The sequence below is a fragment of the Bufo gargarizans genome, chromosome 5 (assembly GCF_014858855.1).
Source record: "Bufo gargarizans isolate SCDJY-AF-19 chromosome 5, ASM1485885v1, whole genome shotgun sequence".
Classification (NCBI taxonomy): domain Eukaryota; kingdom Metazoa; phylum Chordata; class Amphibia; order Anura; family Bufonidae; genus Bufo; species Bufo gargarizans.
The window spans coordinates 259,561,117-259,705,295 of record NC_058084.1 but is presented as its reverse complement, the minus strand read 5'-3'; positions in this window follow the sequence as shown (position 1 = coordinate 259,705,295).

Here is a 144,179-nt window from a genome sequence, read left to right as displayed (position 1 = left end):
TTGAGAAGTGTAATTTCTAAAATTGGTACACTTTTTTGGAGTTTCTACTCTAGGGGTGCATCAGGGGTCTTCAAATGTGACATGGCAGCTTAAAATTATCCCAGTGAAATCTGCTTTCTAAATAAAACAAATGGCATTCCATTCCTTCTGCGCAAAGCCGTGTGCCCGTACAGCAGTTTACGACCACATATGGGGTGTTTATGTAAGCTAAAGAATCAGAGCCATAAATATTGAGTTTTGCTTGTCTAATAACCATTGCTTTGTAACTGTAAAAAATGGATTAAAATGGAAAATCGGCCAAAAAAGTGAAATTCTGAAATTTCATCTTTATTTTCAATAAATTCTTCTGAAACACCTAAAGTGTTAACAAAGTTTGTAAAATCAGTTTTGTATACCTTGAAGGGTGTAGTTTCTAAAATGGGTTCACTTTTTTGGAATTTATACTCTAGGGGTGCATCAGGGGGTCTTCAAATGTGACATGGCAGCTTAAAATTATCCCAGTGAAATCTGCTTTCCCCAAAAAATATGGCATTCCTGTCTTTTGTGCAATGCTGTGTGCCCGTACAGCAGTTTACAACCACATATGGGGTGTTTCTGTAAGCTACAGAATCAGAGCTATAAATATTGAGTTTTGTTTGGCTATTAACCCTTGCTTTGTAACTGGAAAAAAAGGATTAAAATTGAAAATCTGCCAAAAAAAGGGAAATTCTGAAATGTCATCTTTATTTTCCATTAATTCTTGTGGAACACCTAAAGGGTAAACAAAGTATGTAAAATCTGTTTTGTATACCTTGAGAGGTGTAGTTTCTAAAATTGGTTCACTTTTTTGGAGTTTTTACTTTAGGGGTGCATCAGGGGGTCTTCAAATGTGACATGGCAGGTTAAAATTATCCCAGTGAAATTTGCTTTCCCCAAAAAACAATTGAAATTCCATTCCTTCTGTGCAAAGCTGTGTGCCCGTACAGCAGTTTACGACCACATATGGGGTGTTTTTGTAAGCTACAGAATCAGAGCTATAAATATTGAGTTTTGTTTGGCTATTAACCCTTGCTTTGTAACTGGAAAAAAAGGATTAAATTGGAAAATCTGCCAAAAAAGTGAAATTCTAAAACTTCATCTTTATTTTTCATTAATTCTTGTGTAACACCTAAAGGGTTAACAAAGTTTGTAAAATCAGTTTTCTATACCTTGAGGGGTGTAGTTTTTAAATTGGGTTCACTTTTTTGGAGTTTATACTCTAGGGGTGCATCAGGGGGGCTTCAAATGTTAAAATGATCCCAGTGAAATCTGCTTTCCAAAAATACATACGGTGTTCCTTTCATTCTGCACAATGCCGTGTGCCCGTACAGCAGTTTGCGACCACATATGGGGTGTTTTTGTAAGCTACAGAATCATAGCCATAAATATTGAGTTTTGTTTGGCTGTTAATCCTTGCTTTGTAACTGGAAAATATGGATTCAAATAGAAAATCTGCCAAAAAAAAAGAAGAAATTTTGAAATGTTATCTCTATTTTTCATTAATTCTTGTGGAACACCTAAAGGGTTAACAAAGTTTGTGAATTCTGTTTTGAATACCTAGAGGGATGTAATTTGTAAAATTGGGTCCGTTTTGGGTGGTTTCTATATGTAAGCCTCACAAAGTGACTTCAGACCTGAACTTGTCCTGAAAAAGTGGGTTTTAGAAATTTTCTGAAAAATTTCTATATTTGCTTCTAAATTTCTAAGCCTTCTAACTTCTCCAAAAAAATAAAATGGCATTCAGAAAATGATCCAAACATGAAGTAGACATATGGGGAATGTAAAGTAATAACTATTTTTGGAGCTATTACTATCTATTATAAAAGTAAAGAAAGTTTTTGGTAAATTTAGATTTATTTTTTTAATAAATAAAAAAAAAAAAAATTGACTCAATTTTATCACTGTCATGAAGTACAATACATGACAAGAAAACAATCTCAGAATGGCCTGGATAAGTAAAAGTGTTTTAAAGTTTCCCCATCCCCAGAACTTGCTCTTTTATTTTTGGGCGTTCAACACCTGTACCCCTCATATAGGCCCATAATGGGACATGTCTTGCTCAGCGCTAAGCTAGTTATAACTCGCCACTGGAAAAAAGTGACCCCTCCAGACATTTCGGAAGTAGTAGCTGAGTTAAATAGCACATGTCATTATGAAAGGATGATTCCACCCTCAATGCTTTATCCTGTGAAATATAAACACACCTGGAACCCCTGGATGGCTTACCCGAGATTCTCCTACTAGGTGAAACTTCATGAGTCTAGCCCCCATGAGAGGAAAAGATCGAGAATACCCTTTTGAGGTCCCTTTATCTAGGTCCCTCCTGCAGCTAAGCCTTATTATAAAACAGATATTTGTATTATTGTTAGTTGCTTGTGGTTCTTGTGTTAGAATGTTGGAACTGAACACTTGGTAAGTGTTAACAATGTACCCAGAGCGAGCTTTAGGGATGTAGTAGCTACCTTGGGAGATATACAGTCTTGAGATGACAACGAATTTGACATGCTCTTAACCACAGTGCAATGATATTGTAATTACCAATGATGCTTCACACAAAAGAGCTCTCAGAAAACTTACGATTAGGAATTGTTGACTTGCATAAATCTGGAAAGGGTTATAAAAGTATCTAGAAAAGCCTTGCTGTTCATCAGTCCACGGTAAGACAAATTGTCTATAAATGGAGAAAGTTCTGCACTGCTGCTACTCTCCCTAGGAGTGGCCGTCCTGTAAAGATGACTGCAAAAGCACAGCACAGCCTGCTCAATGAGGTGAAGAAGAATCCTAGAGTGTCAGCTAAAGACTTACAAAAGTCTCTGGCATATGCTAACATCCCTATTAGCAAATCTGCGATACGTACAACTCTAAACAAGAATGGATTTCATTGGAGGATACCACAGAGGAAGCCACTGCTGTCCAAAAAACATTGCTGCATGTTTACAGCTTGCACAAGAGCATCTGGATGTTCCACAGCAGTACTGGCAAAATATTCTGTTGACAGATAAAACCAAAGTTGAGTTGTTTGGAAGAAACAAACAACACTATGTGTTGAGAAAAAGAGGCACAGCACAAAAACATCAAAACCTCATCCCAACTGTGAAGTATGGTGGTGGGGGCATCATGCTGCTTTGCTGAGTCAGGGCCTGGACGGATTGCTATCATTAAAGGAAAAATGAATTCCCAAGTTTATCAAGAAATTTTGCAGGAGAACTTAAGGCCATCTGTCCACCAGCTGAAGCTCAAGAGAAGATGGGTGTTGCAACAGGACAGCGACCCAAAGCATAGAAGTAAATGAACAACAGAATGGCATAAACAGAAGAAAATACGCCTTCTGGAGTGGCCCAGTCAGAGTCCTGACCTCGTCCCGATTGAGATGCTATGGCATGACCTCAAGAAAGCGATTCACACCAGACATCCCAAGAATATTGCTGAACTGAAACAGTTCTGTAAAGAGGAATGGTCAAGAATTACTCCTGACCGTTGTGCACGTCTGATCTGCAACTAGAGGAAATGTTTGGTTGAAGTTATTGCAGCCAAAGGAGGTTCAACCAGTTATTAAATCCAAGGGTTCACATATTTTTTCCACCTGCACTGTGAATGTTTACATGGTGTGTTCAATAAAAACATGGTAACATTTACTTCTTTGTGTGTTATTAGTTTAAGCAGACTGTGATTGTCTATTGTTGTGAGTTAGATGAAGATCAGATCACATTTTATGACCAATTTGTGCAGAAATCCATATCATTCCAAAGGGTTCACATACTTTTTCTTGCAACTGTAGATCAATATAATTCCCAGTTTAAATTTACAAATCTGGAAATCAATGCACATAGAGATAAATGAATATTGCAACCCTGATCCTAGATTATGAGCTATTTTTTTTTAAATATATATATATATATATATATATATATATATATATATATTAATATATATATATACAAACCGGATTCCAAAAAAGTTGGGACACTAAACAAATCGTGAATAAAAACTGAATGCAATGATGTGGAGATGGCAAATGTCAATATTTGATTTGTAATAGAACGTAGATGACAGTTAAAACGTTTAATCCGAGTAAATGTATCATTTTAAAGGAAAAATACGTTGATTCAAATTTTCACGGTGTCAACAAATCCCCAAAAAGTTGGGACAAGTAGCAATAAGATGCTGGAAAAAGTTAATTTGAGCATAACAAAGAGCTGGAAGACTAATTAACACTAATTAGGTCAATTGGCAACATGATTGGGTATAAAAAGATCTTCTCAGAATGGCAGTGTCTCTCAGAAGCCAAGATGGGTAGAGGATCACCAATTCCCACAATGTTGCGCAGAAAGATAGTGGAGCAATATCAGAAAGGTGTTACCCAGCGAAAAATTGCAAAGACTTTGCATCTATCATGATCAACTTAGCATAACATCATCTGAAGATTCAGAGAATCCGGAACAATCTCTGTGCGTAAGGGTCAAGGCCGTAAAACCATACTGGATGCCCGTGATCTCCGGACCCTTAAACGACACTGCACCACAAACAGGAATGCTACTGTAAAGGAAATCACAGAATGGGCTCAGGAATACTTCCAGAAACCATTGTCAGTGAACACAATCCACCGTGCCATCCGCCGTTGCCAGTTGAAACTCTACAGTGCAAAGAAGAAGCCATTTCTAAGCAAGATCCACAAACTCAGGCGTTTTCACTGGGCCAGAGATCATTTAAAATGGAGTGTGGCAAAATGGAAGACTGTTCTGTGGTCAGACGAGTCACGATTCGAAGTTCTTTTTGGCAAATCTGGGACGCCATGTCATCCGGACAAAAGAGGACAAGGACAACCCAAGTTGTTATCAACGCTCAGTTCAGAAGCCTGCATCTCTGATGGTATGGGGTTGCATGAGTGCGTGTGGCATGGGCAGCTTGCATGTCTGGAAAGGCACCATCAATGCAGAGAAATATATTCAGGTTCTAGAACAACATATGCTCCCATTCAGACGTCATCTCTTTCAGGGAAGACCCTGCATTTTTCAACAAGATAATGCCAGACCACATTCTGCATCAATCACAACATCATGGCTGCGTAGGAGAAGGATCCGGGTACTGAAATGGCCAGTCTGCAGTCCAGATCTTCCACCTATAGAGAACATTTGGCGCATCATAAAGAGGAAGGTGCAACAAATAAGGCCCAAGACGATTGAACAGTTAGAGGCCTGTAATTAGACAAGAATGGGAGAGCATTCTTATTTCTAAACTTGAGAAACTGGTCTCCTCGGTCCCCAGATGTCTGTTGAGTGTTGCAAGAAGAAGGGGAGATGCCATACAGTAGTGAAAATGGCCTTGTCCCAACTTTTTGGGGATTTGTTGACACCATGAAATTCTGATTCAACATATTTTTCCCTTAAAATGGTACATTTTCTCAGTTTAACCTTTTGTTCCGTGATTTATGTTCTATTCTGAATAAAATATTAGAAGTTGGCACCTCCACATCATTGCATTCAGTTTTTATTCATAATTTGTATAGTGTCCCAACTTTTTTGGAATCCGGTTTGTATATATATTATTATATTTTTTTTTATTATTACATATCAAGCATATATCAATAATCTTTCCTGGTTTCACCAGTATCTTTATTATGTTTTATTAAACTTTTATTTGAAAAATGGAACTTGAAAATGGTGTCCAACAAGTTTAAAACTTTTAATTAGAAATGTTAATACTTAAAAAAATTGACATGGAATTACATCAGGACTATGGGAATGGATTAAATATTAACAAATTATGGGGCGCATTTATTAAGACTGGAGTTTTAGACGCCGGTCTTAATTAAGCCCCATTGCTGCCAGTGGATCACCAAAGTTATGAAGAGGTGCAGGCTTTTTCATAACCTCAGCGTATTCAAAGACGCTTCTAAAGGTGAGACAGCTTCCGAGACGTCTTACATTTAGACCTTTTTATATGCCTGAAAAAGGCCTAGAAAATAATAGATGAGATGAGCCTGCCAGCCTTACTCCTTTCCCGCCCACGCCAATCCCACTTTTTTAGATCTGGCGTGAGCAAGAAGTCGCAGATTGTGGTGCAACTTACCTTTGGCCACAATCTGTGCTTGAAATTCACAGAATTTAGGCATTATTCAGCATTATAAATGATCCCCTTTGTTTTTTTTTTCTCAATTTCGCAAGGTTTATAATTTTTTTTTAATAACAGTGAATATAGTAACATAGTAACATAGTACATAAGGCCGAAAAAAGACATTTGTCCATCCAGTTCGGCCTGTCATCCTGCAAGTTGATGCAGAGGAAGGCAAAAAAAACCTGTGAGGTAGAAGCCAATTTTCCTCACTTTACTGGAATAAAAATTCCTTCCCGACTCCAATCAGGCAATCAGAATAAATCCCTGTATCAACAATCTCTCTCTAGTAGCTATAGCCTGTAATATTATTACGCTCCAGAAATACATCCAGGCTCCTCTAGAATTCCTTTAGTGTACTCACCATCACCACCTCCTCAGGCAGAGAGTTCCATAGTCTCACTGCTCTTACCGTAAAGAATCCTCTTCTATGTTTGTGTACAAACCTTCTTTCCTCCAGACGCAGAGGTTGTCCCCTCGTCACAGTCACAGTCCTGGGAATGAATAGATGATGGGATAGATCTCTGTACTGTCCCCTGATATATTTATACATATTAATTAGATCTCCTCTCAGTCGTCTTTTTTCTAAAGTGAATAATCCTAATTTTGATAAACTTTCAGGGTACTGTAGTTGCCCCATTCCAGTTATTACTTTAGTTGCCCCCCTCTGGACCTTCTCCAGCATTGCTATGTCTGCCTTGTTTACAGGAGCCCAGAACTGTACACAGTACTCCATGTGTGGTCTAACTAATGATTTGTAAAGTGGTAGGACTATGTTCTCATCACGGGCATCTATGCCCCTTTTGATGCAACCCATTATCTTATTGGCCTTGGCAGCAGCTGCCTGACATTGTTTTTTGCAGCTTAGTTTGCTGTTTATTAAAATTCCTAGATCCTTTTCCATGTCAGTGTTACCATGTAATAAGTACGGTGACTTGCATTATTCCTTCCCATGTGCATAACTTTACATTTGTCAGTGTTAAACCTCATCTGCCACTTATCTGCCCAAGCCTCCAATCTATCCAGATTGCTCTGTAGTAGTATACTGTCCTCTTCAGTGTTAATTACTTTATGTAATGTTCATGCTTTGGTTCTACTGCCTCAACAAACAGGCATTTCAGGTATTAACCCCTTCGCTACTAGCAATGGGCAAACATGGCACCCGCTCTCACGTTCAATATGCTGGGTTTTGCTAAAGAGACCCAGGGAATTGGAGCTGCAATTCTTATTTTGGCCAGCAGGTGGCAGGCCAATATAGAAAATAATCAATTCTTAACAATTAATGGATCTAAGAAAAACATGATTGTTCAGAATTAAAAAAGAAACTTAAATGTTGTATGCTCAAATAAGAGCTTCAAAATCATAATAAAGTTAAAAAAAGTTACAATTATATAAAAAAAAATTAAAGTTTAAATCTCCCCCCTTTCCATAGAATAAAAAAAAAATACATAAATAAATAAATATATAAACATTATGGGTATCACTGGGACCAAAAACGCACATACTTGTAAAATCTGAAAATATTTTTCCAATATGGCAAATGGCGTAACAGAAAAATGGGTCAAAATGTCCAATTTGCCATTTTTCATCACTTCTCATCCCCAAAAAACTGTGATAAAATGTGATCAAAAAGTCACCGACACTTGAAAATTATCTAAATAAAAACTACAGATTGTCCTGCAAAAAATGAACCTCCATCCCCAATTCTCAAAGTTTACATTTATTGCTACTTCTTCTTAATTACACTGCCTGTCATCTCAGAAGTCTCAGTGCAATTGCAGAAGTCTCGGTGTAATTACAAGTTAATAGAGCAAGTACTTGTAATTACACTGCTAGCAAGAATACGCACAGTGTAATGAAGAGTAAGCAGCACTCTCATGAAGCGCCGCTTAATGTTAAAACAACTGTTTGGTGCTGGGTGTCGGCTGGATGGGAGGATAGGTCATCAATATATAGTGCCTGCACAACCCTTTTGAGGTGGAATATTGACCATGATGCCTGACAAGGCCCAATATCCCCTCTTCCCCTTAAAAGGACACCAACATTGACAAGGAATGGTTTGAGGGCCCCATTATAGATTTTTCATTTAAGTGAAGTCTTTGAAATAATTAAAATGCAAAGTGGACAACTCACTTTGCTAAAAATGGAGTCTAAATGGATAACCTTGATACAGAAATGTACCCACCATCACATTCAGAGTGCTAGTAAGTAGAGATGTTGCAAACGGCGAACGCAAATTTCCGCAAATGTTCACGAACGGGCGAACCGCCATAGACTTCAATAGAGCTGAGAAGCTCTGACAGAAGCCTTTCAGAACCTCCTCCTTGAGTTTTCTTTGTTCTGGTGTTCAGTTCCTCATCTCGTTAGCCTCTCTCAGCTGTCATGTAGTTGGACTGATTGCTTCCCTTAAAATTCCTCCCCATAATGCATTACTGGGCGGCTTATACTTCTTCCTGGAGTGTGTGAGCATGCTGATCCTATTTCCCAGTCTGCTACTAAGTTAAGTGCTGTACATTTATCTGTTATTTTCTGTTTGCTGGATCCCAGGTGACCCTGACTCCCTCCGTGTCTGGTGTAGGGAGCCGGTGGTCGTGTCCCCTCACTATTGTAGGGTGTTCAGGTGTTATATAGTTGAGGTACGTGGATATGCAACCATCCACCTTTGGGATTTTTGCATAGGCTGAGCAGCCAGGGAAAGTGCCAGGTTTTGTGCAGGGGTCTCCCTTTTGGTTCCTTAGCTTTGGATCCAGTGAGTCATATATGCATGTTGCATTGTCTTGTTTCCTGTACACCGTCCGTGACAAATAGGCAGGCAAATTTTAAAACCCACAGGGACTCTTTCTGGCCACAATAGTAATGGAAAGGTTGTTTCAAGGGGACTAACACCTGGACTGTGGCATGCTGGAGGGGGATCCATGGCAAAAATCCCATGGAAAATTACTTAGTTGACGCAGAGTTGGGTTTTAATCCGTAAAGGGCATAAATCACCTAACATTCCTAAATTGTTTGGAATAACGTGCTTTAAAACATCAGGTATGATGTTGTATCGATCAGGTAGTGTAATGGTTACGCCCGCTTCACAGTGACAGACCAAACTATGACAGACCAAACCTGTTTAACACACCGCAAACAACCGCAAACAGTCCATTTACACAACCGCAAACTCCTCAATTGCACAAGGTTGGATACCAAGCTAGCCATGTCCCGTTCCTTGTCCTCACTGAATTCATTGAAGGTCTCTTCCTCCACCCAGCCACGTACAACACCAATGATCCCCGAAAGGTGACAACAAGCCCCCTGGGACGCCTGCTGTGTTTGGTCTTCCACCTCCTCAAAGCCACCTTCCTCCTCTGACTCCTCTTCTTCAGACTCCTCTCTCTGCGTTGCCTCTCTCTGCGTTATTATAAGGTGTGTTAAGTAGTACTATTCCTATCAGTTTAATCCCTGCTACATCCCCTAACAGGGGACGTGTATATGGAATTGATTTTAGGAATCGGGAGATGGAAAAATTTGCTTAGTCGGTCCTCCTACTTCTAATTTGGGGCACTGCGTGTGCAATCTACTGTGCCACCAGATAGGAGTGGTGTGTTAAGTAGTACTATTCCTATCAGTTTAATCCCTATTACGTCCCCTATCAGGAGACGTGTATATGGAATCGATTTCTGGAACCGGGAGATGGGAAAAGATGCTTGGTCGGTCCTCCTACTTCCAATTTGGGGTACTGCACATGCAATCTACTGTGCCACCAGATAGGAGTGGTGTGTTAAGTAGTACTATTCCTATCAGTTTAATCCCTGTTACATTCACTAGTATTATTATTATTATAAGGTGTGTTAAGTAGTGCTAAATATGCTTAGTCGGTCCTCCTACTTCTAATTTGGGGTACTGCACATGCAATCTACTGTGCCACCAGATAGGAGTGGTGTGTTAAGTAGTACTATTCCTATTAGTTTAATCCCTGTTGCGTCCCCCTATTAGGGGACGTATATATGGAATCGATTTTAGGAACCGGGAGATGGAAAAAGATGCTTGGTCGGTCCTCTTAATTCGAATTTGGGGCACTGCGCGTGCACCGTATAATGTACTGTGCCATCCTAATATGTGTGGTGTGTTAAGTAGTACTATTCCTATCAGTTTAATCCCTGTTACGTCCCCTATCAGGGGACGTGTATGGAATAGATTTTAGGAACCGGGAGATGGAGAAAGATGCTTGGTTGGTCCTTCTACTTCCAATTTGGGGCACGGCGCGTGCGCCGTGCAATGTACTACACCACCAGATATGAGTGGTGTGTTAAGTAGTACTTTTCCTATCAGTTTAATGCCTGTTACGTCCCCTATCATGGAATAGATTTTAGACAGCTGCAAAGAGTTGTCAATAGTTGACACACTCATGATATAAATTTTATTCCTCTATGCATCAATCTTGGTGTAGTGATGACTGTGCTCGTGTGCACGTTTGGGAGATTGCAGGCAATGGTGTTTTTTCAAAGCCTATGGTCATGCTGAGGAGTTCAGTGATAGTTAAATGACCCAGAAAATAATAATTCTGCAGTGTGGGCCCATTGTTGGCCTAGTAGGCTTTAACCCCTTAGTGACCATGCCTGTTTGGGCCTTTATGACCAAGCGTTTTTCTTCCTTTTTTCATGGTCTTGTTCCAAGAGCTATTTTTTTTTTTAGTTTTTCGTCTATAGAGCTTTATGAGGGCTTGTTTTTTACGGGACAAGTTGTAGTTTTTAATGGCACCATTTTGGGGTACACATAACTTCCTGATTAACTTTTATTAACTCTTTCTCGGAGGGAGATGGGGAAAAATAGCAATACTGCCACTGCGTTTTTACATTATAAATTTTACGGCGTTCATTTTTTGGCACAAATAACATAATATCTTTATTCTCTGGGTCAGTACGATTACAGTGATACTTAATATTTATATTTTTTTTTACCCCTTTTATTAACCAAACCCCTTTTATTAACCCAAAAAATGATTTTGCATTGCCACTTCACAAGACCCATAACTTTATTTTTATTTTTCTATGGAGATGTGTGAGGACTTGATTTTTGAGGGACAACTTGTATTTTTCATTGGTATAATTTTGGAGTAAATGGCGCTTTTTGATCGCTTGTTATTATGTTTTTTTTTTCGGTGGAAACTAAGACTAAATTAGAAATTCTGTCATTTTTTTTTTTTTTTTTTACGGCGTTCACCATAGGGATTAATTTATGTAAAATTGATGTAGTCCGGTTCGTTACGGATGCGGCAATACCAAACATATGGGGGATATTTTCTTTTTGCTATTTTTTTCATTGAAAAGCGTATTTTCAATGGAAAAAAAGCATATTTTTTTATTTTATGGAATTTTTTTTATTTCATAAATGTGTATTTTTTTTCTATTTTTTTTACTACTTAAAAGTCCCACAAGGGGACTATAATATACAATATTTTGATTGCTTTTAAAATCTAATGCATTATCTCTATAAGGCATTACATTTCAATAGCAATGCTATTCAAACATTGACCAGCAGGCTGCTCCAGAGAGGCATAGCCTGCTGGAGAGAACTAAAGACAGGCTCGGGGCCCTGAACGGAAACAAGGTAAGCTTCCGAACACATCAGCACCCCGCGATTGCATTTTCGGGGTGCTGATGGGAAACAGAGGGAGTCCGCTCCCTCTGTCACCACTTTACATGCAGCGGGCGCCATTGCGCCCGGCATGTAAAGAGTTAAACAGCCCGGATCGGCACTTCTGCCGGTCCGGGCTGTTAGAGCAGGGCCCTGGCTCTCATGTGAGAGCCAACTCAACTCAGAGACAACTCATGTGAGAGCCAGGTCCGCTCTCCCTGCTGCACGGGGGAGCCGTGCAGCGCTTAGACTGGGCCGCCGTAAAAACGCGGCGGCCCAGCCTAAGGTCCCTTAGTGACCGCCGTAAAAACACGTATGGGTGGTCACTAAGGGGTTAATGATCACCTTAGATGATCACAAAGAAAATGAATGTATTTTCTATGCAAAATTATCCAGCCGATCACTTTTGGTCTATTCACAATGAAGCAACGACCTTATCATCTGGGGTGTGCCAACATTGCCTTTGCCAACACACTCATAGAGATGGTCGCTTTATTGTGATATGCAAGCTCCTTTACCACAACAAGGTAACGATCACGAAGGGGAATTGACACATGTATGTGTACACATGCCTGAAAAACTAGGTATTAAGGCCAGAAAAATTGATGTTTCCCAGGCAGAAAGTCACGCAAGTCATCCGGCATTCAGAGATAAAATACAGCAGCATGTGGACCATTTTTAGCCCAAGGCAGCTCATCTAAGTCATCAGGCCTTTTTTAGTTGAATGTATTGCCCACTGTCAGTCCCTTCGGTATCCATCCCTCATTCATCATTTTTTTTTTTTTTTTTTTTTTTAAATTTTAAAATTTTTATTGAATAAATCAATAGAATACATAATTAGAGCAGAAGAGGAGAAGAACCTTCTCTGCTCTTGAACACAAGAAAAACAAAGTACAGGTCTGTCAGGTAATAATCATACATCAAGCGAGCTATGACATAGTCTCACAGATTAATCAGCCGCTAGTACACCAATACAAGGTCTATAAAATAATAGCATTTTCCATACACATGTAGCAGCTATTGCCAAGAAAATAACCGTTAAGCACTTTAAATCATCGTATTCCAATCCACAAACTGCCATCCATCCGTGACGGCCAAAAGCCAGGGCAATCTTACCATCTGAGTAACTCACCCTCAGAGTACGCGAGAAGGGGGCGGGGGAGGAGTAGGTGGGGAGTTTGCTGAAATGGGCCCCAATGGGGTGTCACTGGGTATAGTGGTGTTTGAGCAACCCTCCTTCTGATAGCCTCGAAAGGAGATCCATTGGTTCCAGACCTTTGTGAATTTATGGTGAGATCTCAGTTCCCATGAGGACAGCTCTTCTAATCTGTATATTTGGTCTATCCTCTGATACCATTGGTCCATAGAGGGAGTCTCGGTTGACAACCAAAGTGATGGGATCAGCAATTTTGCGGCATTCACTAAGTGTCTGAGAAGTACCGAGTTGGGGGGAAGGGGGTCACGAGGGTAGAGATTCAGGAGGGCAACTTCTGGGGACGGGGTAACTTTGGAGTTGCATATCTTGTTACAAGTTTGGAAAACCTTCTCCCACCACCTGAGTAAAATAGGGCAAGACCACCAAATGTGGAAGAAAGTGCCTCTGTCTTTGGAGCATCTCCAACAGGTGTCTGAGGCCGTAGCTGAGTATAAGCATGTCTTGTCAGGGGTTTTATACCATCTTGAGATGATTTTATAGTTGTTCTCCTGGATCTTGACACATCGTGAGGATTTGTGCGATGAGTTATAGATAATGCCCATGTCCTCTGGAGAGAGAGTCTTGTTTAAGTCTTTTTCCCAAAGTCCTATGAAAGCTGGTTTTAGAGCCTCTGGGGGGGCCCTTAGCCTATTGTACCATAGTGAAATCATTTTACGTGGGGAAAAATCTCGACTGATGATATGTTCCAACCATGAGATAGGACGCAATAATGTGTGTAATGGTATGTTTTGAGACATATATGCCCTTAAGAAGTGAAGCCCGGAAAAACTATGACGTGAGCTGTGTAGAAGATCCCCCATTTCATTTATGGTAAGTAATTCACCATCTTTAAAGAGGTCCGTCAGTTTCACCTTTGACTGAACGATGTCAGTGGGTATGCTATTCTGCAGGGCCTGTGGTGCTAGATGAAAAATGTCCTCTATTGTAAGTACCGGGGAAGGGAGTGGGGAGCACAAAGGTGATTTCTGCAAGGTATACCAAGCGTTCAATGAGGCTTTCATAATCGGTGTGATATCCGGATGGGGGGGCAGTGGTGACATGCGTCCCAGAAGAGCCGCTCTAAACGGGAGTCCCAGGATTGCAGCCTCCATAGGGACCCACGATTTATGTTTGGGGGTAGTCAACCAGTCAACTACTCTAGTGAGTAGGATAGCTCTACCATAAATTTCGGGGTCTGGCAACGCTATTCCTCCCCTCTCTCTCGGGTATGAAAGGGATTTATAAGACATTCTGGCCTTCTTCTTACACCATATAAAAGTCCGGAACATGGATTTAAGTTTGGAGTAGTATGTGGAAGGGACGGGGATTGGTAAAGTTTGTTGGAGGTAAGTAAGTTTAGGGATAATAAGTGACATTAATAAGTTTTTCCTTCCAAACCATGAGAGTGTGGGAGTATCAAGGGACGCTATATCTTCTGCTAGTTTATTTTGAAGAGGGATATAATTAAGATTAAAGAGTTGACTGGGATCCATATTCATTTTTATACCTAAATAAGTCAAGACAGGGGAGGACCAGTTGAATGGCGAATCCGCTTCCAAACGTGACTTCAAAGATTTTCCAAGTCCCGTAGCGATAATAAGTGATTTACTATGATTCACTTTGAAGTTAGAGAGTGAACCATACGTCTCCAAATGGCTATAGATTTTGGGGAGGGCTATTGCAGGATTAGCTATTATCAGTAACAGATCGTCCGCGAAAGCGGCTATTTTGTGTTGTTGGTCTCCCAACTTAATTCCCAGGATGTCGGAGTCTAATCGAATGGTCTGTAGGAGGGGTTCTAAAGCGAGGACAAACAAGAGGGGGGATAAGGGGCAGCCCTGTCTGGTTCCATTACTGATTCTAAAAGACTCAGATAAGGTATCATTGACCCTAATGGAGGCCGAGGCATGCTGGTACATTGCTTTAATTGCTGCTATAAAGGGGAGGGGGATATTACGGGACTGCAGCGCCGCATACATGAAGGGCCAGTTAACTCGATCAAATGCCTTCTCAGCATCTGTGCTGAGAAGGACCAGAGGGAGGCCTTTCCTCTTAACGTAATGTATAATGTTTATAACACGGGCCGTGTTATCTTTCCCTTCTCTATTTTTCACGAAACCCACTTGGTCTCTATGTATCAGAGCAGGGAGATATTGTGATAACCTATTCGCAAGCATCTTTGCCAACAGTTTTAGATCAATATTGAGAAGAGAAATGGGTCTGTAGTTAGGACACAAAGAATGATCTTTACCCTCCTTGGGAATTAAAGTTATGTGAGCTCTGGTCATATCCGTTGAAAGTGGATTACCTTGTAGTGCATTGTTGTATATTGGGATAAGGTGCGGGATTAGAACTTCATGGAAGGCGATGTAGTAGGGCAGGGCTGGCCAACCTGTGGCTCTCCAGCTGTTGTAAAACTACAACTCCCACCATGCTTTGCTGTAGGCTGATACCTGTAGGCAGTCTGGGCATGCTGGGAGTTGTAGTTTTGCAACAGCTGGAGAGCCTCAGGTTGGCCATCCCTGTAGTAGGGTATTGGGAATCCATCCGGGCCGGGGCTTTTTCCTTTCGGGGAATTTTTAATAGCTTGTAGGAGTTCGTCAGATGTGAATGGAGAAGCTAAGTGAATTTTATCCTGATCCGAGAGAGAGGGGAGGGAGAGGTCACCGAGATACGAAGTCAGCAATGGAGGGATAACCGTATCACCCGCGGAGTGTTGCGAGGAATTGATATTGTAAAGAGATTCATAATAGTCCCTAAATAGGGAAGCAATCTCACTTGTCTCGAAGGTTAAAGAACCCTCTGGGGTCCTCAGTTTATGTATATAATTGTTCAGCTTCCTACGTTTAATTCTGGACATCATGTATTTTGAAGCTTTATTCCCGTGAGCAAATATTTTATACTGGGAGTGCAAATACAGTTTAGCAGAAGCTATATTCAGTAGGTTTTCGATGGCAGCCCTGCTTGCAGAGAGTTCCAATAAATGTGATTCCAGTTGGGATTTTTTATGGGCACTTTCCAGCTGACTGACTTTCTCATAAAGGGTGTCCAGTTGTTTTTGTCTTTCTTTTTTAAGATGAGCGCCTAAACTAATACATTGACCCCTTATGAAAGCCTTATGGGCGTCCCAAACAATTTGTGGCGATACCTCAGGGGTACAGTTTATCTTAAAAAATTCTTCAAGAAGTCCCTTCAGTTTAATTTTAGTGGACGGAATGCTAGTGAGCTGTTCATTAAATCGCCAGTGGCTAGAGGATTTATGGTTAGGGGGGGGATTTCATGTGCAAATATATGGGAGCATGATCCGAAAGGATTATGGATCCTATATCAGTTCTGGCACAAAGGTGTAAATGTTCTTTTGAGATAAATAGGTAGTCTAGGCGTTGATACGATCTGTGAAGTGAAGAATAGAAAGTATAGTCTCTAGATTCTGGATGTATGGTACGCCAGACATCTATTAGATGGATTTTGGCTAGAGACCTCAATAGGGAACGTATACCTCTCTGAGATTGGGCTGATTTGTGTGAGGAAGAGTCAATAAAAGGGTTTAACACAAGATTCAAGTCTCCCCCAACTACTGTTATGCCATCTCTAAAAGAATCTACTTTTAATAAGAGTGATTTAAGCCAGGGGATCTGACGGCTATTTGGAGCGTAGATGTTTACAAAGGTGTATAGGTGTTGGCCTATTTTCCCTTTAATCATTATGTAACGACCCTCAGGATCACTTAGCTGGGCATCAAGGATAAAAGGCAGCTTACTCTGAAAGCCGATGCTGACCCCTTTAGAATTGGATTTAGGGGAACTACAGTGGAACCAAGTAGGGTAATATGAGAAGGATAAGTTGGGGAAATGTTGAAATTTGAAATGGGTTTCTTGTAAGAAAATTACGTTCGCCTTGCCTTTCCTCAACACCCCGAAAACCTGGTTCCGCTTAGAAGGCGAGTTGCAGCCCTTAACATTATAAGAGGCAATGCTAACAGCCATTATGGGGGTGACGAGGAGAGGCAGAGCAACGCGAATAATCTCCGTTCGTACGTTCAGGGAACATGAGACGGTTGGCGTACTTAGCTTTTGAGTGAGTCGTATGAACCAAGAGACATTATCTCATAAAGGCAGAGGCTCGCCACGGATGGATGCAGCACTGGATACTGAAAGACCTGTTTAGAACAAAAAAGAACAAATAGAAATTGAACAAAAAAAGAACTATCTGAGTCATTCTAACTTAGTCTTGAATGTCTGATCAGGTGGGGGGGGGGGGGGGAGTGGCGATTGCCATTTATAGACCCGGCTCACCACTATAGAGGTCGGCTTAGCCCGAGAGTTACATCTAATAGCCCATGAGATAGAGTAGAACTAGGTATGACGTGTTTATATAACCCAGGATCAAATCTCCCATTAGTAGAGCATAACCCTGGGTGGTTGAGCCATTGCGTTAATAGAGCGTCATTTACACCTGGGTTCCTCCCCATCGCTGAGAAATTTAGACTATAGATCTAGGGCCGCTGGACAATATGTGGTCACTTATAGTGGCGTATTCGTAGATATAGGTCCGCTGGGTGTAGATATAAGCTAACTTGGGCTATGTGAATATAAATGGGGGTGAACCACTGGTCCTGCAACACAACTGCGTATAGGGAGGTAAATACAGATGAATTGCTGCGTCAGGTTAGTCACCTGGAATGTCTGGATATCAATTTGGAGACGCTACGTAATAGAGTAGAAACTGCGCAGCCCTAACCTTATTAATGGGCATATTGAAGAATCTTAGTTTAATTAAAGCGGAACTAAAAGTTTAAGCTGCTAAGCAAATTTAGGGCAAGACAAAAGAAATCAGGAGGGGTACAATTCTGTGCTGCCAACTACACTCAGAATCCTCGCATAAATAAGCCGCACGGAGACAGAGTGCAGTCGGGAGCTCCTTTAACTGACGACGGGAGTCCCGGCGAGACTCCAGCATCGGTAATTCTGGTGCCTAAAGTTAGATTCAACATATATTGAACATAACCGAACATAAATGCAAGGCCGCTGAGACCTTTCAAGTCAGGGGCATGCGCGGTGCGGATGGAAGTATCTCTAAGCTTTCGGGTGTACCCTGAATCATCGCACGCAAGCGCGAGTCCAGGAGCATGACTCAATTGAGAGCGCCGTCCGGAATCTCTGGTTACAGGTAAGATCTCCAGTGCTCTAAGGCTAGCGTCAGTATATGACTTCTTAAAATTAACATACCTATGTTCCCCAGGCCGCTGGGTGTACAGGCCAAATATCGTGTTCCATGCAAAAAATATATAGGAGCAAGCCGTTGACTAAGTGCAAGCCCCCACTTACAGGAATAAACTGTACTCCTGCCCATAAAGCCAAAAGTAGCACCCAGGACCTTGAAGTGTCATCCGAGACGTCTTAAAACTAAACTAAAAGGAGGCATCTATAATAAGGTATACGGACGACATGCGCATAATAATAATACAGCGACTGGATGCGAACGTAGAAACAGCATGAAATATGTTAGGCTATGCGCATAAATGCAAAGGTGAACCACCGGCCTCACACTGGATCATCGCATACAGATCAAAGCACAGAGGCACTGTGAGGTCGGGGGTAACACCTATTGACATTGACTGCTATCCATGATCCCCCAATTTAGAGGTCCTAATTCTAGCCGACTTCACTGCTGAGCTAATCAGAGCGACTACACAACAAGACATCGCATTCTTAAGAAAGGACAGAGGAAATGTGTAACTGGGAGCACCATCAGATACTGTTGAAAACATATAGGGGGGGGGGAATAGAAGATAGTAAAGGATTACATATCGTATTGAAGGGAGTAAGTGGAGATGAAGAGAAGGAAAAGACAGAAGACGAGGGTATTGTCCTATATACTCAGCATGAGGAGCGGTTTGGCAGAAAAAATGTCCAGATCACTTTCTTATGCTTCAAGCGATATCTGTAGGGATACGTCTTGGGGTGAGGGTCTGGTTCCTCTTCTTATCCTTCTGTCTTTGGGCTTTAGGTGTGCCTCTCACTTCAAAGGGTAGGATCCTGGGGAGCTCCGGTAGTAGCGCAAGATCTTGTACTGTGTCCCAGTCCTCGATTTCCATAAGAGCAATGTCCAGGATATCAAATGCAGGTCCCAAGTCTTGGTGAGATTTAATAGTGATTCTCCTGCCTTGGAATGAGAAGGCTAATCCGAAAGGAAATTGCCAGCGGTACAGAATCTTATGGTTCCGGAGCCAATCTGTAAGTGGTTTAAGGGATCTCCTTTTCTGTAGGGTCATAGGGGCCAGGTCTTGAAAAATGCTTATAGGCACCCCATTGTGTTTCACACCGTTCGGCGCCCTTGCTGTATTGATTACAGCCTCCTTATCTTGGAAATGTAAAAAGCGACAAATAATGTCTCTAGGGGGCTCATTGCCTTTGGGTTTTGGGCGCAGGGCCCTGTGAGCCCGTTCAATAACAATTGCTGTGGATCTTTCTGGGCCCAGAAGACCAGCGCATATCTCCTTAACTATTTCAGCAGAGTCCTGTGGGGATTCTGTTTCAGGGACCCCTCTAAAACGGAGGTTGTTCCTTCTCCCCCGGTTTTCCTGGTCTTCCAGAGCGTTGAACATGTCGTTGAGATGTGACTGGCAGTTTTGTAGGCTTTTGGTAGTGGCCATCTGGTATTCCAGGATTGCAGCCTGATTAGATTTGAGGGCTTCCACCCTGCCGCCCCCACGTGTCTAACGTCTTGCCTGAGGGAGGACAGCTCGCTCACCAGAGGCTCCATCGCTCTTTGTAGGGCTGAGTCCAGGTATTTTCTGGAAATCGGAAGATTTTTACGGCGTCTCAGATCCTCCGCATCGCTGCCATCGGCTAGGAGCTCTGAGTCGCTCTCCTCAGTTTCCTTGTGGGGATCCGGCGCCATCTTTGTTTCTCTTGCCGCATATACTGCCGCCGCCTTTTTTACAAATTTGTCCATGTCCCCGCAGTTTGATGTCTGCTTGTGCGATAGGGACGAGTCCCCCGATCTTTGCTGACCAATTTTACCCATGTTCTGAGCTAAGGTGCTTAAGTTAGCCGCTGTGGAGCCGGGTCTGAGTTACAGAGCTCAGGCACGCACGTCCATTCCTGTCCGGCGCTAGCTCCGCCCCCCCCCTCCCTCATTCATCTTAATAAAGGTGAGGTAATCTAGACTTTTTTGACCTAGGCGACTTCTCTTCTCAGTGACAATACCTCCTGCTGCACTTAAGGTCCTTTCTGACAGGACACTTGAAGCGGGGCAGGCCAGAAGTTCTATCGCAAATTGGGATAGCTCAGGCCACAGGTCAAGCCTGCACACCCAGTAGTCAAGGGGTTCATCGCTCCTCAGAGTGTCAATATCTGCAGTTAAGGTGAGGTAGTCTGCTACCTGTCGGTCGAGTCGTTTTCTGAGGGTGGACTCCGAAGGGCTGTGGCGATGCATAGGACTTAAAAAGCTGTGCATGTCCTCCATCAACAACACGTCTGTAAAGCATCCTGTCCTTGCCGGCGTGGTGGTGGTAGGAGGAGGATTACTTTCACCTCTTCCCCTGTTAGATTCCCGTTGTGCTGTGACATTACCCTTATGCACTAAATTTTTTGGGAACTACTGCATCCTTTCCGACTTCCGGTAATTCGGTAACATTTCAGGCACTTTCTGCTTATAACAGGGGTCTAGTAGCGTGGCCACCCAGTATAGGTCCTTCAGCCTTTTTATATGAGGGTCCCTCAACAGGCACGACAGCATGAAAGACCCCATTTGCACAAGGTTGGATGCCGAGCTCCTCATGTCCCGTTCCTCGTCCTCACTGATCTCACTGAAGGTCTGTTCTTCCCCCCAGCCACGTACAACACCATGGGTACCAGATAGGTGACAACAAGCACCCTGGGATGCCTTCTGTGCATGGTCTTCCTCCTCCTCAAAGCCACATTCCTTCTCCGACTCCTCTTTCTCCGACTCCTCTTCCAGCGTTGCCGCAGGTCCAGCAAGCGATGCTGATAAGGCTGTTTCTGGTGGTGATGATGGTGACCATAACTCTTCCTCTTCACGCTCATCTACGGCCTGATCCAGCACTCTTCGCAGGGCACGCTCCAGGAAGAAAACAAATGTGATGATGTCGCTGATGGTGCATTCGGTGCGATTGACTAGGTTTGTCACCTCCTCAAAAGGACGCATGAGCCTCCAGGCATTGCGCATGAGCGTCCAGTAACGTGGCAAAAAAAATCCCAGCTCCGCAGAGGCTGTCCTGGCACCCCGGTCATACAAATACTCGTTGACAGATTTTTTTTGTTGGAGCAGGCGGTCGAACATCAGGAGTGTTGAATTCCAACGTGTCGGGCTGTCGCAAATCAAGCGCCTCACTGGCATGTTGTTTTCGGCGCTGAATGTCTGAAAAGTGCGCCATGGCCATGTAGGAATGCATGAAATGGCCACATACCTTCCTGGCCTGCTTGATGACGTCCTGTAAGCCTGGGTACTTATGCAAAAAGCGTTGTACCATCAGATTACACACATGTGCCAACTTGCCAAATTCAATGCCGCCAACAAATTGCTTCCGTTGTCACACACCACTTTGCCGATCTCCAGTTGGTGCGGAGTCAGCCAATGATCCACCTGTGCGTTCAGGGCAGATAGGAGTGCTGGTCCGGTGTGACTCTCTGCTTTCAGGCAAGTCAACCCCAAGATGGAGTGACACTGTCGTATCCGGGATGTGGAATAGCCCCTGGAGAGCTGGGGGATTCAGTTAATGTGGCCTCTGAGCAATGGGCATTATTCTAGAGGCATAAGGAATCACAGCACCATGACCATGACGGCCCCTGCCTGTAATTTTTTTTTTTTTTTTTTTTCGATTAGTGGTACTATGCGTGCAAGCTACTGTGACACAAGATATGAGTGGCACTGTGCACTGGCAGAAGTTGGCAGAGTAGACGATGTAGGCCTGACACACACGCTTGCAGACAACTAACTGCTATTCAAACTATTACAGTCAAAATTGTAGTTTATGTTTAAATGTGCACGGCTGATACACCAGATATGAGTTGCACTGGTGTGACACTGTGCCCTGGGAGGGCCTGAAACACAAATGTGTGAAGGCAACTGAATGCTATTATTTCACAGTCAAATTTGTTTTTGTTTTTTTAAATGTACACTACTGTTACACCAGATATGAGTTGCACTGGTGTGACACTGTCCCCTGGCAGGGCCTGAAACACACACGTGTGAAGGCAACTGACTGCAATTATTTCACAGTCAAATTTTTTACTTTTTTTTAAATGTACACTACTGTTACACCATATATGAGTTGCACTGGTGTGACACTGTGCCCTGGCAGGACCTGAAATGCACACGCATGCAGGCAATTGACTGCTATTAATTCACAGTCAAATTAGTAGTTTTATTTTTATTTTTTATCTATACTACTGTTACTCCAGATATGAGTTGCACTGGTGTGACACTGTGCCATGGCAGTGCCTGAAACACACACGTGTGAAGGCAACTGACTGCTATTATTTCACATTTAAATTTGCTTTTAGTGTTTTTTTAATGTACACTACTGTTACACCAGATATGAGTTGCACTGGTGTGACACTGTGCCCTTGCAGGGCCTGAAACACACACGTGTGAAGGCAACTGACTGCTATTATTTTAAAGTCAAATTCGTATTTTTTTTATTTTTAAATATACACTACTGTTACACCAGATATGAGTTGCACTGGTGTGACACTGTGCCCTGGCAGGGCCTGAAACGTACACACGTGCAAGCAACTGACTGCTATTATTTTACAGTCAAATTTGTAGTTTTATTTTTAATGTACACTACTGTTACACCAGATATGAGTTGGATTGGTAAGACACTGTGCCCTGGACAGGGTCTGAAACACACACGTATGAATGCAACTGACTGCTATTTTTTCACATTCAAATTTGTTTTGTTATTTTAAATGTACACTACTGTTACACCAGAAATGGGTTGCACTGGTGTGACACTGTGCCCTGGCAGGGCCTGAAACACACACACGTGCGGGCAACTGACTGCTATTATTTCACAGTCAAATTTGCAGTTTTTTTTTAAATGTACACTACTGTTACACCAGATATGAGTTGCAGTGGTGTGACACTGTGCCCTGGAAAGGGTCTGAAACACACACGTATGAATGCAACTGACTGCTATTATTTCACACTCATTTTTTTTGTTTATGTTTTATGTACACTACTGTTACACCAGATATGAGTTGTACTGGTGTGACACTGTGCCCTGGCAGGACCTGAAACACACACGTGTAAAGGCAACTGACTGCTATTAATTCACAGTCAAATTAGTAGTTTTTTAAAAAAATATATATACTACTATTACTCCAGATATGAGTTGCACTGGTGTGATACTGTGCCCTGGCAGTGCCTGAAACACACACGTGTTAAGGCAACTGACTGCTATTATTTCACAGTCAAATTTGCTTTTTGTTTATTTAATGTACACTACTGTGACACCAGATATGAGTTGAACTGGTGTGACACTGTGCCCTGGCAGGGCCTGAAACACACACGTGTGAAGGCAACTGAATGCTATTATTTCACATTTAAATTTGCTTTTTGTTTTTTTAATGTACACTACTGTTACACCAGATATAAGTTGCACTAGTGTGACACTGTGCCCTGGCAGGGCCTGAAACACGCACGTGTGAAGGCAACTGTCTGCTATTATTTCACATTTAAATTTTTTTTTTTTTTTTTTTAAATATACACTACTGTTACACCAGATATGAGTTGCACTGGTGTGACACTGTGCCCTGGCATGGCCTGAAACACACACGTGTGAAGGCAATTGACTGTTATTATTTTAAAGTAAAATTTGTAAAAAAAAAATTATGTACACTACTGTTACACCAGATATGAGTTACACTGTTGTGACACTGTGCCCTGGCAGGGCCTGAAACACCCACGTGTGAAGGCAACTGACTGCTATTATTTCACAGTCAAATTTGTACTTTTTTTTTATTTACACTACTGTTACACCAGATATGAGTTGCACTGGTGTGACACTGCCCCCTGGCAGGGCCTGAAACACACACGTGTGAAGGCAACTGACTGCTATTATTTAACAGTTAAATTTGTATATATTATTATTATTTTTTTATGTACACTACTGTTACACCAGATATGAGTTGCACTGGTGTGATGCTGTGCCCTGGCAGAGCATGGAACACACACGTGTGAAGGCAGCTGACTGCTATTATTTCACAGTTAAATTTATTTTTATTTGTTAAATGTACACTTTTGTTACAGCAGATATGAGTTGCACTGGTGTGACACTGTGCCCTGGCAGGGTCCGAAACACACTCGTATGAATGCAACTGACTGCTACTATTTCACAGTCAAATATATATATATATATATATATATATATATAAAAATATATATATATAAAAGTATTGGGATGGCTCACCCTCCAATTTGCAAGGAAAAGGGTGCTCCCCCTAAAAAGGTTACCCCAAACCTTTAAAGAGAGTCAAGTATGTGAATATGTAAGAGGGGCACACCTACATCTGATACACACCAAACTCTACTCAATATTAGGTAAAAAAAATATAAAAAATTAAAGAAATTTCTTAAAAACTGTTAATAAATACAATTTTATATACGGTGCAAATATGGTACCTTATCACTCTAAAATCATAAAATACATGTTTGAAATGTAGCTATGCCAAGGGTTAATATGTACTTCAAACTGAGATTTCAGTAGTAGGTATAGTGTCTATTTCAATAGTCCTGGGTCCCAGTCTATAAAATGGTAGTAAATGCAGTCTCTGTATTGGTCCGCAGTTGGTCAGCGGTGTTGTTAATAAAGGAATTCACTGAAATAGGAATATTATCCTTTGCGATTCATTGCATATAGTCTTTAACAGTTGTAGCTCAGTATTGGTTTAGCTAGTACACTGTGATAATGTAATGATTATAGTAGGTTACTCACTGTTTGGAAGTAGTAAGGTATTCAGATTTTTGTGCTCAGCGTGGCGTCCCACGTAGTTACAGCACGGGTGGTCGTACTTCCGATTAACTTCTGAAGTGAGCAAAAAAAGCTTGTAGACAAGGAAACAGTCCGCTAAGTGCCGGGGTAAATGTGTGGTTACACCCGCTTGATAGATCGTGAAGCTGGATGTCTTTTTTCCCAGAACAGGACCGGACTTTCGTTTTTTTGCAGAGAATAATCGAATTCGGTTGCAGGCTGGATAAAAATGCACAGCTGGTGAACTGCGGTTTTTCTTCCTTTTGTAGAGACTTGTGTACACCAGACGCGTTTCGGAGTTAACACGACTCCTTCCTCAGTGGTCAAGTCTCATCTGTTGTATGGCTGTTTTTATAGGGCTGAATTTATTTACCCATTTAGGGCTGTGACGTCATTAAATGAAAACACCTGAAAGCCTAAATCTGGCTTGGCCGATCGTTTAACCCCTTACTGGCAGTGTTTTTACATATAAAAGTTAAACATTACTTAAAACTCTATACTATAAAAGTAAAATAATATATATAATTAAATAACAATAATTGCTAAAACTATGGTTCCTAGACAAGTTTTGTGTAAGTAAATTGCGGCACTATATCCATAAGTGGTCTGATCATGCAGTTCCATTGTTAAAAAATATCTTCACTATATATACTTAACAACATATTATATAGTCACATATTTGAGCACTGTTTATTTATTCATTTTACTTTTGATTTTTATTGCAGTTCTTTTGTGCATTTGGTTTGGATATATCAGTAAAAAAAGTTTATTAAAAAATTATTAAAGAGAATTTTCCAATGAGAAATCCTCAAATATTCCCAAAAAGTATAGAATAGTGGTCATATATTGTCACTATATGTATGTGGGAACTTAATCAGATTATATTACATGTTATATAAAAGAAACCATGTAATAAAATCATGGTATTGGTAACTAGTTGCGTCACATGCAAACTAATGTTTGATGTTGATAAATGATTATTTTTGCAAGATATGAACATATATATCTCACCACTAGTGTGCACGTTCATGTCGAGCTCATATATATTTTTGATGTACTATCCATGTACTAGAGGTTTATATGTTTCAAATACTCAAACATGTTTCTTTAGGTCATATCTTAAAACCGTTAGGTGTGCATATGCTCCTGCGGATTTGAATTAATTTCAACTATATTTAATATAATATATAAAGTTATATATATATTGTATATCCACACGGTTTTAACACTTTCTTTGTTTTAAGGATGTGATGCATTTGTAGGAGGCAAATTTTCATATGGAATCAAGACATTCATAATAGATTATAAGAGTGGGAAGTGGAGCTTATAAAGTCCTATTTTTACAAAAACCCAAATATCTAAATTTCTGCGTTTAAACCTTGTGAAAGGAGGGAATTAAATTCAAAAATCTTTCTAGATTCCATCCTATACATTTTGCCTATATGGTCTCCTCCTCTCTAATGTGCATTTACTTTTTCCAAGGCTGCAAAACTCATTCCTTTTGGGTCCTGATTGTGTGATGTCTTGAAGTGAAGTGACAGGGCAAGTTTGTCATATCCCTTTCTGATCTTTGCAATGTGCTCAGCTATGTGTTTTTTCAAAGTTCTTTTTTTGTTCTGCCCACGTATTGCTTCATACATGGGCATTGTATAATATAGATAACGCTTTCTGTGCTACATGTTAGGAATTCCCTAATTTTGTGTATATGATTATTGCTAGTCAATTTCACTTCTGTGTTTTTTTTTAGAAAATGTAGTAGATCTACATCCCATACAGGACCCACATCTATAGAAACCTGACATACCCATCCATTTTTGGATAGTTGGTGTTTTTGAGGATTTGTTGCTGATTGTGGGAGCAACCAGCAAGCCCAAATTTGGAGCCTTGGTGAAGGTGATATGGGGCTTACTGGGCAATGTATGTCCTATTAATCTATCTTTGGTAATATGATGCCAATGCTTATTAATTACATATTAAATCTTTTTGTATTGTGAATTAAATGGCAATATTATTCTAACTATTTCTTGGGTGATAGATTTTGGGGTTTCTGATTTTTCTATAAAAAAGGTATTTCGATCGAGTTTGCGCACTGTTTCTAACAAAGATTCTAATAATTCCAGTGGGTATTTTTTCTCTAGGAATTGTTCTTTTAAATTGATTGCTTCTTCTTCAAATTTATCTTGTATTGAGCAGTTCCTTTTGATGCGTCTAAATTGTCCTGACGGTATATTTAAAAGCCATTGCGGCAAATGGCAGCTACTGTATAGTATGTGACTATTTTTGGATGTCGGTTTATGATAGGTACTACATAATAATTGTTGGCCTTCTATATTAATTTGTAGATCCAAAAATTCTATGGAGGACATACTTGTGGTTGCTGAAAAACCTAAGTTCAAAGTATTATCATTAATGTCCTTCAAGAATGAATCAAGGGAACCCTGATCTTTATTCCATATGAACAGAACATCGTCTATATAACGATCCCAGAGCACCAGGTCTGTCCCCAGCTTTGGGGCAATGATATCCTGCTCCCACTGAGCCATAAATAAATTGGCGTAGCTGGGGGCAAACCTGGTGCCCATGGCCGTACCCTGTGTTTGCACATAGAAGTCTGTGTCAAACGAAAAATAGTTATGATTTAAAATAAATTGTACTGTCTCAACTAGGTATTCTATTTGTTGAGTGGGTAATTGGCCGTCTTTTAATAGTTGTTCCTTCATATCTTGAATTCCCTGATCATGATGGATTATCGCGTATAAGGACTGTACATCTAGTGTACCTATAATCCAATTTGGATCCCATTTGATTTTTTCTATCTTTTTAATTACCTGGGTTGTATCTTTAATGTACGATCTAATCTTTTTCACAACAGGTTGTAATAATTTGTCAACATATTGTGACAGATTCACAGTTAGTGTATTAATTCCCGATATAATGGGTCATCCTGGAGGATCTGTCTGGTTTTTATGCAATTTTGGAATACAGTAGAACACTGGCAATTTCTGTTCAGTATTTAGTATATATTTGTATTCCTCTTCTGTTAAAATATTTTGCTGTAGTCCTTTATTACATAAGTTGGTTAGTTCTATATAGTAATCCTTTGTGGGGTCTGATTTTAATTTCTTATATGTATTAACGTCGGACAGTTGCCTCCTACATTCTTTATTATAATTGTCTACATCTAGAATGACAATAGCTCTGCCTTTATCTGCGGGGCGTATCACTATATTGTTATCCTTCTGTAGTTGTTTTACTGCATTGATTTCTTGTTGGGATAGGTTGTTGTTGCTCGCATTTTTTGTAATTTTAATTTTTCTTATATCGCATTCCAATGATTGCCTAAAGGTGGCCATTTTGTGGCTTTTTTCCTGTCTAGGATATTTTCTGGATTTATTTTTTAAATTAGTATGTGTATATATTTGTTTACCAGATGTTGGTATTTGTACACTAATGGTATTTTTCATATGGTATTTTTTCAAGCATAATTTGCGAATACATTTTTCTACTCCTATATATGTATCAAACTTGTTTAGTTTGATTGTTGGCACAAATTTAAGTCCTTTATTTAATAGGTCTATTTGAGATTTTGTGAGGGGTGTGGAGCTCAAGTTTACAATAGAATTGGAAGTGTCTGTAGATGTTTGATCTATCTGTCCTGATTTCTTCCACTTTGTTCCCCTGCGTAGTTTTTTCTTCTTCCTTCGTGTGTTGGAGGTCTGTATTGGTGCTGTTGAACATAATGTTGTTCCCTGTGCTGTGTCGGTTCCCGTTGTTGTGTTTCGTAGTGGTATTGTGATCTATAAGTGTCCTGGCTGTTGTGTCGATATCTCAAATTGTATTGGTGTTGATATCTGGTTGGGGATTTCATTCGTGTCCTTTGTGATTGAGGTGAGTGACGTCTTGGTCGTGCTCTGTGGTGGGGTGGGGTTTGATCTAAAAAATGGTTCTCACAAAAAATTTCTTATCTATTGGTTGTGGGTATAGTGTAACTATTTTCTATATTTCCTTGTGTATCCCTTATTTCACCTGGTTTTTGTGTTTTTAATTGTTTGTGATTGCTCTCTTCTAGTAGCTGTTTTTTGGGCCATGGGCCATGGTCACCAGGTTTGCCCCCAGCTATGCCAATTTACTATACAGTAGCTGCCATTTGCCGCAATGGCTTTTAAATATACCGTCAGGACAATTTAGACGCATCAAAAGGAACTGCTCAATACAAGATAAATTTGAAGAATAAGCAATCAATTTAAAAGAAACAATTCCTAGAGAAAAAATACCCACTGGAATTATTAGAATCTTCGTTAGAAACAGTGCGCAAACTCGATCGAAATACCTTTTTTATAGAAAAATCAGAAACCCCAAAATCTATCACCCAAGAAATAGTTAGAATAATATTGCCATTTAATTCACAATACAAAAAGATTAAATATGTAATTAATAAGCATTGGCATCATATTACCAAAGATAGATTAATAGGACATACATTGCCCAGTTTACTTTTATAGTATAGAGTTTTAAGTAATGTTTAACGTTTATATGTAAAAACACTGCCAGTAAGGGGTTAAACGATCGGCCAAGCCAGATTTAGGCTTCACAGCCCTAAATGGGTAAATAAATTCAGCCCTATAAAAACAGCCTTACAACAGATGAGACTTGACCACTGAGGAAGGAGTCGTGTTAACTCCGAAACGCGTCTGGTGTACACAAGTCTCTACAAAAGGAAGAAAAACCGCAGCTCACCAGCTGTGCATCTTTATCCAACCTGCAACCGAATTTGATTATTCTCTGCAAAAAAATGAAAGTCCCGTCCTGTTCTGGGAAAAAAGACATCCAGCTTGACGATCTATCAAGCGGGTGTAACCACACATTTACCCCGGCACTTAGCGGACTGTTTCCTTGTCTACAAGCTTTTTTTGCTCACTTCAGAAGTTGATCGGAAGTACGACCACCCGTGCAGCAAATACGTGGGACGCCACGCTGAGCACAAAAAATCTGAATACCTTACTACTTCCAAACAGTGAGTAACCTACTATAATCATTACATTATCACAGTGTAATAGCTAAACCAATACTGAGCTACAACTGTGAAAGACTATATGCAATGAATCGCAAAAGATAATATTCCTATTTCAGTGAATTCCTTTATTAACAACACCGCTGACCAACTGCGGACCAATACAGAGACTGCATTTACTACCATTTTATAGACTGGGACCCAGTACTATTGAAATAGACACTATACCTACTACTGAAATCTCAGTTTGAAGTACACATTAACCCTTGGAATGGCTACATTTCAAACATGTATTTTATGATTTTCGAGTGATAACGTACCATATTTGCACAGTATATAAAATTGTATTTAATAAAAATTTAAAAGTTTTTTTTTTCGTTTTTTTTTACCTAATATTGAGTAGAGTTTGGTGTGTATCAGATGTAGGTGTGTCCCTCTTACATATTTACAAATATATATATATTTTTTTTTCAATGTACAGTACTGTTATACCAGATAAGAGTTGCACTGGTGTGACACTGTGCCCTGGCAGGGCCTGAAACACACACGTGTGAAGGCAACTGACTGCTAATATTTCACAGTCCAATTTTTTACAGTTTTTTATAAAGTACACTACTGTTACTCCAGATATGAGTTGCACTGGTGTGACACTGTGCCCTGGCAGTGCCTGAAACACACACATGTGAAGGCAACTGACTGTTATTATTTCACAGTCAAATTTACTTTTAGTTTTTTTAATGTACACTACTGTTACACCAGATATGAGCTGGACTGGTGTGACACTGTGCCCTGGCAGGACCTGAAACGCACACGTGTGCAGGCAACTGACTGCTGTTATTTCACAGTCAAATTTATAGTTTTTTTTTTTTTTATGTACACTACTGTTAGACCAGATATGATTTGCAACTGACTGCTATTATTTCACAGTCAAATTTTATTTTTTTATGTACACTACTGTTAGACCAGATATGATTTGCACTAGTGTGACACTGTATCCTGGAAGGGCATGAAACGTACACGCGTGCAAGCAACTGACTGCTGTTATTTCACAGTCAAATGTGTATTTTTTTTTTTTTTTAAATGTACACTACTGTTAGACCAGATATGATTTGCAACTGACTGCTATTATTTCACAGTCAAATTATTTTTTATTTTTTTTATGTACACTACTGTTACGCCAGATATGAGTTGCACTGGTGTGACACTGTGCCCTGGCAGGGCCTGATACACACACGTGTGAAGGCAACTGACTACTATTATTTCACAGTAAAATTTGTAGTGTTTTTTTTAATGTACACTATTGTTACAACAGATATGAGTTGCACTGGTGTGACACTGTGCCATGGCAGGACCTGATACACACACGTGTGAAGGCAACTGACTTCTATTATTTCACAGAAAAATTTGATTTTTTTTTTTAAATGTACACTATTGTTACACCAGATATGAGTTGCACTGGTGTGACACTGTCCCCTGGCAGGGCCTGAAACACACACGCATCTATGCAGCTGACTGTTATTATTTCTGTCAAATTTGTATATTTTTTTTATAATGTACACTACTGTTACACCAGATATGGGTTGTACTGGTGTGACACTGTGCCCTGGCAGGGACTGAAGCACACACGTGTGAAGGCAACTGACGGCTATTATTTCACATTTAAATTATTATTATTAATATTTTTAAATATACACTACTGTTACACCAGACATGAGTTGCACTGGTGTGACACTGTGCCCTTGCAGGGCCTGAAACAAACACGTGTGAAGGTAAATGACTGCTATTATTTAACAGTTAAATTTGTATATATATTATTTTTTTATGTACACTACTGTTATACCAGATTTGAGTTGCACTGGTGTGATGCTGTGCCCTGGCAAGGCCTGGAACACACACGTGTGAAGGCAGCTGACAGCTATTATTTCACAGTTAAATTAGCGTTTTGTTTTTTTAATGTACACTACTGTTACACCAGATATGAGTTGCACTGGTGTGACACTGTGCCCTGGCAGGGCCTGAAACACACATGTGTGTAGGCAACTGACTGCTAATATTTCACAGTCAAATTTGTATTTTTATTTTATTTTATGTACACTACTGTTACACCAGATATTAGTTGCACTGGTGTGACACTGTGCCCTGGCAGGGGCTGAAACGCACACGCGTGCAGGAAACTGACGGCTATTATTTCACAGTCAAATTAGCCGTTTTTTTATTTTTTATGTACACTACTGTTACACCAGATATCAGTTGCGCTGGTGCGACACTGTGCCCTGGCAGGGCCTGAAACGCACACGCGTGCAGGAAACTGACAGCTATTATTATACAGTCAAATTTGTATTTTTTTTTTCTTTTTTATGTATACTACTGTTACACCAGATATGAGTTGCACTGGTGTGACACTGTGCCCTGGCAGGGCCTGAAACAAACATGTGTGATGGCAACTGACTGCTATTATTTCACAGTCAATTTTTTTCATTTTTTTTAAATGTACACTACTGTTACACCAGATATGAGTTGCACTGGTGTGAAACTGTGCCCTGGCAGGGCTTGAAACACACATGTGTGAAGGCAACTGACTGCAATTATTTCACAGTCAAATTTGTATTTTTTTTTTCATTTTTATGTATACTACTTTTACACCAGATATGAGTTGCACTGGTGTGACACTGTGCCCTGGCAGGGCCTGAAACACACATGTGTGATGGCAACTGACTGCTATTATTTCATAGTCAAATTTGTAGTTTCTTTTTTTTTTATGTACACTACTGTTACACCAGATATGAGTTGCACTGGTGTGACACTGTGCCCTGACATGGCCTGAAACACACACGTGTGAAGGTAACTGATTGCTATTATTTCACAGTCAAATTTGTATTATTATTTTTTTTTTTTATGTACACTACTGTTACACCAGATATGAGTTGCACTTGTGTGACAATGTGCCCTGGCAGGGCCTGAAACACACATGGGTGAAGGCAACTGACTGCTATTATTTCACAGTCAAATTTGTAGTTTCTAATTTTAAATGTACACTACTGTTACACCAGACACGAGTTGCACTGGTGTGACACTGTGCCCTGGCAGGGCCTGAAACACACACATGTGAAGCCAACTGACTGCTATTATTTCACTGTCAAATTTTTTAATTATTTTTTAAATGTACACTACTGTTACACCACATTTGAGTTACACTGGTGTGACACTGTGCCCTGGAAGGGCCTGAAACACACACGTGTGAAGGCAACTGACTGCTATTATTTCACAGTCAAATCATTATTATTTTTTTTTATTGTACTCTACTGTTACACCAGATATCAGTTGCACTGGTGTGACACTGTGCCCTGGCAGGGCCTGAAACACACACGAGTGAAGGCAACTGACTGCTATTATTTCACAGTCAAATTTGTTTTGTTTTTTGAATTGTACACTACTGTTACACCAGATATGAGTTGCGTTGCTGTGACACTGTGCCAGGGCAGGGTCTGAAACACACACGTGTGAAGGCAACTGACTATTTTTTTACAGTCAAACTTTTTAATTATTTTTTAAAATGTACACTACTGTTACACCACATATGAGTAACACTGGTGTGACACTGTGCCCTGGCAAGGCCTAAAACACACACGTGTGAAGGCAACTGAATGCTATTATTTCACAGTCAAATTTGTATTTGCAGGTTTTTAAATATACACTACTGTTACACCAGATATGAGTTGCACTGGTGTGACACTGTGACCTGGCAGGGCCTGAAACGCACACGTGTGCAGGCAACTGACTGCTGTTATTTCACAGTCAAATTTATAGTTTTTTTTTTTTTTATGTACACTACTGTTAGACCAGATATGATTTGCAACTGACTGCTATTATTTCACAGTCAAATTTTATTTTTTTATGTACACTACTGTTAGACCAGATATGATTTGCACTAGTGTGACACTGTGTCCTGGAAGGGCATGAAACGTACACGCGTGCAAGCAACTGACTGCTGTTATTTCACAGTCAAATGTGTATTTATTTTTTTTTTTAAATGTACACTACTGTTAGACCAGATATGATTTGCAACTGACTGCTATTATTTCACAGTCAAATTATTATTATTTTTTTTATGTACACTACTGTTACGCCAGATATGAGTTGCACTGGTGTGACACTGTGCCCTGGCAGGGCCTGATACACACACGTGTGAAGGCTACTGACTACTATTATTTCACAGTAAAATTTGTAGTGTTTTTTTAAATGTACACTATTGTTACAACAGATATGAGTTGCACTGGTGTGACACTGTGCCATGACAGGACCTGATACACACACGTGTGAAGGCAACTGACTGCTATTATTTCACAGAAAAATGTAATTTTTTTTTTTTTTAAATGTACACTATTGTTACACCAGATATGAGTTGCACTGGTGTGACACTGTCCCCTGGCAGGGCCTGAAACACACACGCATCTATGCAGCTGACTGTTATTATTTCTGTCAAATTTGTATATTTTTTTTTATTATGTACACTACTGTTACACCAGATATGGGTTGTACTAGTGTGACACTGTGCCCTGGCAGGGACTGAAGCACACACGTGTGAAGGCAACTGACGGCTATTATTTCACATTTAAATTATTATTATTAATATTTTTAAATATACACTACTGTTACACCAGACATGAGTTGCACTGGTGTGACACTGTGCCCTGGCAGGGCCTGAAACAAACACGTGTGAAGGCAAATGACTGCTATTATTTAACAGTTAAATTTGTATATATTTTTTTTTTTATGTACACTACTGTTATACCAGATTTGAGTTGCACTGGTGTGATGCTGTGCCCTGGCAAGGCCTGGAACACACACGTGTGAAGGCAGCTGACAGCTATTATTTCACAGTTAAATTGGCGTTTTGTTTTTTTAATGTACACTACTGTTACACCAGATATGAGTTGCACTGGTGTGACACTGTGCCCTGGCAGGGCCTGAAACACACATGTGTGTAGGCAACTGACTGCTAATATTTCACAGTCAAATTTGTATTTTTATTTTATTTTATGTACACTACTGTTACACCAGATATTAGTTGCACTGGTGTGACACTGTGCCCTGGCAGGGGCTGAAACGCACACGCGTGCAGGAAACTGACGGCTATTATTTCACATTCAAATTAGCCGTTTTTTTCTTTTTTATGTACACTACTGTTACACCAGATATCAGTTGCGCTGGTGCGACACTGTGCCCTGGCAGGGCCTGAAACGCACATGCGTGCAGGAAACTGACAGCTATTATTATACAGTCAAATTTGTAGTTTTTTTTTCTTTTTTATGTATACTACTGTTACACCAGATATGAGTTGCACTGGTGTGACACTGTGCCCTGGCAGGGCCTGAAACACACATGTGTGAAGGCAACTGACTGCAATTATTTCACAGTCAAATTTGTATTATTTTTTTCATTTTTATGTATACTACTTTTACACCAGATATGAGTTGCACTGGTGTGACACTGTGCCCTGGCAGGGCCTGAAACACACATGTGTGATGGCAACTGATTGCTATTATTTCACAGTCAAATTTGTATTATTATTTTTTTTTTTTATGTACACTACTGTTACACCAGATATAAGTTGCACTTGTGTGACAATGTGCCCTGGCAGGGCCTGAAACACACATGGGTGAAGGCAACTGACTGCTATTATTTCACAGTCAAATTTGTAGTTTCTAATTTTAAATGTACACTACCGTTACACCAGATATGAGTTGCACTTGTGTGACAATGTGCCCTGGCAGGGCCTGAAACACACATGGGTGAAGGCAACTGACTGCTATTATTTCATAGTCAAATTTGTAGTTTCTTTTTTTTTTATGTACACTACCGTTACACCAGATATGAGTTGCACTGGTGTGACACTGTGCCTGACATGGCCTGAAACACACACGTGTGAAGGTAACTGATTGCTATTATTTCACAGTCAAATTTGTATTATTATTTTTTTTTTTTATGTACACTACTGTTACACCAGATATAAGTTGCACTTGTGTGACAATGTGCCCTGGCAGGGCCTGAAACACACATGGGTGAAGGCAACTGACTGCTATTATTTCACAGTCAAATTTGTAGTTTCTAATTTTAAATGTACACTACTGTTACACCAGACACGAGTTGCACTGGTGTGACACTGTCCCCTGGCAGGGCCTGAAACACACACATGTGAAGCCAACTGACTGCTATTATTTCACTGTCAAATTTTTTAATTATTTTTTAAATGTACACTACTGTTACACCACATTTGAGTTACACTGGTGTGACACTGTGCCCTGGAAGGGCCTGAAACACACACGTGTGAAGGCAACTGACTGCTATTATTTCACAGTCAAATCATTATTATTTTTTTTTATTGTACTCTACTGTTACACCAGATATCAGTTGCACTGGTGTGACACTGTGCCCTGGCAGGGCCTGAAACACACACGAGTGAAGGCAACTGACTGCTATTATTTCACAGTCAAATTTGTTTTGTTTTTTGAATTGTACACTACTGTTACACCAGATATGAGTTGCGTTGCTGTGACACTGTGCCAGGGCAGGGTCTGAAACACACACGTGTGAAGGCAACTGACTATTTTTTTACAGTCAAACTTTTTAATTATTTTTTAAAATGTACACTACTGTTACACCACATATGAGTTACACTGGTGTGACACTGTGCCCTGGCAGGGCCTGAAACACACACGTGTGAAGGCAACTGAATGCTATTATTTCACAGTCAAATTTGTATTTGCAGGTTTTTAAATATACACTACTGTTACACCAGATATGAGTTGCACTGGTGTGACACTGTGACCTGGCAGGGCCTGAAACGCACACACGTGCAGGAAACTGACTGCTATTATTTCACAGTCAAATTTGTAGTTATTTTTTTTAAATGTACACTACTGTTACACCAGATATCAGTTGCACTGGTGTGACAATGTGCCCTGGCAGTGCCTGAAACACACACCTGTGAAGGCAACTGACTTCTATTATTTCACAGTCAAATTTGTAGTTTCTAATTTTAAATGTACACTAATGTTACAGCAGATATGAGTTGCACTGGTGTGACACTGTGCCCTGGCATGGCCTGAAACCCCATTGTGTGAAGGCAACTGACTGCTATTATTTCACAGTCAAATTATTATATATTTTTTTAATTGTACACTACTGTTACACCAGATATGAGTTGCACTGGTGTGACAGTGACACTGTGCCCTGGAAGGGCCTGAAACACACACGTGTGAATACAACTGACTGGTATTATTTCACAGTTAAATTTGTAGTTCTTCTTTTTTTTTTTTTTTTTTTTCGTAACATAACAAGGTACATTAATACAGATTTTACATCTTGCAAGATGTATGGCAGAAGTATAGTCGTCATGTCATCAAATACAGATCATATCGTACAATCGTATAATGAGTACAAGGTCAAAGGCTACAGAGTTTCAGCATTCACAGTAGACTGGACATTGCGAAGAATAGGCAATCACGATTCCGATGAGTGAAGGTTGCATAACAGGATTCCAATGGGTACATTAAAATAGATGCGTACATCGTACACGGTATTCAACAGGTATGTAGGCGCAATTACGTAAAACGTATTGCACGCTACCCAGGCGAGATGCTAAGGAAGGGGAATACCTAATAAATGACAAGTAACTACCAAATACCAAAGGCTTCCAACCGTTCAGACAAGTCCAACACAGTATATTAAGCCGGCAAAAGGTAGGTAGTCGCATTTACTGAGGAACAGAACCTCCATTGTAATGAGTCCGGGGACCCTATAACCACATGTATTGGTAAGTTCTAGGATAGCCCTAACTGCAAGATGTAAGATGTAATATCCTCTCGTAATAGTAGATAAAGTTAGGCTAGTGAAGGATCTAGACTCCCTGTGTGGTAATGCTGAGCAAGTGCAAGTTTTCTAAATCACTCTGGGCAGAGGAATAGGACTTACTTATAGCTCGGGTGTCTGCTCTTCTGCCAAAAGTGCCATTGTTGTCTAAATTTCGGATGGTTCCTAGCTTCCCAGGAAGAGATCTCCTCAAAACGGAAGATCTGATCAACTTTTAGTTTCCAGTGCTCAATTGAGGGAAGAGCGGAAGAGAGCCAGTGTTTTGGGATTAGCAATCGAGCTGCCATCAAAAGCTGTTTGAAGAGAAAAGGCATAGGACGATCTGTCTTGCTCGTTTCGAGATTGAGTAGGGCCCTACTTGCAGACACCGGTATTTTAGTTCCACATATTAAATTGCTAACCTGGAATATTTCCTCCCACCATACCTTAATGAGTGGACAGGTCCACCAGATGTGAAAAAAGGTTCCCCTATCCGCACTACACCTCCAACATGTGTCATCGGCCGTCACTGAATACAATGAGGTAATATCAGGTGTCTTGTACCATCTGGTCAGGATCTTATATCCGTTCTCTTGTATGCGGACACATCTGGATGAGCAGTGCGGGGAGGACAATAAATCTGGTAATGTGGAATATGACAATTCATGTCCCTAATCCCTTTCCCAATGGCGAACAAAGGCTGGTTTGGTAGGGATCGAAGGGATGTTCAGCCTCCTGAAGATTTGTGAAATCAGTTTCTTTGGAGGGGTTGGATTGGAGATAAGGGCCTCGGACCAAAGTAGAGGGCGGTAAAAATCCCCAATTGTGATATGTTGAGATATAAATGCGTGTATGTATGACGTGGAGGAGATATGTTTATGAGCAGCATCAAAGACAATTTGAAACTCTTTAAGTTTGATTAAAGACCCGTCAGACTCGAAGAGAGATCGAATCGGCAGCACTGACTCTCTCAGATCTCTTGGAGTACTTTCTACTACCTCTGGTATGGCCGTCTCTAAGATATCACTGATGGACAGAAGGGGCGAGGGGAAGGGGATGGAACAGTGAGAGGCCTAAAACCATTTCCATGTATTCAAAGTCGCTTGAATTATAGGAAATAATGGCAAGGAGGGTGTATTAGAAGCACTCTTATTACCTAATAATAAGGATCTAAAGGGTTTGTTTACTAGTTCTTGCTCCATTGCAACCCATGGTTTTGTGCTACTAGGTCTAAGCCATTCTATTATTCTTGACAGCAGGACCGCTCTGCCATACATCTCAGGGTCTGTTAAGGCAATGCCCCCGAAGCATTTCGGGCGCGAAAGCAGCTCATAAGATAATCTTGGTTTCTTCCCTCTCCAAATGAATGAGCGGAATAGCTTTTTTAGAGTGATATAATAGGTTCTAGGGACTGGGATGTGGAGAACCTGTTGCAAGTAGGTAAGGCGGGGGAGTATCAGGGACATCAGTAGATTTTTTCGGCCAAACCAGGAAATAGTTGGGATATCCAACTTGTCTATGCTGGAAGAGATGTCTCTCAATAACGGAGTATAATTTAGTGCGAACAGTTCTTTAGTGTCTGAACTAATTTTTACCCCCAAATATGTCAAATATGGGGAAGACCAATTAAAGGGAGAATCTTTTTTTAGGCCTGCCTGAGTCGATGGAGGGACCCCCACACATATCACAAGTGATTTCTGTTTATTGATTTTGAAGTTAGAAATAGAGCCGTAGTTATCAAGAAAGCTTTGAATTATGGATATTGAGTCCTTGGGGTTGGAAGTCATGATCAAAATGTCGTCCGCGAATGCGGCCACCTTATGATCCCTGCCTCCCAACCTGACACCTCGAATTCCTTCATCCTCTCTCAACTTCAGAAGAAGCGGTTCGAAGGCCAATATGAAAAGCAAAGGGGAAAGGGGGCAGCCCTGTCTAGTGCCATTTTTGATGGAGAAGGGTTCCGACAGATCTCCATTGATCAGAACAGAAGCCGAGGCCCGAGCGTACATTGCGAAAGTAGACCGTACAAAGGGATCAGGCAGGCCAAACCAGTTAAGGACGTGTTTCAAGAAGGACCAATTAATTTGGTCGAACGCTTTTTCTGCGTCCGTGCTCAGCAGGAGCAGAGGCTTAGAACGGACCATAGAAAACTGCATTATATTTAATACTCTGACTGTATTATCTCGTCCCTCTCTACCTTTGATGAAGCCTGCCTGATCCCCATGCACTAATGAAGGAAGGAGGGCCGAAAGCCTGTTAGCCAATAATTTCGCTAGCAACTTCAGGTCGATGTTGAGAAGGGAAATAGGTCTATAATTGGCACAATGTTTAGGATCCTTCCCCTCTTTAGGGATCAGGGTAATATGGGCTTGGGTCATATCCCTGGATAAATTTTCCCCTAGTAGGGTCAAGTTACAAACCTCAAGCAATTGGGGGAGTAAGCACTGTTGGTATGTTCTATAATATTGGACAGGGAGGCCATCAGGGCCTCCAGGAACATCAACCCTGTTACATATCTTTGTGTCATCAGCAAAAAGACAAACCTTACCATCGAGGCCTTTTGCAATATCACTTATGAAGATATTAAACAAAATTGGTCCCAGTACAGATCCCTGTGGAATCCCACTGGTAACATGACCTTGTTTTGAATGTTCTCCATTGACTACAACCCTCTGTTGTCTGTCACTCAGCCACTGCCTAATCCACTCAACAATATGGGAGTCCATGCTCAATGACTGCAGTTTATTGATAAGTCTTCTATGTGGGACAGTGTCAAAAGCCTTACTAAAATCTAGATATGCGATGTCTACTGCACCTCCACCGTCTATTATTTTAGTCACCCAGTCAAAAAAATCTATAAGATTTGTTTGACATGATCTCCCTGAAGTAAACCCATGCTGTTTTTCATCTTGCAATCCATGGGATTTTAGATGTTCCACAATCCTATCCTTTAATAGGGTTTCCATTAATTTGCCTACTATTGATGTCAGACTCACTGGTCTATAGTTGCTCGATTCCTCCTTACTACCTTTCTTGTGAATGGGCACGACATTTGCCAATTTCCAATCTTCCGGGACGACTCCTGTTACTAATGATTGGTTAAATAAATCTGTTAACGGTTTTGCCAGCTCACCACTAAGCTCTTTTAATAATTTTGGGTGTATCTCATCAGGCCCCTGTGACTTATTTGTCTTCACTTTAGACAGCAAACTTAGAACATCTTCCTCTGTAAAGACACATGCATCAAACGATTTATTAGTCATCCTTTCTAGTGGAGGTCCTTTTCCTTCTTTTTCTTTTGTAAAAACTGAACAGAATTATTCATTAAGACAGTCGGCTAGCCCTTTATTCTCTTCTACATACCTTCCGTCCTTTGTTTTTAATTTAGTTATTCCTTGTTTTTGCAAGAGACCTGTAAGCCTTTAGGGATAATGATAGGCAGAGACTAAACATCAGTGAGGGTACCAGACTCTCTAACAACATCACTGTGTCTACTTCTTATAAAAAATAATAACCTCCTGATTGGGATTACATTAATTCAAGTAGAGCAGAGAACCTCAGTTCTATAATATTGCACCGGTCTGTTTCCAGACAGAGCCCGTCTCTATATGGGTACCTTATCCTGGGACTCGTTTGTAAGCGTTTAGTACGGGACTGTATGGAAACTATTGCGCCGGAAGCTGCTCTGGAGGCTGAGCCTGCTGGAGTGAAAAAATCTTGAGTAATATAAGAAAACACATCTAAACAAGAAGGGGAGAGAAAAGCGGGAAAGAATGAAGGGTAGGGGAGAATAGAAGAGGAGGTGTTGAGGAGAGAAAGAGGGAGGGAAAAGGGAGGTACCAATAAGAGATAGTGGCTTAGATTTGTTTATTAATTAGATGTGGGGGAAAAAATCCACAACTCCCTGTTAAGTGGCATTGTGGTTAGCAATTAGCTGCTCTTCGTGGGACAGAAGGAGCAGATTGTGTGTTTCTACTCGATGATGTCCAATTTAACCAGGGCATCCAAATTTTTATGTATCTGTTGTGAGTCCTTATCTCCCAATGCGGTAATTCTTCTAGTCTGGAAATCGAGGCTACTTTCCCCTGCCATTGATTGTTGGATGGGTTGCCTTGTGTTTTCCAGTTAGATGCTATGAGTAATCTGGCTGCTGCCAGAAAGACCCTCGTTAAACTTTTCTCATGGGAGGTCAGATTGTTTGGTAATAAGTTTAAGAGAGCGATTTCAGGGTTTATTGGGGATTTTAATCAGTTTTTTCTCTAAAATATCATTAATATTGTCGAAGATCTGTGACCAGAACGTTTTAACTACCGGACATGTCCACCAAATATGTAGAAAGGTGCCTCTGTCATTTAAGCATCTCCAGCATTTATCTGACGTGTTACTATACATCTGACTTAACCTAACAGGGGTAAGGTACCATCTGGAGATTACCTTATAAGTGTTTTCTTGTATGTTTACACATCTGGAGGTCCATTTTGGTGACGCTAATATTAGCTTAATGTCATCATCTGTGAGCTTAATATTTAAATCCCTTTCCCATTCTCTCAGAAAGTATTATGAGCTCGGAATTTCCTCATGAAGGAGATTCTGGTTGATATTATGTATGCGTTTTTTATGGGTCTGAGTAAGTGTGATCAGTTTCTCAAACCAAGATGGTTCTCTAATTTCACCTTCGGAGGACATTACCTTTCTCAGTGCGTTCACAATAAGATTATAGTGTAATCTATTGAATTGCAAGGTTCCTAGTTTCTCTCTCATTGTCAATAGATCTGGGAAGCTCCCATCTGGGTCTAACAGATCTGCCGGGGAGATGCTATTGTTCTTTACTTGAGATGGCAACGTTTTAAAACCTTCTCCGGCTGTCAGGAGATAATCACCAATGCTTAACAGATGTGAAGGGTATTTTGAGCAAAGGTCTCTTATATGTTTTATCTTCCAAATGGACAGTGTTGCGTGTACTAATAAGTTATCTTTATTAGTGGTAGGTACTGTAAGTGGATCTGTGAAAACAAGACTTTTTAAATGGTATCCAGTTATTTCTTCTTCTAACTGGATCCAGTGTTTATGTTTAGGGCATCTAACCCAGTCAATAATACGGGATAGATGCACTGTTGAAACGTATCTGTCTAGTGATGGTAGACCAATACCACCTTTAGTGGGCGGTAGCTGGAGGATTTTATGCGAGATCCTAGGCTTTACTTTGTCCCAGACATATCTCGAACAGACTCTGCGGAAGGACTCAGTAAAGTGATTGGTATTTTGATTGGTATAGCCTGAATGAGATAAGTAAGTTTGGGTAGAATTAAGGAGTTAAACATATTTTTACGACCTATCCACGAGAGAAAGGTGGGGGACCAGGAGTTCAGCAGATCTGGAATAGAATTTAATAGAGGTATGTGGTTTAATTTATATAGTTTACTGAGGTCTGGTGGAATATTTACTCCCAGAAATTTCAGGTCCATTGAAAATCAGAGTTTCTAGTCCATTGAAAATCAGAATTGTTTTCTAGATGTTGTAAGGCTTTGGAGGAATAGTGGATGCCCATTGCCTGGGACTTGGAAATGTTTATTTTAAAATTGGAGATCTCACTGAACCTTTCAAAGGTGTTTATGATGTGGTTGAAAGCTTGTTAAGGGTTTGAGACCACTAAGAGAAGGTCGTCTGCGTAGGCCGCTTGTTTGATTTCCAGGTCACCGCATTTTAGGCCTTTAATTTCAGGATTTTGTCTCATGGATTGTAATAAAGGTTCTATTGACAAAATAAATAAGATAGGAGATAGCGGGCAGCCCTGTCTCGTGCCATTGCTAATATGTACTGCTCGGGATAGAATGTCATTTGTTTTTACATAAGCTGTGGGTGAAGCATACATTGAAAAGATAGCTTGTATAAAGGGGTCTGGGAATCCGAAGGTGCGGAGAGTATTATTAATGAAGGGCCAGGCCACTCTATCAAATGCTTTTTCCGCATTTGTTCCGAGCAATACAATGGGGGATTTACGTTTTTTGGCTAAAATCATAGAATTAATAATTTTATATAGGCCGTCTTTCCCTTCCCTACCTGGCACGAAACCTGATTGGTCAGGGTGAATTAAGTCTTGGAGCAGGGGCTTAATTCTGGCCGCTAAAATTCTGGCATATATTTTAAGATCCAAATTTAATAAGGAAATAGGCCTATAACTTGAACAAAGTGAAGGGTCTTTTTGTGGTTTTGGGATCAGCGTTATGTGTGCACTTAAGGTTTGAGTAGTAAAGGGTGACATATGACACAGGTGACACATAGAGTGGTAATATAACGAGTATCTACTGTAAGTGTAACAATAATAGTACTAATATTTAATATCAGAGAGTTGTTAATGAGGGAAAAAACTTGGATGTGCAGTGGAGGTGCCCCGCCTTAGAAGATATCTAACCTTACTAGGTGAAAATAATTGGAATTGGGGAGGGCTAATGGGAGGAAAGGATAAGGAGACGGGAGGGTGTGAAGGGGACTGGATGGTAGTTTAGTGAGGAGGGGGACACCATCACTGCACAAGCCAGTACAACAAAAGAGCCCTCCACCTATACCCCAATCGGAGTATGGGGGGCGTCATCCTCCTATGAGCTTTCATTGAAGGTACTTCGGTGAAAACAAGTGCTGATGGGGGAAAAGTTCCTCAGTCATCTTCTGTGATAAGACGTCTCGGAGTCATTTTCCCTTGTCTTTTCTTATTTTTCAAGGCTTTGCTGGACAACACGGTCTCCCAGGTGGTCGGGGGAGGGATCTCAGACGGAATAAGTACATCTGTGGCAATGGACCAGTCTTGGATGTCTAAGTCTTCTATTCCAAGTGCTGTGAGGACATCTGGTAGATCTTTATGTGTTCTGATAATGTACTTTCTTTCTCTCCAGGTAATTAGGATACCAAAGGGGAAAAGCCAACGGAAGGCAATTTTCTTGTGTCTGAGGTAGTCAGTTAGGGGTTTTAGTATGCGCCTCTTGTTTAGTGTAGCAGGAGCTAGGTCTTGGAAAAGTAGAATTGTAGATTCTTCATATTTGATATGCTCCATTTCTCTTGCCTTTTTCATAATGGCCTCTTTCTGTGCGAAATTTAAAAATGTACATATTACATCTCTTGGGGGTTCGCCTGGTTTTGGTTTTGGGCGAAGTGCTCTGTGGGCTCTCTCGATGACTATGGCTTCTTGTGTGTTACTGTCTAAAAGCGAGCTGCAGATTTCCTCCACAGCTTTGGGTACTGCTTCATTCGCGACTGTTTCTGGTATTCCTCTAAAGCGAATATTGTTTCTTCTGCCCCTATTATCTTGGTCTTCAATGTAATCATGAAGATAGTTTATATGCTGTTGATATTTTGAGAGGGTATCAGAAGCTTGTCTAGTGTAATTAGTGAACGCAGTTTGGTTGGATTCAAGCGATTCTACTCTGCTGCCTATCTGTCTCATTTCCCTCTTGATTTCTGATATTTCCTCCAGGACTGGGTTTAATGCGTCTGAGAGTGCTCTAGAAATGAAAGATCTAGACAGTGGAAGTTCTGGCATTAGTTCTGTTGAATCTTCATTGTCACTGTCACCGTCTTGTGATCTTGCTGCATGTTTTGAAGATGCACCTTTCGGCGTGGAGATCTGGGCCCCTGCACTATTTTGTGATTTCTTCATTATGAATTTGTCTAGGCCCATTTGGGACATATGAGAAATTTTAGACTGGCCTTGGTAGTCCTGGCTGGCGCCTTTGTATTTACCTATTTTTACCATAGGTGCATTCAGCGTAGAAACACTGTATAGCTGTGTGTCACCTGTATCTTTAATTACAAGAGCAGGTTGCTTATGGCATGTCCATGTTACTCAAATAAGGGTGCACAGAGATTTGAGTTCCTCTATATTGCAAAACTATTAAGGAATCAATAGTGTTCATGAAACAGATTTACTTCACAGGTCTTTCTATCACACTTTCTTGTGCTCTGCAGGGAGATCTGTTTGTGAAGAGGAAAAATTGGGTCACTGGCCCTTTAACCTCTTAAGGACATAGGGCGTACAGGTACGCCCTTGTGCCCTGGTACTTAAGGACACAGGGCGTACATGTACGCCCTGTGCATTTTCGATCACCGCCGCACGGCGGGCGGTGATCGGAACCCCGTGCCTGCTCAAATCATTGAGCAGGCACTTGGAGCAAATGCGCCGGGGGGTCCGGTGACCCCCCCATGTATGCGATCGCAGAAAACCGCAGGTCAATTCAGACCTGCGGTTTTCTGCGTTTCCGGGTTATTCGGGTCTCTGAAGTCCCGATAACCCGGAACAGGATGGTGATGGTGGTGTGATTTCACCCCACCAATCACCATCCAGCGATCCTGAGTGGTGATGGTGATATCACCACTCAGGATCGCTTTCTGATTGGTCTGTGGGCGGTCCGGCGGCAGATTCAAAAGAGGCAGGCGCTCCTCTCCTCCTCCTTTTGTGTTCCGGAGCCGGAGGAGAGAGGAGCTGCCTGCAAGTGTCTGCCACCGCTGCCTGCACCCCGATCTGTGCCCCCCAGGACCCGATCTGTGCCCCCCAGGACCCCATCTGTGCCCCCCAGGACCCCATCAGGTACATAGGGACAGCTAGGGAAAGTTTGGTTTAGGCAGGGAAAAAAAAGGGAAAGTTAGTTTTTGAACTTTGATTGCATCACCCTAAGTTAGGGTGTCTGGGGTCCACAGCACAGCTGTGTGACCCTAGACCCCCCAGGGGTGCTGCCACTTGCCCCCCCCCCACCTTTTTTTTTTTCGTGTACGCTGACTGTGGCCGGCACTTAGTGTCCGGCCACTGTTAGCGCATCGCACACCCCACCGCTGATCAACTTCGGACGGTTGATCAGCGGTTTTGAATTTTTTTCCCCACATTTTTTGCCCTTTTTTTTAGTTAGTTTATTTTATTTTTTTTCTGTTAGTTTTAGGGTGAGTTCGTGAACACCCGTGCCCCCACACACACGCACACAAAATAAAGAGTTACACACACGCACATATACACGCAGACACACACTCCCCTATGGCCCGCCGGACGTTCTCGGCCGAGGAGGCATACGCCCAGATTGCCTCTGACTCCGAGAGTCCCAGTGAGGATGAGGATGACCCCACATTCCTGTTGTCATCCGCATCCTCCTCATCATCTAGCGATGATGATGAGCCCCCAAGGCGGCGGAGACGCCGCCAGGCGGAGCAAGGGGACCGCCATGTTAGGGACCCTGTGGCCCACACTAGTACGAGCAGCTCTGGGGCTCGTACTGGTTTCCCGGCCCACCAGTTAAATCCACCGGAGCCCCCTGCCGGTGAACTTGTCTGGTGTAGCCCAGAGCGATACGAGCCTGTGATTCCTGATTTTGTAGGCCAATCAGGAATCCAGATTTCCACAGTGGGCTACACTGAATATGACTTTTTTTGTCATTTTTTCAGTGACCCACTGGTAAATCTGATGGTGGAGCAGACGAATCTGTACGCCCAACAGTTCGTCGCTCAACACCCGGGCTCCTTTTTGGCCTGGCCCGGTGGCTGGACGCCGGTCAGTGCAGCCGAAATGAGGACATTTTGGGGCCTCGTGCTGCATATGGGCCTGGTCCAAAAACCCAGTGTCAGGCTGTACTGGAGTGGGGACGTCCTATACCAGGCCCCACTTTACAGTACAGCCATGACACGCTCCCGGTTTGAGGCCATCCGGAAATGTCTGCATTATTCCGATAATGCAGCATGTCCCCCCCGAGGTGATCCTGCCCATGACCGTCTGTACAAGATACGGCCGGTCATCGATCACTTTGGGGCCAAATTCATGGAGGCCTATGTACCTGGAAGAGAGGTCGCGGTTGATGAGTCTCTCATTGCGTTCAAGGGGAGACTCATTTTCCGCCAGTATGTGCCCTCCAAGCGGGCGAGGTATGGCGTGAAGCTATACAAAATTTGTGAGAGTACCTCAGGGTACACTTACAAATTTCGTGTGTACGAGGGGCGAGATTCCCGGATTCAACCCCCAGAATGTCCCCCCACTCTGGGTGTTACCGGGAAACTTGTGTGGGACCTTATGTACCCACTGCTGGATAAGGGTTACCACCTTTACGTGGATAACTTTTATACCAGTATCCCCTTGTTCCAGTCCCTTGCCGCCAGATCCACGTCCGCTTGTGGGACCGTGCGGAAAAATCAACGCGGCCTCCCTGCCCACCCCCTCCAGGTACCTATCCCCAGGGGTGAGACCCGTGCCCTTACCACTGGAAACCTGTTGCTGGTCAGGTATAAGGACAAGAGGGATGTCCTTATGCTGTCCACAATTCATGGTAACGGCATCACCCCTGTCCCTGTGCGAGGTACCGCGGCAACGGTCCTCAAGCCCGATTGTATCGTCGCTTACAATCGGTATATGGGAGGAGTTGATCTCTCTGATCAAGTCCTCAAGCCATATAACGCCATGCGCAAAACCCGGGCATGGTACAAAAAAGTTGCGGTCTACTTGGTGCAGGTTGCCATGTACAACTCTTTTGTACTATCCCGAAGCGCTGGCAGCACAGGGACATTCCTCCAGTTCTATGAGGCAGTCCTCAAGGCCCTGATCTTTTCGGACCGGGAAAGAGCAGGCCGGAGTACCTCGGGAACTGTAGGTGCCCGGATCGTCCCTGGCCAACACTTTCCAGGTGTGGTCCCCCATACTGGAAAGAAGGGACGAACCCAAAAAAAGTGCAGAGTGTGTCGCAGGAGGGTGATACGGAAGGACACAACTACTCAGTGCGACACTTGCCCCGATCATCCGGGCCTCTGCATTGACGGTTGCTTCAGGGAGTATCACACTTCCATGGAGTACTAAATTTATATCCCAATTTAGCACTGACATCGGATAAAAAAAACTGGTTCTCAGACTTGAGACACCCAAAAAAAACTAAAATAATTTATTAAAAGTAGACATATTAGGTATCGCCGCGTCGGTAATAATCTCCTCTATAAAACTACCCCATGACCTAACCCCCCAGATTAACACGGTCAAGGAAAAAAAAAAAAAAAGGTGCAAAAAAAGGTTTTTTTTGTCACCTTACATAATAAAAAGTTTAATAGCAAGCGACAAAAAAGTCATATAGCCCCCAAAATAGTGCCAATAAAACCGTCCGCTCATCCCGCAAAAAATGAGTCCCCACATGAGATAATTGGATAAAAAAAAAAAAAAAATGACCCTTAGACTTTAGAGATACCCAAAAAAAGATTTGTATCAAAAAAGATAATATAGTCAAAAACCTAAATAATTGTAAAAAAAAAGTAGACTTATTAGGTATTGCCGCGTCCGTAAAAATCTCCTCTATAAAAATATCCCATTACCTAACCCCCCAGATTAACACAGTAAAAAAAAAAAAAACAGTGCCAAAACCGCTATTTTTGGCACTTTTCCATTTCAATCAGTTTTTTCCGGTAATAAAACAAGGGTTAACAACCAAACAAAACTTAATATTTATTACCCTGATACTGCAGTTCACAGAAACACCACATTTGTGGTCGTAAACTGCTGTATCAGTAAAAGGGAGGCCGCAAAAGGAAAGGACCGACATGGTTTCTGGAAGGCCGATTTTGATGGCCTTTTTTATTGACACCATGTCCCTTTTGAAGCCCCCCTGATGAACCCTAGAGTAAAAACTCCCCAAAACTGACCCCATCTAAGAAACTACACCCCTCAAGGTATTCAAAACTGATTATACAAACTTCATTAACCCTTTAGGTGTTCCTCAACAGTTAATGGCAAATGGAGATGAAATTTCAGAATTTCAATTTTTGGTAACCTTGCATCACAAAAATGTAATATAGAGCAACCAAAAATCATATTTACCCTAAAAATAGTCCCCAAAAAAATGCCACCTTATCCCGTAGTTTCCAAAATGGGGTCACTTTTAGGGAGTTTCTACTCTAGGGGTGCATCAGGGGGCTTCAAATGGGACATGGTGTAAATAAACCAGTCCATAAAAATCAGCCCTCCAAAAACCAAACGGCGCACCTTTCCCTCTACGCCCCGCTGTGTGGCCGTACAGTAGTTTACGGCCACATATTGGGTGTTTCTGTAAACGGCAGAGTCAGGGCAATAAAGATACAGTCTTGTTTGGCTGTTAACCCTTGATTTGTTAGTGGAAAAAATGGGTTAAAATGGAAAATTAGACAAAAAAATGAAATTTGCAAATTTCATCCCCATTTGCCAATAACTCTTGCGCAACACCTAAAGGGTTAACGACGAATGTAAAATCAGTTTTGAATACCTTGAGGGGTGTAGTTTCTTAGATGGGGTCACTTTTAGGGAGTTTCTACTCTAGGGGTGCATCAGGGGTCTTCAAATGGGACATGGTGTAAATAAACCAGTCCATAAAAATCAGCCCTCCAAAAACCAAACGGCGCACCTTTCACTCTATGCCCCGCTGTGTGGCCGTACAGTAGTTTACGGCCACATATTGGGTGTTTCTGTAAACGGCAGAGTCAGGGTAATAAAGATACAGTCTTGTTTGGCTGTTAACCCTTGCTTTGTTAGTGGAAAAAATGGGTTAAAATAAAAAATTTGACAAAAAAAAGAAATTCTCAAATTTCATCCCCATTTGCCAATAACTCTTGTGCAACACCTAAAGGGTTAACAATGTATGTAAAATCAGTTTTGAATACCTTGAGGGGTGTAGTTTCTTAGATGGGGTCATTTTTGGGTGGTTTCTATTATGTAAGCCTCGCAAAGTGACTTCAGACCTGAACTGGTCCCTAAAAATGTCGTTTTTGTAAATTGCTGAAAAATTTCAAGATTTGCTTCTAAACTTCTAAGCCTTATAACATCCCCAAAAAATAAAATATCATTCCCAAAACAATTCAAACATAAAGTAGACATATGGGGAATGTAAAGTCATCACAATTTTTGGGGGTATTACTATGTATTACAGAAGTAGAGAAACTGAAACTTTGAAATTTGCTAATTTTTCCAAAAATTTGTTAAATTAGGTATTTTTTGGTGCAAAAAAAAATATTTTTTTGACTTCATTTCACCAGTGTCATGAAGTACAATATGTGACGAAAAAACAATCTCAGAACGGCCTGGATAAGTCAAAGCGTTTTAAAGTTATCAGCACTTAAAGTGACACTGGTCAGATTTGCAAAAAATGGCCTGGTCCTAAGGTGTAAAAAGGCTGTGTCCTTAAGGGGTTAATTGCAGTAGTTGTGACAGTTATGGATCCTCTGCTAAGGATCCCCAAAAAAAAAATTGTAGGCAGCCTACTTAATAAAACTGATGTTAGAGGAGATCTTGCTGGTGCAGTATGGGAGGGAGGTGGCTGCAAAGTGGAATGTAGAAGGTCTAAACGTATCAGATCCGAATTTGCAGGTAATTTTCAATTACAGATTGATTGTCCAAAAGTAAATCGGATTTAGAATCGGATTTAAAACGGAGACACTTCATAAAGTCCTTTGCTTGTAGCGCAGCAGGAGAAATGGAGAAGCGTGTTAACTCCAAGCACTGCTGTGTCACGTCTGTTAATTACAAGGACTGTGATGCGATCTAGTCAGGTGGTGCTGTAGGAGAGATCTTCCAGGCCGATATCTTCAATTTAGCAGAAACTGTCAGCCTTTACTTGGGATAAAGGGAGCCGGAGATCTGGGGGACACAAGCGTCTGCAGGGGACTACCGCGTTGTTGGGCCGGAGGTGTATCCTCTGTTGCTATCTGAGCTGAAGGGCCGTGTGCGGTTCAGGTTCGAGTAATGGTAAGTTAGAAGTTCTTACCGGAATAATGATCTACTCCTGTAGACTCTCCTTCTTGCTTCGGCTGATATGCTCTTGGCGCGAAGTGTCTGCCGCCCGTCTGTAACCAGGACGTCCAGGCTTTTGTTCCTGATCTAGGCCGCAGGTGGAAAAACGTCTCCTGGGGTCTGAAAACGTCCAATAAAGGTTCTAGATGGTCCTGGGTGCAATTCCAAGCTGACTGTGGGCTCTCCTAAGCTCAGAGAGTCCTATAGCAGTCAGGATGTCTCTGATTTTGCCTTAGATCGCTGGAGCTCAAACCAGGCGCTTCCTCTCTGCTTGGCTGCCAGCCACGCCCCCCTGTAGTTTTTATTTTTAAATGCACACTACTGTTACGCCAGATATGAGTTGCACTGGTGTGACACTGTGCCCTGGCAGTGACTGAAACACACACTTGTAAAGGCAACTGACTGCTATTATTTCACAGTCAAATTTATTGTTTCTATTTTTAAATGTACACTACTGTTACACCAGATATGAGTTGCACTGGTGTGACACTGTGACCTGGCATGGCCTGAAATGCACACACGTGCAGGAAACTGACTGCTATTATTTCACAGTCAAATTTGTAATTTTCTTTTTTAAATGTACACCACTGTTACACCAGATATGAGTTGCACTGGTGTGACACTGTGCCCTGGCAGGGCCTGAAACACACACGTGTTAAAGCAACTGACTGCTATTATTTCACAGTCAAATTTTTTTTTTTTTATTGTAATCTACTGTTACACCAGATATGAGTTGCACTGGTGCAACACTGTGCCCTGGAAGGGCCTGAAACACACACGTGTGAAGGCAACTGTCACCACCAGACATCTGAGAAGCTCTGACAGACGTCCTTCAGAACCTCCTCCTTGAGGTTCTTTTTGTTTTGCTTTCATTTTCTCATCTCGTTAGCCTCTCTCAGCTGTCATGTAATTGCACTGATTGCATCCCTTTAAATGCGTTCCCATACTGCATCACTTTGCGGTTTATATTACTTCCTAGAGTGTGTGCATGCTGATCCTACTTTTAAGTCTATTACAGATAAGTATTGTTCGTTCATTAGTGTTTTCCTGTTGCTGGATCCCAGGTGACCCTGACTCCTTCCGTATCAAGTGTAGGGAGCCGGTGGTCATGTCCCCTCACTATTATAGGGTGTTCAGGTGTTATACAGTCGAGGTACGAGGATATGCGATCATCTACCTTTGGGATTTTCACATAGGCTGAGCGTTAGGGAGAGAGCCAGGTCTGATGCAGGGCTCTCCCTTTTGTTCCTTATTTATGGATCCAGTCAGTCAGATCTTCATTTTGTGTCTTCTAGTTTCCTGTACACCTTCCTTTACATTAACTGACTGCTATTATTTCACAGTCAAATTTGTAGTTTTCTTTTTTAAATGTACACTACTGTTACACATATTATGAGTTGCACTGGTGTGACACTGTGACCTGGCAGGGCCTGAAACGCACACACATGCATAATACTGACTGCTATTATTTCACTGTCAAATTTGTATTTTTTTTTTTTATGTACATTACTGTTACACGAGATATGAGTTGCACTGGTGTGACACTGTGCCCTGGCAGGGCCTGAAACACACACGTGTGAAAGCAACTGACTGCTATTATTTCACAGTCAAATTTTTTTTTTTTTTCTATTTAATGTACACAACTGTTACACAAGATATGAGTTGCACTGGTGTGACACTGTGCCCTGGCAGGGCCTGAATCGCACTCGCGTGCAGGCAACTGACTGCTATTATGTCATAGTCAAATTAGTCGTTTCTATTTTTAAATGTACACTACTGTTACACCAGATATGAGTTGTACTGGTGTGACACTGTGCCCTGGCAGGGCCTGAAACACACACGTGTGAAGGCAACTGACTGTAATTATTTCACAGTCAAATTATTATTATTTTTTTTCATTGTACTCTACTGTTACACCAGATATGAGTTGCAATGGTGTGACACTGTGCCCTGGCAGGTCCTTAAACCCCCAAGTGTGAAGGCAACTGAATGCTATTATTTCACAGTCAAATTTGTAGTTCTTTTTTAAAATGTGCACTACTGTTACACCAGATATGAGTTGCACTGGTGTGACACTGTGCCCTGGCAGGGCCTGAAACGCACACGTGTGAAGGTAACTGACTGCTATTATTTCACTGTGCAATGGCAGTGCCTGAATCGCACATGTGTGAAGGCAACTAACTGCTATTATTTCGCAGTAAAATTTGTTTTTGTTTTTTTTAAATGTACACTACTGTTACACCAGATATGAGTTGCACTGGTGTGACACTGTGCCCTGGCAAGGCGTGAAACACACACGTGTAAAGACAACTGACTGCTATTATTTCACAGTCAAATTTGTATTTTTTTATTTTATATACATTACTGTTACACGAGATATGAGTTGCACTGGTGTGACACTGTGCCCTGGCAGGGTCTGAAACACACACGTGTGAAAGCAACTGACTGCTATTATTTCACAGTCAAATTTGTCATTTCTTTTTATTTTATGTACACTACTGTTACACCAGATATGAGTTGCACTGGTGTGACACTGTGCCCTGGCAGGGTGTGAAACACACGTGTGAAGGCAAATGATTGCTATTATTTCACAGTCAAATTTTTTAGTTTTTTTTTAAATGTACACTACTTTTACACCAAATATGAGTTGCACTGGTGTGAAACTGTGCCCTGGCAAGGCCTTAAACATGCACGTGTGAAGGCAACTTAATGCTATTATTTCAGTCAAATTTGAAGTTTCTTTTTTTTAAATGTATACTACTGTTGCACTAAATATGAGTTGCACTGGTGTGACACTGTGCCCTGGCACGGCCTGAAACACACACGTGTGAAGGCAACTGACTGCTATTATTTCACAGTCAAATTATTATTATTTTTTTTTTTATTGTACTCTATTGTTAGACGAGATATGAGTTGCACTGGTGTGACACTGTGCCCTGGCAGGGCCTGAAACACACGTGGAAGAAAGCAACTGACTGCTATTATTTCACAGTCAAATTTGTAGATTTTTTTATTTTATGTGCACTACTGTTACACCAGATATGAGTTGCACTGGTGTGACACTGTGCCCTGGCAGGGCCTGAATCGCACACACGTGCAGGAAACTGACTGCTATTATTTCACAGTCAAATTTGTAGTTTTCTTTTTTTAAATGTACACTACTGTTACACCAGATATGAGTTGCACTGATGTACACTGTGCTCTGGCAGGGCCTCAAACACACACGTGTGAAGGCAACTGACTGCTATTTTTTCCCAGTCAAATTTTTTAATTATTTTTTAAAAGTACACTACTGTTACACCAGATATGAGTTGCACTGGTGTGACACTGTGCCCTGGTAGTGCCTGAAACACACACGTGTGAAGGCAACTGACTGCTATTATTTCATAGTCAAATTTGTAGTTTCTTTTTTTTAATGTACACTACTGTTACACCAGATATGAGTTGCACTGGTGTGACACTTTGCCCTGGCAGGGCCTTAAACACAAACTTGTGAAGGCAACTGACTGCTATTATTTCACAGTAAAATTTGTATTTTTTTTATTTTATGTACATTACTGTTACACGAGATATGAGTTGCACTGGTTTGACACTGTGCCCTGGCAGGGCCTGAAAACACACATGTGAAAGCAACTGACTGCTATTATTTCACAGTTAAATTTGTATATTTTTTTATTTTATGTACACTACAGTTACACCAGATATGAGTTGCACTGGTGTGACACTGTGCCCTGGCAGGGCCTGAATCGCACACGCGTGCAGGCAACTGACTGCTATTATTTCATTGTCAAATTTGTAGTTTCTATTTTTAAATGTACACTACTGTTACACCAGATATGAGTTGCACTGGTGTGACACTGTGCCCTGGCAGGGCCTGAAACACACACACACGTGCTGGAAACTGACTGCTATTATTTCACAGTCAAATTTATAGTTTTCTTTTTTAAATGTACACTACTGTTACACCAAACTTGAGTTGCACTGGTGTGACACTGTGCTCTGGCAGGGCCTGAAACACACACGTGTGAAGGCAACTGACTGCCATTATTTTACAGTCAAATTTTTTAATTATTTTTTAAATGTACACTACTGTTACACCAGATATGAGTTGCGCTGTTGTGACACTGTCCCCTGGCAGGGCCTGAAACACACACGTGTAAAGGCAACTGACTGCTATTATTTCACAGTCAAATTTTTATTTTATTTTATTTTTTAAATGTACACTACTGTTATATCAGATGTGAGTTGCACTGGTGTGGCACTGTGCCCTGGCAAGGCGTGATACACACACGTGTAAAGGCAACTGACATATTATTTCACATTCAAATTTGTAGTTCTTTTTTAAAATGTGCACTACTGTTACACCAGATATGAGTTGCACTGGTGTGACACTGTGCCCTGGCAGGGTCTGAAACACACACACGTGCAGGAAACTGACTGCTATTATTTCACAGTCAAATTTGTAGTTTTCTTTTTTTAAAAGTACACTACCTTTACACCAGATAAGAGTTGCACTGGTGTAACACTGTGCTCTGGCAGGGCCTCAAACACACACGTGTGAAGGCAATTGACTGCTATTATTTCCCAGTCAAATTTTTAAATTATTTTTTAAAAGTACACTACTGCTACACCAGATATGAGTTGCATTGGTGTGACACTGTGCCCTGGCAGTGCCTGAAACACACACGTGTGAAGGCAACTGACTGCTATTATTTCATAGTCAAATTTGTAGTTTCTTTTTTTTAATGTACACTACTGTTACACCAGATATGAGTTGCACTGGTGTGACACTGTGCCCTGGCAGGGCCTGAAACACACACACGTGCTGGAAACTGACTGCTATTATTTCACAGTCAAATTTATAGTTTTCTTTTTTAGATGTACACTACTGTTACACCAAATATGAGTTGCACTGGTGTGACACTGTGCTCTGGCAGGGCCTGAAACACACACGTGTGAAGGCAACTGACTGCCATTATTTTACAGTCAAATTTTTTAATTATTTTTTATATGTACACTACTGTTACACCAGATATGATTTGCGCTGTTGTGACACTGTGCCCTGGCAGGGCCTGAAACACACACCTGTAAAGGCAACTGACTGCTATTATTTCACAGTCAAATTTTTATTTTATTTTATTTTTTAAATGTACACTACTGTTACATCAGATGTGAGTTGCACTGGTGTGGCACTGTGCCCTGGCAAGGCGTGAAACACACACGTGTAAAGGCAACTGACTGATATTATTTCACAGTCAAATTTGTAGTTCTTTTTTAAAATGTGCACTACTGTTACACCAGATATGAGTTGCACTGGTGTGACACTGTGCCCTGGCAGGGTCTGAAACACACACACGTGCAGGAAACTGACTGCTACTATTTCACAGTCAAATTTGTAGATTTATTTTTTAAATGTACACTACTGCTACACCAGATATGATTTGCACTGGTGTGACACTGTGCCCTGGCAGTGCCTGAAACACACACGTGTGAAGGCAACTGACTGCTATTATTTCATAGTCAAATTTGTAGTTTCTTTTTTTAATGTACACTACTGTTACACCAGATATGAGTTGCACTGGTGTGACACTTTGACCTGGCAGGGCCTTAAACACAAACTTGTGAAGGCAACTGACTGCTATTACTTCACAGTAAAATTTGTATTTTTTTTATTTTATGTACATTACTGTTACACGAGATATGAGTTGCACTGGTTTGACACTGTGCCCTGGCAGGGCCTGAAACACACACATGTGAAAGCAACTGACTGCTATTATTTCACAGTTAAATTTGTATATTTTTTTATTTTATGTACACTATAGTTACACCAGATATGAGTTGCACTGGTGTGACACTGTGCCCTGGCAGGGCCTGAATCGCACACGCGTGCAGGCAACTGACTGCTATTATTTCATTGTCAAATTTGTAGTTTCTATTTTTAAATGTACACTACTGTTACACCAGATATGAGTTGCACTGGTGTGACACTGTGCCCTGGCAGGGCCTGAAACACACACACGTGCTGGAAACTGACTGCCATTATTTCACAGTCAAATTTATAGTTTTCTTTTTTAAATGTACACTACTGTTACACCAAATATGAGTTGCACTGGTGTGACACTGTGCTCTGGCAGGGCCTGAAACACACACGTGTGAAGGCAACTGACTGCCATTATTTTACAGTCAAATTTTTTAATTATTTTTTAAATGTACACTACTGTTACACCAGATATGAGTTGCGCTGTTGTGACACTGTGCCCTGGCAGGGCCTGAAACACACACGTGTAAAGGCAACTGACTGATATTATTTCACAGTCAAATTTGTAGATTTTTTTATTTTATGTACATTACTGTTACACCAGATATGGGTTGCACTGGTGTGACACTGTGCCCTGGCAAGGCGTGAAACACACACGTGTGAAAGCAACTGACTGCTATTATTTCACAGTCAAATTTGTAGATTTTTTTATTTTATGTACATTACTGTTACACCAGATATGGGTTGCACTGGTGTGACACTGTGCTCTGGCAGGGCCTGAAACAAACACGTGTAAAGGCAACTGACTGCTATCATTTCACAGTCCAATTTATATTTTTATTTTTTTTATTGTACACTACTGTTACACGAGATATGAGTTGCAGTGGTGTGATACTGTGCCCTGGCATGGCCTGAAACACACACGTGTGAAAGCAACTGACTGCTATTATTTCACAGTCAAATTTGTAGATTTTTTTATTTTATGTACACTACTGTTACACCAGATATGAGTTGCACTGGTGTGACACTGTGCCCTGGCAGGGCCTGAAACACACACGTGTGAAGGCAACTGACTGCCATTATTTCACAGTCAAATTATTATTATTTTTTTATTGTACTTTACTGTTACACCAGATATGAGTTGCATTAGTGTGACACTGTGCCCTGGCAGGGCCCGAAACACACACGTGTGAATGCAACTGACTGCTATTATTTCATAGTCAAATTTGTAGTTTCTTTTTTTTTATGTACACTACTGTTACACCAGATATGAGTTGCAGTGGTGTGACACTGTGCCCTGGAATGGCGTGAAACACACACGTGTGAATGCAACTGACTGCTATTATTTCATAGTCAAATTTGTAGTTTCTTTTTTTAAATGAACACTACTGTTACACCAGATATGAGTTGTACTGGTGTGACTCTGTGCCCTGGCATGGTCTGAAACACACACGTGTGAAGGCAACTGACTGCTATTATTATTTTACAGTTGCAGCACGCCAGACCTGCAAGGTATAGCGAAGTGAGGTCACGGTTATGGGCAAACGAGGGTTGCTCACTGTATTGGAGAACCCTGGGCAGGCATGTGGCAGTGAAGGAGAGGTAGACACGGTTCCTCTGGGGCACACTCTGTATGTAGGGACCAGGCCTGATGGTGGATGAGGTGCCCTGGATGTTACGGGTATTTTGAGTGCCTGGGGCAAGGTCCCTTTAAGGTTCGTGACGCCAGTGCCTGTGACGGTGGCACACCGGTTGGTAGTTGGAATGAGTGAGGTACACAGGTGGTATAGTGAACCAAACGTTGCTTTACTTAACAGTCCAACTTTATACATCAAGTACAGAAGGGGTTAATGCAGACCATTACAGTTCCAGAAGCACAGCAGTTTGATATCACAGCAGGTTGCAATACAAATACTGGCAGGTATAATTTGGTGCAAGATACTCAGAGGGTAAATCCACAATACACTCAGAATCAGGTTGTACCTTTCCTCAGAAATAGTGTACACTGTTCTTTTAGAACTCCTGTCTGGCTTTCTATCACAAGGCCCGGATGCCTAAGTGCTGGTTTAAATCCTTGGTAAATATATCTTCCTCTCGTATGGATTCTTGCTTTATTATTTTATAGTTCCTCTGCCCCTTAGATTACTTATCTGTGCTGAGGACACTGTCTCTGCTTCCGCTGACAGGTGACTGCAGGTTGCTCCCAGGAGGTGCTGTCCTACTACTGGGGTATCTGAACTGAGCTATCCATAGCCTCAGGAATCTCAGGCTGACGAGGTAACTCCTCTAGTCCCCTGGAATACACTAACTCTCCCCTGTCTGGGCCTTCCTATATATATCTAGGGCTCTCTAGCTCCCTCTAACGTCTGGGAGGCTAAACTACACCCTGACAGGCCTGACACCCAGATATCACAGGGAAAAACATGCACGTGACATTCCATGCAATGAAATACATTAACCTGTGTAGTGCCCAGCTTTACCTAGTGGGACACTACATACCCCCACGCTATGACGTTGCCCGTCCTCGGCGTAACATGGAGGGTCCGCCCTTCTGGAAGCGGCAACCTGAAAGACAGATGAAAACATGCATATACAGCAATCACCACATTTAATAATATAACAGTTGACAAATACACTGAAAGGAGTGGTGACAATGGGGGGTTGTTCTCTTCTCTCAGGATAACATAAGGGAACAGGGGCGCTGACCTGGCACAGCGTATCAATCAACCAGGATAGTCCATATAAATGTGAATAAACATAAGTCCTTGGAGGCTCAAAGACTCACATGAGTCCATGCCCAGGCTTGCAAAGGTTAAACAGGGGTTTCCCGTGAGGGGCTACCTGGGCCCATAATGTAGTCCCTAAACCTCACAGGTGGATGACCCCTGGTAGAACGAGTGGACCGCCTTACTGGCGGGGATTCTTCCTGCCTGGATTCAGGAAGGTCAGATGAGCCCACCGCCTCTGGAGCTTCTTCAGAAGCTCTCTGGGGTAAGGTGTCCTGAGGCTGAGGGCAAACAGGAGCAGGAACCAATAAATTCAACCAAGGCGTGAGGGCCCAGTGGAGCGTCTCTTCATCATGGATCAAGTTCTCCACAGCCTGCATAGGGTCCATAGGTGGAGCCGGCAACTCTTCCTTGGAAGGCTCAGGCTCCATCTCCTTTGCTGCTGGTTATCCTTCTATACAGGGCTTGAGGCGGTTCCTGTGAACAACTTGGGGACCTTTTCCTTCTCTGGAGACCTGGTAAATGTGGGCCGCAGCATTGGGTTTGGCAGTAATAAGGTAGGGAATCCTTTCCCATTTGCTGTCCAACTTGCTGGCCCGGTGGTTGTTTTTCAACCACACCTTGTCTCCAAGAGCTAGGGGTTCCGCATGGGCAGTCTGGTTATATTCATTTTGCTGGCGTTCCCGGACAATTTCCATGCGTTCTTGCACAATCTCCTTGGCATTAAGAAGACGCCTTTGGTGCTCCACCACCCAATCAGTCCTGGGCAGGGGGTTGATCACATCCGGCACTTGTACCCCTAGGGAGTGATCCGCTGGCAATCTCCCTTGTTGGCCAAACATCAAATAGAATGGGGTGTAACCGGTGGAACAATGGATGGTGTTGTTGTAAGTGTACATAAGCTGCAGCAACAGAGTAGGCCAATCACCCCTCGTCTCAGGGGGTACTGCTCTCAGCATTTCAATGAGAGTCTTATTCATTTTCTCACAGAGTCCGTTACCTTGCGGATGATAGGCGGTGGTCCGGACTTTCTGGCAGTTGTGCAGCAGGCACATCTCATGGAACAGCTGTGACTCAAACGCAGACCCCTGATCGGTGAGGATCCTTTCTGGGCAGCCGTAGGGCAACAAGAAATGCTTCCAGAACGCCTCCGCTGTGATCTTGGCTGTCAGGTCTTTCACAGGCACTGCTATGACAAACTTGGTGAAATGATCAATTATAGTCATGGCATACGTATACCCAGAACGACTTGGCTCCAACTTCACATGGTCAATAGCGACAAGTTCTAAAGGAGCTGTACTTACAATAGGATGGAGAGGCGCCCTCTGGTCTTGGCGTACAGTTCGCCCCACAGCACAGGCAGTGCATTCTCGGCACCATTTTTCGATATCCTCTCTCATCCCAATCCAATAGAATCTTCTCCGTATGGTGGCCTCAGTCTTTTGCACACCGAAGTGTCCGGACTGGTTGTGGTACATATCCAGCACCAGGCTGGCATCCCGACGTGGCAGGAGAATTTGGTGCACTCTATCATAGGACACTGGATCCAGACTCCTTCTGAGCAACAGGCCTCTTTGAAGGAATAGTTGGTGGCGATGTCTCCACAGTCTCGCTAGCTCTGGGTCTGCACTCTTCCTGCGGATCCTCTCAGGGATTTTCCCACTAGTAAGGAAGTCAAGCAGTTCACCGAGGACTCTACTTTCGGACTGGAGCTTAATCTATCTTTCTTGATCGCCTCTGGACTCAGGACCATCTGATGAGGAAGGATCAGCAGCAGGTGAATCAGGATCAGGCTGTACTCCTTCGGCACTGACAACGTGCCCGAGATATTTGACGGCTGGTTTCAGCAGGTGGCACTTGGATGGCTTGATTTTGAGGCCATATTTAGTAAGAACTTGAAACACCTCACCCAGGTGCTTTAGCTGGTCCTCATACGTCTTGGAGTATATAATGACGTTATCCAGGTATAATAGTACCGTCTCAAAATTCCTATGGCCTAAACAACGTTCCATCAGCCTCTGGAACGTTCCTGGAGCGTTACACAGTCCAAACGGCATATAATTGAATTCAAACAGGCCCATAGGTGTAGTGAAAGCAGTCTTTTCTTGATCTTCTGGGGCCATGGGTACCTGCCAGTACCCACTGGTTAAGACCAGGGTGGAGAAATAGGCTGATGACCCCAGGGCAGTCAAGGACTCTTCAATGCGTGGCAAGGGATATGCATCTTTGTGGGTGATTTGATTAATTTTCCTGTAATCCACGCAGAACCTTATGCTGCCATCTTTTTTCCGAACAAGTACTAGGGGCGCAGCCCAGGGACTATGACTGTCCCGGATTATATTAGAGTCTTTCATCTCTTGTATCATCTCTTTCACAGACTGATAGGTAGTAGGTGGTATGGGTCTGTGCCTCTCCTTAATAGGAGGGTGAGAGCCAGTAAGTATGGTGTGTTTGATTACACTGACCTCTCCGTATTCCGTGGAGTGTTTGCTGAAAGCCTGGTGGTGCTCCTTCACCAGCTTCAGGACTCCCTCTATTTGCTCCTTTGGGGTGGATTTGTCCCCCACATGTAGTTCTTCCCACCAGGATGCCGTTGGGGTGCTGCTGCTCTGTGTGGTCTGGAACGCCTCCGCGGCAGGCAGACGGATCACATCCTGGAAAGACACCTGGAAAAGCTGAGCAACGGGGCAGTGTTTAAAGAGAGTAACGGGATGATCACCAAAGTTGATTAAATGAACAGGCACTTTACCTTGAGACACGGTCACCAGGCTCTTGGCTGTCCGTATGAAGGGATGATCTTTAATGGGAATAGGTTCCACTAGGGCTTGATAGTCCTGGCCCTGGATCCCTAATACAGCACGGCACCACAGGATGATCTGGGAATTTGGAGGCAAAATTACCGGCCGGTTATCCCGGATCCGGACAGTGCAAATTTCTCCTTTCTTGTTGGCGAACCTTTGTTGAGCACACAGCACGCTAATAGTCTTTTGAATAACTCTTCTGGAAGCAGGTGAGGCTGATGATATGGTTTGATTCAATGCTTCAAGCACTTCGGAGTAACAATTTTTAAGAACATTAGTCCCTAAGATCACAGGGTGTCCTCCTTTATCTCCTGTTTGTACCACAATCACGCCTTGCTGTGGCAGGGTGGCTTCTCCCATCTGAAGGGTAGGTTCCCAATACCCATGCACTTTCACTGGCTTACCGTTGCTAGCAATGATATCTAGCCAGGACTCTGGTGGCTGGGTGAGGAGACTTGGATCCCAGAACTTGTCAAAGGCAGGCCGTTGAATGGTGGTGACCTGTGACCCAGTGTCCAACAGGGCTTCAAAGGGTATCCCATTGATACATATATTAATTTTCGGACGGAATCCTACATACTTAGGCATCCAGCTTGGATCTTTTGGACCTACTGTTCTACCTCCCGAGGGGCGGTCCTCTGCCTCAGGGGTTACCCGTTTAACTGCCAGCACATTGATTCAGTATGTCCATATTTCTTGCAGTGGTGGCAGACAGGCTGTTTTCTGCTCCTGGGCCGGAACTTCGGTCGCCCATCAGGCTCTTTTGGATATACATCTCCATATGCAGGTGGGAGCCTTGGAGGAAAAGGACCTTCATCTTCCAGTAGCAGAGGTCTCTCCCACTCATCTATTTTCTTACACACCTTCTCCAAGCTTAGAGTAAGATGGTTCACTTGTTCCATTAATGCGGCCACCACATCCGTGACTGGAGCTTGGGTGGCTTGACCGACTCCTGCAGACCCCACATTAACAGTCTTTGGCTGACAAGCCTGGGGTTCAGAGAAGGCTGCTGGCCCTGGAGCAGGGTTCTGACCTAGTATACTGATGGACAATTCCTTAAAATCCAAAAATGTACAGTGAGGGTGTTGAGCTGACAACATCCGTAGCTGGCCCTTTAAATGCTCAGTACTTATGCCTGCAATGAATTGCTCTCTAAGAGTCCGGTCCTGGTCCTCAGCTTTTTTAGGATCCACTTGGACTACAGCTCTCAGCGTCTCTTGTAAGGACAGGGCAAAATCGCGGAGCGACTCTCCAGGCTGCTGCTTTCTGCTGAAGAAACACATTTTAACTTCTGACACCGTTCTGGCTTCAAATGTGGTGCCCAAGCGTTCAAAGATCTGTTCCAGGCTACTCTTCTCAGAATGGGGCCATGACATTACTTCCCTGCGGACGGCCCCTTCTAACTGAGCTAAGAGGATCTCCATTTGTTGCTCAGCAGTTATGGGATAAAGCCGGAACAAGACCAGTATCTGCTCCCTGAAGTCTTTTAACTTGTGGGCTTCCCCTGAATAACGTGGGAACTAGGGGGCCCCGAAATAGTACGGCATGGTTAGCGGCATCAGGCTTGGCGGTGCCGCGGCGGCAGGGGCTCTAGAGTCGGCTGCGGGTACTTCGGTAGGCACGGCTGGGTCTGCCTGTCCGATTTCCTCAGTTGCGGACATGGCGTTGCTAGGTGGGTATGGCCCTTTAATTGTAGCGGAGTGGACCGGAGCAGCAGTAAATTTATTTTTTCATTATTTATTTTTTTTCAGACAAGTCTTTGGTTACTAGCGGGGGTCCCTCCGATGCCCTGGCAGGGGTCGGGAAGCTTCCGGTAAGGTAAGCGGAGAAGCCAGCAAAAGTTTTTAAAGTCTGTACTTACTCCGGTGGTGCTTTCTCCAGGTCTCGCGAGATGCACGGCTACGGGTGTTGGACGTCCTGCGTACCGCGTCAGCAGATGGGTGCGGCCTCTCGTAGCTCCGGGACTCAGGTAGGTGGCACCTTCTCCTCCAGACAGGGCGGCGTTCTTTTTCCTTGTTGGCTGGGCGATGGCTCCGCCTGGTTCTTTTCGCGCCACAGTCCTCTTTTTCGCGCCAAACAGCCCCACGAGGCGCACTTGCAATCACATCAGGTTAAGTGGGCAATATGGCTGTCTATTCACTGACAGCAAGCGGTGACTTAAATCGTCAGCAAACAGTCCAGATAATTGTCACGGACGGTGTACAGGAAACAAGACAAAGCAACATGCATATATGACTGAGTGGATCCAAAGCTAAGGAACCAAAAGGGAGACCCCTGCACAAGACCTGAGACTTTCCCTGGCTGCTCAGCCTATGCAAAGATCCGAAAGATGGAAGGTTGCATATTCAAGTACCTCGACTATATAACCCCTGAGCACCCTACAATAGTGAGGGGACATGACCACCGGCTCCCTACACCAGACACGGAGGGAGTCAGGGTCACCTGGGATCCAGCAAACAGAAAATAACAGATAAATGTTCAGCACTTAACTTTGTAGCAGACAGGAAAACAAGATCAGCATGCACACACACTCTAGGAAGAAGTATAAGCCGCCCAGTAATGCATTATGGGGCGGAATTTAAAGGGATGCTATCAGTCCAACTCCATGACAGCTGAGAGAGGCTAACGAGATGAGGAACTGAACAGCACAACAAAGAGAACTCAAGGAGGAGGTTCTGAAAGGCCTCTGTCAGAGCTTCTCAGCTGTCTGGTTGTGACAGTACCCCTCCCTCTACGAGTGGACTCCGGACACTCAGAGCCCACCTTCTCAGGATGGGACCTATGGTAAGCCCTGATGAGACGAGAGGCCTTAATGTCCATCACTGGGACCCACATCCTCTCCTCAGGACCATAACCCTCCCAATGAACAAGGTACTGAAGAGAACCGCAGACAAGATGAGAATCCACAATCCTAGAGACCTGAAATTCAAGATTCCCATCAACCATAATCGGAGGAGGAGGCAAAGACGAGGGTACAATGGGTTGAACATAAGGTTTCAATAAGGACTTATGAAAAACATTATGGATCTCCCAATTCTGAGGAAGATCAAGACGATCGGCAACAGGATTGATGAAAGACAGGATTTTGTAAGGCCCAATAAACCTAGGACTCAACTTCCAGGAGGGAACCTTCAATTTGATATTCTTGGTAGACAACCACACCAGATCACCAACATTCAGGTCCGGACCAAGCACACGTCTCTTATCTGCCACACACTTATATCTCTCACTCGTGCTCTTTAGATTATCCTGAATCTTTTGCCAAATAGATGACAAAGACGAGGAGAATCTGTCCTCATCAGGTAAACCAGAAGACCCCTCTCCAGAGAAAGTCCAAAACTGCGGATGAAACCCATATGCACCCAAAAATGGTGACTTATCAGAGGACTCCTGACGACGGTTATTTAAAGCAAACTCAGCAAGGGACAAAAAAAGAACACCAATCCTCTTGATTCTCCGCCACAAAACAGCGCAGATATGTCTGCAGATTCTGATTGACGCGCTCTGTCTGGCCATTCGACTGCGGGTGGAAAGCAGAAGAGAATGACAACCGAACCCCCAAGCGAGAACAGAAAGCCTTCCAGAATCTGGAAACAAACTGCGTGCCACTATCAGAGACTATGTCTGAAGGAATACCGTGCAATTTGACAATGTGGTCAATAAATGCCTGCGCCAGCTTCTTAGCATTGGGCAAACCGGGAAAAGGGATGAAATGCACCATTTTGCTAAAAAGGTCCACCACCACCAGAATCACAGTCTTTCTCGAGCAACGAGGCAGGTCCGTTATAAAGTCCATGGACAGATGTGTCCAAGGACGGCAAGGAATGGGTAAGGGAAGGAGAGGACCTGATGGCCGTGAATGAGGGACTTTGGCACGAGCGCAAGTCTCGCAGGCTGCCACAAAACCCTCAACCGACTTACGAAGCGCAGGCCACCAGAATCTCCGAGCGATGAGATCCAGTGTGGCTCTTGCCCCCGGGTGCCCAGCAAGGACCGTATCGTGGTGTTCCTTAAAAATCTTGTGTCTTAAAGCGAGAGGCACAAACAACCTCCCAGGAGGACAAAGACCAGGAGCCTATGACTGGGCTGCCTGCACCTCTGCCTCCAATTCAGAAAAGAGAGCAGAGACCACCACACCTTCAGCCAAAATGGGACCCGGGTCTTCAAAATTCCTGCCTCCCGGAAAACAACGTGACAGGGCATCTGCCTTCACATTCTTAACTCCAGGGCGGAACGTGACCACAAAATTAAACCTAGAAAAGAACAAAGACCATCTGGCCTGTCAAGGGTTCAGACGCTTGGCTGACTCCAAGTAGGCCAGATTTTTATGGTCAGTAAATACGGTAATAGGGTGTCTGGCTCCCTCTAGCCAATTGCGCCATTCCTCAAAAGCCAACTTGATGGCCAACAATTCCCTATCTCCCACATCGTAATTTCTCTCTGCGGAGGAGAGTTTTTTCGAGAAAAAGGCACACGGTCGCCATTTGGCAGGAGAGGAACCCTGAGACAAGCCGCCCCCACACCCACCTCAGAAGCATCAACCTCAACTATGAAGGGTAAAGAAATATCAGGTTGCACCAAGATGGGAGCGGAAGCAAAACTCTCCTTGATATTAGAAAAAGACTTACGCGCCTCTACTGACCAAGAAGAAAAATCTACCCCCTTTCTGGTCATATCAGTGAGTGGTTTAACAATAGAGGAATAATTCAAAATAAACTTCCTGTAATAATTGGCAAAGCCCAAAAACCGCATCAGCGCCTTCTGATTCTCAGGAAGCTCCCACTCAAGCACAGCGCGGACCTTCTCGGGGTCCATGCGAAAACCAGAAGTGGAGAGAAGGAACCCCTGAAATTTAATTTCTGGAACCGCAAACACACATTTTTCCAGTTTCGCATATAATTTATTCTCCCGCAGGATGAGCAAGACTTGACGTAAATGTTCCTTATGAGTTTTGAAATCAGGAGAAAAAATCAAAATGTCATCCAAATACACTAATACAAATTTTCCCATCAAATGATAAAAAATGCTGTTCACGAAATGCTGAAAAACGGCTGGGGCATTGATCAAACCAAAAGGCATAACCAAATTCTCAAAATGGCCCTCAGGGGTATTGAAGGCCGTCTTCCATTCGTCTCCTTCTCTGACCCTGACCAGGTTGTATGCCCCTCTTAGATCTAATTTGGAAAAGACTTTAGCCCCAACAACCTGGTTAAACAGGTCCGGGATCAGAGGAAGCGGATAAGGGTCACGAATAGTGATACTGTTCAGCTCCCTGAAATCCAGACAAGGTCTTAAAGAACCATATTTTTTCTTAACAAAGAAAAAACCAACGGCAACAGGTGACTTCGAGGGTCGTATGTGTCCTTTTTTCAGACTCTCAGAGATATAAGCACGCATAGCGATCCTCTCAGGTTGGGAAAGATTGTATAAACGAGATTTAGGCAGTTTGGCGCCTGGGATGAGATTAATAGGGCAATCGTACTCCCTGTGCGGGGGCAAATCCTGAACTCCACTCTCAGAGAAGACATCCGAAAATTCAGAGAGAAAAGATGGTACAGTCTTAGTAGCAACCTCAGAAACAGATGTTGTGAGGCAATTCTCGCTTGCCAATCAATGGTGGGGTTATGTTTAGTGAGCCAGGGTAGCCCCAACACTAGAGGAGTAGGCAAACCGCTAAGGACGAAACATGACACATCCTTAACATGAGCATCACTCACAATTAAACGGATATTGTTAACTATGCCCTTTAATGATTTCTGAGAAAGTGGAGCGGAATCAATAGCGAAAACAGGAATATCCTTTCCCAAAGTGCGCACCTGGAAACCATGAGTTATCGCAAATTGATTATCAATGAGATTGACCGCTGCTCCACTATCCACAAAAATCTCACAAAAAATGTTCTTGTTCTCTAGCGCCACCCTAGCCGGCAGGACAAAACGGGAACTACAAGCAAACGGAAAACCTTCAATTTTCGCCTCAACCCTGCCAATAGTAACAGACGGAACATTTTTAAAAGATTTTTTCCTGTTTGTTTCTTTATTACTCCCAGAAAACTGCCTGAATCTCCTAGAGGGACAAATATTTGCCAAATGATTTATGCCTCCACAACAAAAACAAACCCTCCCATGCGAGCTGAATCTTCAATTGTCAGAAGCAATTAACCCCAGCTGCATGGGCTCCTGCTCAGAAGGGGCTGACAGCGACTGAGACCCCTGCGCACAGAATGGGACCGCTGCACTGTCCTGGGACTGAGTATGACAGGAGGGGGACATCTCTCCTCTCTCTCTAAGACGCCTGTCAATACGAAAGGCCTGAGACATAGCAGAGTCCAAAGAAATAGGCCTCTCATGAAAGGCAAATGCATCTTTCAATCCCTCTGAAAGACCATGGCAAAATTGACTTCGGAGTGCAGCATCATTCCAACCAGTATCAACTGCCCATCTCCGAAATTCTGAGCAGTATATTTCTGCGGATTGTTTACCCTGGCATAATAGACGTAGTCTAGACTCAGCCAGAGCAATACGATCCGGATCATCATATATCTGACCCAGGGCTAAAAATAATTCATCCACTGAACGGAGAGGCCGTGCCCCCTCCGGCAGCGAAAAGGCCCAGGACTGAGCGTTACCCCTGAGCAGCGATATAATGATCCCCACCCTCCATTCCTCATCACCAGAGGAATGGGGAAGAAGGCGAAAATGGAGTTTGCAAGCCTCTCTAAAACGCACAAAATTCTCACTACCCCCGGAGAACGTGTCCGGGAGCGAGATCTTAGGCTCAGAACAAACTCCATGAACACAAGCTGAACCGGTCACTTGAAGCTGAGAAAAAGTCTTACGGAGATCAGCTACCTCCAATGAAAGACCCTGAAGGCGTTCAGCCAAAAGTGAAACCGGATCCATGCTTGAGACGGTTTTGGTAGCTTATAATGTCACGGACGGTGTACAGGAAACAAGACAAAGCAACATGCATATATGACTGAGTGGATCCAAAGCTAAGGAACCAAAAGGGAGACCCCTACACAAGACCTGAGACTTTCCCTGGCTGCTCAGCCTATGCAAAGATCCGAAAGGTGGAAGGTTGCATATCCACCTACCTCGACTATATAACCCCTGAACACCCTACAATAGTGAGGGGACACGACCACCGGCTCCCTACACCAGACACGGAGGGAGTCAGGGTCACCTGGGATCCAGCAAACAGAAAATAACAGATAAATGTTCAGCACTTAACTTTGTAGCAGACAGGAAAACAAGATCAGCATGCACACACACTCCAGGAAGAAGTATAAGCCACCCAGTAATGCATTATGGGGCGGAATTTAAAGGGATGCTATCAGTCTAACTCCATGACAGCTGAGAGAGACTAACGAGATAAGGAACTGAACAGCACAACAAAGAGAACTCAAGGAGGAGGTTCTGAAAGGCCTCTGTCAGAGCTTCTCAGCTGTCTGGTTGTGACAATAATACAATCTTCACACCGCAATTATCACAGTTCACTTTGGCCCAGCAATTTTCAAAGAAGCAATTAGGGCTTGTCACTTTAAGGCAATTTACAGCACACAGTTTTTGTATCCGCAATGGCGCAGGAATGCTCGTATCCTGTTCGTTACGCCAATTTATGCAACACGCCAGACCTGCAGGGTATAGCGAAGTGAGGTCACGGTTATGGGCAAACAAGGGTTGCTCACTGTATTGGAGAACCCTGGGTAGGCATGTGGCAGTGAAGGAGAGGTAGACACGGTTCCTCTGGGGCACACTCTGTATGTAGGGACCAGGCCTGATGGTGGATGAGGTGCCCTGGATGTTACGGGTATTTTGAGTGCCTGGGGCAAGGTCCCTTTAAGGTTCGTGACGCCAGTGCCTGTGACGGTGGCACACCGGTTGGTAGTTGGAATGAGTGAGGTACACAGGTGGTATAGTGAACCAAACGTTGCTTTACTTAACAGTCCAACTTTATACATCAAGTACAGAAGGGGTTAATGCAGACCTTTACAGTTCCAGAAGCACAGCAGGTTGATATCACAGCAGGTTGCAATACAAATACTGGCAGGTATAATTTGGTGCAAGATACTCAGAGGGTAAATCCACAATACACTCAGAATCAGGTTGTACCTTTCCTCAGAAATAGTGTACACTGTTCTTTTAGAACTCCTGTCTGGCTTTCTATCCCAAGGCCCGGATGCCTAAGTGCTGGCTTAAATCCTTGGTAAATATATCTTCCTCTCGTATGGATTCTTGCTTTATTATTTTATAGTTCCTCTGCCCCTTAGATTACTTATCTGTGCTGAAGACACTGTCTCTGCTTCCGCTGACAGGTGACTGCAGGTTGCTCCCAGGAGGTGCTGTCCTACTACTGGGGTATCTCAACTGAGCTATCCTTAGCCTCAGGAGCTTCAGGCTGACGAGGTAACTCCTCTAGTCCCCTGGAATACACTAACTCTCCCCTGTCTGGGCCTTCCTATATATATATATCTAGGGCTCTCTAGCTCCCTCTAACGTCTGGGAGGCTAAACTACACCCTGACAGGCCTGACACCCAGATATCACAGGGAAAAACATGCACATTACATTCCATGCAATGAAACACATTAACCTGTGTAGTGCCCACCTTTACCTAGTGGGACACTACACAGTCAATTTTTTATTTTATTTTTAAATGTACACTACTGTTACACCAGATATGAGTTGCACTGGTGTGACACTGTGCCCTGGCAGGGCCTGAATCGCACCCGCGTGCAGGCAACTGACTGCTATTATTTCATAGTCAAATTTGTAGTTTATTTTTTTTAATGTACACTACTGTTACACCAGATATGAGTTGCACTGGTGTGACACTGTGCCCTGGCAGGGCCTGAAACACACACGTGTGAAAGCAACTGACTGCTATTATTTCACAGTCAAATTTTTATTTTTTTTATTTTTAATGTACACCACTGTTACACCAGATATGAGTTGCACTGGTGTGACACTGTGCCCTGGCTGGGCCTTAAACACACACGTGTGAAGGCAACTGACTGCTATTATTTCACAGTCAAATTTGTATTTTTTTATTTGATGTACACTACTGGTACACCAGATATGAGTTGCACTGGTGTGACACTGTGCCCTGGCAGGGCCTGAATCGCACACGCGTGCAGGCAACTGACTGCTATTATTTCATAGTCAAATTTGTAGTTTCTATTTTTAAATGTACACTACTGTTACACCAGATATGAGTTGCACTGGTGTGACACTGTGCCCTGGCATGGCCTGAAACACACACATGTGAAGGCAACTGACTGCTATTATTTCACAGTCAAATTATTATATATTTTTTTTATTGTACTGTACGGTTACACTAGATATGAGTTGCACTGGTGTGACACTGTGCCCTGGCAGGGCCTTAAACACACACGTGTGAAGGCAACTGACTGCTATTATTTCACAGTCAAATTTGTAGATTTTTTTATTTTATGTACACTACTGTTACACCAGATATGAGTTGCACTGGTTTGACACTGGTTTGACACTGTGCCCTGGCAGGGCCTGAATCGCACACTCGTGCAGGCAACTGACTGCTATTATTTCATAGTCAAATTTGTAGTTTCTATTTTTAAATGTACACTACTGTTATACCAGATAAGAGTTGCACTGGTGTGACACTGTGCCCTGGCAGGGCCTGAAACACACACACGTGCAGGAAACTGACTGCTATTATTTCACAGTCAAATTTGTAGTTTTCTTTTTTAAATGTACACTACTGTTACAACAGATATGAGTTGCACTGGTGTGACACTGTGCGCTGGCAGGGCCAGAAACACACACGTGTGAAGGCAACTGACTGCCATTATTTCACAGTCAAATTATTATTATTTTTTTATTGTACTCTACTGTTACACCAGATATGAGTTGCTTTGGTGTGACACTGTGCCCTGGCAGGGCCTGAAACACACACGTGAGAAGTCAACTGACTGCTATTATTTCATAGTCAAATTTGTAGTTTCTTTTTTTTTATGTACACTACTGTTACACCAGATATGAGTTGCACTGGTGTGACACTGTGCCCTGGCATGGTCTGAAACACACACGTGTGAAGGCAACTGACTGCTATTATTTCACATTTAAATTTTTTATTTTATTTTTTAAATGTACACTACTGTTACACCAGATATGAGTTGCACTGGTGTGACACTGTGCCCTGGCAGGTCCTGAAACACACACGCGTGCAGGTAACTGGCTACTTTTATATCACAGTCAAATTTGTTTTGTTTTTTCATATGTACTCTACTGTTACACCAGATATGAGTTGCACTGGTGTGACACTGTGACCTGGCAGGGCCTGAAACGCACACACGTGCAGTAAACTGACTGCTATTATTTCACAGTAAAAAAAAATTTCTTTTTTTTAAATGTACACTACTGTTACACCAGATATGAGTTGCACTGGTGTGACACTGTGCCCTGGAAGGGCCTGAATCGCACACGCGTGCAGGCAACTGACTGCTATTATTTCATAGTCAAATTTGTAGTTTCTATTTTTAAATGAACACTACTGTTACACCTGATATGAGTTGCACTGGTGTGACACTGTGCCCTGGCAGGGCCTGAAACACACACACGTGCAGGTAACTGACTGCTATTATTTCACAGTGAAATTTGTAATTTTCTTTTTTAAATGTACACTACTGTTACACCAGATATGAGTTGCACTGGTGTGACACTGTGCCCTGGCAGGGCCTGAAACACACACGTATAGGCAACTGACTACCATTATTTCACAGTCAAATTATTATTATTTTTTTATTGTACTCTACTGTTACACCAGATATGAGTTGCATTGGTGTGACAATGTGCCTTGGCAGGGCCTGAAACACACACGTGTGAAGGTAACTTACTGCTATTATTTCACAGTCAAATTTGTAGTTTCTCTTTTTTTAATGTACACTACTGTTACACCAGATATGAGTTGCACTGGTGTGACACTGTGCCCTGGCATGGCCTGAAACACACACGTGTGTAGGCAACTGACTGCTATTATTTCACAGTCAAATTTGTTTTGTTTTTTCAAATGTACACTACTGTTACACCAGATATGAGCTGCACTGGTGTGACACTGTGAACTGGCAGGGCATGAAACGCACACAGGTGCAGGAAACTGACTGCTATTATTTCACAGTCAAATTATTAATTTATTTTTTAAATGTACACAACTGTTACACCATATATGAGTTGCACTGGTGTGACATTGTGCCCTGGCAGGGCATGAAATACACACGGGTGAAGGCAACTGACTGCTATTATTTCACAGTCAAATTTGTAGTTTTTTATTTTAAGTACATTACTGTTACACGAGATATGAGTTGCACTGGTGTGACACTGTGCCCTGGCAGGGCCTGAATCACACACGCGTGCAGGCAACTGACTGCTATTATTTAACAGTCAAATGTGTAGTTTTTTTTTATGTACACTACTGTTACACCAGAGATGCGTTGCACTGGAGTGACACTGTGCCCTGGCAGGGCCTGAAACACACACGTGTGAAGGCAACTGACTGCCTTTATTTCACTGTCAAATTTGTATTTTTTTTATTTTTTATGTACACTACTGTTACACCAGATATGAGTTGCACTGGAGTGACACTGTGCCCTGGCAGTGCCTGAAACACACACGTGTGAAGGCAACTGACTGCTATTATTTTACAGTCACATTATTTATTTTTATTTTTAATGTACACTACTGTTACACCAGATATAATTTGCACTGGTGTGACACTGTGCCCTGGCAGGGCATGAAACACACACGTGTGAAGGCAACAGACTGATAATATTTCACAGTCAAATTTGTATTTTTTTTATAAAATTACACTACTGTTACACCAGATATGAGTTGCACTGGTGTGACACTGTGCCCTGGCAGGGCCTGAAATACACACGTGTGAAGGCCCCTGACTGCTATTATTTCACAGTCAAATTTGTTTTGTTTTTTTAAATGTACACTACTGTTACACCAGATATGAGTTGCACTGGTGTGACACTGTGCCCTGGCGGGGCCTGGAACACACTCGTGTGAAGGTAACTGACGGCTGTTATTTCCCAGTCAAATTTGTAGTTTTTTTTTTTTTTTAAATGTACACTACTGTTACACCAGATATGAGTTGCACTGGTATGATACTGTGCCCTGGCAGGGTGTGAAGCACACACGTGTGAAGGCAACTGACTGATATTATTTCACAGTCAAATTTGTAGTTTTTTTTTTTAAATGTACACTACTGTTACACCAGATATGAGTTGCACTGGTGTGACAATGAGCCCTGACATTGCCTGAAATACACACGTGTGAAGGCACCTGACTGCTATTACTTCACAGTCAAATTAGTTTTGTTTTTTTAAATGTACACTACTGTTACACCAGATATAAGTTGCACTGGTATGACACTGTGCCCTGGCAGGGTGTGAAATACACACGTGTGTAGGCACCTGACTGCTATTACTTCACAGTCAAATTAGTTTTGTTTTTTTAAATGTACACTACTGTTACATCAGATATGAGTTGCACTGGTGTGACACTGTGCCCTGGCAGGGCCTGAAATACACACAAGTGAAGGCAACTGACTGCTATTATTTCACAGTCAAATTTGTTTTGTCTTTTTTAAATGTACACTACTGTTACACCAGATATGAATTGCACTGGTGTGACACTGTGACCTGGCAGGGCCTGAAACGCACACACATGCAAGAAACTGACTGCTATTATTTCACATTTAAATTTGTAGTTGTTTTTTTTTTAATGTACACTACTGTTATTCTAGATATGAGTAGCACTGGTGTGACACTGTGCCCTGGCAGGGCCTGAAACACACCGTGTGAAGGCAACTCACTGCTATTATTTCACATTCAAATTTGTAGTTTCTTTTTTTAAATGTACACTACTGTTACACCATATATGAGTTGCACTGGTGTGACACTGTGCCCTGGCATGGCCTGAAACACATGTGTGTGAAGGCAACTGACTGCTATTATTTCACAGTCAAATTATTATTACTTTTTTTTATTGTACTCTACTGTTTCACCAAATATGAGTTGTATTGGTGTGACACTGTGCCCTGGCAGGGCCTGAAACACACACTTGTGAAGGCAACTGACTGCTATTATTTCACAGTCAAATTTGAAGTTCTTTTTTAAATGTACACTACTGTTACACCAGATATGAGTTGCACTGGTGTGACACTGTGCCCTGGCAGGGCCTATAACACACACTTGTGAAGGCAACTGACTGATATTATTTCACAGTCAAATTTTTATTACTTTTTTTTATTGTACTCTACTGTTTCACCAAATATGAGTTGCATTGGTGTGACACTGTGCCCTGGCAGGGTCTGAAACACACACTTGTGAAGGCAACTGACTGCTATTATTTCACAGTCAAATTTTAAGTTATTTTTTAAATGTACACTACTGTTACACCAGATATTAGTTGCACTGGTGTGACACTGTGCCCTGGCAGGGCCTGAATTGCACACGCGTGCAGGCAACTGACTGATATTGTTTCACAGTCAAATTAGTAGTTTCATTCTTTCTTTCTTTTTTATTGTACTCTACTGTTTCACCAAATATGAGTTGCATTGGTGTGACACTGTGCCCTGGCAGGGCCTGAAACACACACTTGTGAAGGCAACTGACTGCTATTATTTCACAGTCAAATTTTAAGTTCTTTTTTTAAATGTACACTACTGTTACACCAGATATGAGTTGCACTGGTGTGACACTGTGCCCTGGCAGGGCCTGAATTGCACACGCGTGCAGGCAACTGACTGATATTATTTCACAGTCAAATTTGTTGTTTCTTTTTTAAATGTACACTACTGTTACACCAGATATGAGTTGCACTGGTGTGACACTGCGCCCTGGCAGGGCCTGAAACACACATGTGTGAAGGCAACTGACTGCTATTATTTCACAGTCAAATTTGTAGATTTTTTTATTTTATGTACACTACTGTTACACCAGATATGAGTTGCACTGGTTTGACACTGTGACCTGGCAGGGCCTGAAACCCCCACACGTGGAGGAAACTAACTGCTATTATTTCTAAGTCAAATTTATATTATTTCTTTCTTAAATGTACACTACTGTTACACCAGATATTAGTTCCACTGGTGTGACACTGTGCTCTGGCAGGGCCTGAATCGCACACATGTGCAGGCAATTGACTGCTATCATTTCACAGTCAAATTTGTAATCTTTTTTTTTTAAATGTACACTACTGTTACACCAGGTATGAGTTGCAGTGGTGTGACAGTTTGCCCTGGCAGGGCCTGAAACACACACTTGTGAATGCAACTGACTGCTATTATTTCACAGTCAAATTCGTATTTTTCATTTTTTATGTACACTACTGTTACACCAGATATGAGTTGCACTGGAGTGACACTGTGCCCTGGCAGGGCCTGAAACACACACACACACACACACATGTGAAGGCAACTGACTGCTATAATTTTACTGTCAAATTTGTAGATTTTATTATTTTATGTACACTACTGTTACACCAGATATGAGTTGCACTGGTGTGACACTGTGCCCTGGCAGGGCCTGAATCGCACATGCGTGCAGGCAACTGACTGCTATTATTTCACAGTCAAATTTGTATATTTTATTTTTTAAAATGTACACTACTGTTACACCAGATATGAGTTGCACTGGTGTGACACTGTGCCCTGGCAGGGCCTGAAACACACAAGGTGTGAAGGCAACTGACTGCTATTATTTCACAGTCAAATTTTATTTTATTTTTTTAAATGTACACTACTGTTACACCAGATATGAGTTGCACTGGTGTGACACTGTGACCTGGCAGGGCCTGAAATGCACACACGTGCAGGCAACTGACTGCTATTATTTCACAGTCAAATTTGTATTTATTTTTTTAAATGTACACTACTGTTACACCAGATATGAGTTGCACTGGTGTGACACTGTGACCTGGCAGGGCCTGAAACACACACGTGTGAAGGCAACTGACTGCTATTATTTCACAGTCAAATTTGTAGATTTTTTTATTTTATGTACACTACTGTTACACCAGATATGCATTGCACTGGTGTGACACTGTGCCCTGGCAGGGCCTGAAACGCACACACGTGCAGGCAACTGACTGCTATCATTTCACGGTCAAATTTGTAGTTCTTTTTTAAATGTACACTACTGTTACACTAGATATGAGTTGCACTGGTGTGATACTGTGCCCTGGCAGGGCCTGAAACACACACGTGTGAAGGCAACTTACTGCTATTATTTCACAGTCAAATTTTATTATTATTTTTTAAATGTACACTACTGTTACACCAGATATGAGTTGCACTGGTGTGACACTGTAACCTGGCAGGGCCTGAAACGCACACAAAACAGGAAACTGACTGCTATTATTTCTTAGTCAAATTTGTATTTTCTTTTTTTTAAATGTTCACTACTGTTACACCAGGTATGAGTTGCAGTGGTGTGACAGTTTGCCCTGGCAGGGCCTGAAACACACACGTGTGAAGGCAACTGACTGCTATTATTTCACAGTCAAATTTGTAGTTTTTTTCCTTTTTTATGTACACTACTGTTACACCAGATATGAGTTGCACTGGTGTGACACAGTGCCCTGGCAGGGCCTGAAACACACACGCGTGCAGGCAACTGACTGCTATTATATTACAGTCCAAAAAGATATTTTTTTTTTTTTAATGCAAGCTTTTGTGACACCAGATATGAGTGGTGGCACTGGGCAAGTGGGCACTGTATACGCTGTGAGCCTGACACACACGCTGGCAGGAAACTGCAATTAGATTACACAGGAAAAAAAATAAAAAAAGCAGACTGATGTTGTAGCCCTAAAAAGGGCTTTTTGGGGTGCTGTCCTTACAGCAGAGATCAGATGAGTCTTTCAGGACTGTAGTGGACACTGAATACACTAGCCTAGCTATTGATTTCCGTATTAAATCAGCAGCAGCTACACTGTCCCTCCTCTCACTAATAAATGCAGCTTCCGAATGAATCTAAAATGGATGCTGTACAGGAGGTGGGAGGGTCTGCTGCTGATTGGCTGGAATGTGTCTGCTGACTGTGAGGTACAGGCTCAAAGTTTACTTAATGATGATGAATAGGTGGCGGACCGAACATTGCATATGTTCGCCCGCCGCGGCGAACGCAAACAAGCAATGTTCAACGGAACTGTTCGCCAGCGAATAGTTTGGGACATCTCTACTAGTAACCACCTCTGGATCTGAAGTAATCAGTTGTGCCCTAATAAATTGTGAATAGGGTAGGGATTTGTTTATCGACCTCGGATGGTTAGTATTGTAATACAAGAGAGTTTTTATCAGTTGGTTTCGTAAATACTTCTTTGCATAATTTTCCATCAGAAAAGATAACTTTAGTATCCAAAAACTGTATCTCTTTGTGAAAATTGCACTAGTGTGTACTGTAAAGTATCATTAATACTGTTCAAAGAGTCCTGAAACTCTAATAATTGCGGCAAAGTACCAGTGCATATGAGGAAGATCTCGTCCACATAACGCCACCACGTCAGTACATGACTGTAATGGTGGGAAACATAGACAACATCCTCCTCATAGACCCGCTAGTAGATATTAGCATAAGTTGAGGCCACATTGGACCCCATCGCCATGCCTTGACGCTGTATGTAATAATGATCTTGAAACAAAAAATTATTATACCGCAAAGTTATTTCCAACAGTGCCAGAATGAACTGGCATGCCTGTTCGGTAAGTGAGGAATGTTATAACATATGTGACACAGCTTTGGAGGAGATCTAGACCTACGTGCAATCCGGTTTGTTTGCTGTGACTCAAGTGGTCATTGACCTCTTTCAAGATGGCATGCGCATTAAGATCTAATACACGCCAATGCCGACATTGCTCCATGTACGGGATTGCGGTTCATTGGGTCAGTGTTCTCCCAGCTGTCGTGTTATTTTTCCTCAGCATTACTAATCATTTGCACATGTCCACTTTATTAACTATTTCAGCACTTGGGCTATACAAAGATATGATGTTTGGAGGCTATATAAGCAAATGAAATGCATTTGTATATGTCATATGTATATGTCATATGTAATCTCACTAATCATGTTTAATAGCTGTAATAGCATTTTATTATCACTATCATGTAATTTTGTGATTAAGATATGTTTTTATTTTTTGTATTCTGACACCAGAGTTAATTCACTAATTATGCATTTGTCACATGATATGATATATATGTCCTGTTACTTTGCTTGAGAAAGGCTCTAGTGTAGAGCTGAAGCATCGCCATTGCCACTGAGGTGAATAAAGAGTGTTCTTAATTTTTATTTTTTGGAGTGCTGTCTTTTTTCTACCTATAATTGTGGGATTGGCTTTTACCAGCGGGCTGTGCGCCCATATCTGACTTTAGGTTGTGCTGCTTTTTTTCATATATATATATATATATATATATATATATATATTAGTAATTACACATTTATTTTGTGCCATACATTTTTTATAATTGCTAATAAAATATATAAATATAATTTAACCAATATTTCTGAAAAAGTTTGTGATGGGATTCAAATTCACAGCTTTTGCATCTTAGCCCAGAACTTTAACCACTACACTATATAGCTGCATAGCCAGTCACCAAAAAATAAATAAATAAATAAATATGAGACTTCTACAGTATAGGTCTCAGTAGAAGTACACTAAAGTAGCTATTATAGCTGAGTTGTTAAGTACCTTGCCTCTAATACAGAAGGTTGTGAGTTTGAATCCCGGCAGAAACTTTTCTAAAATATAGGCTAAATTAGATTTAAATACACTGGGGTGTCCCCAAACACTGATTCCATATATGGACATAGCTGTATATGGAGTCAGAGCAGGGACTCATAAGCCTCGGACTCACACTGAGGGATTCCCCCACAGCAATCTTCTGCATAGAAATAGAGGCTAAATTAGATGTAAATACACTGACTCGAGCATCGCGCTCGAGCATACGCCGTGTTCGGCCAATCATTCTCGCTCAACACTAGCAATTTAAAATAAAGCGTCTTAGATGGCTATTTTCAATTAAATAAAAATATACTTTTGATTTATAGTACTAAATGGCTCAAATAAATTTTTCATTTTGTATATATGTTGCTGTCCTCTCATTATCTGCCTCCTTCACATTTACTCTCTGAACATTTGCTTCTCTTGACTAGGCTATGTCCACCTTCTCTTCCTCCACTAATAATAATAGAAACATTTGCCCTCTGTAGAAATGATTTGCTTTTCCAAATACTTTTTCCTTTTTATAAAGTGCTTTTCTCTAGTTCCACAATTCTTATCATAATTTTGTGATCATTTCGGTCCAATCATTCCCTTTTCCAACACAAGATTTATTATTCTAAATTAAATTATATTCAGATACAAAATAATCAGCTGTAGTTTATTGGTTAATAAATTTGCTTAAACAAAAGATGAAATGTTAGAAGGAGAAGGATTATTATATTTTTATCTGTCTATCTATAAGAAAAAACTAGAGTGGCACTGTTTTTTTTAAGTGTGCCTGTGGCTGTAGACATGATCAAGACCTTCAGAGAAATAGAAGAAATTTTACAGCACTCCCCAAAAATGTTCTCTGGTTGCATCCTTTATTCACTAGTGGATGTTTCAGTCCAATGCTTGAGAAAAGTCATAACAAGAGGGCTGAAATGTTGCACTGGTGAATAAAGGACACTACTACTTTTTTGGGGGGAGTGCCATAGAATTCCATCTACTCTATATCTGTCTATCTGTGTATCTCTATCATTTTATAACTTTACATGTAATTTACATAACTGCTCAGTGCTGTAAAAACTAAACAAAAAAAACCTAAAAACTAAAATCACATTAATTTACTTCATTTAATTTCAAAGCAGACAATGAAAGGCTGAATTGCTAGTATGTGTAACTATATTGTATTGACCTTATCCATTAATACCATTAAGATCTTTAATTCTTTAAAACATCCATAGTGTTAGTTTAGCCATTAAGTAATTTTTTTGAATATAACTAAATGCTAATTTCTAGCCACAGTGATCTTTGTTGTATTTGACTTATGTATGTCATATCTTGATCTTGCCTTTGTATAATTTAAAGCAGAAAGAGTCAACATTCATATTGTCAATTTGTATCATATGCTTCCATAGTTAGTCTACTAGCAGTATCCTCTGGAAAATGAGTAAATACACCATTATCAGCTGTGAGGATTTGTTTGCTGGCTGTTAGTCAATTAAATAATCAATACAAACCAGTAAGAAAGTATTTTTGGAGACTTTAAAATCTTGAATCAGCAATGTTTAACCTGTAATTACACTTCAGTGAGATTGTTGGGCATTACTTGTTCTAGCTTTTTATGTGTGCAATAATTTGTTACAGAATCACATTGTATTGACCACAATGTATTTTGCTAAATAAACATGTTTAGTAGACAGCATGTTTCCTTCAATATGCAGTTGTTATGTCAGTAGACACACTAAGGAAGGGGCAGAGGAATTGGAAACTTTTCATAGAATGTGAATGCAAAAAAAAAAAAATACATCTTAAAGAGGAAAAATTATAAAGTATAAAATAACAGTGGCTTCACCTACCACTACCTATAGAAAAGGTGCACACTCCTCGACACACACGTTATTGATATAAAAAAAGAGGTAAAAAAAAGCAGATTGGTGGGCACTTGATTATCCGGAAGCATACAGAATGCTCCAATATATATATTAATACAAGGATAAAATCTGGCTCTTGAACAACAGAAGACACTTCATTTAGCGGTAAAACTTCCTATCCTCATATGCAAGAGTATAGTCAACGCGTTTCGGACCTTCGTGTATCAGTCCTTAATCATTACATGATGTCATGATTAAGGACTGATACACGAAGGTCCAAAACTTGTTGACTATACCCTTGCCTATGAGGATTGGAAGTTTTACCGCTAAATAAAGTGTCTTCTGTTGTTCAAGAGCCGGATTTTCTCCTTTTGTTGATTTGCTGTTACGGCCGTGTCCAGGCTGGTACCGTGCTCACCACAGGTGCTCAATTGACAGCTGCTCAATCTTCTCATTTACTTCTTCTAATATATATTAATAAGACAACATTAATTAACTGTAATGCCCCTTTCACACGGGCGAGTTTTCCGCGCAGGTGCAATGCGTGAGGTGAACGCATTGCACCCACACTGAATCTGGACCCATAAATTTCTATAGGGCTGTGCACATGAGCAGTGATTTTCATGCATCACTTGTGCGTTGCGTGAAAATCGCAGCATGCTCTATATTGTTCATTTTTAGGCCCCATAGAAGTGAATGTGGCTGTGTGACTATCGCAAGCATCTGCAAACAAGTGCGTATGCGGTGCGATTTTCACGCATGGTTGCTAGGTGACGATCGGGATGGGGAATTCTTAGTAAAATAGGGATGGAGGGGTTAAAAAAAAGAATACAAAAATTAAACTCGCCTCATCCACTTGTTCGCGCATCCCAGCTTCTCTTCTTTCTTCGTCTTTGATGACCTGGGAGGAAAAGGACCTTTGGTGATGTCACTGCGCTTATTACATGATCCATCACATGGTCCATCACTGTGATGGATCATGTGATGGATCATGTGATGAGCGCAGTGACATCATAAAAAAATCCTTTTTCCAGGTCCTGAAGAAAGAAGAGGAGATCCGCTACGCGACCAAGTGGATGGGGTGAGTTAAATTTGTTTATTATTTTTAACATCTCAATGGACATTTTACTAAGCATTCTGTGTTAAGAATGCTATTATTTTCCCTTATAACCATGTTATAAGGGAAAATTCTAAAATCTACAGAACACTTAACCCAAACCCGAACTTCTGTGAAGAAATCTGGGTTCGGGTCTGGGTACCAAACATGCCGATTTTTCTCACGCGCGTGCAAAACGCATTAAAACGCTTTGCACTCGCGGGGAAAAATTTTGCATTTTCTCGCAATGCACCCGCATCTTTTCTGTGTGAACCCAGACTAACTGAAAAAAAATCTAATAAATTGTAGATGCACCAATATACAGGTTAAAGTCCCTCACTAACGACGATCCGGATCTCTTATCTAGTATATACACAATGTGTCCGTATAATCCTCTGAGTTCAAGGACGAACACCCAGCTCCTTAAGATGATGATGATAATCTGATGTTATAAGTTTGGAAAGGTGATGAATGTTGGTTCATAAACTCTCCATCATAACGCACATAAAAAATTCACATTAAAAAATATAAAAAAAGTCACATAAAAAACATAAAAAATAAATAAAAAAGATAAAAAAAAAAAAAATGAAACCTATGACCATATAATCAAAAAGGATCTCTTATTCAATTTAATTTATATATAGGACCCATATGCTAAATATAAGTTCCATCCTCAAATGACAGACAGAAAATCAACCACCAATTCGGATAGTTGAGGTAAAAGGTGTTTAGCTATTTAGCCAATTTGAGAAATTCATGTATCCTCAACTGTATTGCATAAGTCACTGGTATACTTGTAGCTTGATAATAATATTGTTCACTTGACTGCTCTGGACTTATAAGTGAAACCGTTATGACGAGTTATTCCTTATGATTCAATGGTGAGGCCATAATAAATTGTCTCTTTCAAACAAACTGAGTTTTATGGAATGCAGAGTTAGTATGGCTGAGTACAAAGTTAGTAAGGCTAAATACAAAGTTAGCATACCTCAGCACAAGGTTCAATATAACTGAGTGCGGTGTTAGAACAGATTATGACAAATATTGCACCGTTAGATATAGTAGTATGTACGTTACCACTCCTTGGAACGCCCGCTATGTTTGTGTTTAAAGGGCTTCTGTCACCCCACTAAAGTGATTATTTTTTTTTTGGGCTGGTGAAATTAGTTATATTGCGATATATCACAATATAATTCTGTCACTTACTTTGATCCAGCAGTTTCTTCCAAAAACGAAGTTTTATCATATGTAAATTAGGTCTCTAACAGCAAGTAGGGCGGCTACTTGCTGCTAGCTGCCGCAGAAATCCGCCCCCTCGCCGTGTTGATTGACAGGGCCAGCCGGGATCTCCTCCTCCGGCCAGCCCTGTCGGCATTTCAAAAATCGCGCGCCTCTGTGGGTTCGGCGCAGGCGCTCTGAGATGAGGAGGCTCGTCTCCTCAGCACTCCCTCAGTGCGCCTGCGCCGATGACGTCTTCTATTTCGGTGATGTCATCGGCACAGGCACACTGAGGGAGTTCTGAGGAGACGAGCCTCCTCATCTCAGAGCGCCTGCGCCAAACCCACAGAGGCGCGCGATTTTTGAAATGCCGACAGGGCTGGCCGGAGGAGGAGATCCCGGCTGGCCCTGTCAATCAACACGGCGAGGGGGCGGATTTCTGCGGCAGCTAGCAGCAAGTAGCCGCCCTACTTGCTGTTAGAGACCTAATTTACATATGATAAAACTTTGTTTTTGGAAGAAACTGCTGGATCAAAGTAAGTGACAGAATTATATTGTGATATATCGCAATATAACTAATTTCACCAGCCCAAAAAAAAAAAATCACTTTAGTGGGGTGACAGAAGCCCTTTAAGGCTGGAGTATTTGCTTCCCAGCGGCCAGCACAGTCCACGCACCGATACAGAGTCCCACGTGATCGGGAGCTGGTTCTTTGATTTGCTGCAAGACGTTCTTTGATTTTCTTCAAAGTGTGTGGCTTGCAGAGGAGCGGTATCTGTAACTTGTTGTACGCTGTTAGGATAAAAAAAAGTATGGATATATAAAGCACTGCTTTGGTCTTTGATAGAGTTGAGCGAACACCTGGATGTTCGGGTTCGAGAAGTTCGGCCGAACATCCCGGAAATGTTCGGGTTCGGGATCCGAACCCGATCCGAACTTCGTCCCGAACCCGAACCCCATTGAAGTCAATGGGGACCCGAACTTTTCGGCACTAAAAAGGCTGTAAAACAGCCCAGGAAAGAGCTAGAGGGCTGCAAAAGGCAGCAACATGTAGGTAAATCCCCTGCAAACAAATGTGGATAGGGAAATGAATTAAATTAAAAATTAAATAAATAAAAATTAACCAAAATCAATTGGAGAGAGGTTCCATAGCAGAGAATCTGGCTTCCCGTCACCCACCACTGGAACAGTCCATTCTCAGATATTTAGGCCCCGGCACCCAGGCAGAGGAGAGAGGTCCCGTAACAGAGAATCTGTCTTCATGTCAGCAAAGAATTAATCTGCATGTCATAGCAGAGAATGAGGCTTCACGTCAGCCACCACTGCAACAGTCCATTGGCATATATTTAGGCCCAGCACCCAGGCAGAGGAGGGAGGTCCCGTAACAGAGAATCTGTCTTCATGTCAGCAGAGAATTAGTCTGCATGTCATAGCAGAGAATGAGGCTTCACGTCAGCCACCACTGCAACAGTCCATTGGCATATATTTAGGCCCAGCACACACACAGGCAGAGGAGAGAGGTCCCGTAACAGAGAATCTGGCTTCATGTCAGCAGAGAATCAGTCTGCATGTCATAGCAGAGAATGAGGCTTCACGTCAGCCACCACTGCAACAGTCCATTGGCATATATTTAGGCCCAGCACACACACAGGCAGAGGAGAGAGGTCCCGTAACAGAGGATCTGGCTTCATGTCAGCAGAGAATCAGTCTGCATGTCATAGCAGAGAATCAGGCTTCACGTCAGCCACCACTGCAACAGTCCATTGTCATAAATTTAGGCCCAGCACCCAGGCAGAGGAGAGAGGTCCCGTAACAGACAATCTGGCTTCATGTCAGCAGAGAATCAGTCTGCATGTCATAGCAGAGAATGAGGCTTCACGTCAGCCACCACTGCAACAGTCCATTGTCATAAATTTAGGCCCAGCACCCAGGCAGAGGAGGGAGGTCCCGTAACAGACAATCTGGCTTCATGTCAGCAGAGAATTAGTCTGCATGTCATAGCAGAGAATCAGGCTTCATGTCAGCCACCACTGCAACAGTCCATTGGCATATATTTAGGCCTAGCACACAGGCAGAGGAGAGGTTCATTCAACTTTGGGTAGCATCGCAATATAATGGTAAAATGAAAATAAAAATAGGATTGAATGAGGAAGTGCCCTGGAGTCCAATAATATATGGTTATGGGGAGGTAGTTAATGTCTAATCTGGACAAGGGACGGACAGGTCCTGTGGGATCCATGCCTGGTTCATTTTTATGAACGTCAGCTTGTCCACATTGGCTGTAGACAGGCGGCTGCGTTTGTCTGTAATGACGCCCCCTGCCGTGCTGAATACACGTTCAGACAAAACGCTGGCTGCCGGGCAGGCCAGCACCTCCAAGGCATAAAAGGCTAGCTCTGGCCACGTGGACAATTTAGAGACCCAGAAGTTGAATGGGGCCGAACCATCAGTCAGTACGTGGAGGGGTGTGCACACGTACTGTTCCACCATGTTAGTGAAATGTTGCCTCCTGCTAACACGTTGCGTATCAGGTGGTGGTGCAGTTAGCTGTGGCGTGTTGACAAAAGTTTTCCACATCTCTGCCATGCTAACCCTGCCCTCAGAGGAGCTGGCCGTGACACAGCTGCCTTGGCGACCTCTTGCTCCTCCTCTGCCTTGGCCTTGGGCTTCCACTTGTTCCCCTGTGACATTTGGGAATGCTCTCAGTAGCGCGTCTACCAACGTGCGCTTGTACTCGCGCATCTTCCTATCACGCTCCAGTGCAGGAAGTAAGGTGGGCACATTGTCTTTGTAGCGTGGATCCAGCAGGGTGGCAACCCAGTAGTCCGCACAGGTTAAAATGTGGGCAACTCTGCTGTCGTTGCGCAGGCACTGCAGCATGTAGTCGCTCATGTGTGCCAGGCTGCCCAGGGATAAGGACAAGCTGTCCTCTGTGGGAGGCGTATCGTCATCGTCCTGCCTTTCCCCCCAGCCACGCACCAGTGATGGACCCGAGCTGCGTTGGGTGCCACCCCGCTGTGACCATGCTTCATCCTCATCCTCCTCCACCTCCTCCTCATCCTCGTCCTCCTCGTCCTCCAGTAGTGGGCCCTGGCTGGCCACATTTGTACCTGGCCTCTGCTGTTGCCAAAAACCTCCCTCTGAGTCACTTCGAAGAGACTGGCCTGAAAGTGCTAAAAATGACCCCTCTTCCTCCTCCTCCTCCTCCTCCTCCTCCTGGGCCACCTCCTCTTCCATCATCGCCCTAAGTGTTTTCTCAAGGAGACATAGAAGTGGTATTGTAACGCTGATAACGGTGTCATCGCCACTGGCCATGTTGGTGGAGTACTCGAAACAGCGCAACAGGGCACACAGGTCTCGCATGGAGGCCCAGTCATTGGTGGTGAAGTGGTGCTGTTCTGTAGTGCGACTGACCCGTGCGTGCTGCAGCTGAAACTCCACTATGGCCTGCTGCTGCTCGCACAGTCTGTCCAGCATGTGCAAGGTGGAGTTCCACCTGGTGGGCACGTCGCATATGAGGCGGTGAGCGGGAAGGCCGAAGTTACGCTGTAGCGCAGACAGGCGAGCAGCAGCAGGATGTGAACGCCGGAAGCGCGAACAGACGGCCCGCACTTTATGCAGCAGCTCTGACATGTCGGGGTAGTTGTGAATGAACTTCTGCACCACCAAATTCAGCACATGCGCCAAGCAAGGGATGTGCGTCAAATTGGCTAGTCCCAGAGCTGCAACGAGATTTCGCCCATTATCACACACCACCAGGCCGGGCTTGAGGCTCACCGGCAGCAACCACTCGTCGGTCTGTTGTTCTATACCCCGCCACAACTCCTGTGCGGTGTGGGGCCTGTCCCCCAAACATATTGAGTTTCAGAATGGCCTGCTGACGTTTACCCCGGGCTGTGCTGAAGTTGGTGGTGAAGGTGTGTGGCTGACTGGATGAGCAGGTGGAAGAAGAGGAGGAGGAAGCCGAGAAGGAGGAGGTGGCAACAGGAGGCAAAGAATGTTGCCCTGCGATCCTTGGCGGCGGAAGGACGTGCGCCAAACAGCTCTCCGCCTGGGGCCCAGCTGCCACTACATTTACCCAGTGTGCAGTTAGGGAGATATAGCGTCCCTGGCCGTGCTTACTGGTCCACGTATCTGTGGTTAGGTGGACCTTGCCACAGATGGCGTTGCGCAGTGCACACTTGATTTTATCGGATACTTGGTTGTGCAGGGAAGGCACGGCTCTCTTGGAGAAGTAGTGCCGGCTGGGAACAACATACTGTGGGACAGCAAGCGACATGAGCTGTTTGAAGCTGTCTGTGTCCACCAGCCTAAATGACAGCATTTCATAGGCCAGTAGTTTAGAAATGCTGGCATTCAGGGCCAGGGATCGAGGGTGGCTAGGTGGGAATTTACGCTTTCTATCAAATGTTTGTGAGATGGAGAGCTGAACGCTGGCGTGTGACATGGTTGAGACGCTTGGTGACGGAGGTGGTGGTGTTGGTGTTGGTGGTACATCCCCTGTTTGCTGGGCGGCAGGTGCCAACGTTCCTCCAGAGGCGGAGGAAGAGGCCGAGGCGGCAGCAGCAGAATAGGCCGAGGCGGCAGCAGCAGAAGAGGTAGCAGGGGGAGCCTGAGTGACTTCCTTGGTTTTAAGGTGTTTACTCCACTGCAGTTCATGCTTTGCATGCAGGTGCCTGGTCATGCAGGTTGTGCTCAGGTTCAGAACGTTAATGCCTCGCTTCAGGCTCTGATGGCACAGCGTGCAAACCACTCGGGTCTTGTCGCCAGCACATTGTTTGAAGAAGTGCCATGCCAGGGAACTCCTTGAAGCTGCCTTTGGGGTGCTCGGTCCCAGATGGCGGCGGTCAGTAGCAGGCGGAGTCTCTTGGCGGCGGGTGTTCTGCTTTTGCCCACTGCTCCCTCTTTTGCTACGCTGTTGGCTCGGTCTCACCACTGCCTCTTCCTCCGAACTGTGAAAGTCAGTGGCACGACCTTCATTCCATGTGGGGTCTAGGACCTCATCGTCCCCTGCATCGTCTTCCACCCAGTCTTGATCCCTGACCTCCTGTTCAGTCTGCACACTGCAGAAAGACGCAGCAGTTGGCACCTGTGTTTCGTCATCATCAGAGACATGCTGAGGTGGTATTCCCATGTCCTCATCATCAGGAAACATAAGTGGTTGTGCGTCAGTGCATTCTATGTCTTTCACCGCTGGGGAAGGGCTAGGTGGATGCCCTTGGGAAACCCTGCCAGCGGAGTCTTCAAACAGCATAAGAGACTGCTGCATAACTTGAGGCTGAGACAGTTTCCCTGGTATGCATGGGGGTGATGTGACAGACTGATGGGGTTAGTTTTCAGGCGCCATCTGTGCGCTTTCTGCAGAAGACTGGGTGGGAGATAATGTGAACGTGCTGGATCCACTGTCGGCCACCCAATTGACTAATGCCTGTACCTGCTCAGGCCTTACCATCCTTAGAACGGCATTGGGCCCCACCATATATCGCTGTAAATTCTGGCGGCTACTGGGACCTGAGGTAGTTGGTACACTAGGACGTGTGGATGTGGCAGAACGGCCACGTCCTCTCCCAGCACCAGAGGGTCCACTAACACCACCACGACCATGTCCACGTCCGCGTCCCTTACTAGATGTTTTTCTCATTGTTATGGTTCACCACAACAACAAATATATTATTTGGCCCAATGTATTGTATTCAAATTCAGCGGGATATAAATTTGAGGCCTAGTATTTAGGCGCTGGGTGACCGGTATGGATTTAGTGACAGAATTAGACTTGGAAATGCACAGAAGCGTGTGTGTGAAGTTATTCTGAATGACCCTATGTGCACCTTCAATATGATCTACCCTTTTAGGGATAGATTTCAAATAGCTCTGATATAGCAGAAACGACTAAATTATGAAATTGCTAAATTGGGAATTGTATTTCAACCCAGAACAAAAAATGTGCTTTGACGGACACTAAATAACTTTCCCAGCCACAACAGGACAGCGGTAACGAGAGATTTAGCGGGATATAAATTTGAGGCCTAGTATTTAGGCGCTGGGTGACAGGTATGGGTTTAGTGACAGAATTAGATTTGGAAATGCACAGTAGCAGGGTGTGTGAAGTTATTCTGAATGACCCTATGTGCACCTTGAATATTATATACCCTTTTAGGGATAGATTTCAAATAGCTCTGATATAGCAGAAACCACTAAATTATGAAATTGCTAAATTGGGAATTGTATTTCAACCCAGAACAAGAAATGTGCTTGAACGGACACTAAATAACTCGCCCAGCTACAGCACTAGGGACAGATTTAGCTGGATATAAATTTGAGGCCTAGTATTTAGGCGCTGGGTGACCGGTATGGATTTAGTGACAGAATTAGACTTGGAAATGCACAGAAGCGTGTGTGTGAAGTTATTCTGAATGACCCTATGTGCACCTTGAATATTATATACCCTTTTAGGGATAGATTTCAAATAGCTCTGATATAGCAGAAACCACTAAATTATGAAATTGCTAAATTGGGAATTGTATTTCAACCCAGAACAAAAAATGTGCTTTGACGGACACTAAATAACTTTCCCAGCCACAACAGGACAGCGTTAACGAGAGATTTAGCAGGATATAAATTTGAGGCCTAGTATTTAGGCGCTGGGTGACAGGTATGGGTTTAGTGACAGAATTAGACTTGGAAATACACAGTAGCGGGTGTGTGTGAAGTTATTCTGAATGACCCAATGTGCACCTTGAATATTATATACCCTTTTAGGGATAGATTTCAAATAGCTCTGATATAGCAGAAACCACTAAATTATGAAATTGTTAAATTGGGAATTGTATTTAAACCCAGAACAAAAAATGTGCTTTGACGGACACTAAATAACTTTCCCAGCCACAACAGGACAGCGTTAACGAGAGATTTAGCAGGATATAAATTTGAGGCCTAGTATTTAGGCGCTGGGTGACAGGTATGGGTTTAGTGACAGAATTAGACTTAGAAATACACAGTAGCGGGTGTGTGTGAAGTTATTCTGAATGACCCAATGTGCACCTTGAATATTATATACCCTTTTAGGGATAGATTTCAAATAGCTCTGATATAGCAGAAACCACTAAATTATGAAATTGCTAAATTGGGAATTGTATTTCAACCCAGAACAAGAAATGTGCTTGAACGGACACTAAATAACTCGCCCAGCTACAGCACTAAGGACAGATTTAGCGGGATATAAATTTGAGACCTAGTATTTAGGCGCTGGGTGACAGGTATGGGTTTAGTGCCAGAATTAGACTTGGAAATACACAGTAGCGGGTGTGTGTGAAGTTATTCTGAATGACCCAATGTGCACCTTGAATATTATATACCCTTTTAGGGATAGATTTCAAATAGCTCTGATATAGCAGAAACCACTAAATTATGAAATTGCTAAATTGGGAATTGTATTTCAACCCAGAACAAGAAATGTGCTTGAACGGACACTAAATAACTCGCCCAGCTACAGCACTAGGGACAGATTTAGCTGGATATAAATTTGAGGCCTAGTATTTAGGCGCTGGGTGACCGGTATGGATTTAGTGACAGAATTAGACTTGGAAATGCACAGAAGCGTGTGTGTGAAGTTATTCTGAATGACCCTATGTGCACCTTGAATATTATATACCCTTTTAGGGATAGATTTCAAATAGCTCTGATATAGCAGAAACCACTAAATTATGAAATTGCTAAATTGGGAATTGTATTTCAACCCAGAACAAGAAATGTGCTTGAACGGACACTAAATAACTCGCCCAGCTACAGCACTAAGGACAGATTTAGCGGGATATAAATTTGAGGCCTAGTATTTAGGCGCTGGGTGACAGGTATGGGTTTAGTGCCAGAATTAGACTTGGAAATACACAGTAGCGGGTGTGTGTGAAGTTATTCTGAATGACCCAATGTGCACCTTGAATATTATATACCCTTTTAGGGATAGATTTCAAATAGCTCTGATATAGCAGAAACCACTAAATTATGAAATTGCTAAATTGGGAATTGTATTTCAACCCAGAACAAGAAATGTGCTTGAACGGACACTAAATAACTCGCCCAGCTACAGCACTAAGGACAGATTTAGCGGGATATAAATTTGAGACCTAGTATTTAGGCGCTGGGTGACAGGTATGGGTTTAGTGCCAGAATTAGACTTGGAAATACACAGTAGCGGGTGTGTGTGAAGTTATTCTGAATGACCCAATGTGCACCTTGAATATTATATACCCTTTTAGGGATAGATTTCAAATAGCTCTGATATAGCAGAAACCACTAAATTATGAAATTGCTAAATTGGGAATTGTATTTCAACCCAGAACAAGAAATGTGCTTGAACGGACACTAAATAACTCGCCCAGCTACAGCACTAAGGACAGATTTAGCGGGATATAAATTTGAGGCCTAGTATTTAGGCGCTGGGTGACAGGTATGGGTTTAGTGCCAGAATTAGACTTGGAAATACACAGTAGCGGGTGTGTGTGAAGTTATTCTGAATGACCCAATGTGCACCTTGAATATTATATACCCTTTTAGGGATAGATTTCAAATAGCTCTGATATAGCAGAAACCACTAAATTATGAAATTGCTAAATTGGGAATTGTATTTCAACCCAGAACAAGAAATGTGCTTGAACGGACACTAAATAACTCGCCCAGCTACAGCACTAAGGACAGATTTAGCGGGATATAAATTTGAGGCCTAGTATTTAGGCGCTGGGTGACAGGTATGGGTTTAGTGCCAGAATTAGACTTGGAAATACACAGTAGCGGGTGTGTGTGAAGTTATTCTGAATGACCCAATGTGCACCTTGAATATTATATACCCTTTTAGGGATAGATTTCAAATAGCTCTGATATAGCAGAAACCACTAAATTATGAAATTGCTAAATTGGGAATTGTATTTCAACCCAGAACAAGAAATGTGCTTGAACGGACACTAAATAACTTTCCCAGCCACAACAGGACAGCGGTAACGAGAGATTTAGCGGGATATAAATTTGAGGCCTAGTATTTAGGCGCTGGGTGACAGGTATGGGTTTAGTGACAGAATTAGATTTGGAAATGCACAGTAGCGGGTGTGTGAAGTTATTCTGAATGACCCTATGTGCACCTTGAATATTATATACCCTTTTAGGGATAGATTTCAAATAGCTCTGATATAGCAGAAACCACTAAATTATGAAATTGCTAAATTGGGAATTGTATTTCAACCCAGAACAAGAAATGTGCTTGAACGGACACTAAATAACTCGCCCAGCTACAGCACTAGGGACAGATTTAGCTGGATATAAATTTGAGGCCTAGTATTTAGGCGCTGGGTGACCGGTATGGATTTAGTGACAGAATTAGACTTGGAAATGCACAGAAGCCTGTGTGTGAAGTTATTCTGAATGACCCTATGTGCACCTTGAATATTATATACCCTTTTAGGGATAGATTTCAAATAGCTCTGATATAGCAGAAACCACTAAATTATGAAATTGCTAAATTGGGAATTGTATTTCAACCCAGAACAAAAAATGTGCTTTGACGGACACTAAATAACTTTCCCAGCCACAACAGGACAGCGTTAACGAGAGATTTAGCAGGATATAAATTTGAGGCCTAGTATTTAGGCGCTGGGTGACAGGTATGGGTTTAGTGACAGAATTAGACTTGGAAATACACAGTAGCGGGTGTGTGTGAAGTTATTCTGAATGACCCAATGTGCACCTTGAATATTATATACCCTTTTAGGGAGAGATTTCAAATAGCTCTGATATAGCAGAAACCACTAAATTATGAAATTGTTAAATTGGGAATTGTATTTAAACCCAGAACAAAAAATGTGCTTTGACGGACACTAAATAACTTTCCCAGCCACAACAGGACAGCGTTAACGAGAGATTTAGCAGGATATAAATTTGAGGCCTAGTATTTAGGCGCTGGGTGACAGGTATGGGTTTAGTGACAGAATTAGACTTAGAAATACACAGTAGCGGGTGTGTGTGAAGTTATTCTGAATGACCCAATGTGCACCTTGAATATTATATACCCTTTTAGGGATAGATTTCAAATAGCTCTGATATAGCAGAAACCACTAAATTATGAAATTGCTAAATTGGGAATTGTATTTCAACCCAGAACAAGAAATGTGCTTGAACGGACACTAAATAACTCGCCCAGCTACAGCACTAAGGACAGATTTAGCGGGATATAAATTTGAGACCTAGTATTTAGGCGCTGGGTGACAGGTATGGGTTTAGTGCCAGAATTAGACTTGGAAATACACAGTAGCGGGTGTGTGTGAAGTTATTCTGAATGACCCAATGTGCACCTTGAATATTATATACCCTTTTAGGGATAGATTTCAAATAGCTCTGATATAGCAGAAACCACTAAATTATGAAATTGCTAAATTGGGAATTGTATTTCAACCCAGAACAAGAAATGTGCTTGAACGGACACTAAATAACTCGCCCAGCTACAGCACTAGGGACAGATTTAGCTGGATATAAATTTGAGGCCTAGTATTTAGGCGCTGGGTGACCGGTATGGATTTAGTGACAGAATTAGACTTGGAAATGCACAGAAGCGTGTGTGTGAAGTTATTCTGAATGACCCTATGTGCACCTTGAATATTATATACCCTTTTAGGGATAGATTTCAAATAGCTCTGATATAGCAGAAACCACTAAATTATGAAATTGCTAAATTGGGAATTGTATTTCAACCCAGAACAAGAAATGTGCTTGAACGGACACTAAATAACTCGCCCAGCTACAGCACTAAGGACAGATTTAGCGGGATATAAATTTGAGGCCTAGTATTTAGGCGCTGGGTGACAGGTATGGGTTTAGTGCCAGAATTAGACTTGGAAATACACAGTAGCGGGTGTGTGTGAAGTTATTCTGAATGACCCAATGTGCACCTTGAATATTATATACCCTTTTAGGGATAGATTTCAAATAGCTCTGATATAGCAGAAACCACTAAATTATGAAATTGCTAAATTGGGAATTGTATTTCAACCCAGAACAAGAAATGTGCTTGAACGGACACTAAATAACTCGCCCAGCTACAGCACTAAGGACAGATTTAGCGGGATATAAATTTGAGACCTAGTATTTAGGCGCTGGGTGACAGGTATGGGTTTAGTGCCAGAATTAGACTTGGAAATACACAGTAGCGGGTGTGTGTGAAGTTATTCTGAATGACCCAATGTGCACCTTGAATATTATATACCCTTTTAGGGATAGATTTCAAATAGCTCTGATATAGCAGAAACCACTAAATTATGAAATTGCTAAATTGGGAATTGTATTTCAACCCAGAACAAGAAATGTGCTTGAACGGACACTAAATAACTCGCCCAGCTACAGCACTAAGGACAGATTTAGCGGGATATAAATTTGAGGCCTAGTATTTAGGCGCTGGGTGACAGGTATGGGTTTAGTGCCAGAATTAGACTTGGAAATACACAGTAGCGGGTGTGTGTGAAGTTATTCTGAATGACCCAATGTGCACCTTGAATATTATATACCCTTTTAGGGATAGATTTCAAATAGCTCTGATATAGCAGAAACCACTAAATTATGAAATTGCTAAATTGGGAATTGTATTTCAACCCAGAACAAGAAATGTGCTTGAACGGACACTAAATAACTCGCCCAGCTACAGCACTAAGGACAGATTTAGCGGGATATAAATTTGAGGCCTAGTATTTAGGCGCTGGGTGACAGGTATGGGTTTAGTGCCAGAATTAGACTTGGAAATACACAGTAGCGGGTGTGTGTGAAGTTATTCTGAATGACCCAATGTGCACCTTGAATATTATATACCCTTTTAGGGATAGATTTCAAATAGCTCTGATATAGCAGAAACCACTAAATTATGAAATTGCTAAATTGGGAATTGTATTTCAACCCAGAACAAGAAATGTGCTTGAACGGACACTAAATAACTCGCCCAGCTACAGCACTAGGGACAGATTTAGCTGGATATAAATTTGAGGCCTAGTATTTAGGCGCTGCGTGACAGGTATGGGTTTAGTGACAGAATTAGACTTGGAAATACACAGTAGCGGGTGTGTGTGAAGTTATTCTGAATGACCCAATGTGCACCTTGAATATTATATACCCTTTTAGGGATAGATTTCAAATAGCTCTGATATAGCAGAAACCACTAAATTATGAAATTGCTAAATTGGGAATTGTATTTCAACCCAGAACAAGAAATGTGCTTGAACGGACACTAAATAACTCGCCCAGCTACAGCACTAGGGACAGATTTAGCTGGATATAAATTTGAGGCCTAGTATTTAGGCGCTGGGTGACCGGTATGGATTTAGTGACAGAATTAGACTTGGAAATGCACAGAAGCGTGTGTGTGAAGTTATTCTGAATGACCCTATGTGCACCTTGAATATTATATACCCTTTTAGGGATAGATTTCAAATAGCTCTGATATAGCAGAAACCACTAAATTATGAAATTGCTAAATTGGGAATTGTATTTCAACCCAGAACAAGAAATGTGCTTGAACGGACACTAAATAACTCGCCCAGCTACAGCACTAAGGACAGATTTAGCGGGATATAAATTTGAGGCCTAGTATTTAGGCGCTGGGTGACAGGTATGGGTTTAGTGCCAGAATTAGACTTGGAAATACACAGTAGCGGGTGTGTGTGTAGTTATTCTGAATGACCCAATGTGCACCTTGAATATTATATACCCTTTTAGGGATAGATTTCAAATAGCTCTGATATAGCAGAAACCACTAAATTATGAAATTGCTAAATTGGGAATTGTATTTCAACCCAGAACAAGAAATGTGCTTGAACGGACACTAAATAACTCGCCCAGCTACAGCACTAAGGACAGATTTAGCGGGATATAAATTTGAGGCCTAGTATTTAGGCGCTGCGTGACAGGTATGGGTTTAGTGACAGAATTAGACTTGGAAATACACAGTAGCGGGTGTGTGTGAAGTTATTCTGAATGACCCAATGTGCACCTTGAATATTATATACCCTTTTAGGGATAGATTTCAAATAGCTCTGATATAGCAGAAACCACTAAATTATGAAATTGCTAAATTGGGAATTGTATTTCAACCCAGAACAAGAAATGTGCTTGAACGGACACTAAATAACTCGCCCAGCTACAGCACTAGGGACAGATTTAGCTGGATATAAATTTGAGGCCTAGTATTTAGGCGCTGGGTGACCGGTATGGATTTAGTGACAGAATTAGACTGGGATATGGCCAAAAAATAAACAGACTATTGCTGGTTAAATGCACTTGGTGTGACAGCTTCACCCTGATGTAGGCTTTAGCCAAAAAACAACCACACCATTGAGGGTTAAATGCACTTGGTGACAGGCGCAGCTTGCCCCTGATTTAGTATATGGCCAAAAAATGAACAGACTATTGCTGGTTAAATGCACTTGGTGTGACAGCTTCACCCTGATGTAGGCTTTAGCCAAAAAACAACCACACCATTGAGGGTTAAATGCACTTGGTGACAGGCGCAGCTTGCCCCTGATTTTGTATATGGCCAAAAAATGAACAGACTATTGCTGGTTAAATGCACTTGGTGTGACAGCTTCACCCTGATGTAGGCTTTAGCCAAAAAACAACCACACCATTGAGGGTTAAATGCACTTGGTCGCAGCTTGTGCTGGCGCACCACAAGACACAAAATGGCCGCCGATCACCCCAGAAAAATGTGACTGACAAACGGTCTGTGCAGCCTAAAAACAGTGAGCAATTGAGGATCAGCAGCTCAATGATCCACAGCTGCAGATCGATCAGTTAATCAAGTCCTTTGGAGGAGTTAATCTGCCTAATCTCGCCCTACTGTCGCAGCCGCAACCTCTCCCTACGCTAATCAGAGCAGAGTGACGGGCGGCGCTATGTGACTCCAGCTTAAATAGAGGCTGGGTCACATGGTGCTCTGGCCAATCACAGCCATGCCAATAGTAGGCATGGCTGTGATGGCCTCTTGGGGCAAGTAGTATGACGCTTGTTGATTGGCTGCTTTGCAGCCTTTCAAAAAGCGCCAAGAAAGCGTCACAAAAGCGAGAAGAAAGCGACGAACACCGAACCCGAACCCGGACTTTTACGAAAATGTCCGGGTTCGGGTCCGTGTCACGGACACCCCAAAATTCGGTACGAACCCGAACTATACAGTTCGAGTTCGCTCATCCCTAGTCTTTGACTCATCCAGATCTTATGCTGCCATTTAACAATGAAACCAAACATTTTCTTGACCCTTTTGAAAGGGAGATTTGTTAATTAGGGGTGGAGATACTGATGATAACCGGACTGGATTATTACAATATACAGTTATATATTACATCAAAGCATGTCATGTAGGGTCTCCTTCTGTAGGTAATAAATATACAATAGTAAATGTATTTGAATTGTCCTAAGAAAGTGTAAATTAAAAGGTCAAAAAGGCCCCAAAATACAAAAAAAAACACACCTTTTGATGCGTTTTTGGTGCGTTTCTGAATTTGACTGTTTTTATCTCTAAAAATTCATTCATGTATATAACAGAGTATATAATGTCTCTTAATATTACATTCTGTTCTATTTTTTTTTCTATTTTTTTCTTTTTTCTTTTTTTTCTTTTAGAGGGATGGAGCTTGGAGGTCATAAAGGGGAAGTCATAAGATGGAAGATTTGAGGGGACGGGGCCTACCCAGAAGGGAAGATTGAGGTGCTGGTAAACAGCAGGACCTCGATGTTCTGTTCCAGATTGGCACCCGTCTGGAAATCACAGGAGGAAACACTCCTCAACTCCACAAAACAGTATCAGTGAAAAATGCCGTCATCTTTATTAAGTCACTATAAAAATTTCATGAAAATACAGGCACATATCTACAAGTACATGAAGTGCCATAATGGAAAATATTTAAATGATGAAAGGTAAATTTAAAGCAAAGTGTAAACAAAATACCGTACAACCTGCCCCAAAGCAGCACTAAATAAAGAAACATTGAGCAAGTATTGCACAAGTACAATAAATATAAACAAATACCGACCATAGTGGCATCAGAAACCCCATGCTGTTTCATAGTTGCTTCTTCTGTGGGTTAAATTGGTGTGGACAATTTGGGATGAACATACATGATGCATAATGTTTAAAATTCTAAAAAACCTCAGGAGAACCAGATGAAGCACATGGTAAAAGTGTCATGCTAAACTATCAGAGGGAGGGCAATCACAGAAACAAGAACAAGTACTGCAAGACCCTCCCAAGATGTAGCAGAACCCAGACAAACCCATGCATATAGTGCAGTACAATAAATGAGATTATAAAGATGTTGTAAAAAACACTCACAGTATGCACAAGAGAGAAACATACACTGCTTTTTACAAGCATGGCATGCAGCAGGACCAGGGGGCCACCATGCCACAGTGATTGGAACCAAAATCAGAAAAATAAAATAAAAAAGCAGTTAGGAGTGGTCCTTTTATTGGGAACCCAAGATCAGGGCACCGATAGGAAACCGATATTGAATGAAGATTTTATAGTTAAAGTCATATATAGTATATATGCTACATAAATAGTATAATGTATATTATATTATGTGGGGGTCGCACTTCGTGGAGAGGCACTTACCAATCTTCAGTCCCTTGGTGTATACTAAAAAGGAAAGGCATATTCCCATATTCCCAATATTCTAGATACTATGGATAGCCCCTGGCCCTATCTTATATGAAGGATGGTCTTCTGCCTATCCCATGCATGCTTAAACTCTTCCACTGTATTTGCAGCTACCACTTCTGCAGGAAGGCTATTCTATGCATCCACTACTCTCTCAGTAAAGTAATACTTCCTGAATAGAGTTGAGCGAACACCTGGATGTTCGGGTTCGAGAAGTTCGGCCGAACTTCCCGAAAATGTTCGGGTTCGGGATCCGAACCCGATCCGAACTTCATCCCGAACCCGAACCCCATTGAAGTCAATGGGAACCCGAACTTTTTGGCACTAAAAAGGCTGTAAAACAGCCCAGGAAAGGGCTAGAGGGCTGCAAAAGGCAGCAACATGTAGGTAAATCCCCTGCAAACAAATGTGGATAGGGAAATGAATTAAAATAAAAAATAAATAAATAAAAATTAACCAAAATCAATTGGAGAGAGGTCCCATAGCAGAGAATCAGGCTTCACGTCACCCACCACTGGAACAGTCCATTTTCATAAATTTAGGCCCAGCACACAGGCAGAGGAGAGAGGTTCCGTAACACAGAATCTGGCTTCATGTCACCAGAGAGTCAGTCTTCATGTCATAGCAGAGAATCAGGCTTCACGTCACCCACCACTGTAACAGTCCATTTTCATAAATTTAGGCCCAGCACCCAGGCAGAGGAGAGAGGTCCCGTAACAGACAATCTGGCTTCATGTCAGCAGAGAATCAGTCTGCATGTCATAGCAGAGAATCAGGCTTCACGTCACCCACCACTGTAACAGTCCATTTTCATAAATTTAGGCCCAGCACCCAGGCAGAGGAGAGAGGTTCCGTAACACAGAATCTGGCTTCATGTCACCAGAGAATCAGTCTTCATGTCATAGCAGAGAATCAGGCTTCACGTCAGCCACCACTGCAACAGTCCATTTTCATAAATTTAGGCCCAGCACCCAGGCAGAGGAGAGAGGTCCCGTAACAGACAATCTGGCTTCATGTCAGCAGAGAATCAGTCTTCATATCATAGCAGAGAATCAGGCTTCACGTCAGCCACCAATGCAACAGTCCATTGTCAGATATTTAGGCCCAGCACCCAGGCAGAGGAGAGAGGTCCCATAACAGAGGATCTGGCTTCATGTCAGCAGAGAATTAGTCTGCATGTCATAGCAGAAAATCAGGCTTCACGTCAGCCACCACTGCAACAGTCCATTGTCAGATATTTAGGCCCAGCACCCAGGCAGAGGAGAGAGGTCCTGTAACAGACAATCTGGCTTCATGTCAGCAGAGAATTAGTCTGCATGTCATAGCAGAGAATCAGGCTTCACGTCAGCTACCAGTGCAACAGTCCATTGGCATATATTTAGGCCCAGCACCCAGGCAGAGGAGAGAGGTCCCGTAACAGAGGATCTGGCTTCATGTCAGCAGAGAATTAGTCTGCATGTCATAGCAGAAAATCAGGCTTCACGTCAGCCACCACTGCAACAGTCCATTGTCAGATATTTAAGACCAGCACCCAGGCAGAGGAGAGAGGTCCCGTAACAGACAATCTGGCTTCATGTCAGCAGAGAATTAGTCTGCATGTCATAGCAGAGAATCAGGCTTCACGTCACCCAACATTGGAACAGTCCATTGGCATATATTTAGGCCCCGGCACCCAGACAGAGAAGAGGTCCATTCAACTTTGGGTAGCCTCGCAATATAATGGTAAAATGAAAATAAAAATAGGAATGAATGAGGAAGTGCCCTGGAGTACGATAATATATGGTTAAGGGGAGGTAGTTAATGTCTAATCTGGACAAGGGACGGACAGGTCCTGTGGGATCCATGCCTGGTTCATTTTTATGAACGTCAGCTTGTCCACATTGGCTGTAGACAGGCTGCTGCGTTTGTCTGTAATGACGCCCCCTGCAGTGCTGAATACACATTCAGACAAAACGCTGGCCGCCGGGCAGGCCAGCACCTCCAAGGCATAAAAGGCTAGCTCTGGCCACGTGGACAATTTAGAGACCCAGAAGTTGAATGGGGCCGAACCATCAGTCAGTACGTGGAGGGGTGTGCACACGTACTGTTCCACCATGTTAGTGAAAAGTTGCCTCCTGCTAACACGTTGCGTATCAGGTGGTGGTGCAGTTAGCTGTGGCGTGTTGACAAAACTTTTCCACATCTCTGCCATGCTAACCCTGCCCTCAGAGGAGCTGGCCGTGACACAGCTGCCTTGGCGACCTCTTGCTCCTCCTCTGCCTTAGCCTTGGGCTTCCACTTGTTCCCCTGTGACATTTGGGAATGCTCTAAGTAGCGCGTCTACCAACGTGTGCTTGTACTCGCGCATCTTCCTATCACGCTCCAGTGCAGGAAGTAAGGTGGGCACATTGTCTTTGTAGCGTGGTTCCAGCAGGGTGGCAACCCAGTAGTCCGCACACGTTAAAATGTGGGCAACTCTGCTGTCGTTGCGCAGGCACTGCAGCATGTAGTCGATCATGTGTGCCAGGCTGCCCAGGGGTAAGGACAAGCTGTCCTCTGTGGGAGGCGTATCATCATCGTCCTGCCTTTCCCCCCAGCCACGCACCAGTGATGGGCCCGAGCTGCGTTGGGTGCCACCCCGCTGTGACCATGCTTCATCCTCATCCTCCTCCACCTCCTCCTCGTCAACCTCGTCCTCCAGTAGTGGGCCCTGGCTGGCCACATTTGTACCTGGCCTCTGCTGTTGCAAAAAACCTCCCTCTGAGTCACTTCGAAGAGACTGGCCTGAAAGTGCTAAAAATGACCCCTCTTCCTCCTCCTCCTCCTCCTCCTCCTGGGCCACCTCCTCTTCCATCATCGCCCTAAGTGTTTTCTCAAGGAGACATAGAAGTGGTATTGTAACGCTGATAACGGCGTCATCGCCACTGGCCATGTTGGTGGAGTATTAGAAACAGCGCAACAGGGCACACAGGTCTCGCATGGAGGCCCAGTCATTGGTGGTGAAGTGGTGCTGTTCCGCAGTGCGACTGACCCGTGCGTGCTGCAGCTGAAACTTCACTATGGCCTGCTGCTGCTCGCACAGTCTGTCCAGCATGTGCAAGGTGGAGTTCCACCTGGTGGGCACGTCGCATATGAGGCGGTGAGCGGGAAGGCTGAAGTTACGCTGTAGCGCAGACAGGCGAGCAGCGGCAGGATGTGAACGCCGGAAGCGCGAACAGACGGCCCGCACTTTATGCAGCAGCTCTGACATGTCGGGGTAGTTGTGAATGAACTTCTGCACCACCAAATTCAGCACATGCGCCAGGCAAGGGATGTGCGTCAAACCGGCTAGTCCCAGAGCTGCAACGAGATTTTGCCCATTATCGCACACCACCAGGCCGGGCTTGAGGCTCACCGGCAGCAACCACTCGTCGGTCTGTTGTTCTATACCCTGCCACAACTCCTGTGCGGTGTGGGGCCTGTCCCCCAAACATATGAGTTTCAGAATGGCCTGCTGACGTTTACCCCGGGCTGTGCTGAAGTTGGTGGTGAAGGTGTGTGGCTGACTGGATGAGCAGGTGGAAGAAGAGGAGGAGGAAGCCGAGAAGGAGGAGGTGGCAACAGGAGGCAAAGAATGTTGCCCTGCGATCCTTGGCGGCGGAAGGACGTGCGCCAAACAGCTCTCCGCCTGGGGCCCAGCTGCCACTACATTTACCCAGTGTGCAGTTAGGGAGATATAGCGTCCCTGGCCGTGCTTACTGGTCCACGTATCTGTGGTTAGGTGGACCTTGCTACAGATGGCGTTGCGCAGTGCACACTTGATTTTATCGGATACTTGGTTGTGCAGGGAAGGCACGGCTCTCTTGGAGAAGTAGTGGCGGCTGGGAACAACATACTGTGGGACAGCAAGCGACATGAGCTGTTTGAAGCTGTCTGTGTCCACCAGCCTAAATGACAGCATTTCATAGGCCAGTAGTTTAGAAATGCTGGCATTCAGGGCCAGGGATCGAGGGTGGGAATTTACGCTTTCTCTCAAATGTTTGTGAGATGGAGAGCTGAACGCTGCCGTGTGACATGGTTGAGACGCTTGGTGACGGAGGTGGTGGTGGTGTTGGTGGTACATCCCCTGTTTGCTGGGCGGCAGGTGCCAACGTTCCTCCAGAGGCGGAGGAAGAGGCCGAGGCGGCAGCAGCAGAAGAGGCCGAGGCGGCAGCAGCAGAAGAGGTAGCAAGGGGAGCCTGAGCGACTTCCTTGTTTTTAAGGTGTTTACTCCACTGCAGTTCATGCTTTGCATGCAGGTGCCTGGTCATGCAGGTTGTGCTAAGGTTCAGAACGTTAATGCCTCGCTTCAGGCTCTGATGGCACAGCGTGCAAACCACTCGGGTCTTGTCGTCAGCACATTGTTTGAAGAAGTGCCATGCCAGGGGACTCCTTGAAGCTGCCGTGGGGTGCTCAGTCCAAGATGGCGGCGGTCAGTAGCAGACGGAGTCTCTTGGCGGCGGGTGTTCTGCTTTTGCCCACTGCTCCCTCTTTTGCTACGCTGTTGGCTCGGTCTCACCACTGCCTCTTCCTCCAAACTGTGAAAGTCAGTGGCACGACCTTCATTCCATGTGGGGTCTAGGACCTCATCGTCCTCTGCATCGTCTTCCACCCAGTCTTGATCCCTGACCTCCTGTTCAGTCTCCACACTGCAGAAAGACGCAGCAGTTGGCACCTGTGTTTCGTCATCATCAGAGACATGCTGAGGTGGTATTCCCATGTCCTCATCATCTGGAAACACAAGTGGTTGTGCGTCAGTGCAGTCTATGTCTTCCACCGCTGGGGAAGGGCTAGGTGGATGCCCTTGGGAAACCCTGCCAGCAGAGTCTTCAAACAGCATAAGAGACTGCTGCATAACTTGAGGCTCAGACAGTTTCCCTGATATGCATGGGGGTGATGTGACAGACTGATGGGGTTGGTTTTCAGGCGCCATCTGTGCGCTTTCTGCAGAAGACTGGGTGGGAGATAATGTGAACGTGCTGGATCCACTGTCAGCCACCCAATTGACTAATGCCTGTACCTGCTCAGGCCTTACCATCCTTAGAACGGCATTGGGCCCCACCATATATCGCTGTAAATTCTGGCGGCTACTGGGACCTTAGGTAGTTGGTACACTAGGACGTGTGGATGTGGCAGAACGGCCACGTCCTCTCCCAGCACCAGAGGGTCCACTAACACCACCACGACCATGTCCACGTCCGCGTCCCTTACTAGATGTTTTCCTCATTGTTATCGTTCACCACAACAACAAAAATATTATTTGGCCCAATGTATTGTATTCAAATTCAGCTGAATATAAAATTGAGGCCTAGTATTTAGGCGCTGGGTGACAGATATAGATTTACTGACAGAATTAGACTTGGAAATGCACAGTAGCGTGTGTGTGAAGTTATTCTGAATAACCCTATGTGCACCTTGAATATTATATACCCTTTTAGGGATGTATTTAAAGTAGGCCTGATACAGCAGAAACCACTAAATTAGGAAATTGCTAAATTGGGAATTGTATTTCAACCCAGAACAAAAAATGTGCTTTGACGGACACTAAATAACTTGCCCAGCCAGAACAGTACAGCAGTAACGACAGATTTAGCGGGATATAAATTTGAGGCCTAGTATTTAGGCGCTGGGTGACAGGTATAGATTTACTGACGGAATTAGACTTGGAAATGCACAGTAGCGTGTGTGTGAAGTTATTCTGAATGACCCTATGTGCACCTTGAATATTATATATCCTTTTAGGGATAGATTTCAAATAGCTCTGATACAGCAGAAACCACTAAATTAGGAAATTTCTAAATTGGGAATTGTATTTCAACCCAGAACAAAAAATGTGCTTTGACGGACACTAAATAACTTGCCCAGCCAGAACAGTACATCAGTAACGACAGATTTAGCGGGATATAAATTTGAGGCCTAGTATTTAGGCGCTGGGTGACAAGTATAAATTTACTGACGGAATTAGACTTGGAAATGCACAGTAGCGTGTGTGTGAAGTTATTCTGAATGACCCTATGTGCACCTTGAATATTATATACCCTTTTAGGGATAGATTTCAAATAGCTCTGATACAGCAGAAACCACTAAATTAGGAAATTGCTAAATTGGGAATTGTATTTCAACCCAGAACAAAAAATGTGCTTTGACGGACACTAAATAACTTGCCCAGCCAGAACAGTACATCAGTAACGACAGATTTAGCGGGATATAAATTTGAGGACTAGTATTTAGGCGCTGGGTGACAGGTATAGATTTACTGACAGAATTAGACTGAGATATGGCCAAAAAATAACCACACTATTGCTGGTTAAATGCACTTGGTGTGACAGCTTGACCAACCACACTACTGAGGGTTAAATGCACTTGGTGACGGGCGCAGCTTGCCCTTGATGTAGTATATGGCCAAAAAATAAACAGACTATTGCTGGTTAAATGCACTTGGTGTGACAGCTTCACCCTGATGTAGGCTTTAGCCAAAAAACAACCACACCATTGAGGGTTAAATGCACTTGGTGACAGGCGCAGCTTGCCCCTGATGTAGTATATGGCCAAAAAATAAACAGACTATTGCTGGTTAAATGCACTTGGTGTGACAGCTTCACCCTGATGTAGGCTTTAGCCAAAAAACAACCACACCATTAAGGGTTAAATGCACTTGGTGACAGGCGCAGCTTGCCCCTGATGTAGTATATGGCCAAAAAATAAACAGACTATTGCTGGTTAAATGCACTTGGTGTGACAGCTTCACCCTGATGTAGGCTTTAGCCAAAAAACAACCACACCATTGAGGGTTAAATGCACTTGGTGACAGGCGCAGCTTGCCCCTGATGTAGTATATGGCCAAAAAATAAACAGACTATTGCTGGTTAAATGCACTTGGTGTGACAGCTTCACCCTGATGTAGGCTTTAGCCAAAAAACAACCACACCATTGAGGGTTAAATGCACTTGGTGACAGGCGCAGCTTGCCCCTGATGTAGTATATGGCCAAAAAATAAACAGACTATTGCTGGTTAAATGCACTTGGTGTGACAGCTTCACCCTGATGTAGGTTTTAGCCAAAAAACAACCACACCATTGAGGGTTAAATGCACTTGGTCGCAGCTTGTGCTGGCGCACCACAAGACACAAAATGGCCGCCGATCACCCCAGAAAAAAGTGACTGACAAACGGTCTGGGCAGCCTAAAAACAGTGAGCAATTGAGTATCAGCAGCTCAATGACCCACAGCTGCAGATCGATCAATAATCAAGTGCTTTGGAGGAGTTATTCTACCTAATCTCGCCCTACTGTCGCAGCCGCAACCTCTCCCTACGCTAATCAGAGCAGAGTGACGGGCGGCGCTATGTGACTCCAGCTTAAATAGAGGCTGGGTCACATGGTGCTCTGGCCAATCACAGCCATGCCAATAGTAGGCATGGCTGTGATGGCCTCTTGGGGCAAGTAGTATGACGCTTGTTAATTGGCTGCTTTGCAGCCTTTCAAAAAGCGCCAAGAAAGCGTCACAAAAGCGCCAAGAAAGCGACGAACACCGAACCCGAACCCGGACTTTTACGAAAATGTCCGGGTTCGGGTCCGTGTCACAGACACCCCAAAATTCGGTACGAACCCGAACTATTCAGTTCGAGTTCGATCATCCCTACATGTAATCCATTACCTGGATAATTTTCTCCTAATCGAACCACAGTCTCGCATCCCAGGTGACCTAGGAATAATGCGCAGGGTATTCACAGAGCTCAGAGTACCAGTAGCAGAAAATAAAATTGACGGTCACAGTAAAGTTTTGACCTTCTTAGCTGTGCAGTTAGACACAGTGAAATTACAGGCGAGCTTACCCGTGGATAAGTTGTTACGAATTTAAGAAGCAGTGCACAGGTCAGCCCATTGTAAAATTACCACTAGGGCCCAACTTCAGAGTCTTCTAAGAATGCTGAACTTTGCAATGCGCATAATTCCACAAGGAAGATCTTTTATTTCCAGATTGCTTAGTTTACTGCATTCAGACCCTGACCATGACAGTATCATCCAATTACTGTCACGGATGGTGTTGCAGAAAACTAGAAGACAACAAATCAAGATCCGACTGACTTGATCCCAAACTAAGGAACATAAGGGTGAGCCCTGTAAAAGCCCTCACACTCTCCCTGACTTCTCCGCCCATGCAAAGATCTCTAAGATAGATAATTGCATGCCCTCGTGCCTCGACTGTATGACACCTGAACACCCTATAATGGTGAGGGGACACGACCACCGGCTCCCTACACTTAATACGGAGGGAGTCAGGGTCACCTAGGAACAAGCCAACAGGAAAACACAAATAAAGCAACAGACTTATCTGTAGAAGCATCAGTTGCAGCATCCAGCATGCACACAATCCAGGAAGTTGTATAAACCGCAAAGTGATGCAGTATGGGAGGGGATTTAAAGGGATGCAATCAGTGCCACTAGATGACAGCTGAGAGAGGGAAACGAGATGACAAAACGAAAGCAAAACAAAAGAACCTTAAGCAGGAGGTTCTGAAGAACATCTGTCAGAGCTTCTCAGAGATCTGGCGGTGACAATTACATAAGCCAGCACTCACAGATTTAGCCATGTGGGACACATTTTTAACCCACTAGAATGGAGTGTCATCTTTTGTCCCTCTGGTGTCCAGTAAATCCCCTATTATTCATACAGACACCTCAGCGTCAGTGGGATTCACAGCCATATATGGGAGTCACTGGTTGGCCAGTTCTTGGCCGTCTGAAGTAACAGACATTCCAGGCTTCTCTCACTCTTCTCCCTTGTTCGAATGTTACCCTATAGTTGCAACAGCAGTGGCATGGGGCAAGTTATGGCAGAATCATACAGTACTGTTCTTAACAGATAATGCAGTCACCACAGACCTTCATAACAAAGGGAGATCCACCTCCAGCAAAGTAATGTCCTTAGTAAGGAGACTAGCATGGATATCATTACAGTGTAACTTTCATTTTGAGTGTGCACACATATCTGACAAACAAAATACAGTAGCAGACGCTTTGTCCAGGCTTAACTTTAAACTTTTTTTTCAGATCTCCCCCGAAGCAGATCAACTGCAGACACCAACACCACACCACAAACTGCTGTTCATGGACTGATGGCACACTTGGGAACTGCCAGGGTCACTGATCAACAAACCTCTGTCGATTAATACATTGAGAAATTACAACACAGCCTGGGCTAGGTTCATCAAATTCAAGGAAACATACCCTCGGTCTGATTTAGGGGACATTTCTTATATACTTGCATTTGTCGCTTTTTGCCACACCAATTTGAAGCCATCATACAATACCATTAAAGTATACTTAGCAGGCATCCAACATCATTGGCATCTTCTATATCCCGATAAGCCGTCCTTGTTCTCTGCATATCCCGTCAAGGCAATATTGAAGGGCCTTAAACATACCACTTCAAAACCAAAACTCAAACAACAACCTCTTACAGGGTCAATGTTCCGAGATTCATCCAATATGATAGATAAGGAACCTTTTGGCCGCTATACTAGCCTATTTATGAAAACAGCATTAAACCCAAGCTTCTATGGCTTTCTAAGACCAGGTGAATTTACCTCGGTTATTAGGAAAGAACATCTCAAATGGGTAGGCAACAAGTTCGTTCTCACCTTAGTATGTTCTAAAACCTTACGGCCAGGTGAGATGGTAGAAATCAGCTAGTTCCCGACTAATAATGAAAGGTGTCCAGTAGCTCTTCTGTTTAGATATTTGGATGTTAATAACTCTACCCCAGCTGAGTCCCCCTTATTGACACATGAGGCATCTCCTCTCAGTATCCAAACTTTTGTTAAATACGTCCGCACTCTACTGTCATCACTCAGGGTCGACCCCTTGACAATAACTGGTCATTCCATCAGAATAAGGGCTGCTTCTGCGGCATCCAAGAATAATATACCTGTCCACATTATCAAGAGATTGGGTAGATGGAAATCTTGATGCTATGTCAGATATATTCCCGATCCTTGTGTAGAAATGTCTCAGGCTTTTCAGAAATTGTTATATTGAAGATAACGTATTAAACGCATACAAATATTTTGAACTTATGTGTTTGTCTTTTTGGCCCACTTTAGGCTGCCCTAACAGATAGCAGTCCCACCACACCTCCATTGCTGTTATTAGGAAATATATTTGCTCGCTTAGCCGCACTGAACACAAGTGAGAAGCAAATGTAATTAGCTGTATTTGTGAGAGGGGAGGCGCCTGTACGGGCTATATAAAGCTGCGGGCCACCTCCCATCCAGATACGCATGGCCCTACGGCATTCGTGGTACCCACTCACCCATGCCCCTTTTAAATTTATTATCATTTTCTGAAAACTTTTATACCTAGGTTGGCCCACTTTAAGCTGCCCTAACAGATAGCAGTCCCGCCACAACTCCACTGCTGTTCGTAGGAAATGCATTCGCTCGCTTAGCCGTACTGAACACAAATATACTTTTTAAAATAAGTTTAATGAATGTGAGAATTTATAGGTAGGATTTTATTATTGTTATGCAAACTCCATGTTATATGCAAAAAACAAACAAAAAAAAAAAGTTGTGCTTTTCACTGTTTGGCTAAGTTTGGCTGTATGCATGAATAATTTTCCCAGTATTTGCTTGTAAAACAGTAAGAAGAAGAGAGAATTACCATTGCACAATCTCTTGTTTTCCTCTATAAGAATTATGTTGGTTGGAGCTGGCTTACAACTGTGTAAGGACATCAGTGGCATGTGTTATAATATATTGGGCATTGTATGCACGAAAGAAAGATCATTGTTCTACCAGGGAGCAATTCACTGGGTTTTTCCCAGAGTCTCTTGGATCAAGTTTTCATAGGGTTATTTGATTTTCAAATTCTCTTTTTCCCCTTGCTTTCTTTCCTCTTTGTGAGCCATAGTGTCCAAAGTTATCTACACTTACTTCCCATGTTTTGTGCATGGTAGATGTCCTTTAAAAAGAATATCTCCAAAAAGTCTTTATTCTTGTTTTGTTGGCTCTTTTTCTGTGTTTTCATGAACTCTGGCCCTAGCCATGGCAACTGCTAGAAAAATGTTAACATTGATTGACAGGATTAAAAAAGCCTCCATCCCTATCCGCATTTCAAACACTTTGAGAACAATGGTATTTGCCGTGATTGAATTAATGAGATATTGCGGACTGTCAAAAGAACACACATACTTTACATAAACCTGATTATCTTTGCATGGCAGAAACTAAAAAATAAAAAAAAATAAAAAAAAGGGAGCAGAGGTTTGGCTTTCAGTCATACCGCCAAAGGAGCCATCAAAGTGAAGACCTTGGCTCACGGAGTGATGAGCTCAATCAGCTGGCCATACCTTCCTCCCTCCCTCTCTACAAACTGCATGGAAGTGCTTAGAATACATCAGCCATGGATTTTAACAAGTAATTTCATAAACACTCTTTTCATAACTTAGCATCTCTTTGCTGATCCTTTTTCAGCAATCCATTGTCCAACAATTAACTATGCACTGAATTACAAAGTTGTTATTCAATCATCCCAAAATATGTAGCAAGTAATAGGTTAAACTTATTGCAATTTTTTTTTTGCTTCATTTTTAAAATTCAGCATAAATCTATTTATCATGTGCAGTTGTATGAAGATGAACTACAATTGATATATTTATATTGTTACATTTGACATTATGATTAATGTGTGATGATGAATAATGGTATTAGTTAAAGGCTAGGTACACCTTTGGGGCATTTTTTTAAATTTTTTTTTAGATGATACTTATTTTTGAGCAAAAAATATTTTTTTCAATTGGTCTTTATTAACAATATGGAATCATTTTTTTGTGTACAGAGCTGAGATGCTGTACTACTTTTAAATATTTGTCGATTATCACTGTGTGCGTTACATTCTAGTGCACCCACATAGTTAATTCGTTCTGTAGGTACTGTGCCGTCAGTATTACAGGTGTAATGTATCGTTGTCTATATCATTGTTCAGGGCACCAAGATTTGTAGCTAATCCCTTCTGTTAAAAAAATAAATAAAGGCATACAGCATGCTGAAGCAGGATAAAATAATGTGCGCGGCCCTGCAGGAGCTGTGTGCAAATGGTTCCTTAGTGGAACAAAATAAAGACATGGACGCAGCGCCAATAAAGTAGTGAAGGAAAAAAAAGTTATTTTAATGCATGTTGCGGTTCTGTTAGCTGCCTAATCACTGTGCATCAGTATTACAGGTCACTGTTAGTGTCAGGTCTAATTTATTGCTGTGGGCTTAACTGTGCAGTGCCCCAAGATTCAAGTAGAAGCCCTATGACAGAGTGGGGAAGGTGGCAGCATCAGAAATGGCAATAACAGTGACAATAGTGGCCCCATTACAGAGTGGTATAGTTCAGCAGCAGTAGTGGCCCCATGACAGAGTCGGGGTGGTGGCAGCACCAGTAGTGGCACCATGAGAGAGTGGGGACGGTGGTGGCAGTAGTGGCACAATGGCAGAGTGAGGAAGGTGGCAGTGACAGTAGTGAACCCATGAGACAGCAGGCAAGGGGGCAGCAGCAGTGGCAATAACGTGTTAACATAAATGTTTATTTTTCAGTTCTTTGATCCATCAGAAGAACAGAAAACTAAAGAAAAAACAAAAACAACAATCCAGTATTTTGAGCATCCATAAAGCTTCTTTCAGACAGGCAGTCTTTGGTCAGTGTTTTGCATCAGTATTTGGTCAGAATTTTTAAGTAAGGATAAGCGAACCGTAACTGAAAAGTTCGGGTGTATACCAAACTTAGTTCAGTTCTGTAGTTACTTTAACTCCTTAAGGACACAGACATATTTCACCTTAAGGACCAGGCCAATTTTTGCAAATCTGACAAGTGTCACTTTAAGTGGTGATAATTTTAAAACACTTTGACTTATCCAGGCCATTCTGAGATTGTTTTTTCGTCACATATTGTACTTCATGACACTGGTAAAATGAAGTTAAAAAAAAAAAAATCTTTTTTATTTATAAAAAAATACCAAATTTACCAAAAGTTTTGAAAAAATTGCAAATTTCCAAGTTGAAATTTCTCTACTTCTATAATAGATAGTAATACCTCCAAACATAGTTATTACTTTACATTCCCCATATGTCTACTTCATGTTTGGATCATTTTGGGTATGAAATTTTAGTTTTTGGGGACGTTACAAGGCTTAGAAGTTTAGAAGCAAATCTTTAAATTTTTCAGAAATTTTCAAAAACCCAATTTTTAGGGACCAGTTCAGGTCTGAAGTCACTTTGTGAGGCTTACATAATAGAAACCACCCAAAAATGACCCCATTCTAGAAACTACACCCCTCAAGGTATTTAAAACTGATTTTACAAATGTTGTTAACTGTCTTAACCTATAGGTCAGGGATGTCAAACTGCGGCCCTCCAGCTGTTGCAAAACTACAACTCCCACAATGCCCTGCTGTAGGCTGATACCTGTAGGCTGTCCGGGCATGCTGGGAGTTGTAGTTTTGCAACAGCTGGAGGGCCGCAGTTTGACATCCCTGCTATAGGTGTTCCACAAGAGTTAATGGCAAATGGAGATAACATTTCAGATTTTAGAATTTAGATTTTTTGGCAAATTTCCCATTTTAATCCATTTTTTCCAGTAACAAAGCAAGGGTTAACAGCCAAACAAAACGCTATATTTATTGCCCCGATTCTGTAGTTTGCAGAAACACCCCATATGTGGCCATAACCTACTGTACGGACAGGGTGTAGAGGGAAAGGTGCGCTGTATGGTTTTTGGAAGGCAGATTTTGCTGGACTGGTTTATTTGCAACATGTCCAATTTGAAGCCCCCTGAAGCACCTCTAGAGTAGAAACTCCATAAAAGTGACCCCATCTAAGAAACTACACCCCTCAAGGTATTCAAAACTGATTTTACAAACTTTGGTAACCCTTCAGGTGTTGCACAAGAGTTATTTGCAAATGGAGATGGAAAATTTGCCCAAAAATTGAAATTCTCAAATTTCATTTTAATAATTTTTTTCCACTAACAAAGCAAGGGTTAACAGCCAAACAAAATGCTATATTTATTTCCCTGATTCTGTCGTTTTCAGAAACACCCCATATGTTGCCGTAAACTACTGTATGGGCACACGGTAGGGCGTAGAGGGAAACGTGTGCTGTGTGGTTTTTGGAAGGCAGATTTTGCTGGACTGGTTTATTTACACCATGTCCCATTTGAAGCCCCCCTGATGCACCCCTAGAGTAGAAACTCCATAAAAGTGACCCCATTTTGGAAACTACGGGATAAGGGGGCAGTTTTGTTGGGACTATTTTTAGGGTACATATGATTTTTGGTTTATCTATATTACATTTTTGTGAGAAAAGGTTACCAAAAATAGAAATTCAGAAATGGGACATGGTGCCAAAAAAAAGGCCATCAAAATCTGCCTTCCATATACCATATGGTGTTAATTTCCTTTTGCACCCTGCCATTTGGTCAAACAGCAGTTTACGACCACAAACTGCAGAATCAGGGTAATAAATATTAAGTTTTGTTTGGCTATTATCCATTGCTTTGTTATTGGAAAAAAAAAAATTAAAATGGAAAATTTGCCAAAAAAATTGCTGTTTTGGCACCGTTTTTATTTTATTTTTTTGATCATGTTCATCTGAGAGGTTAGGTCATGGGGTATTTTTATAGAGCAGAATCTTACGGATGCGGGGATACCTAATATGTCAACATTTTATATTTTTTTTATGTTTTACACTATATTATCTTTTTATAAACAAAAAAAACAAAAACATTTAAGTATTTCCATAGTCCGAGTCACTATTTTTATTTTTTTTTAGCCGATTATCTTAGGTAGGGGCTCATTTTTTGTGGGATGAGAGGACGGTTTTATTGGCACTATTTTGGGGGGCATTATGATCGCTTGCTATTACAATTTTTGTGATGTAAAGTGACAAAAAAATTGCTTTTTTTTGCATCATTTTTATTAAATTTTTTTGACCGTGTTCATCTGAGGGGTTAGGCCATGGGGTATTTTTTATAGAGCAGATTCTTACAGACGCGGCATTACCTAATATTTTTAGTTTTAGTGTCTCAAGTCTGACAACCATAGTTTTTTATACGATTGTCAGTGGCTAAATTGGGATATAAATTTAGTACTCCGTGGAAGTGTGGTACTCTCTGAAGCAACCAATAATGCAGAGGTCCAGGTGATCAGGGCACTTGTCACAATGAGTAGTGGTGTCCTTCCGTATCCCCCTCCTGTGACACACTCTGCACTTTTTTGGGGACCGTCCCTTCTTTCCAGTATGGGGGGCCACACCTGGAAAGTGTTGGCCAGGGACGATCTGGGCGCCTCCAGTTCCCGAGGTACTCCGGCCTGCTCTTTCCCGGTCAGAAAAGATCAGGGCCTTGAGGACTACCTCATAGAACTGAAGGAATGTCCCTGTGTTGCCAGCACCCTGAGACAGCACAAAAGAGTTGTACAAGTCAACCTGTACCAAGTAGACCGCAACTTTTTTGTACCATGCCCGGATTTTGCACATGGCGTTATATGGCTTGAGGACTTGATCAGAGAGATCAACTCAGATTGTAGTCGACAATACAATCGGGCTTGAGGACCGTTGCCGTGGTACCTCACACAGGGACAGGGGTGATGCCGTTACCATGAATTGTGGACAGTACAAGGATATCCGTCTTGTCCTTATATCTGACCAGCAACAGGTTTCCACTGGTAAGGGCACAGGTGGTACCCCTGAGGATAGGTACCTGGAGGGGGGTGGGTAGGACGGCCTCGTTGATTTTTCCGTGCGGTCCCACAAGCGGATGTGGATCTGGTGGCGAGGGACTGGAACAAGGGGATACTAGTATAAAAGTTATCCACGTACAGGTGGTAACCCTTATCTAGCAGTGGGTGCATCAGGTCCCACACAAGTTTCCCGCTAACACCCAGAGTGGGGGGACATTCTGGAGGTTGAATACGGGAATCTCGCCCTTCTTACACATGAAAATTGTAAGTGTACCCTGAGGTACTCTCAGAAAGTTTATACAGCTTCACGCCATACCTTGCCCGCTTAGAGGGAACATAGTGGTGGAAAAGGAGTCTCCCCTTGAAAGCAATGAGAAATTCATCAACCTCGACCTCCCTTCCAGGTACATAGGCCTGTAAAAATTTGGCCCCAAAGTGATCGATGACCGGCCTGATTTTGTACAGGCGGTCATAGAAAGGATCACCTTGGAGGGGACATGCTGCATTATCTGAATAATGCATGCATTTCCGATGGCCTCAAACCATGAGAGTGTCATGGCCGTACTGTAAAGTGGGGTCTGGTAGAGGACATCCCCACTTTAGTAATGCCTGACACTAGGCTTCTTGACTAGGCCCCAAAATGTCCTCATCTCGGCTGCACTGACCGGAGTCCAGTCACCAGGTCTAGCCAAAAAGGACCCCGGGTGTTGAGCAACAAACTGTTGGGTGTACAGGTTTTGTTGAGGAAGGGTTGAGACGTATGCATATATATCCATGCATGCCTGCAAACACGTGCGGGCATGTATGGTATATACAGGGAGTGCAGAATTATTAGGCAAATGAGTATTTTGACCACATCATCCTCTTTATGCATGTTGTCTTACTCCAAGCTGTATAGGCTCAAAAGCCTACTACCAATTAAGCATATTAGGTGATGTGCATCTCAGTAATGAGAAGGGGTGTGGTCTAATGACATCAACACCCTATATCAGGTGTACATAATTATTAGGCAACTTCCTTTCCTTTGGAAAAATGGGTCAAAAGAAGGACTTGACAGGCTCAGAAAAGTCATAAATAGTGAGATATCTTGCAGAGGGATGCAGCACTCTTAAAATTGCAAAGCTTCTGAGGCGTGATCATCGAACAATCAAGCGTTTCATTCAAAATAGTCAACAGGGTCGCAAGAAGCGTGTGGAAAAACCAAGGCGCACAATAACTGCCCATGAACTGAGAAAAGTCAAGCGTACAGCTGCCAAGATGCCACTTGCCACCAGTTTGGCCATATTTCAGAGCTGCAACATCACTGGAGTGCCCAAAAGCACAAGGTGTGCAATACTCAGAGACATGGCCAAGGTAAGAAAGGCTGAAAGACGACCACCACTGAACAAGACACACAAGCTGAAACGTCAAGACTGGGCCAAGAAATATCTCAAGACTGATTTTTCTAAGGTTTTATGGACTGATGAAATGAGAGTGAGTCTTGATGGGCCAGATGGATGGGCTCATGGCTGGATTGGTAAAGGGCAGAGAGCTCCAGTCCGACTCAGACGCCAGCAAGGTGGAGGTGGAGTACTGGTTTGGGCTGGTATCATTAAAGATGAGCTTGTGGGGCCTTTTCGGGTTGAGGATGGAGTCAAGCTCAACTCCCAGTCCTACTGCCACTTTCTGGAAGACACCTTCTTCAAGCAGTGGTACAGAAAGAAGTCTGCATCCTTCAAGAAAAACATGATTTTCATGCAGGACAATGCTCCATCACACGCGTCCAAGTACTCCACAGCGTGGCTGGCAAGAAAGGGTATAAAAGAAGAAAATCTAATGACATGGCCTCCTTGTTCACCTGATCTGAACCCCATTGAGAACCTGTGGTCCATCATCAAATGTGAGATTTACAAGGAGGGAAAACAGTACACCTCTCTGAACAGTGTCTGGGAGGCTGTGGTTGCTGCTGCACGCAATGTTGATGGTGAACAGATCAAAACACTGACAGAATCCATGGATGGCAGGCTTTTGAGTGTCCTTGCAAAGAAAGGTTGCTATATTGGTCACTGATTTGTTTTTGTTTTGTTTTTGAATGTCAGAAATGTATATTTGTGAATGTTGAGATGTTATATTGGTTTCACTGGTAAAAATTAATAATTGAAATGGGTATATATTTGTTTTTTGTTAAGTTGCCTAATAATTATGCACAGTAATAGTCACCTGCACACACAGATATCTCCCTAAAATAGCTAAAACTAAAAACAAACTAAAAACTACTTCCAAAAATATTCAGCTTTGATATTAATGAGTTTTTTGGGTTCATTGAGAACATGGTTGTTGTTCAATAATAAAATTAATCCTCAAAAATACAACTTGCCTAATAATTCAGCACTCCCTGTATGTGCATACATTAACCACAGCATCATGGGACGATGTGCGCAGATGTGCCCAGCATCTGCGCACGTCTGCCCATGGTGATCCCCAGGGGCTCATGGTGGCCCCTGTGGGAAATTGGGAAATATGTGCCTCCTTTAGACCGTGCCCCTTATAATATATATATATGGCTGTGGCCCCTTATAACATATATATATATATATATATATATATATATATATATATATAGATCTATAATCCCCCTTAGACTACATTAAGCCCCTTATATATGTGTATATATATATTATCAGGAGGACATATATATGTATCTGCCCCTTCTTTGATATATATGGGCCCCTTAATATGGCCAATAGGGATATATATTTCCTGTATGGCCGTGTATATATTGGCCCTGTATGGCCAGTGGGGACATATGTATGTCCCCTGTATGTGATGCTCCAGGTATATGAGAGTGTGTGTGTATATATAGATATGTGTGTATGTATTTGCACACATGTCTTTATGTATATACACTTGTGCCTGCATGACAGTATGTACGTGGGCTTATTGCTGCCCATTCATACCCCTGGTTTTGTATGTGTATGTGTTTATAGATGTGGATATATATATGTACTATGTATATGTGTATAATTGTGCATATGTGCGTATATACATATATATATATATATATATATATATATATATATATGTATGTATAGGCCCTGTATGGCCAGAGGGGGAAGGTCATAGTGTTATGTCTGTATATGTGGATATGTCTGTATGCTGCACACATGTCCATTTATACTTACATTAGAGTTGGGTATATATAGATATGCCCCAATTGTCTTATATGCATGTGGCCAGTTATGTCCCCCAGCCATGGAGCCCCCCCCCCCCCCGCCTACCTGCGGGTGATGGCAACAGATGGCTAGATTGTCCAGTTTCTGGTCACTTCAGAAGATGAATAGAGCTCTTTAACCACTTCAGCCCCGCTAGCTAAAACCACCTTCATGACCAGGCCACTTTTTACACTTCTGCACTACACTACTTTCACCGTTTATCGCTCGGTCATGCAACTTACCACCCAAATGAATTTTACCTCCTTTTCTTCTCACTAATAGAGCTTTCATTTGGTGGTATTTCATTGCTGCTGACATTTTTACTTTTTTTGTTATTAATCGAAATTTAACAATTTTTTGGCAAAAAAATGAAATTTTTCACTTTCAGCTGTAAAATTTTGCAAAAAAAAACGACATCCATATATAAATTTTTCGCTAAATTTATTGTTCTACATGTCTTTGATAAAAAAAAAAATGTTTGGGCAAAAAAGTTATAGCGTTTACAAACTATGGTACAAAAATGTGAATTTCCGCTTTTTGAAGCAGCTCTGACTTTCTGAGCACCTGTCATGTTTCCTGAGGTTCTACAATGCCCAGACAGTAGAAACCCCCCACAAATGACCCGATTTCGGAAAGTAGACACCCTAAGGTATTCGCTGATGGGCATAGTGAGTTCATAGAACTTTTTATTTTTTGTCACAAGTTAGCGGAAAATGATGATTTTTATTTTAATTTTTTTTTTCTTACAAAGTCTCATATTCCACTAACTTGCGACAAAAAATAAAAAATTCTAGGAACTCGCCATGCCCCTCACGGAATACCTTGGGGTGTCTTCTTTCCAAAATGGGGTCACTTGTGGGGTAGTTATACTGCCCTGGCAATTTAGGGGCCCAAATGTGTGAGAAGTACTTTGCAATCAAAATGTGTAAAAAATGGCCTGCGAAATCCGAAAGGTGCACTTTGGAATATGTGCCCCTTTGCCCACCTTGGCTGCAAAAAAGTGTCACACATCTGGTATCGCCGTACTCAGGAGAAGTTGGGGAATGTGTTTTGGGGTGTCGTTTTATATATACCCATGCTGGGTGAGAGAAATATCTTGGCAAAAGACACATTTTCCAATTTTTTTATACAAAGTTGGCATTTGACCAAGATATTTTTCTCACCCAGCATGGGTATATGTAAAATGACACCCCAAAACACATTCCCCAACTTCTCCTGAGTACGGCGATACCAGATGTGTGACACTTTTTTGCAGCCAAGGTGGGCAAAGGGGCACATATTCCAAAGTGCACCTTTCGGATTTCGCAGGCCATTTTTTACACATTTTGATTGCAAAGTTCTTCTCACACATTTGGGCCCCTAAATTGCCAGGGCAGTATAAGTACGCCACAAGTGACCCCATTTTGGAAAGAAGACACCCCAAGGTATTCAGTGAGGGGCATGGCGAGTTCCTAGAATTTTTTATTTTTTGTCGCAAGTTAGTGGAATATGAGACTTTGTAAGGAAAAAAGAAAAAAAAAAGAAAAATCATCATTTTCCGCTAACTTGTGACAAAAAATTAAAAATTCTAGGAACTCGCTGTGCCCCTCACGGAATACCTTGGGGTGTCTTCTTTCCAAAATGGGGTCACTTGTGGCGTAGTTATACTGCCCTGGCAATTTAGGGGCCCAAATGTGTGAGAAGTACCTTGCAATCAAAATGTGTAAAAAATGGCCTGCGAAATCCGAAAGGTGCACTTTGGAATGTGTGCCCTTTTGCCCACCTTGGCTGCAAAAAAGTGTCACACATCTGGTATCGCCGTACTCAGGAGAAGTTGGGGAATGTGTTTTGGGGTGTCGTTTTATATATACCCATGCTGGGTGAGAGAAATATCTTGGCAAAAGACACATTTTCCAATTTTTTTATACAAAGTTGGCATTTGACCAAGATATTTTTCTCACCCAGCATGGGTATATGTAAAATGACACCCCAAAACACATTCCCCAACTTCTCCTGAGTACGGCGATACCAGATGTGTGACACTTTGTTGCAGCCTAGATGCGCAAAGGTGCCCAAATTCCTTTTAGGAGGGCATTTTTAGACATTTATATCCCAGACTTCTTCTCACACTTTCGGGCCCCTAAAAAGCCAGGGCAGTATAAATACCCCACATGTGACCCCACTTTGGAAAGAAGACACCCCAAGGTATTCAATGAGGGGCCTGGCGAATTCATAGAATTATTATTTTTTTGCATAAGTTAGCGGAAATTGATTTTTTTTAGTTTTTTTCTCACAAAGTCTCACTTTCCGCTAACTTAGGACAAAAATTTCAATCTTTCATGGACTCAATATGCTCCTCAGCGAATACCTTGGGGTGTCTTCTTTCCAAAATGGGGTCACATGTGGGGTATTTATACTGCCCTGGCTTTTTAGGGGCCCTAAAGCGTGAGAAGTCTGGAATATAAATGTCTAAAAAATTTTACGCATTTGGATTCAGTGAGGGGTATGGTGAGTTCATGTGAGATTTTATTTTTTGACACAAGTTACTGGAATATGAGACTTTGTAAGAAAAAACAAACAAAAAAATATATATTTCCGCTAACTTGGGCCAAAAAAATGTCTGAATGGAGCCTTACAGGGGGGTGATCAATGACAGGGGGGTGATCACCCATATAGACTCCCTGATCACCCCCCTGTCATTGATCACCCCCCTGTAAGGCTCTATTCAGATGTCCGTATGATTTTTACGGATCCATGGATACATGGATCGGATCCGCAAAACACATGCGGACGTCTGAATGATGCCTTACAGGGGGGTGATCAATGACAGGGGGTGATCAGGGAGTGTATATGGGTAATCACCCGCCTGTCATTGATCACCCCCCTGTAAGGCTCCATTCAGACGTCCGTATGTGTTTTGCTGATCCGATCCATGTATCCGTGGATCCATAAAAATCATACGGACGTCTGAACGGAGCCTGACAGGGGGGTGATCAATGACAGGGGGGTGATCAATAACAGGGGGGTGATCAGGGAGTTTATATGGGGTGATCATGGGTGATCAGGGGTTCATAAGGGGTTAATAAGTGACGGGGGGGTGTAGTGTAGTGTGGTGTTTGGTGCGACTTTACTGAGCTACCTGTGTCCTCTGGTGGTCGATCCAAACAAAAGGGACCACCAGAGGACGAGGTAGCAGGTATATTAGACGCTGTTATCAAAACAGCGTCTAATATACCTGTTAGGGGTTAAAAAAAATCACATCTCCAGCCTGCCAGCGAACGATCGCCGCTGGCAGGCTGGAGATCCACTCGCTTACCTTCTGTTCCTGTGAGCGCGCGCGTCTGCGTGCGCGCGTTCACAGGAAATCTCGGCTATCGCGAGATGACGCGCCGATGCGTCCAGGAGGAGTAAATCAACCACCTCCCGGACGCATCGGTGCGCTAGGTGGTCGGGAGGTGGTTAAAACATGCCCAGCAGGGCTCCCCCACCTTCTGTCTAGGGACTGTTTATGACATGGGTGTGTGTGTTTGTGGTGCCATGGTGTCTTTGACTGTACTGATTGTGAGCCTCAGGGGGGCCATCCAGTTGTCTGCTGCAATCTGAGTGCATGCATTCCGTCACACGCACATGATGATGTCATTTCCCTACACCTTGGATGGGGGAAAGGGGGGGGGGGGGTGAGAGTGACTTATATATCAGTCCAAGACAAAGGAACAGGTCTCTTGCAACCAGACTAGAACCAGAGACACATGAGGACTGCTGCCTGAAGGAAGAAAGGCCCATTTGCCCCTGGAGATGGCTGAGTATACGCTGGGATGGCATTGTATTGTGGTGTGTACGTCTATATGTATATATATTTATAACCATTGATCTATAAATATATATATAGATATAGCGTATAATTAGATTACGATTATCCCCCCCTCCCGGTTTACCCTTTTCCTACCCTGATTAACCCCTGGTTCTAACCCCTTCTTAAACCCTGCCACCCCCCCCCCCCCCCCCCACTGTACACTTGCAGGGTATTTATCCCCTGCAATGCTGTACAGTTATCCCCATTGTTAATCCTTTGCGTTTGTGGTCGGCTTACACCCCTGTAAGACCACCGTTAACCGTCGGTGAACCCCGTAGGGACAGTGCAGACGGGTGGGTTATTGTTAATATTACTTGTATGTGTGTATTATATAGTTAGTTTGTGGGTGGAATTTGGGAACGTGTAGTGTAGTTGAGTACTGTATATTTAGTGCTGTATTGTTAGTGTATTGTGTGCGTAGTGTATTGTAGTAATAAATACTGTTTTACTTGTACCTATCTGTGTAACGTGTAGTTATTGGCGATAGTACAGTAAGGCGCATGCAGCTAGCATTAGTGATTAGTGTAAAGCATAGCAAAAGTATTGTGTTGTTATTATATAAAGGCATAAATAGGCGGAGTCATCACTAGACGGTTCCTCTTATTTAGGAATATTAATTATCGATATTCGCATAATATTGGTAATTAATATTCCCCCCTTTACAGGTTTGTTTGCTCCACCATTAGATTTACAAATTGGTTCCTGAAAAATAGATTAAAGTATTTATATTAAGTGAAGCCCACTGTAGAAATCTGGATTCCCGGTTGGCCTAAAAAATCTGGAATCACAGGGTCAAAACGCAGGGGGCTCTGGTAAACTTAACTGGTGGGCCGGAAAACTAATACGAGCCCCAGAGCTGCTTGTACTAGGGTGGGCCAGAGGCTCCCTACCATGGCGATCCCCTTGATACGCCTGGTGGCTAGGGATGAGCGAACCCGAACTGTATAGTTTCGGGTTCGTAGCGAATTTTGGGGTGTCCGTGACACTGACCTGAACCCGGACATTTTCGTAAAAGTCCGGGTTCGGGTTCGGTGTTCGTCGCTTTCTTGGCGCTTTTTGAAAGGCTGCAAAGCAGCCAATCAACAAGCGTCATACTACTTGCCCCAAGAGGCCGTCACAGCCATGCCTACTATTGGCATGGCTGTGATTGGCCAGAGCACCATGTGACCCAGCCTCTATTTAAGCTGGAGTCACATAGCGCTGCCCGTCACTCTGCTCTGATCAGCATAGGGAGAGGTTGCAGCTGCAACGTTAGGGCGAGATTAGGCAGTGATTAACTCCTCCAAAAGACTTCAGTCAGAGATCGATCTGCAGCTGTGGATGATTGAACTGCTGCTATTGAATTGCTCACTGTTTTTAGGCTGCCCAGAGCATTTTTCAGTCACTTTTTTCTGGGGTGATCGGCGGTCATTTTGTGTCTTGTGGTGTGCCAGCACTAGCTGCCACCAAGTGCATTTAACCCTCAACGGTGTGGTTGATTTTTGGCTAAATCCTACATCAGGGTCAAGCTGTCACACCAAGTGCATTTAACCAGCAATAGTGTGGTTATTTTTTGGCCATATACTACATCAGGGGCAAGCTGAGCCTGTCACCAAGTGCATTTAACCCTCAATGGTGTGGTTGTTTTTTGGCTAAATCCTACATCAGGGTCAAGCTGTCACACCAAGTGCATTTAACCAGCAATAGTGTGGTTATTTTTTGGCCATATACTACATCAGGGGCAAGCCGAGCCTGTCACCAAGTGCATTTAACCCTCAATGGTGTGGTTGTTTTTTTGCTAAATCCTACATCAGGGTCAAGCTGTCACACCAAGTGCATTTAAGCAGCAATAGTGTGGTTATTTTTTGGCCATATACTACATCAGGGGCAAGCTGAGCCTGTCACCAAGTGCATTTAACCCTCTATGGTGTGGTTGTTTTTCGGCTAAATTCTGAACGGTAACATTGAGGAAAACATCTAGTAAGGGACGCGGACATGGTCGTGGTGGTGTTAGTGGACCCTCTGGTGCTGGGAGAGGACGTGGCTGTTCTGCCACAGCCACACGTCCTAGTGTACCAACTACCTAAGGTCCCAGTAGCCGCCATAATTTACAGCGATATTTGGTGGGGCCCAATGCCGTTCTAAGGATGGTAAGGCCTGAGCAGGTACAGGCATTAGTCAATTGGGTGTCCGACAGTGGATCCAGCACGTTCACATTATCTCCCACCCAGTCTTCTGCAGAAAGCGCACAGATGGCGCCTGAAACTAAGCCCATCAGTCTGTAACATCACCCCCATGCATACGAGGGAAACTGTCTGAGCCGCAAGTTATGCAGCAGTCTCTTATGCTGTTTGAAGACTCCGCTGGCAGGGTTTCTCAAGGGCATTCACCTAGCCCTTCCCCAGCGGTGGAAGACATAGAATGCACTGACGCACAAATACTTATGTTACCTGATGATGAGGACATGGTAATACCACCTCAGCATGTCTCTGATGACGAAACACAGGTGCCAACTGCTGCATCTTTCTGCAGTGTGCAGACTGAACAGGAGGTCAGGGATCAAGACTGGGTGGAAGACGATGCAGGGGACGATGAGGTCCTAGACCCCACATGGAATGAAGGTCGTGCCACTGACTTTCACAGTTCGGAGGAAGAGGCAGTGGTGAGACCGAGCCAACAGAGTAGCAAAAGAGGGAGCAGTGGGCAAAAGCAGAACATCCGCCGCCAAGAGACTCCGCCTGCTACTGAATGCCGCCATCTGGGACCGAGCACCCCAAAGGCAGCTTCAAGGAGTTCCCTGGCATGGCACTTCTTCAAACAATGTGCTGACGACAAGACCCGAGTGGTTTGCACGCTGTGCCATCAGAGCCTGAAGCGAGGCATTAACGTTCTGAACCTTAGCACAACCTGCATGACCAGGCACCTGCATGCAAAGCATGAACTGCAGTGGAGTAAACACCTTAAAACCAAGGAAGTCACTCAGGCTCCCCCTGTTACCTCTTCTGCTGCTGCCACCTCGGCCTCTTCTGCTGCTGCCACCTCGGCCTCTTCCTCCGCCTCTGGAGGAACGTTGGCACCTGCCGCCCAGCAAACAGGGGATGTACCACCAACACCACCACCTCCGTCACCAAGCATCTCAACCATGTCACACGGCAGAGTTCAGCTCTCCATCTCACAAACATGTGAAAGAAAGCGTAAATTCCCACCTAGCCACCCTCGATCCCTGGCCCTGAATGCCAGCATTTCTAAACTACTGGCCTATGAAATGCTGTCATTTAGGCTGGTGGACTCAGACAGCTTCAAACAGCTCATGTCGCTTGCTGTCCCACAGTATGTTGTTCCTAGCCGGCACTACTTCTCCAAGAGAGCCGTGCCTTCCCTGCACAACCAAGTATCTGATAAAATCAAGTGTGCACTTTTCAACGCCATCTGTGGCAAGGTCCACCTAACCATAGATACGTGGACCAGTAAGCACGGCCAGGGACGCTTTATCTCCCTAACTGCACACTGGGTAAATGTAGTGGCAGCTGGGCCCCAGGCGGAGAGCTGTTTGGAGCACGTCTTTCCGCCGCCAAGGATCGCAGGGCAAGATTCTTTGCCTCCTGTTGCCACCTCCTCCTACTCAGCTTCCTCCTCCTCTTCTTCGACCTGCTCATCCAATCAGCCACACACCTTCACCACCAACTTCAGCACAGCCCGGGGTAAACGTCAGCCAGCCATTCTGAAACTCATATGTTTGGGGGACAGGCCCCACACTGCACAGGAGTTGTGGCGGGGTATAGAACAACAGACCGACGAGTGGTTGCTGCCGGTGAGCCTCAAGCCCGGCCTGGTGGTGTGCAATAATTGGCGAAATCTCGTTGCAGCTCTGGGACTAGCCGGTTTGACGCACATCCCTTGCTTAGCGCATGTGCTGAATTTGGTGGTGCAGAAGTTCATTCACAACTACCCCGACATGTCAGAGCTGCTGCATAAAGTGTGGGCCGTCTGTTCGCGCTTCCGGCGTTCACATCCTGCCGCTGATCGCCTGTCTGCGCTACAGCGTAACTTTGGCCTTCCCGCTCACCGCCTCATATGCGACGTGCCCACCAGGTGGAACTCCACCTTGAACATGCTGGACAGACTGTGCGAGCAGCAGCAGGCCATAGTGGAGTTTCAGCTGCAGCACGCATGGGTCAGTCGCACTACGGAACAGCACCACTTCACCACCAATGACAGGGCCTCCATGCGAGACCTGTGTGCCCTGTTGCGCTGTTTCGAGTACTCCACCAACATGGTCAGTAGCGATGACGCCGTTATCAGCGTTACAATACCACTTCTATGTCTCCTTGAGAAAACACTTAGGGCGATGATGGAAGAGGAGGTGGCCCAGGAGGAGGAGGAGGAGGAGGAAGAGGGGTCATTTTTAGGACTTTCAGGCCAGTGTCTTCGAAGTGACTCAGAGGGAGGTTTTTTGCAACAGCAGAGGCCAGGTACAAATGTGGCCAGCCAGGGCCCACTACTGGAGGACGAGGAGGACGAGGATGAGGAGGAGGTGGAGGAGGATGAGGATGAAGCATGGTCACAGCGGGGTGGCACCCAACGCAGCTCGGACCCATCACTGGTGCGTGGCTGGGGGGAAAGGCAGGACGATGATGATACGCCTCCCACAGAGGACAGCTTGTCCTTACCCCTGGGCAGCCTGGCACACATGATCGACTACATGTTGCAGTGCCTGCGCAACGACAGCAGAGTTGCCCACATTTTAACGTGTGCGGACTACTGGGTTGCCACCCTGCTAGATCCACGGTACAAAGACAATTTGCCCACCTTACTTCCTGCACTGGAGCGTGATAGGAAGATGCGCGAGTACAAGCACACATTGGTAGAGGCGCTACTGAGAGCATTCCCAAATGTCAAAGGGGAACAAGTGGAAGCCCAAGGCCAAGGCAGAGGAGGAGCAAGAGGTCGCCAAGGCAGCTGTGTCACGGCCAGCTCCTCTGAGGGCAGGGTTAGCATGGCAGAGATGTGGAAAAGTTTTGTCAACACGCCACAGCTAACTGCACCACCACCTGATACGAAACGTGTTAGCAGGAGGCAACATTTAACTAACATGGTGGAACAGTACGTGTGCACACCCCTCCACATACTGACTGATGGTTCGGACCCATTCAACTTCTGGGTCTCTAAATTGTCCACGTGGCCAGAGCTAGCCTTTTATGCCTTGGAGGTGCTGGCCTGCCTGGCGGCCAGCGTTTTGTCTGAACGTGTATTCAGCACGGCAGGGGGCGTCATTACAGACAAACGCAGCCGCCTGTCTACAGCCAATGTGGACAAGCTGACGTTCATAAAAATGAACCAGGCATTGATCCCACAGGACCTGTCCATCCCTTGTGCAGATTAGACATTAACTACCTCCCCATAACCATATATTATTGTACTCCAGGGCACTTCCTCATTCAATCCTATTTTATTTTCATTTTACCATTATATTGCGAGGCTACCCAAAGTTGAATAAACCTCTCCGGGGACTAAATATATGCCAATGGACTGTTCCAATATTGGGTGACGTGAAGCCTGATTCTCTGCTATGACATGCAGACTAATTCTCTGCTGACATGAAGCCAGATTCTCTGTTACGGGACCTCTCTTCTCTGCCTGGTTCCTGGGCCTAAATATATGACAATGGACTGTTGCAGTGGTGGCTGACGTGAAACCTGATTCTCTGCTATGACATGCAGACTGATTCTCTGCTGACATGAAGCCAGATTCTCTGTTACGGGACCTCTCTCCTATGCCTGGGTGCTGGGCCTAAATATATGACAATGGACTGTTGCAGTGGTGGCTGACGTGAAGCCTGATTCTCTGCTATGTCATGCAGACTGATTCTCTGCTGACATGAAGCCAGATTCACTTTAACGGGACATCTCTCCTCTGCCTGGGTGCCTGGGCCTAAATATATGCCAATGGACTTTTCCAATGTTGGGTGACGTGAAGCCTGATTCTCTGCTATGACATGCAGACTGATTCTCTGCTGACATGAAGCCAGATTCTCTGTTACGGGACCTCTCTCCTCTGCCTGGGTGCTGGGCCTAAATATATGACAATGAACTGTTACAGTGGTGGCTGACGTGAAGCCTGATTCTCTGCTATGACATGCAGACTGATTCTCTGCTGACATGAAGCCAGATTCTCTGTTACGGGACCTCTCTCCTCTGCCTGGGTGCCTGGGCCTACATATATGCCAATGGACTGTTCCAATGTTGGGTGACGTGAAGCCTGATTCTCTGCTATGACATGCAGACTGATTCTCTGCTGACATGAAGCCAGATTCTCTGTTACGGGACCTCTCTCCTCTGCCTGGTTGCCTGGGCCTAAATATATGCCAATGAACTGTTGCAGTGGTGGCTGACGTGAAGCCTGATTCTCTGCTATGGGACCTCTCTCCAATTGATATTGGTTAATTTTTATTTATTTTATTTTTATTTTTATTCATTTCCCTATCCACATTTGTTTGCAGGGGATTTACCTACATGTTGCTGCCTTTTGCAGCCTTCTAGCTCTTTCCCAGCCTTTTTAGTGCCGAAAAGTTCGGGTCCCCATTGACTTCAATGGGGTTCGGGACGAAGTTCGGATCGGGTTCGGATCCCGAACCCGAACATTTCCGGGAAGTTTGGCCGAACTTCTCGAACCCGAACATCCAGGTGTCCGCTCAACTCTACTGGTGGCGTCTCCCGCGCCTTGGGGCTCATCATCATCGCTAGATGATGAGGAGGATGCGGATGACAACAGGAAAGTGGGGTCATCCTCATCCTCACTGGGGCTCTCGGACTCGGAGGCAAGCTGGGCATATGCCTCCTCGGCCGAGAACATCCGGCTGGCCATAGGGGAGTGTGTGCATGTGTGTGTGCGTGCGTGATAAACTTTATTTGGTATGCGTGTGTGTGGGGGCACGGGTGTTCGCAAACTTACCCTAAACCTAACAGACAAAAAAAAGACTAACTAAAAAAATGGCAAAAAATGTGAAAAAAATAATAATAAATTCTAAATTGCTGATCAACTGTCCGAAGTTGATCAGCAGTGAGGTGTGTGATGCTCTAACAGTGGCCGGACGCTAAGAGTGCCGGCCACAGTCAGCATACGCACACACAAAAAAAAATGCTTGCGCCCCTGGGGGGTCTAGGGTCACACAGCTGTGCTGTGGACCCCAGACACCCGATTTAGGGTGATGCAATCAGAAACTGATTTTTTTTCTTCCACTAACTTTCCCTGAATATCCCTGCCTATCCTTTCCCTAAATACCTGGGTGCACAGATGGGGGTGCTGGGGCACAGATGGGGTGCTGGCTGACAATCCCTGGATCCTGAGCTCTGAACAGATGGGGGTGCTGGCTGGAGATCTCTCAGGATCGGCTCTCATTGGCTGCAGGGGCAGACGGGCCATTCAAATTATCGCAGCACTCCTCTCCTCCTCCTTTTGTGTCCGGGAGCCGAGAAGAGGAGCCCTGCAATAATTTGAATGGCCCGCCTGCCCCTGCAGCCAATGAGAGCAAATCTTGAGAGGTGATGTCACCATCACCTCTCAGGATCGCAGGATGGTGATTGGTGGTGTATTATCAAACCACCGATCACCATTCTGTTCCGGGTTATCGGGTCCCCAGAGACCCGAATAACCCGGAAACGCAGCAAACTGCCAGTCTGAATTGACCTGTGGTTTGCTGCGATCGCCTACACGGGGGGTCACAGAACCCCTCGGCGCATTCTCCCCAGGTGCCTGCTCAATGACTTGATGACTTGAGCAGGCACCGGGTTCCGATCACCGCCCGATCGGAAATACATAGGACATACCTGTACGCCGTATGTCCGGAACAGGTTAAGGGGCTTACATAGTAAAAAAAAACACCCCCAAATGACTGCATTTTAGAAAGTACCCCTTCATTTTATTCAAAACTGATTTTACAAACTTTGTTAACCCTTTAGGTGTTGCACAGGCATTAAAGCAAAATGGAGGTGAAATTAAAAAAATATTTTTTGTGTGCAGATATTTAATTTAAATAATTTTTACTGTAGCACAGCAAGGGCTAAAGGAAATCTGTCATAAGGATTGCCAATATGAAAGTAAAACTACTGCTATGTACAATTAAATACCTTCTTTCTTGATGTACCCTTCATTCTTTGTTTCAGTCTTTCATTTTTGTGTAAATCCACTTTTTTATTTTGCAAATTAGTCAGTAAGGTGCCCAGGGGGTCGTTATTATCCTTCTATGGTGTCCAGGAACGCCCCAAACTACCCGCCCACACCATATTGGTAATTCATGTGACAGATTTCCTTTAACAGCAAACAAACCTCAATATGTATTACCATGATTCTGCAGTTTACATAAACACCCCATATGTGGTTGTAAATCTCTTCATGGGCACACAACAGGGCTCAGAACTAGACATGAGCAAATTTCTCCAAAATTTGATTTAGCCGGTCCGCCGAATTTTCCAAAAAAATTTGCTTCAATCTTAATACATTTGCGCAAATCACAATAAAAAACCCTGCTAATTCCAGGCTGCATAGAGCCTTTATATGGGTGTAGAACACTGTGCTTTGCAGTAACACGCATAGGGAGTGGGCTGGGGTAGTGAAATAATACTGACATGCAGATGACAGGCGTCGCTATTAGAATCACACTGCAGACTTCACTTATTTGGGCAGTCACGGGGCCAAAACCGACCAAATAACTCAAGTATTATCTTAGCCTTAGGCCTCATGCACACAACCGTTGTTTGCATCCGTGGCCGTTGTTCCGTTTTCCGTGATTTTCTGTGGACCCATTGACTTTCAATGGGTCCGTTGAAAACTCAGAATATGCACCGTTGTTCATCAGCGGCCGTGATCCGTGTTTCCTGTCAGTCCAAAAAATAAGACGGACAACGGTTCACGGACCCATTCAAGTCAATGAGTCCATGAAAAAACACGGATGCAAACAAGATTAGCATCTGCGTTTGTGATCCGTGGCCGTAGGCTACTTTCACACAGACGGATGGCAGATCCGTCTGCATAAAAGCTTTTTCAGAGCTGAGTTTTCACTTCGTGAAAACTCATATCCAACAGTATATTCTAACACAGAGGCGTTCCCATAGTGATGGGGATGCTTCAAGTTAGAATATCCTATGAACTGTGTACATGACTGCCCCCTGCAGCCTGGCAGCACCCGATCTCTTACAGGGGGCAGTGATCCGCACAATTAACCCCTCAGGTGCCGCATACCCCCTCCCTCCCCTGTATTACATTCATTGGTGGCCAGTGCGGCCTCCCCTCTTCCCCCCAGTTGAAATCACCTTCCCCCATCATTGGTGGCCAGTGCGGCCTCACCTCTCCCCCCCTAGTTAAAATCACCTTCCCCCATCATTTGTGTCAGCGGAGCGTTCCGATCGGAGTCCCAGCTGTGTGCCAAACACCATTGGAACAAATAATTTCTACTGGTGTGATATACCAGTTGCCCCCCTCAAAAAACGATTGAAGAAGGGTGTTATATACCAATTATATACTTTCTATATAGTGCAGTTGGGTAGTGCAGCATTGGTTTGCAGTTTATCTGCGTTAACTCAACTACAGATAGTGACAAACAACATTGGAATTAATAATTTCTACTGGTGTGATATACCAGTTGCCCCCCCAAAAAATGATTAAAGCAAGGGTGTTATACACCAATAATATACTTTCTATATAGTTCAGTTGGGTAGTGCAGCATTTGTTTGTGGTTTAGCTGCATTACCTCTGCTATACAAAGTGAGAAATTACATTGAAACAAAACATTTCTACTGGTGTGATATACCAGTTGACAACAAAAAAACTGATTGAAGCAGGGGTGTTATATAGCAATTAAATATGTTTTATATAGTGCATTTGGGTAGTGCAGCATTTGTTTGCGGTTAATATGCGTTACCACAGCTACACAGAGTGACAAACGGTATTGGAACAAATAATTTCTACTGATGTGATATACCAGTTGCCCATCAAAAAAACTAAATGAAGCAGGGGTGTTATCTACCAATTATATACTTTCTATATAGTGCAGTTAGGTAGTGCAGCATTTGTTTGCGGTTTTGCTGCGTTACCTCAGCTACACAGAGTGACAAACGACATTGGAACAAATAATTTTTACTGGTGTGATATAACAGTTGCCCACAAAAATACTGATTAAAGCAGGGGTGTTATATAGCAATTATATACTTCCTATATAGCGCAGTTGGATAGATAGTGCAACATTTGTTTGCGATATAGCTGCGTTAGCTCAGCTATAGATAGTGACAAACGACATTGGAACAAATAACTTCTACTGGTTTGATATACCAGTTGCCCCATCAAAAAAAAAAATTATTAAAGCATTATTATTAAAGCACTACATAGTGCATTTGGGTAGTGGAGCATTTGTTTGCGGTTTAGCTGCGTTAGCTCAACTATAGATAGCAACAAACAACATTGGAACAAATAATTTCTACTGGTGTGATATACCAGTTTCACTCCAAAAAAGTGATTGAAGCAGGGGTGTTATATAGCAATTATATACTTTCTTTATAGTGCATATGGGCAGTGCAGCATTGGATTGCGGTTTAGCTGCATTACCTCAGCTACAGTTAGTGACCAACGACATTGAAACAAATAATTTCTACTGGTGTGATTTACCAGTTGCCCCCCCCCAAAAAAAACTGATAGAAGGGGAGTTTTGTACCAATAATATACTTTCTACATGCTGCTGCACATGGAGGTAACTAAGAGAAACACACTATATGTGCGGGGTCTGCGTGCCTGAACATAAATGCATAACATGTGTGTGCTCCTCCCCCACCAGTTGCTGCTGCACATGGAGGTAACTAGGAGCAACACACTATACAACACACTATATGTTCAGGGTCTGCGCTCCTGAACATAAATGCATAACGGCATAGGCAGGTTTAACGTAGGACCCATCTGAACTGAGACCACCTTGTCGCTTGGTAGGTGGGCTTAGATTTGTTTTGATCAAAATGTATTGACCAAGTGTCTCAGATTTTATCAATAGAGAGAGGGCTTAGGGCCCTTTCACACTTGCGTTGTCCGGATCCGGCATAGAGTTCCGTCGTCGGGGCTCTATCCTGGAAGAATCCTGATCAGGATTATCCTAATGCATTCTGAATGGAGAGAAATCCGTTCAGGATGCATCAGGATGTCTTCAGTTCCGGAACGGAACGTTTTTTGGCCGGAGAAAATACTGCAGCATGCTGCACTTTTTGCTCCTGCCAAAAATCCTGAACACTTGCAGCAAGGCCGGATCCGGAATTAATGCCCATTGAAAGGCATTGATCCGGATCCGGCCTTAAGCTAAACGTCGTTTTGGCGCATTGCCAGACCCGACTGTGGCGAAACCAACCTCGCCACTGGGTTTTGGAGGGGGCTGTTTAAAAGCCTCTTGCCTCAGGATTATGGCCCCTACTAACTTTTAAACCCCTGAACCTATTCCAGGGAATTTTGGATAGGTTTGTCCCCCAAGTTATACTGTTTAAATTGATGTAAGTTATATGTATGGACAATGCAACCTCACAAAGTTGTAACAATTTATAATAATTGTAACTTGTCAGCTTGGGAGGAATATGCTGGGTGTGGTTCTATTGTCCCATTGTCCCATTGTCCCATTGTGTGTTTAAATGGTGATGTCTGTCCTGTTGTCTCCACATGTGTATTGGCGACCTCCCTTTGTCCTGAGAGATAATTGGATTGCCCTCGGTTGTCTCCCAGGCAGAGAGGAGGAAACCATGATGCATTGTGGGGATATGTTGTATCTGTCCTGTGTCGCAGTCTCCCTTCTGGTCCTCTGGGGGCGTGAACGATTGGTTGCTGTATTTACATTGTGTGTGTTGTGAATTACTGATTGGTTGGATTTCAAAACCCTGTGGGCAGTACTATGTTTGTTTTTTATGAATAAAAGAGGCTGTATCTGAAGTACAGTCAGAGCACTGCTTGACCCTCAACACGGAGCCTTGTCTCGTTATTGGGGGGATTCCCTGTATGCTGTTAGAGACTGATTGCCAGAAGTGTAAGCTGATTGGATGCTTTTCCTGTTCGACTGCTGGCAGCTATTCGCAAGGTTCCAGTTTGGAGTGCTATTTTGTATCCAGTTCGGGAGTTTGGTGTTCTGCAGTAGCTGTGCCTGTCTCTCAGAAAGGGGCATATCGCCTAAACGGATTTTAACCCCTTGTCTGCTGAAACGGTCTGTTACACCGATGTTTAGCTTTTTCTGAATAATTACCATGGCTGCAAGGACGCTAAAGTCCTGGCAGCCATGGTAAAGTGTAGCGGGGAGCGGGGGAGCAGTATACTTACCATCTGTGCGGCTCCCGGGGCGCTCCAGAGTGACGTCAGGGCGCCCCAAGCGCATGGATCACGTGATCACATGGAACACGTTATCCATGCGCACTGGGCGCTCTGACGTCATTCTGGAGCGCCCTGGGAGCCACACGGACTGTAAGTATACCGCTCCCCCGCTCCCCGCTCCTACTATGGCAACCAGGACTTTAATAGCGTCCTGGGTGCCATAGTAACACTGAACGCATTTTGAAGACGGCTCCGTCTTCAAATGCTTTCAGTACACTTGCGTTTTTCCGGATCCGGCGTGTAATTCCGGCAAGTGGAGTACACGCCGGATCCGGACAACGCAAGTGTGAAAGGGCCCTTAGTACATATGTTATGCTTGCATCTACTATTATAGTGCATTATTTTCTGTGACTGTATAAATGTAGTCATGTACATCCGCAACATTCATTATCATATCGTGCAGGATGTTTATTTTGCACCAGTTGCACCCCCAAAAAAAGTGACTGAAGCAGGTGAGTTATATACCAATTATATACTTTCTATATAGTGCAGTTGGGTAGTGCAGCATTTGTTTGCGGTTTTGCTGCATTGCCTTAGCTACAGATAGTGACAAAAGACATTGGAACAAATCAATTCTACTAGTGTGATATGCCAGTTGAGATATATTTAGAGAAGGCTCACCTCTTAGACAAAAATTGGAGTGGTGCACCTACAAGGAAGATTACACCCAATCTTCAAAAAGCAATATATAGATAAAAAAGTAGTAAGGCACACCTACATTCAAATACACATGGGGGAGTTTTGTAGACAATAAAAAAAAACAAAAATTTGTTGTGACACATAAAACATTATTAAACATACAAACCGGATTCCCAAAAAGTTAGGACACTATACAAATCGTGAATAAATACCTGAATGCAATGATGTGGAGGTGCCAACTTCTAATGTTTTATTCAGAATAGAACATAAATCACGGAACAAAAGTTTAAACTGAGAAAATGTACCATTTTAAGGGAAAAATACGTTGAATCAGAATTTCATGGTGTCAACAAATCCCCAAAAAGTTGGGACAAGGCCATTTTCACCACTGTGTGGCATCTCCCCTTCTTCTTACAACACTCAACAGACGTCTGGGGACCGAGGAGACCAATTTCTCAAGTTTAGGCCCCATGCACACAGCCGTGTTTCACAGCCGTGTGCGGGCCGTGGAACCACGGCCTGGATCCCTCCTGAGAGCAGGAGCGCACGGCGTCACTGGTTGCTATGACGCCGTGCGCTCCCTGCTGCCGGCACAGTACAGTAATACACTGGTATAGATCATACCAGTGTATTACTGTATTGCGGCGGCAGCAGGGAGCGCACGGCGTCATAGCAACCAGTGACGCCGTGCGCTCCTGCTCTCAGGAGGGATCCAGGCCGCGGTTCCACGGCCCGCACACGGCTGTGAAACACGGCCGTGTGCATGGGGCCTTAGAAATAGGAATGCTCTCCCATTTTTGTCTAATACAGGCCTTTAACTGTTCAATCGTCTTGGGCCTTCTTTGTTGCACCTTCCTCTTTATGATGCGCCAAATGTTCTCTATAGGTGAAAGATCTGGATTGCAGACTGGCCATTTCAGTACCCGGATCCTTCTCCTGCGCAGCCATGATGTTGTGATTGATGCAGAATGTGGTCTGGCATTATCTTGTTGAAAAATGCAGGGTCTTCCCTGAAAGAGATGATGTCTGGATGGGAGCATATGTTGTTCTAGAACCTGAATATATTTTTCTGCATTGATGGTGCCTTTCCAGACATGCAAGTTGCCCATGCAACACGCACTCATGCAACCCCATACCATCAGAGATGCAGGCTTCTGAACTGAGAGTTGATAACAACTTGGCTTGTCCTTGTCCTCCTTGGTCCGGATGACATGGCGTCCCAGATTTCCAAAAAGAACTTCGAATAGTGACTCGTCTGACCACAGAACAGTCTTCCATTTTGTCACACTCCATTTTAAATGATCCCTGGCACAGTGCAAAAGCCTGAGCTTGTGGATCTTGCTTATAAATGGCTTCTTCTTTGCACTGTAGAGTTTCAGCTGGCAACGTCGGATGGCACGGTGGATTGTGTTCACTGACAATGGTTTCTGGAAGTATTCCTGAGCCCATTCTGTGATTTCCGTTACAGTAGCATTCCTGTTTGTGGTGCAGTGTCGTTTAAGGGCCCGGAGATCACGGGCATCCAGTATGGTTTTATGGCCTTGACCCTTACGCACAGAGATTGTTCCAGATTCTCAGAATTTTTGGATGATATTATGCACAGTTGATGATGATAGATGCAAAGTCTTTGCAATTTTTCGCTGGGTAACACCTTTCTGATATTGCTCCACTATCTTTCTGCGCAACATTGTGGGAATTGGTGATCCTCTACCCATCTTGGCTTCTGAGAGACACTGCCACTCTGAGAAGCTCTTTTTATACCCAATCCTGTTGCCAATTGACCTAATTAGTGTTAATTGGTCTTCCAGCTCTTTGTTATGCTCAAATTTACTTTTTCCAGCCTCTTATTGCTACTTGTCCCAACTTTTTGGGGATTTGTTGACACCGTGAAAATTTGAATCAACGTATTTTTCCTTTAAAATGATACATTTACTCCGATTAAACGTTTGATCTGTCATATACGTTCTATTACAAATAAAATATTGACATTTGCCATCTCCACATCATTGCATTCAGTTTTTATTCACAATTTGTTTAGTGTCCCAACTTTTTGGGAATCTGGTTTGTATTTTCAGTTGTTTCACACTTTTTTGTTATGTATATAATGCCACATGTGTTAATTCATAGTTTTGGTGCCTTCAGTGTGAATCTACAATTTTCATTGTCATGAAAATAAAGAAAACTCTTTGAATGAGAAGGTGTGTCCAAACTTTTGGTCTGTACTGTATTTGTTATTATCCTCCTACTATTAATAATTTTTGAAATTGACTTCACTGGTGAAGGGTGTGAGGTAGCTAACCCCCCCCCCCCCCCAAAATGATTGTTTAAGAGCCGCTCTATGCTTGTAGGTCAGAAATTGCCAGACCACATTCTCCCATTGGCAACTGTAACAGTTGTTATCACATTCTTGGCTTTCTACCCCTCAAAATTCAACACTCAAGAGACTCTGTATTATCTTATAATATTTCTTAGGGATTTCAAATGGGGAGTTCCATAAAATATGGTTTAGTATTGGAAGTAGACACATCCGAATCAACGATATTCTACCAGACATAGACAGGGGTAATTTTTTCCAAATACGTATCTTATATCTAATTTTCGCTATTGTAGGGATAAATTAAATTTTATGTAGTCTTGAGGGTTAGATGAAATCTGTATTCTCAAATACTTCAAATTCTCTCCCTCTTTTATAATCTTCAAGCAATCAGGGATAACATTCCCAATTGGGTCTAACGGAATACAGGCTGATTTATTCCAATTAATGGACAGGCCGGCCACCTTCCCATAACTCTCAAATGTCGCAATTGATCGAAGCAAGGAGTCATGGGACCCTACAAACAACATGAAGTTGTCCGCATACAAAGAAATTTTTTCCTCATGCTGACCAAATTTAAAAGACACTATATTCTTATCCTGTCTTATGAGAGCCGCGAAAGGTTCCACTACAATAGCGAAAATAATTCTAACCTGCATAATGGACACCCTTGTCTCACTAGTGATGGACAAACATCAGATGGGACGGTTCGCGAACGCGATTGCTCAAACTCGCTCAAATGTTCGCAAAGCGCAGGTTCGAGGCGGGTCCCATTCATTTAAATGGCATGCGAACATACGAAACCTCCAGGTCATATTTGTAGCCACAAAATACTTAGAAAATACGCACACATAGTCCCACAACATGGACACTGACATACCAGAAATATTAAGTGATTTTACGATCTACAAGCAAGTATTAATTGCAAGAGCACATGTGTTCTGAAGGCGTGGCCTACAGCGACTGGTTTGCACCGACTAGAAAATAGATGGATGCGATGGTTGGAGCGAAGTTCAGCGACGAAGAGGAAGAACTCCTGGAGACTGTAAGTAATCTTACATTAAAGTAGTGTATTTGATTATATTTCACCTGCGTGTCTGAACAATCGCTTTATATGCATAAAGAGTGCTATAAAAAAAATTGCCAGTGCGACCTTCTGCGATTCTAATTTTTATTAAGTGCACTCAACTTCACATTTTATAAGGTCTCACTACATATTATTGATTTTTGCACTAAGTATTCCTGTGACATTACACCCACTATGTTAGGTTACCCTGCAGATTTGCTAATGCTAACTCGCTATGACGCTGTGCGCTTCTTACCGCCACCACTGTACAGCAATACAGTTGTATAGATCAGCGGTTTTGGCCTATAAGTGCACGTCGTGATAGTAAGCAATGATACTGTGCGCTTTACCACTCTGCAGGTTGTCAGTCCGTAGTTTTGAAAAAACACGCCCGTGTGCATGCGGCCTTACTGTTACGGTTAGAAGATGGGATTGTATTACGACAGCATGTGGGTGGGGTCTGAGCTATAAGATATTGTCCAGCTAAGCAGAGATGTACCTGTCTAGTGAAGTAACTGTACAGTATGGGGTGTACAGCTGGTTAGTCTCCACAGGATGCACCCTGGGTAACTGTAAATGAACCAGCAAATACTGGCGGTGCATGGGGCCTAAATCTAATATTTCCACCTCAAAGCATTAAATACTTTTTGCAGTTTACTTGAGTAAATTATTTTCAATACTATTATTGTTAAAAATGGTGATTACCGGTATATGCTTGCATTTTTCTCTTGCAGCGGATGTTGGTTCGGGGCTACGACCACACCCGATCCCACGCCAAGTAACAAAGGATTGTGCGGAAGTTGGCCTATGAAATGTGGAGGAAAATGGGTCGCAAACACCGCCGTCTGGCCATTATAAAGAAATGGTCAGACTTGAAGAGAAGGCAGCCCCGTTTCATTAAAAGAATCCCGGACGAAAAATGACCAGGTACATACGTAAATAACTTTTGTATGTTTTGCCAACACTCTGTAATGTATACAGTGCTAAGCAAAAGTATTCAACCCCCTTGAGTTTGTTCTTTTTTTATTGTTGTCTTACCCCCTGAAATTAACATGGATTGTTTGAGGATTTCCATCATGTAATTTGTAGAACATGCCCACAACTTAGGCCTTCTTTTAAATAGGTTAATTGTAAAGCAAACAACTAATAGGACTCAATAACAGAAAAGGTCAATGTGCATAACTATTCACCTCCCTAAAGTCAATACTTAGTAGAGCCACTTTTTGCGGCAATCCCAGCTCCAAGTCGCTTTGGATAAGTCTCTATGAGCAGTTGCCACATCTTACCACAGGCGTTTTTGCCCATTCCTCCTTGCATTACCGATTCTGCTCCTTCACATTTGATGGTTTGCGCTTGTGATTGTGAACAGCAATCTTTAACTCTGAACACAGATTTTATATTGGATTGAGATCTGGGCTTTGACTAGGCCATTCCAACACATTTATATGTATCCCCTTAAACCACTCAAGTGTTGCTTCAGCAGTGTGTTTGGGGTCATTGTCCTGCTGGAAGCTGAACCCCGTCCTAATCTCAAATCACGCACAGAGTGGTACCGGTTATGATCAAGAAAATCCCTGTCCATCTTTCCCTCAGCTCTGACCAGTTTTCCCAGTCCTGGCTGCTCGAAAACATCCCCACAGCATGATGCTGCCACCACTATGTTTCATTGTGGGGATGATGTTCTTTGGGTGATGTGATGGGTTGTTGGCTTTGTGCCAGACAAGTGATGGACTGAACCATCATTGTGTCTGTAGTAGAAGCCTGAGGCCTAGCCTCCTTCCTACAGGCTTTGTACACAGGACTATGGAGACCCCCACTCTGACCTATTTGGGTTAGAGGGAACTATAGTTTATAGTTTAGAGTTTATTGGCCACAATTTTCGTATACCCCATAAAGTAGCATGGTGTGAATCCATAAACACAATAATGGTTAACTCTGCTCTGAGACTCCAAATGAATGTGTTGGTTTATTTGTCCCTTTTTCCTATTGTGTTAGTGATGGGATTAAGAAATAGCCGCTCTGGTGTAGAGATGTGTATCATCCTATTATACACTAAGGAGATAATCCCATCCTATGGGTCTCCTCTTGCCCTATTGTTCCATCAAGACACAGTGGAGGGGATGTCTTTTTTCATACTGTTAATTTTGGATTGAGTTATGTGTCATAAAGCTGGCAGCCACTGCAATTATATATAGATCCCTCAATATTGGAATTTCTTTGTATCAAATGTTCTTAAGATTTTGGAGTTGTTTATCTAAAATCTAAACATTTTGTGATCACAGACGTTCCTATTCCCTCCATTCGGAGAAGACGATCGGTGGAGGTTGTGGAGGTAGAGGATGAAGAGGAGGTGGAGGCCGGACCTTCCCAGCCTATTAAGCCACCCCCACCAGGTGTGGGAGAAGTGAAGGAGGTGGAAAGTGCTGTACCCTCAAGCACCAACCTATCTCAGGACTTGGAGGAAGAGGAGGTGATCACCAGCCCCCGGCAGGAGGGTAAATATGTGCACATAGCAATATGATTATGTTTCCATAAAATGTACATAAATGTTAAAAAGGCTGACAATGAGGCGACAACATACACTCTAGTAATACAAAAAAAGAACACTGGCCAATAACTCTTTAATCTACATAAAAACTATTGATTTTACAAATAAAACTATCATTAACTAACAAACAAAATAAAATTATAATGTACTGAAATATCCCTAACTAATAAACCATATAATGATCATAAAGATCACTAACGTATTGAGATTTAAATACTCAATGTGGATAAAGAATTTAAAGAGAAAAAAAGGTAAACAATAGACAAGCAGACATATTTTGTACCGTCTCTATGACATTTCCTATGATATGTAAATTTTGCCATTGTCTTTCAGAGGGATTCACAGATGCATTTGCCTTTCATGAGAGACCTACCTTCTTGGACTCTGCCATGTCTCGGGCCGTTCGTATTGACAGGCATCTTAGAGAGAGAGGAGAGATCACTCCTTCCTGTCATACTCAGTCCAAGGACAGTGCGGCGGTCTCATTCAGTGCACAGGGGTCTCAGTCGCTCTCAATCCCTTCTGAGCAGGGGCCCATGCAGCTGGGTTTGCTTGCCTCTGACAATAGAGGATTTAGCTCTCATAGGAAGGTGTGTTTCTGTTGTGGAGGTATAAATCATTTGGCAAATGTTTGTCCCTCTAGGAGATTCAGGCAATTTTTTGAGAGTAATAAAGAAACAAAAAGAAAAAAATCCTCTAAAAACGTTCCATCTGTTACTATTGGCAAGGTTCATGCGGAAATTGAAGGTTTTCCGTTTGCTTGTAGTTCCCGTTTTGTCCTACCTGCCAGGGTGGTGCTAGAGAGCAAGAACATTTTTTGTGAGATTTTTGTATATAGTGGAGCAGCTGTCAATCTCATTGATAGTCAATTTGCTATAACTCATGGTTTCCAGGTATGCACTTTGGAAAAGGTTATACCTGTTTTTGCTATTGATTCCGTTCCACTTTCTCAGAAATCGTTAAAGGGCATAGTTTACAATATCCGTTTGATTGTGAATGATATCATGTTGAGGATGTGTCATGCTTTGTCTTAAGTGGGTTGCCTACTTCTCTAGTGTTGGGGTTACCCTGGCTCACTAAACATAACCCCACCATTGATTGGCAAGCGAGGCAAATAAATGGTTGGAGTGACTTTTGCAGAGAGAATTGCCTCACGATATCTGCTTCTGAGGTTTCTACTAAGACTGTACCATCTTTTCTCTCTGAATTTTCGGATGTGTTCTCTGAGAGTGGTGTTCAGGACTTGCCCCCGCACAGAAAGTACGATTGCCCTATTAATCTCACCCCAGGCGCCAAGCTGCCTAAATCTCGTTTATACAATCTCTCCCAACCTGAAAGGGTCACTATGCGTGCTTATATCTCTGAGAGTCTGAGAAAGGGACACATACGACCCTCAAAGTCACCTGTTGCCGCTGTTTTTTTCTTTGTTAAGAAAAAAGATGGTTCTTTAAGACCATGTCTGGATTTCAAGGAGCTGAACAGTATCACAATTCGCGACCCTTATCTGCTTCCTCTGATCCCGGACCTGTTTAACCAGATTGTTGGGGCTAAAGTTTTTTCCAAGTTGGATCTAAGAGGGGCATACAACCTGGTCAGTGTCAGAGAAGGAGACGAATGGAAGACGGCCTTCAATACCCACGAGGGCCATTTTGAGAATTTGGTTATGCCTTTTGGTTTGATGAATGCTCCAGCCGTCTTTCAGCATTTTGTGAACAGCATTTTTTATCATTTAATGGGGAAATTTGTATTAGTGTATCTAGATGACATTTTGATTTTTTCTCCTGATTTCAAAACTCATAAGGAACACTTACGTCAGGTCTTGCTCATCCTGTGAGAGAACAAATTGTACGCTAAACTGGAAAAATGTGTGTTTGCGGTTCCAGAAATTCAATTTCTGGGGTTTCTTCTCTCCGCTTCTGTTTTTTGCATGGACCCCGAGAAGGTCCGCGCTGTGCTTGAGTGGGAGCTTCCTGAGAATCAGAAGGCGCTGATGTGTTTTTTGGGTTTTGCCAATTATTACAGGAAGTTTATTTTGAATTA